The sequence below is a fragment of the Chanodichthys erythropterus genome, chromosome 10, assembly GCF_024489055.1.
Source record: "Chanodichthys erythropterus isolate Z2021 chromosome 10, ASM2448905v1, whole genome shotgun sequence".
Classification (NCBI taxonomy): Eukaryota; Metazoa; Chordata; class Actinopteri; order Cypriniformes; family Xenocyprididae; genus Chanodichthys; species Chanodichthys erythropterus.
Genome location: NC_090230.1, coordinates 24,657,046 through 24,777,500, shown reverse-complemented (window position 1 = coordinate 24,777,500; position 120,455 = coordinate 24,657,046). Strand labels below are relative to the sequence as shown.

The following is a 120,455-nucleotide window of genomic DNA, read 5'->3' as shown; positions in this document are numbered from 1 at the left end:
ATAGATAGATAAAAATTGACAGATAGAGCTGAACATTTGAGATAGATAGATAGATACATAGATAGATAGATAGATAGATAGAAAATTTTGACAGATTGATAGAGCTGAAAATTTGATAGATAGAAAAAAATTGACAGAATGATAGATAGATAGATAGATAGATAGATAGATAGATAGATAGATAGATAGATAGATAGATAGATAGATAGATAGATAGATAGATAGATAGATAGATAGAGCTGAAAAGTTGACAGACAGACAGAGGAGGTCAGGCACAGAGCCAGGTGAGGAGAACACACCTGGAAGTGTCTTCACACACTCACAGTCATGCTTCTGTCCACCTGTCTCTCCATATGGCTGATCAGTCAGGCCTGTCTGCAGTGTGACTCTGTGTGTGTTATTCATTCAACAGTGGTTGAGTGTGACAGTCTTGTGTTCACGCTCAGATTTACTGCAGTGGGCACAAATGAACTCATCTTCCATATGGAATCACTGAAACAGTTTACTAAACATTGAAAAAAATAAAGTTTATTTCAAGTTATTAAACAGATGTGGATGTCTTCTGATTGGTCCATTCAGTGCACCAATAGAGACCCACGCAAACCCATGCTCTGGTGTTGTGGCTGGTTCCAATAAAACACATGATTTGAGGAATCATTCATGTCAGTTTTGTACTAAAGTTTTAGGGGTTTGTTCAAATCACTAACCTTAATATGAGCAGCTATAACAGTTATGTCTCACTTAGCATACATGGAGAGTGTTCCAGCTGACTCGAGCTGATATCCACCAGAGAAAATCTAAATTTCACACTCCTCACGGCAGAAAATCTTTGGACAGCTTTGTCCTTCTCTCTGTCTTACACGCACACACCGGAAACAGGCCACTGCGGTTGAGGCACCGTTAGCGAGCTAGCAGGTGAACTAAAAATAAGATTATTTTTGGGCACATTAATTCCCAGGTGTCATGTAAAAAGTGGATACTCACTACTGCAAAACACGTCCATGACCGCAAGATCAACTGAAACATCAAGGGAATTGTTAAAGCTGACAAAGCTCTAATCAACAAAAATAAGGTAAACATCAGGAGGGATCGGTAGGTGCAGAGGAAATGACGCACGATAATTACTCCTAAAAGCTGTTATTCACACCACTTTACACTTCTAACTGCTGGTCTGACAATGAAGGAATTTTTGTGAATTGAATAACTGTCAAGAGGCTGAGTCATACCAAGAGACTGACCCAATATGAATCTGTCATCATATAAGGACAAAAATTCAGTGCCTTTGTCGCACCATTTACAGGAGCAATGTGTAATTTTTGCACCACTAGTGGCAGCAAATGGAAGTGCAAAACTAAAAAGTTTCAAACACTAGAAATACATTGTTCCACCCCAAACACAAGGTATTGTTTGGATCAATGTTAATTTAGTTACATCAAGCCACTCCAACAAAAAGACTGCAATTACATTTGGTGATGCTGGTACAGCAGAAATGACACACTATAGATCCTGACTTCATTTCTAATCCAAAATATAATTAGACCAATTTTTTTTCATTCGGAATTGAATCGAGCCAAATCATTGCCAGAGGAAATATTTAGACAAATGACACATACTTGACTCATTTTCAGTTGTAAAAATGCAACCAAGTTTCATTCATAACTGAATAAAGTCCAAACATTGTCATAGCGTATATTTACACCCCTAGTTGATAAATGACAGATTTTCGATGGCAATAATGTGACCAAATTTAATTTCAAGTCAAATCATTGTTGGAGAGTATATTTAGACCACCATTTGACATATGAGACTCATGACGTCAGATGGAAAAGGAAAGTCATATCTTTTGAGTCTTTGAAAATGTACAAAAAAAACTTGACTTAGTAACATGCATTTATGAATCGTGTTTGGAGTCATTGATTTTACTCACCATTCAGGGCACTTGGGTCAGCACCACTGTCTTTGTTATTGGCTTGAGCATTCTTGCCATCCTCGCTGTCTTCGCTGAAGAACCCAGAGCTCTCCTGAGAACTCTCCATGAATCCGGGTTTATGACCCCTTGAGACATCATGTTCCTCAAAGCCTATGGGAACATCCAGAACTGGCCCATGGGAGCGGAGAGGATTGGGGAGGAGCGATGGACCGGCACTCAGAACCTCGGCACACACCAGAACCAGCAATACTGAACCTGAATGAAAGAAAAACATTCAAATAGTTCACTTTATGGTTCTGGGCTGAGTGAATATTACACAAACAAACTATGTAACAATCGACTTCTCCACAAATTAATCTTTTTCTAAACAGTGACAGATTGTTTCAAGCATGTATAGATCCATCAAACACTGACTGGAGATATCTCGAGTCCTGGCCTCAATGGGCTTCAGCCACAGATGGCTCCGAATCATGGTGGCTTAGCATTGTCTCTCAAACCAGCCGGTCTTATCTTTCCTCGCCCTACCAGGTCACCACAGGATTAGTGTTGGTTTTAGCTCTGGACAGCCGATAAAGGCGACAACTGGGCTGAAATCTGCAACTACCCTTCGGTTGGAGCCAAGATGGAGTTTCAAAGCCAATTACACAGTTCTCTAAGTCTGACACGGCTTTAGTTTTTATTCATGGAGCTGTTTAATGAAATATATTCTCTAGCGAGGCTTGGTTTAATTAAGGAGACCAGCAGGCTGATGTTTCTGGTATTATATTTAGCAAGTGTGTGATTGTGCTGTAATTAACAGGGTGGGAAAAAATGGGCACTTCCTGCTCCAATTTATGAATCGATCGACTTTGCTTTCTGGAAACGTTCCAGTGGTTTTTAGAGACTCTGAAGACCCTGTGGACAGCCAGCGAACTTGAGCCATGTGTTGTTGCCGAAACTTCCAAACCGGAAGGCTGTTGGAGAGTATAATCCCAAATAACCAAATGACATTTACTGAGTAAATGTGTTGATTATAAGCCAAAGACATGCTTTAGACCACTTTGTCTAACCCTAAGTCCAAATAAGATTTCAGAGCTAAGATTATCAGTAAATAATGACTTAAATTGGTGTCTGATCTTAAAACAAAAGTATCAAATGACTTCTAAAGATTTGGAACATAATGCACAAGCCATAAGGACTACTTTCATTGTGCCTTTTTTGGAGCTTGACCATACTTACATGGTCACTAACAAAAAATCTCCTTTTGTGTTCCACATTGAAAAGAAAGCCATACTTCTGTAGAACAAAAAAAGGAATAAATATAGCTACGAGCAGCAATTATCAAGGTTCAAGCACTTTAAGGCCTTTGAGCAAATGCTTAACAAAGGTATTATGTTTTATTTAGCAAGCCTGTAACCACTTAGATCAAAGAGGGAAAGGACCATTTACAGCCAATACAGGCAATTTATCATAGGAAATACATGTTTTATAACAGTTATCATGGTCGAGCCAAAAACTTAGGACTAGTTAGCCAAAATAGGTTTTTGAAATAATCTCCAATATTTAACAAAACGATTCGATGGACAGCAGCAGTCCTAGAGGCAAAGTTGCTCAGAATGAGGAGTTCTACCATGTGGTACGAATATTGTGGGTGTGTGCAGAAAAAATTGTGTGATACACAATCCTTTACACACGTGTGTAAACGTGAAGGATCGGCCGACTGGCTTCCGTTAACCTTGTCTGATAGCTGCTCAAACTTCATCGGCCGGTGCCGGACACATTTTTAGAGATACACAAATGTCCTCAAAGGTAGTCTTGGCACCTTGGACAAAGACACCGCATGCCAATTTTCAAGTCAATCAGACTTAGGGTTGCATAGTTTTTCCATGTTATAGCACCACCAAGTGGCGTCTCCAAATCCTTTTCCATGCAACCATAGTATGAGCTCTTAAATAGCCTACTATGTGTGTGCCGAGTTTGGTTAAAATATTCCCAATTTGTCAGGCCTTAGAGACAATGAATCGATTATTTATTTATTTTGATGATTGAAAATCAGACTCCAGAGAATATTGCTGCACTGGTTTGGTTCCGATCAGGCCAAAAACCTATGACTAGTTTGAAAAGTAGGTTTTTCAAAAAATCCAAAATACCCGAAAATTTCGAAGACGATCAAATCCGAGCCAAGGATTCCAATGATATAAGACACTCGAGCCTACGCCTAACAGTTTAGGAGTTATGAGCCATTTCGTACTTTCCGCTGCTGTAGCGCCCCTGTCAGGTCAATCAGGGCGAGCCTTGGTGACGTTGTAGACGTGTACCAGCCCTCAATGTGTCAAGTCTCTATGACTTACGGTTTGGTGCGCCCAATCACTTTTAGGGGAGAATTCTGATCCTTGGAAATTTTAACAATTCAAATACAAAGAGCTTGAACCTCTAATTACATTTTGGGGGGAGAAACTAATGTCATTTCCTATTCTAGGAATACTGGACTATTCTACTAAACATCTTCCAATCATTAAAGCAGCCTGAAAGTGCAGTAGCATACACAGAGTCACCTTATCTCTGTGGTGTATGTCCTTAGAAAGCGTCAATGTCTCACCACAGTAGATCACATTAATTATGGTTGACGCAATCTGATTTTGCTTCAGTGGACTCCGGTTTCTGCAAGGCTACTTCTGACCTCGCTTGAACAGCAAATGAATAATGTGAATTTGCTGACGGCTAAACCCAAACACGTCTATCTCTGAGGAACGCTCCTTGGCCTTCTGCCCCAGAGATGCTCTCAAAGTTTGGGCACGCGTTAGATGGTACATTAATCATAAAATCTAATACCTCGTTTACAGAGGCTCTGCAGCAACAAACCCCGTCCGGGATATTTACACTTGGGAGAGAGTTGAAATGAAACTCAAGAAGATAAAACATTTGTGCATAATCTAGAAGAACTATCTTGCTAAAGATGTGAAATATGAATCAGACATGTTCTTGACATCTTTCACACTGTGGCTTCATATCATAGCAGTCGCAAACATGTCCAGCGCCCACCTGTTTCTGTCTGACTGAATTCAGATGTCTTAATATAGTGCACATTCATCCGTTCAGACCAAGACGCCACAATCCTTTGCCATCTGATACGAACACAGATCCGTCACATAGCAGCTATTGTTCTAAATATACGAGCAGTTCAGCCAGCGCCAGTATCAGACTCTGTGAAAGAGGCGAGGAACCTGAACACAGAATAAGATGATTCATTAATCCTCAAACCCACCAAAGCCTGGCACCATTTAAAGTGTGAGGCACCTAGACACACTGTGAATACATGCAGTTGTCAATTAATTCTCAGCCCCACATCTTTCTAAAACCTTCCTGTCCCTTTTCTTTTCTTCCCAGATATAAGTCCATGTCTCAAACGAGCAGCTCAAGTCAAGACGGGCTGCGCGGCGAGATAAATGCTGATGTCACCTGACCTGAATGGGTTTCTGGGCTGTGCCAGCTTACATTGCAGCAGTGCCTGTGGGTGTAGGTGGCATCGAGCATTAGGAGTCAGATTTATAGTCTACAGACTGGCAGCTGCAGGTCTGCAGTTGCTGTAACTGCTAAAGCGGGCATGAGTACTGAACCAAATTTGTATACCACGGTATTTAATTGCTCTCCAAATGGTATGTGTCAATTAAAGATGGTATATAGATGGTATAAACATGATACTGTACTTTGACTATGATTTCAAATGTTTACTTTATGGTACACCAAGGTACTTCAAAGAATACTATGGTATAAGTTCAAAAAGCATTGTATTACTATAGTAACACCATGACATCAAATGTCTACTATGACAAGGTACTTCAAAGACCATGATGTAAGGTAAAAATCATTCTCGCCATAGTAATACAACAAAAACAGGACAGTACTTTGAGATATATATATATATATATCGTGGATTGGGAGATTACTCTGGTTTTTACGCACGTCCTGATATTGCTGAGTTAGATGCGTTCCTGGGTCAACATATTTTGTTGATCCTGGAACAACATTCCAGTCTGAACTATTCCTACCCCTAAACCTAACCCTACCCATAAGTTATCCCAAAAATCAGAGGGAAATGGTAGATGAATGACACTGATGTAGAAGCACCAATTCATGATTTTAAGCCTAAACTTGACATAATCTGTAAACTTGTCCCTCAAATCTGATTGGTTGATTTGAATGTTGTTCCAGGATCAACAAAAATGTTGACCCAGAAACATGTTGAACTCAGCAAAATCAGGTTATGCGGTATTTATATGGTTCTCCAAGGAATTGAAAAAAACCACAATGGTATAAACATGATACCATGACTTTAACCTAAATTAAATGGCAATACAACATTTTGAAATATTCCATGACATGAATTGTTTACTATATATGCCAAGGTATTTCAAAGAATACCATGGTATACATTCAAAAGACACTGTATTACAATAGTAATACAACAAAAATCTGTAATGCTTTTATAAATACCATGGTATTTACATGATACTCCTAGGAAATGCTGCATGAAATGCATATACCATGATTTCTACATCACATACTGTAAAAAAAGAAAATGTTTTGTAAGAAAATACTATAGTATTTCAGTCTTTCTACTTAAAAGTTTCACATAGTTGCTTGCCATTTCTTTGAAATTATTTCCGAAATTTACCAGCAATTTTTGAGTAAAAACTGTTTTAAAGTAATCCTACGATTACTTTCCTATGATTACTTTCCTACGATTAATTATATGAAAGAATATCAATGTACATGTCCTCAAAACACAGTAATACCATGGTATTTACATGGTACTCCAATGCACTTCTCAGAATATTAAGATATTAACATTGTATGTTAAAAAAATACATGGTAATACCACAATAGCTTAGAAAAGACAGAGCAAAGACTCACAAATGCACATTAAATCTAGACACGAACAAATGGCAGTTGAGTTCGGTGTGAAATGTGTTGTTGAACAGGCACTTGGCTTAAGTCTGAATCTGTGCTGCTCATTAGACTAAACAATCGTGACCTGTCATTGTTGTGTCTGGTCATCGGTCTGTCTGGACGCAGCAGCACAGAGCGGCTTTTGACCAGCACAATCTGTCAGCCGTGGCCTCATGGGCATGACAAGCCATCACACACACAGCGTGCCAAAAACAATCAGTGTCCACAACAGCTGCAAAATGTTCTTTTCTCAGTTCCATGATGAATCATGCTGAAAATCCTGACTGGACCTGAATATATCAGCTCTGTCTCTAGATAGGGAGGAAAAAGGGGCGTGTGCCATAATCTGCACTATCAGATCAATAACGCAAATATTTGAATGATTTGAGTGACTGGACTATTCATATAAGATACTGGAGAGGATGACAAGCACATCACATCAACAAATCACAGATGATCATATGAGAAAACAACAATGCCTTTTTTCCTCCACTCATGGCGACAATGAAAAGTCTGAGTGATGATGCAAATTGGTCTCAGACACAATACTGAACAGCACATTAAATCAAACCTTGTGATGACTGTACCACATTATCAGACATTTGACATTTATCAATGATCATCAGTAGGTTGATTTTCAACTGAAATTAACATTATAAATATATCTAAAAACAAAAATAAACATTCATATATTTAAAACAGATGAACAATAATGATTATTTTAAATAATAAAACTAATATTTTATACTTTATAAAAACATAAAATTTACATTTTGTTATATATTACAAGCAAACATGCATTAATTCCACACACTATCCCAAAAAAAATAAATAAAATAAATTGAACTCACCAAACATCAGGCACTGGAAGGACACGACTGACATCTCTGCAGCTTTAAATGATCGCAGTAAAAAAAAAAATCGCGTCAGTATTACAGTTCGTTCATATGTTCATCATATGTGACTTACTGACCTCAATGTGCGCTACCGACACTGCGCGTGAAGAGACGCACTAACACAAATTAAGCATCGGAATTAAAAACAAAAGGTCAGTTGATAGTCTCGCGCTTCATCTGCCTGTCTAATATCTGGAAACGCGTGATATTCTGTGCAGAACAGCAGGCGTGAATGCGAAGGAAACTAGACGGCAGTTCTGTCTGCTGCTCTTCTTGCAGTCAATGAATTTGCAGGGATATAATGAGTATTTTGAAGGGTTTGATTCCTGGCGCAGTGGCTGCAGGCGACCCGCTGCAGCGACGCAAGGTCCTAAACACCGCCGAACTTATTTTAGCGACTGTACGAAACTAGAATTAAACGTCCAGCGATGGAATCCTGACGTCGACCAATCAGAACGCTCTAATTAAAATAATTCTACTTGTTTCAGTTTCACACAGTGCATATTCAGCATATGGAAAAAAAAAAATAAAAGGTAATGTATCTAACTTTTTCAGAATTGCACGATTTTAGCTTGCAATTCTGTTTTTATAATGTACAATTCTGCAAAATTCTGAGGAATTGCAACAAATCAAGTAAAAAATTGCAGGGTATAAACAAAGACTATAGAATAACACAAGACGTGTCACTCGTATTGTTTTGAATGGGAGAAAGTGTAACACGCAATATGGCGGAATAAGTCCCGCCTTTAAAGCCAAGAGCCAATCGCCGACTGGTAAAGTCATCGCGTCACTTCAGTGGCCGTTAGAAAAACCGGTTTCTATAGTCAGACGAAGAGACGCGCATTTAGGTCTGCGCATGCGCATTAGCTTGATCCAGCCTGAAAAAAATAGAGATTTTTGTCATGATTCGAGCGTTTAAAAACTAAATTTATGAGTCGGTTGTTGTTAGATTTCATTGGTGATTTCAAATATCAAATTTAATCGTAAGGTTGACAAACAGTTTTGGAGAATCTGATGTTTCCCCATTCAAAGAGATAGGAGCTGCATGATGCCCAGGATGCCCGAGAGGCGTTTCAAAGATGGCCGCCGAGTGAAATGACTTGTCTTAAAGGGACTTTGGTATAAACCATAGACTGTAAAAAAAGATGGACGTCGCGACGCCGCTTCCTTCCATTGTATTGAACTGAAGCCAAAACAGACGCTGAAGGGCGCTGACACGTTACGCAAAAACGTCAGTTTGGAACCTGGGCATGCGCAGAAGGAATCGTCAGTGGAGCCCAGAGGTGGAGTCGCGGTATCAAACTTCCGCCCAGACGGCTGCGTCATCATTGATGTATTTTAAATAGGCTATATAAATTATACGTAATTTAAAATTCTACCTATAAAATAATAGGCTATTCTGTTTCTAGAGCAATAATATTTTTGAAACAGCAAATTAGGTAGATAAACTCAATATAATATGCCACTAGAAACAACTCTAAAATGCCAGAAACGGTCCTGCCATTTTAAATAAAAGGTTTAAACTAACGTTACAGGAGATCGATTGCTGTAGACAGTGCTCTATAATTAATTAGTTTTATCCTGCTAATTATCATTTTATACCCATAAAAATAATTAGTAACTGCCAGATAACGATCACCTGCTTTTTTCCGTCATGGCTAACGTTAGCCGTGTTATCTTAATAACATTTATTAATTAGCTTATGAAGCCCACATTTTACGTTACAGAGAAAAGCTCAGATATCCGTCAGATCCTGTAGGTCAGTTAGTACAGTTTACTGCTGAACAGCTCATTTTGTCGGTGTGAAATAACACAGAAACTGAAAATAGTTATTTATTTATCTTCAATCTCCCCTCGAAGCTCCGACAGTCCTCAGACAAGCTGTCAATCAACTGTGAATCACGATTACACGCCCCATATATATAGCACCAAATTGCTAGCTAAAATCAAACTTATCACAAAAACGAACAATTGAATATAAATCAGCATAACAACTACCTTAAATTTTAAAAAGAAAATTTTATTTGAAGCATAATTTATTTTTATGTATTAACTTAAGTCTCATTCGTCTGCATTGAGTGGGCGGGGTTTATGATCTGTACTGCATCCAGCCTCCAGGGGGTGATCAAAGAGCCCACAACTTCACTTTTCAGGACGTACGAGGCAAACCCGGTATAAACTAGTAGTAGTGATCGACTGATATTGATTTTTTTTAGAACCGATACCGATAATTTGTGTTTATGTACCCGATAACCGATATGCAGAATTCTAAAATTTACATGAATTGCGAGAATAACCTCAGAATTGCAAGAAATTAAATCAAAATTTATAAACTTGCAACTGTGTATTTAGTTTCGCTCACAATTCTGACTCTCAGAATTGAGAGATAAAAACTTGCAATTGCGAGTCAGTCTGTATTGCAAGATATAAACTCACAATTGTGAAAAAAAGTCAGAAATGTGAGGTCACAATAACCTTTTTATTTCTTTCTTGGCAGAATTGTAGTTTAGTAAACTGTACTTCAGAAATGTATACTAGCGTGTTTTATTTGACTACATTTCCTGGCAGCAAACAGATTACACTAGAATAATTTATACAAACGGTGCATTACATACACAATTCAAGTTTATTATTCAAAACAAACAGTACAAAAGTTTTTTTTTTCTTCCATTTTTACAACATTCAAATAATTTGACAACAGGGAAAATTCAAGATGTCACATGCAGCCAATAAACCACATGAGCCAAGAAGATCATTACAACCGTAATGACTATGGTAACAAGTTCATGAATGGACTGTGTAACGGCTGGTCCAACAACCATGACATAATTATATACAAGTCCGGGAGATTCTACACAACTCCTTGTGACTAAATCCAGGAGGATTGCCTAGAACTGCTGAACGATGAGCTTTTTCTTGGCATCGTGGGAGAATTTGTTAGAGCGGAACAGGTCACTGTCGTAAAATGCAGACAGGCTGTGGATGTTAATCTGCCGGGCCTGAGGACAAAAAAAAAAAAAAAAGACTTACAACTAAAACTCACAAATGACTAATTCAGTGCTTAAGGGGACATTTTTATTCAAACGCATCTGTTAGTTACCTTGTCCACCAGGTCCTTCTCTGGAATCTCGATGTTGTCCTGTTGGGCTCCGTAACGATTGCGCTGATATGCCACTTGCTCAGAAATCAGCTGCTTCAAGATGAATAGCAACAGCTCGTTGTTGTCTCGCCTGAAGGCCAGATACCGTGCGAACGTCTGTGGAAATGTGATAAATGCAACTTCGGTTACCAATTTAAGGCCGAATCTTTGGAATCGCATGACTTGCAGATTCACTGCAAATGGAAATCTGGTCCCGGATCGGTACAATCAGCTCGCTCACCTTCCGCATGCTCCTCATCACGCTGAACTTCTGCGTGTCAATGAAGCTTTCCAGCATGACACGGATGGCCATGTTCACGTCGTCCTCCAGCACGTAGTCCCGCAGGTGCATGCGGGCGTGAGCCTCAGCCATGCGGATCATAGACTCTATGTGACGCACGGTGATCGGGATACTTCCCGTAGCCTGCAAAAAAACTAATTATTAAACTGAGAAGTACAAACTAGGGCTGGAACAATACATCGATTCTCGATTCAATGATTCTGGATCGATTCTGATATTTTCTCTCTCAAACCAATACTGAGCTTAGTATTAACACACTCGGCTAATTTTTAGTTTTCAAACTGCATACTCAAATGCTCATGAAGAAGAGTGCTGGAGAGCGTAAATATACTTGCACCTCTACTCAGAGTGCTTTTATGATTCAAGATTAATGTAAATAGCCCATGTAGCACCACCTGCTGTTAAAAAGATCACAATCGATTTGAGAGAGAATCGCGATATATCGGAAAATAACAGATTCGCTCCAGAATCTTTGTATCGAGAATAGACGCATTGTCCCAGCTGTAGCACAAACAGATGTGCGCAATTTTTTGCATTGAAGTGTGGATTTTGACAATGGAGGCATTTTAAAATGACAATTTTTCCTGATAAAAACAGTTGCCGGCGCCGCGTCCGCTTTTCCGGTCATGAGTATGAGGTAACACAGCTCTGTTTATCATATTAGATACATTTGAGAGTGTTGAAAATGATGTTATAACGTTACTCTGTGCGTTCGCTCGGCGGCTGCTGTGAGACACTGTTACACACTGCAGTAAGATAGATCAATTTTACAATATCATATTAAATGCTGGATGATTGTGTTGATAAATGGCATGCAATTCATTTTAAAATGTATTGTATGATGGAGAAAATGCTGTATTACTGTTACTAAAAATAAAGCTGCATCTGATTATGCTATGTTAGCTACTTGACAAAATAGTGTTTTTCTCTTGAGGCATGGTAAAGCATGGTACTCGCAAAAACAAAAGAGCAAAAAAAAATTAGATTTAAACAATAAGACTAAACACGTGTTGAGCTATATAACAATAATTAGTTTTCTGTCTATAAATATATCAAAACAGTTGTTCCCTTGTACATTAAAACATGTAAATATTAAAGCGTCTTTGGTGTTTCCATGGTTTCTACAAAAAATGAAACTGGAAACCGAGGGTAACGCGGATATGACACAATTGACAGGCGACTCCTCACATGTCCCGGAGACTTGGGTAAAATTGCAATTTTCTCACGATTTACAAATAGTTGGAAACATTTGGGATATTGTAAGTATTCAAGTGAACAAAATATATAACACTGGCCTAGTGGTTTTGGATATTTGGATATTTTACTGCAAAAATCTTACATATTGCACCTTTGCATTTTGTGATTATCAATATGCTATAAAATAATAATAATAATAAACAAAAAAAAAACAAACAAAAAAACTTCACTCTAAAATAAAATATATATATACTATTCACGTTTAAAAACAGTGCTGCGATTCAATCTTAAACATGGAGAGCATATATTTATATAACTATATCACACTATTGAAGCCATATTGAAATTTCATTTTGGTTTTATTTTGAATAATCGTGCAGCCCTAGTAAAACAACATCTTCAACCTCAAGAGCAACTCTCACCATAGACTCTTTTCGAAGGTCGCTGTAAATTCGGGCCACCTTGTCCTGGTCCATCTGATTGAGTTTCGGTCGCACTCGCTCTTTCGCGTACATTATGTACTTCCTGAGCAGCTCCTGAGGAATGGGCGGGGCATCGGAGGTGTTTGGCAGCAACACTTCCTCTAGACCAGCCACACCCCCTTCTTTGTTGCTTGGGTGATGTTTGATGTGGCTACCCACCACAAAGCGAGCCAGCATTTCATCCTACACACAAAGAGAATTATGGGTAATGCAATTGGCAAAGTTTGGGCGAGTGTTTGTCAGTGCTTTGGCGTCAACAAACTAACCTGCACAGGGTCGACGGTGTCTCTTACGACGCACAGAACGTCAAATCGAGAAATGATGGGCTCCGTCAGGTCCACGTTTTCTGAGAACGTGAGAGACGGGTCGTAGCGCCCACCTTTTAAAAGAAGGAAAGGTTTCATAAGAAAAATGAATGCTGCCAAAACACTGCTGCAGCGTTTATAGCCCAGCAGGAAGTCATTTAGAACCTGACTGCGCTATAGATTAACATACGACTCAAAGTGCCGATGGCCAAATTGAAGTTATGACCCTCATTTAGACTTTCATTAAACAGTTGCGTCATAAGTCCCAGAACGCACCGATAGGATTGGCGGCAGCGATGACAGTGCAGCGAGCCTGCAGCGATGTGACGATCCCAGCTTTAGAAATGGAGATGCTCTGCTGCTCCATGGCCTCATGGATGCTGGTCCGGTCCTGATCGTTCATCTAAAGAGCACACTCAAGTTCACTTGGGTATTCACCACAAAACATTGTTATTGGTGGAACAGTGCATCAAAAACCTCTTTAAACCTACAAACTTCGCAAAAATCGCACCTTATCAAACTCGTCAATGAGACAGACTCCTCGGTCCGCCAACACCAGAGCTCCCGCCTCTAGCGTCCACTCTCGACTCACGGGATGCCGTTGCACGTAAGCAGTCAGACCCACGGCGGATGCGCCCTGCCCTGTAGTGAAAACCGCCCGGCTCGCAACCTTTTCTACGTACTTTAGGAACTGGGACTTGGCTGTGCCTGGATCTCCACACAGGAGAACGTTAATATCGCCACGCACCTTGTGCTTCCCGCCTGTTGAGAGACAAATTAATTACTTGTTATTTTCATCTGCTAGAATATATATGTAAATGCAAGTTAACAGTTGTGAAAGGTGCATGAGATACCTGGATTCTTGGCTTCTCCACCAAACAGAGCAAGCGCCAGACCGCGTTTAATGTCCTCGTGCCCATAGATGGAAGGACCGATACTTGCGAAAATCTGTATGAGGAAAATTAAGCTTAGTCTGGAATAACTTTAAAAAATTAGAAATCTCAAACTGATGCGTGACCATCACGCACCCGTTCTCCGATGCGCTCGTCTTTGGACAGAGCCATGATGGCTTTGATGTCTTCATCGGTGAGTTCCGCCACGGCCACGCCCTCATCCTTACGGGCAATGTGATTGGCCAGGATTACGGTGGCGAAGACGGGGAAGCCGTTAGCCATGTTGAGAGAGCCGTCATAGTTGTTGTGGTAGATTCCTGTGAGCTCCTGCAAAAATAATGCATTTTGAAGGGTTTATTTTATTTAAATATATATTGATGTTTGTTTATTAAGTTTTTACACCATGTTAGCATCATGGCTATTTACATGGCAAAAAGAGTTCAGTATCATCCATAAAATTTACATTATATAAAACATTTCATTTAAATATATATTGAAGTATTATTTAGAATGTTAAAGTGAACGTTATAGTGAAATAAAATATGTAAATACACATTCAGAGACGTGTTTTACTCAATTATTACTATAGTGATATAAATAAAGTATAAAGCTAATTTAAATTCAAATCAGGTCCGAATTAAAATATTTGGGTGCATGTTTTATTTACATAGTCAATTGAATTTTGTTCAATATTGCGCAGTTTTAATATAATTTAGTGTTTTATTTATATTTTAAGACACAAATCAAGTCGTTAAATGTCTAAAAAGGTTAAATATAGTTCAATATTGTGCAGTTTTAATAAAAGTCCAAATTTAACAGCATCATGTTTCATTTTATGCCACAAATCTGTCTCTAGTGGCAGTGAAGAACTGTTGGAGTTCAGCTCTTTTATTAAAGAGGATTTGATAAATATTGCAGTCATCAGGGTCTGCTGACTCACAATCTCATCTCCAGGTTTGCAGGTGTCCACCAAGTCAGCCAGCAAGATGGCGTCTTTGGAGCGAGGCAGGCGGCCTGCCGCCACTTTCCCTGGACTCTCCTGAATGGTGATTCGCTGGTAGTTCTGATACACGGTCTGTTAAATGCAAGAACGTCAGTTAACATGAGAAGAAAAAATAAACAGCTGCTTCCTGCTGCTATGGCAACAACTGGCAAAATTGAGATTACTGCTGGTCTCATTGTCAACACACTTACAAAAAAAGAGGAGCATGAATCTTGGGCAAAGCATTTTATTTCATATATATATGTTTTAATATATTAGCTTATTATTGAATAACTATAAAAAAGTAAAACTATACTAAAAATAGTAAGTTTTTTTATTAACCAACCACTAAATTTGGACCAGGTGAAATAACTTAAATGTGGATGAACCTCATGAAAAAGGTTAAAAAAAAAACAAAACATGTTCTTGTGACACTAAATAACTAAAGAAACAAATGCTATGTCTAATTTTGTTAAATATGGCCTAGATAATTTTGTTTGATGACATCCACCCAATTACATCTCATCTTTATGGGAAATTTGGCACAGAATCCTCCTCCTTACACACCTGCTCCATGTTTATCTCGAAGGGACCGAGCGACTGACACTCCGGACAGGAGCCCGGCTTCACCTCCTGGTTCTGGGACTGGAAGAACGGACCCAAGATGAAGTTACACTTATTACAGTTGTATTTCACCATACCGAGCTGCGGCAGAACTCCAGTGCAGCTGGTCACGACCCCGCTGGTGCGGATCAACTGGTTCAGATGAAGCTGCCTGCAAAAAATACATATACATATTTATATAAGATATTTCTGAAAACAAGTGTACTACAACCTTAAATGAAGTGGAGTTAATCGTACCTGAGCGATCGAAGTTCTTCCACCAGTGGCAGGTTGCCGATACGGACGTGGATTTCATGTGCGATTCGGTCGTATTTGGGGTACATGGCCAGCACCACCTCTTTCGCAGCTTCGTCGAAGATCTTCAGCATCTCAGCGGGAGCCTCTGGCAAAAAATACGCCAGCACATGCTCCCTAGACGCCAACTCTTCGTAGTTCACCAGCAAACTCTCCTTATTTTCTGAAGAGATCGCAAAGTATCAAGTCAAACATCTGGATTACATAATAGGGTTTTTCCAGATGACCATCCACCACCCACCTTTGCACATGTCGCTGATGCGCTCTTTGAAGACGTTGTGTCCGTGCTCATCCACATGTGTGCGCAGGAAGTTCTTGAAGCGGTGGTAGATCTCAAGTCTCGGGGCGGCCATTGAGACCCACTCCCTGACCGTGTGGCCCTTCATATCCTCCAGGTTCTCAATGCTTTCGATCATCTCTTCATCCTCGCCCTCCATCGCCACGCCATCGGCTGCCCTTTCCGCAAGAGTCCGCTGCCTCTTGGTGGGCCGTTTGTCATCCTCGTCTTCACTGTCTGTACATCACAACAACATAAGCTGCAGTTAGACTATGGTTTAAGCACAATTTCAAATCGGACCGCTACGAGAAGCCGAAAACACCAGTGGATCATGAGCACTCACATGTAAATGAACACAGTGTCACGCTTCACTAATCATGAGAGAAATCACACTAAGCCATATCACGATTTTGGTTTTAGATCAATTAAAATGTGCAGCCCTACACAAACTTATCTTCAGTGGTTTGTGGCAAATTCAAGTTACTATTTTACAATGACTAAAACGCCCACCGTAGAGGAGTCCGCGTCCGATGCGGCCCAGACCAAGGTCCTGTTCTCGGTCCCGCCGTCTCATGGCCGCTTCTGCTTCCGCCCGAGCGCCGGGTGAAAGTTCACTGAGATCTTCATCCTCGTCCAGACCCTCCGCTTCATAACGGTCCAGTTCTGGGATGGCGCGGTAGTCTCTGTGAAAAAATTCAGCAAGTTAACCACGTCCCCATTCAAAGTGGCGAGTTTAACTTGTGTGGAAAATTGTAAATATATCTTTTAAAACATTTGTGAATCCATCCCATGTGATTGAGAGTACACAATTTTCGCTTCCGGGTTCATTTATGCAAAGTATCAATAATAAAAATGGAAGTTGCTGCAATCAGGGAAGCCACTGTAGCTTTTTTTTCCTAATTAATAAATGACTTGCGAAGGAATGCAAATGTGTGAGACGCTTCTGGGAGGGAAATAAACCAATTAATTCTGATGACACACCGGCATTTCAAATTGACTAAAATGGTGTGCGACAAGATTGGATAACCGAACTAACCAGTAACCAATTACAAAGTTACGCAAGTTTTTTGTTTGTGCCGTTTTCATCCAGCATTTTTTAGTGCAATATCCCAAAATTTGCATACAAATATTTATTTTTTTAATGCCATTTTAGCAGCAAGGCTAACTTCATGATTATTAACATTGCCTGTTAAATTAAAAACATGTGTAAATCTTGAATTACCTAAATGGTACCTAATAACAACTTAAAATGATTAAAAAACTTCTTTAACTAATTTTACTCTTATACTAGATTTACTACTATATTCACACATTCGGACATCCGTATTCAATAGTCTTGTGAATGTCCACTGAATGTCCAATGTAGTGTGATTAACAAGAAAATATGCCATTAAAACAATACTTGCCTATTTTGATCGACTGTGAAAAATGTTGTAAGTTGACAATCGTTGGTTGTCAATATCATGTCGCTGCTTAAAATTTGCTAACATTAATTTATTGCACATTTATTGGAAAGTCTGAATTCATCAGAAGTCCGAATGTGCGAATATAAAACCAACTTTACCCAAGTGATTTACTTCTATATAAAAATGTGTTAATGGAAGCATAGCTTTTGATAAAGTGGTCACTAAACATTTTACAATTTTATATATCGCTGCACCAGGATCACAATTTCTACTGATAGCCTATAAATTATATTTTATTATTATTTTGGGATGAAATGTTTCATGAGGTTCTTTCTATAAGAATCACCGTGTTTATCTGCAAATCATCAGAAGCACATTCTCTCACCTCTCCATCCCATCTCCGATCAGCTCCTCTCCATCTCCGTCCTCCTCATCAGGAATATTGTCTCCCAGAATCCCCTCGGACTCGTCCTCAAATGGAGGCAGGTCTCTGCCGGGGCTGGAGGTCAGGTCACCCCGCCGAGAGCCACGACTGGGGCTGGTGGCCATGTGAAATGACTCTGATGAATCCTGTTTGGAAGCAAAAAAAAAAAGTCAGTGTTATAAAACAAAAATCTTTCCACTAGTTTGATGTCAAAGGACAGACTGAAAGTGTACATGTGGAAAATGCGCATATGTGCAACTAGATCAGACTGCTGTAATGATACTGAATCTAACTCAAAGTCATTACTGCAGAAATAACAGACCTGTCAATCTGCCAACACATAAAAAAAACTGATGCTCTATCAAGAACAGTCACTCACTTGAAACCACAACTGTTAAACAAAGACACCAGTTTTACCCACGTGGGGCCTTTTTCAGACTGACTTAACTCTTAACAAGACAACAGGCTTAAAATATTCAATTAAATATATTTGACATATACAAATATAATTGACATGTCAATTCAGGAACTTTCCAGTTAAGTTAAAAACAAAAAAAAAGTGTTTTGGCTTTTTAATAAACTAAATGATTTGACAATTATGGTTATACACACAAAATTCGAATCAAAATCACTACTTTGTGTAAATGTAAATGCACATTTGTTATAGACTGCATATTAAATTTAGTTTATTGGAATATCTAATCATTAAATTGCATTATTGACATACTAAATCACATTGTGCCGTGCACGTTTTACACATAATCGTGAACACGCTTAAAAACGTCAAATACTTTAAGAACACATATGAACTATTTAAACTATATATTTACATATACATAGATTTTATACAGAAACACACTCACCGCCATCTTCTCACGTCTGTCTTCTTCAGCAGCTCGACTGTAGACTAGTTTTTCCCGGGAAGACTGAGTTTTCGCGCGAAACGGTCCACGTGACCACAAAGCGCGCGCGAAAGGCTATGAATATGAATTGAGAAAGCGAGTCAGAGCACTGTGATTGGTCCGGTGGCAACCGCGTCGCTCCAATCTGAACGGTCATTGGTTCGTTGCGTGAAAAGGGAAGGACATGTTAGGATTGTTGGGGGAAAAATAGACAAAGCATACTGACAGCGAACCTTGACATTTTGCATCAAAATAAGCATTTGGATCAACAGTGAAGGGACAGATAAGAGCCTCAGATGGAATTTAGTTCACAGTTTATAACTTTATAATAAAACTAACTAGATTTTTACATGTTCTAAAATGGTGTTTCTTTGTGGAAAGGCTTGTGATATTATATCATTTAAAATTAACACATTCTGAAGTATGAGGAAAGAATAAAAAGAACACAAAAAAATGTACACAAACCAATGATTCTTAGTATTGGCAATATTTAATCTTTCACAACCAACTGTACTCTTTAGTTACAATATTCACTAGTGTATTAATTGGCCCCTAAAGTGCACATTGTCTGCATACTTTTCAAGTACCTCTCAACATTATGTACAGAACTGGCACAGTCACAGCAAACGCAGCACATGTCAGGACTGTATTGTACAGACTTGTTTTGTTTATGTGCGCCTCCAGTCTTTTCTCTGTTTGACCAAGGCCTTGAACGACTACCTCTGTATCACAAACAAAGAGCTGAGTGTCTCGGGTTTGGATGACTGGCTTCTCCAAGGGACGAGACTGCAAGGTCGTTTTCACCGCATGTAGCTCCGTCCCGACCTTCCCCATATTCTCCTCCAGCTGCTCCAGCTGTGGTTTGAGGCTTTCAATGAGCCCTTGGGCTCTTTGGCTGTGTTGGAGAATCTCTCTAATCGCTTCTTCTGAGACATTAGATGCAGAAGTTGGGATGACGGCAGCCGCTGGTGGGACGAACACTGGTTTTACTGTTTTCACATCTTCTACGCCGCCTTTCACAGTAGCCCTGAGTGAGTTGATGAGGTTGCTGAGTTCGTCTTGTTGCGATTTGTGCATGCTGGCCTGGACCTTAATCGCTTCTTGAAGACTCACCGGTCCCTTCTGGGCCTCCAGCAACAAGTTCTTGAGTTCTTGCAAACGTACCCGGTTTATGTAAGTGGAGCCCATCACCCCAATGAGGGCGCCCAACACCGAACCAATGACGGACCAGTTTTTGGTACGTTCGGCCCTGGTCCTTTCTTTCTCGTGGCTTGCTCGCACTGCAGCCGAGAAGAGCGCAAACTTCTCTCGCTCGCCTTCTTCTGCATTCTCATAGGCCGTTCTGAAGCGTCGTTCTTCCTGTAAACAATAAAAATGTTAAAGAATTAGTCCACTTTTAAATGAACTTTTCCTGATAATTTACTCACCCCCATGTCATCCAAGATGTTCATGTCTTTCTTTCGTCAGTCGAAAAGAAATGAAGGTTTTTGATGAAAACATTCCAGGATTATTCTCCTTATAGTGGACTTCAATGGCCTCCAAACGGTTGAAGGTCAAAATTACAGTTTCAGTGCAGCTTCAAAGAGCTTTAAACGATACCAGACAAGGAATAAGGGTCAGAGCTAGCGAAACGATCTGTCATTTTCGAAAAAAATACAACTGTATATGCTTTATGAACACAAAATATCACCTTGAGCGTACTTCCGCTTTCCGTATTCTTCAAAACGCTTACGCTGCATGTTCTACACCTTTCCTATTGTACCTACAGAAACGAACACAGCGTCTGTTGCATTTTTTCTGTAAGTAGAATAGGGAAGGCGTAGGACATACAGCGTAAGCTTTTTGAAGAATACGGAAACAGGAAGTACGTTCAAGGCAATATTTTGTGTTTATAAAGCATATACAGTTGTATTTTTTTCGAAAATGACAGATGGTTTCTCTAGATAAGACCCTTATTCCTCGTCTGGTATTGTTTAAAGCTCTTTGAAGCTGCACTGAAACTTTTGACCTTCAACCGTGTGGAGGCCATTAAAGTCCACTATAAGGAGAAAAATCCTGGTATGTTTTCATCAAAAACCTTAAAAGAAAGACATGAACATCTTGGATTACATGGGGGTGAGTAAATTATCAGGAAAAGTTGATTTAAAAGTGGACTAATTCTTTAAAGGTAAGGTGCGATAATGCAATCTATCTATGTTCATTACCAGGTGTGCCTCACCTGCAGTAGCTTGTGTTCCAGTGTGGCTAACTCTAAATAATGTGCCTCTTCACGTGACACACGGTCCAAACGGTCCCTCACTTCCTTCAGCCGAACTTGTAGAGCCTCCAGGCTGGTGTGAGCTTCTCTGACGATTCCCCTGGCGATCATGAAGGCCTTTTCGGCCTAATAGCAATACATAATTCAGATTAAATTGACATATGAATGAATCCAAGAACGAATAGTGTGGGTCATTTGTCAAACGTTACCTCTGTGACATTGGACTGAGCATCTCGGACTTCATTAAGCCCGACAAACTCTTCATAGCGCTCCCACCAGTAGTTGACGGTCACTGTTGTGGTTTTCACCAAATTTCGGCCCCACTGTTTCCCCAGCTCTCCAGCAAATGTTAATGCAGATGCTGTGCGGTCTTTAACGGACATAATTTTATGCGGCTCCTCTTTTGGGCTTTGTTGCTGGGTGCAATAAGTTCTGTGGAGGTTCCACTGGACCGGGACAGACAGCTGGTGTCGGTAGAAACATGTGGAGACATAGCTGCTCGAAAATACAGTTTTCCCTCTAAACCTCATTGAAGAGCCTCATATGCGGAGCTGCCACACGTCAAATATATAACCTGCAAGCATAGTAACATAAATACATGGACTTCATGAGATAGTCCACAAGGTTGAATCAGTCTTCCTTTAAAATAATGATGTTTTCTAGCCTAAAAATGGAGTTTATTTGCATTTGCACAAAGCTACAAGTATGGATAAAACAAAAACACTGGAGCAAATACATAACAGACAGGCTAACAATGATAAAATATGAATGGTAGATTTGGCTTAGACTTTTTAAAAAGCTATTCTGAGGTCAGTAACAACAAATAGGCTAAAGTTTCTAGGTAGGTCATTCAAAAGTTCATTACACAACTAAAATATGTTCAGTGTGACTATGACGCTGTTATACACTGTTATTACATACATTGTATTTACTAACATTTAAACTGATTTTCGAGCTAATGAATGAATGAATAGGTAAATAATGTTTACAGATCTAACTGAATTCATTTCAGGATATGAACCAACAAACCGCAGCATACCAGCGATTCTCCGTTCAGTCACGTTTCTGCTTGGGTCAAAAATTTCTCATGTTTACAGACTGTATAGTACATAAAATATCTGTCTAATTTCCTGAAATGTCATCCTGCTGCATGAGCGAATTTCTTTCAGGCACTAGCTGGTGCTCTTTTGAACAGGTTAATTTGTTAATGATTCAGTTGAATCGATTCTCACCGTATTTGTAAGTCACTCGACTGCAATTTTGCATTTCATAAACAAACATGAGAATTTCGTTTTGAAACACAACTGTGAGGCTGGCATATTTGGATAATAAACAACACAACACTTAACACAATCTGAGAACACTACGAATCAAATGAGGTTTTGAACCAGTTCAGTTCAGTTACACGAACCGATTCGCCAAATTGAATCGGACTCTCCTCTCTCTCTCTCTCTCTCAGGCACACGAAGGGAGCACTACATCCGGGTAACTGCAGGGGTCCTGACAGCGCGGAAAAAAGCATTAGCTAAATAATCTGAGCAACATGTCTGGAAGAGAAGGTAAATTTAATTTAAATAAACACGTTAAACATGAGAGTTTGAGTGTGTAAAATGTCGTAGGTAATAAAATCTCCATTTTCCGATCTTTCCAGGTCTTCACAGATTATATACGTAGATTTTAAAATATTTTTTTACACACGAACGATACTATCTGCATTAGCTGTATTGAGACATTGCGTTTTAATGAATCGATATTAGGCCTTTTTTTATTGTAATCATACATTTTTTTTTAATCAATTTATATTTTTTATTAAAATGTATACATTTTTGTCCAAATTTGAGCTTATTTTTTTGTGTTATTATGGTATCAAATGTCTAAATTATCTATTCTTTATGCAGGAGGCAAAAAGAAACCCCTTAAGGCTCCCAAGAAGCAGTCAAAGGAGGTGGATGATGTAAGTTCAGTCATACAGTAAGGTTTCGGTTGATGTGTTAATACATAAACACTGAGATTATGGTGTGTGGACAGATAAGCTGGTTTTAGAGTAAAGTAATGACTACAGAACATTATCTACCAGTTCAATATTGAAAATTTAATAATAATGGTTTGTACATTTTCATGACCCGTTGAAGTGCACACACTCACTCCATGTTTTATTTACAAACTACAGGAGGACTTGGCTTTCAAACAGAAACAGAAAGAGGAGCAGAAAGCATTGGAACAATTGAAAGCCAAGGCTGCTGGGAAAGGACCTTTAAGTAAGAGACACATAAAGCCACTTGTCATTCTTATATGAATGCAATTTTGTATTAATCTAATGTAGAAAATCTTTCTATAAAGCTTTTGAGTTGTTCATTTAGTCAACAAATGTTTCTTCTTTGTTTAGCTGGAGGTGGAATCAAGAAGTCCGGGAAGAAATGAGCATGATTTAGTGTATATTTGCTTGCTGTTCAAACCACCAACTTATGATTTGGGTCCACAATGGCAATGTCAAATGATTTTTTTTAGTTACTTTATATTTCTCTTGTAAAGAAAAAGTTAAAGGAATAAAGTTTGTAATGACTGTAAATTTAAATTTCAGATTTTAATGTCTTTGATTGTGAAACATATTCATATGACATTCAAAGGACATGGCAGAACAATTGTACAATATCCAAACATTTCAAGTTATCTTCTCATGTAAACAACTCTTATCCATTTTTATATTCAGATGTCCAATCACACTTTTCGTCTCCAAATTTTCCATCTTCTTTGTTTAACCTAAACCAATATGTCTTGTTATTGTTTCTTTTCTTTTAGTTAATTTGCTGGTGTTCGTATATTATGTTTATGTTTAAGCTGCTTATGTTTATTCTTCAGTTCCACCTCTACTGTATAGTGATCACTCACGTTCAGTGTCTGTGAAGACATTAAATCTGTTTTAGTAACATACGAAACAGTCCTTAAAAAATAAAAAAACTTTATGCAAGTTAAATGCACAGTAATAACTCATGTCTTTATGATAAGTGTGATTAATGTAACAAGCCCAGTAATGAGTCCGGAATTACGTAATTATGAGCGTCCTTTAATATTTATATTTAATAGTCCTGATGAAACATTTACGGTCGTATCATTACAAAGCTTAGACTCTACTTTTCACAGAAAACCACTTTAAAATGCATTTTACATATAGTAGCAATTGAATGTTAACTGCAGCTAAAAAGTAGCTATGTATGACTGAATGAACATTGGCAAGCCATATATATTAAACAAAAGCTTTCATTCTCAAGATTATGCCAACGTAGTTTATTTTGTTGACAATACAACAGATCAAATGATTCTCAATCCAATTTGATACTTGGGTAAAGTTGGTTTTATATTCGCACATTCAGACATCCGTATTCAATAGTCTTGTTAATCACAATACATTGGACATTCAGTGGACATTCACAAGTAAATATGCCATTAAAACAATACTTGCCTATTTTGATCGACTGTGAAAAATGTTGTGAGTTGACAATCATTGGTTGTCAATATCATGTCGCTGCTTAAAATTTACAAACATTAATTTATTGCACATTTATTGGAAAGTCTGAATTTATCAGAAGTCCGAATGTGTGAATATAAAACCAACTTTACCCAAGTCAATTAGATTAGAAACATTGCATTTCAGCTTTGATTGCCCTATCTTTGAGCTAAAATTATCCAAAATGGTATACTTATATCTTAGGCTGCTATCTTTAAAAAAAGGAGTCCTTTCTGTTAGTTTCCCTGGGTAAATAATCCAAATTTGCCTCATGAATGATAGCGCGGTATGATCGGCAAAAATCGTAAAAACGTACTCGCGGATACCCGGGTGATGACGAAGCTCGAACCAATGGAAGCTGAGGATCTTACATACATGGTTGCCAGGTTTTCACAACAAAACCCGTACAATTGCTCCTCAAAACTACCCCTAAGGTATTTCAAGGGGTGTCCCACGGTAAAAAAATAATAATAATAATAATAAATAAAATCGCGTTCCGGGGGTAAAACCCCTGGTAAAGTTTGCATTCAATGGACTAAATATGTTATTTTGGGTCGATTCAACCCGCACGGACATGAAAAACAACCCGCGGCAACGGTGTAAATTCCGCGGACTTGGCAACATACATATACGTCGATCTTGCCTCTAGACGAATCAGAGAGAGTTCGCGCGCACAAACAAGGAGAGCGGAAGAAAATGGGGAAGAACGGTGATTTAAGTGACTTTGAACGTGGGATGGTTGTCGGTGCCAGAAGGGCTGGCCTGAGTGTTTCAGAAACTGCTGATCTACTGGGATTTTCACGCACAACCATCTCAAGGGTTTACAGAGAATGGTCCGAAAAAGAGAAAATCTCCAGTGAGCGGCAGTTCTGTGGGAGAAAATGCCTTGTTGATGCCAGAGGTCAGAGGAGAATGGCTAGACTGGTTCAATCTGACAGAAAAGCAACAGTGACTCAAATAACCACCCGTTACAACCAAGGTGTGCAGAAGAGCATCTCTGAACGCACAGCTCGACGAACCTTAAAGCAGATGGGTTACAGTAAACGGTTCGCACGGGCTCAACAAAATACAGTAAATGATGGGGAAAACCTTGCCTCGTCGGAGTCTCAGTTTCTGCAGCAACAGTCAGATGGTAGGGTCAGAATTTATCTGTTCTGCATTAAACATATTGTGGAGAGATAAGCTGCGTTTAGACTATTTTATATTCTAATTCTAATGTTTTTACATTTTAATGACTTGATGAATTGCACAGACCCATTCCTTGTTTTATTTAGAAACTACAGAAGAACATGGAGTTCAAACAGAAACAGAAAGAGGAGCAGAAAGCAATGGAGCAAGTGAAAGCCAAGGCTGCTCGGAAGGAACTTTAAGAGAGACATAAAACCACCTGTCATTCATTCTTATTTAACCTGTTAACTGTCACCCCCACTTTTTGTTTTAGACAAGAAAATGCACTATCCAAACTTAAATGGTTGTAATTCAAGAATTCTTTGGAGTATAGACATAAGGCTGGTCTTGTTTTAAAGATGAAATTTGGCAGATTATAGTAAATAACTTATGTAAGTGAAACAGAAAAAAAGTTATAGAAGTTTATGTTTATGAAAATATAAAATGTTAAAATATAATATTTTATATTTTATATAAAATATATATTTTACAAAACAAGTTTTACTCTAAATCTGCAAGGAAATCAAAGCCAAAATTCTGAACAAGTTGGGTTTCAAATTTCAGGTTAATATCTCAAAAAATGAGCTTTCAGTAAGATTTTGTTTGGGCGCAGTACCACATTTTTTCACTAGATGACAACCAAGCTCCATTACTGACCATATAAAGGCGCCTCCATTTCCATATATGGTTTGAGTGATCTGAACCATATATTTCCATTATTTTCATACAATTTATGAAGTATACATCCTATATAGAAGTAGTATGGGAAGTTTGGCAGAATTTGATATGAGTTTAGCCTCTAATAAACATAAAAATAACATGCATGTGGGTTATAGATCACCGCCACAATCATAAATGTATTTTTTTTTTCTATTAAAAACATTTTTAGACCTTTTTTTCTCAAAAAATTGAATGGATGTTATCTTTTGGCATGAAAACAAACATGTTTCAACCAATCTTTAATGATTTTTCATGTTCATCGCTATTTCAAAATAAAGGTCTGAACATGCCTTATGAGTATGAAAATATGCTTGTTGCAAATTGATAAATTACTGCTCCTCTGTAATTTATTTTGAAAATCAGTCTCCAAATATGTAAACTACAGATTCTAAGCTTTCAAATGATATATAGTTTGTCAAGATTAGTTTAGGTTTAGTATAGAATATTACTGTTTTAAATATGTAATGGCTGTGGGCCCACCGGTGGGCCCATGACAGTTAACAGGTTAAATGCTGTTTTTTCTATTCTTTTTTTGTCCTGAGGTTATTAATCCAATGTAAATCTTTCTATAAAGCTTTTGAGTTGCTCCTTTTGTCAACAAATGTTTCTCCTTTGTTTTCTTCCCCTAGCTTGAGGTGGAATCAAGAAGTCTGGGAAGAAATGAATGTGTATTGGTGCATATTGGCTTGCTGTTCAAACCAACAACTTTTAAAGTGTTTAGTTCACCCCAAAATGAAATTTATGTCATTAATTACTCACCCTCAAGTCGTTCCACACCAATAAGACTTTTGTTCATCTTCAGAACAAAAAAAGTAAGGTATTTTTGATGAAATCCGAGAGGTTTGTGACTCATCCGTTGACAGCAATCGCCACTTTCAAGGTTCGGAAAGGTACTAAAGACATTGTTAAATCAGTCTATGTGACTGCAGTAGTTTTAATTTTATGAAGCGACGAAAATACTTTCTCTTTGCAAAAACAAAACAAAAATAACTTTATTCAACAATATCTTCGCTTCCCTGTCATTTATCCTTACGCAGTTGCTGCAGTAAAGCACAGTGCAGCGCTTCCGTGTTTACGTATTGGCTAAAGCTGATCACATGATCACCGCAACACATATGTGTGATGCTGACGCAGGAGCCGGCCAATAATGAGTCGGCGTTCTGACGTAGAACCTGGAAGTGCTGGACGTAAACAATGTATGAGAATGACACAGAGAAGATATTGTTGAATAAAGTCATTATTTTTTGTGTACAAAAAGTATTCTCGTCGGTTCATAACATTAAGGTTGAACCACTGCAGTCATGTGACTGTTTTAATGATGTCTTTAGTACCCTTCAGGGCCCTCATTTATCAATGGCGCGTACGGACAGATTTGTGCGTAGTGAGTGCGTAAGAACAGTTTCACGCAAAGTGTGGGATTCACCAACTTGTACTTAAACGTAGAAATGTGTGTAAATATAAGCACACCTCTGAGCATGCTTACGCAGATAATCTAGTGGTAGAATAGTGACACTACACACAAAAATCATTTAAGAGTGTCACAGTATACATTAAGCAATCCACATGTCCTGTGTTTCCATTATTTATAAAACACTCAATTTATCAATTGTCTAGTTTTACACACAGTGCGTAATTGGTGTCACTGTAAAACAAAAAAACAAACAAAAAAATTATGGTTAAGTAAATAATACAGAAAAACAAAACAAAACAAATGCAAGTTATTTAGTAGTACTCAATTTAAGCTTGAAATTACAGTGTAAACATCAACATTATATAATTATTTCTGATACTGGTGTTCCCATCATGCACTGGGCCTTGAATAATTAATGAGGTCAATTTTTTGCTGTTTTCCAGCTGTTTTTACACTGTTTTATCATTGCTTTTGTGGTTAGGTTTAGTAACTTAACATTTTGTGACATTTGGAGCTCATTTTCTACTCAAAATGCCACAATCACACTCAAAAATGTTCCATCGAATGTTACCGTCATTGTGTACCAAGTATTGAGGTCTCTGTGTTCAACTGTAGCATTATTTTTAATGTGTAGATATGATGTTTATACAATATCTATTGCATTACCTGCTTAGATGTTTCTAAGTAAAAGTATCAACAGCATGGTTTCATTCAGTGTTATATTGTTTTGTGTAAAATGTATTGCAAGAGAGTTTTAAACTAAATAGAAATTACTTAACTTTTTACTAATAAAGTTAAAGTTACTTATAATTTTACTTATCTTAGCTAAGTAGAGTAACTTAAACCCATATTTGAAATTTACTTAAATAGTTTATGTGTGCAAAAACTTAAGTAAAAATTAAGTAAACTTTATCTTTATTTTATTTTATCTTGCATTATTGGAAGACTTTGCAAACAATGCGCTCCAGAAAGCACGTTTTCCAAGATCATGCTGATCTGCTTGGCAAGAGCTCTCTTTGCTATTATTGCGGTGATAAAAAAACACAATCACATGACTTTTAAAGGGAAGTTTTGTCACCATATATGGTTCATTGGAGGCGTTTCTGAATGCTAATGACCTTGAACGTGAACGAGCATGGCCCTTACGCACATGTGGGATTTATCAACAATGATTGCTTACTCATGTGCGTAAGAACTGCGTGCGCACGTTTGATAAATGCGGATTTTCTTGTACTTAGACACATTCTAAATTTCATTCGTTGGACAAAATATAGAACCTTTTCTACGCACTGTTGATAAATGAGGGCCCAGGACCTTGAAAGTGTTGATTATATTGCTGTCTATGGATGAGTCATACTATCAGATTTCATCAAAAATATCTTAATTTGTGTTCTGAAGATGAACGAAGGTCTTATGGGTGTAGAGCAACATGAGGGTGAGTAATTAATGACAGAATTTTCATTTTTGGGTGAACTAACCCTTTAAGGTCCACAATGGCAAAGTCAAATGATTTTTTTAGTCACTTTATATTTCTCTTGTAAATAAAACATTAAAGGAATAAAGTTTGTATCATTTTTTTAAGATGTTTAATGTATTTGATTATGAAACATATTCATATGACATTCAAAGCTCACGACAAAACAACTGTACAATATTCAAACATTTCAAGTTTAAATTCTCATGTAAACAGCTCAGTCTCTGTAGTGTTTGTTCAAGCTTATCCGTCTTTATATTCAGATCTCCAGTCACACTTTCATGTCCGCAAATGTTCCATCCTCTTTGTTTAACCTAAACAAAAAAATGTCTTGTGTTATTGTTTGTTTTATTCATGTAGTTTTGTTCATTTTTGCTACTGTTCATGTGTCTTATGTTTACGTTTAAGCTGCTTACGTTTACTCTTCAGTTCCACCTCTACTGGATAGTGGTCACTCACTTTCAGGGCCTGTGAAGACATTAAATCTGTTTTAGTAACATACTAAGCCAGTCCTCAAGAAGAAGAAGAAAAAAAAAAAAACACATTTTAATACAGTAATAACTCTTTTCTTTATACAGTAGTAAGTGTGATTAAATATGCTGTGGTGTAAGTTAAAATGAAAAATGATTCTTGTTTACATCCTTTACATCCAGGTCGTAGGCCTTCTGGAAGTTGAATGGATTTGCAGAATTTGGCAAAACAGCGTTCAGCATATCGTCTCCATATACCACAATCCTGTGCGTGAACATGTCCTATTAATGCCAATGATGTCATAGTTTGTATTTTATGTTTTTTTGTACAGTGTAATCATTTACCGGTCATAAGTGTTGTCGTTTTTTGTGCTGGCTGTGGTGTCCTTATCATCCGTGATCAGCCAATGGAAGTTTTTGTCACTGCGGATGCGGATTTTTTTCATGTTTTTATCAGACACATAACTACCATCTGCATTGAAGTCCCCCAAAATCATGACGTTCTGTATGGATAAGCACATGTTTGAAATATCTTTGTTATATAAACCACTTTTTATATATATTGCAAATTTTGTATTATGTTGTGTATCCATTTTATAAAAACAATAATGCACAGCTTCTAGTGTCTCATTGCTTAAAATATAGTATATTGAGTCTCTCAGCCAATGGTTGATTGTCATGTAAGTGTGCATTATGTTTTACATCAGTCTTCCATTTCTCCTTGACATCCTGAAACACGTCGTACAGTTCATCAAGTTCCTTCACTGAATCCTCAGGCTTTGTGTGGACGGGCATCAGCACCAAATCTTCCAATACTGCAAGGACACGAGCATAGTTAATATAATAATTTGTATCCATATGCACACCCTCTGTCAATGCCCATCCCAGAGATTAATGCAATTCAGCCAGTGACATTTCAGTTTCAGTTGTTTGGATTGTCAGCTACATAAATTGGGAATTAAGTGATTACACAAAACAAGGATTAGGATAAATGTGTTTCTTAGCCTAAATTTGTAGTCAGGGCTACTAAAAATGTATTGCATTCTGCACTATTGAGCCAATACTGAGATACTGAGATAATATTTTGTACTTTACCTGTTTTATGACATTTGAATCGCAGAACATAAGGTTCTCTGGCGAAAGCATCTTCATCTCCAGGCTGATCGTCTTTGTATTGGTAAGACCCAATCAAATCCACCAGGTCGTCCCTATTTAAATAGATAATGTAGTTCAGTGTGGTTATTAGTTTTTGTGTTAATAGTCATAAAATCTGTTTTCATTTTTTGTTTACCTTTTAATCAACCTTTGTTTGATCTTGAAATTTAAACAGCGTTTTTTGGGGGGTTGCTCTGTATTTAAGACAATGTAAATGCCGCCAAAGTCTCTGACCATATTTAATTTTTGACAGGGATGAAAATGAGGGATAGAAGTACAGTGTGTTCAATGGATTTTACCGTCCTTTAGGCTACCAATATGCCAATTGTTCATCTTACGCAAAAAAAAAACAAAAAACAAATTATATTCTGTTGATTCCAAATTACATGAAAATATTTGTAGTTAGTAACAATCTATTACAGTACACATTTTAGGTAATCTGACAATTTTTTGAATTACTTTTAGATTTGAACTAACTTGTTTATCACATTAAACCGAATAGGATAATCTTACCCCATGTTGATATAAAAATACACAAAGTAAGAAAAAATATTCCATTCTTTATCAACAACATGAAGTGCATTAAACATTACAGGGTTCATGATGGAACTGCAGGGAGTTTGTGCAGTTTAATGAAAATTAATTCATAAATATGTCAAATTAAAAATAAATAATTACATTTTTTTTTTTTCAAAAATGTGTTTGAAAGACAAAGACATAGCAATACATGGTTCAACGACTTACTGACCCAGATAGCAACACTGTGTCAGCCCAGATCCGGCCCACATCTGGCACATGCGGAATGATGATCTGGCCCACATGTGGCAGGAATGATGGCACTTGGGCGGACCGCTCCTGTTTGCCAGATCTGGACCACAAGCAGGCCACAAAAATGCCAAATGTCAGCCAAGAGCAAAGAACTGGACCTTATCTGATCCACAAAATCCTATGTATTATTTATAGAGTCATTTCAACATTAACAATCCTGTTATCAAGCAGAATCACTGAAGGAAAGAAGAAAAAAGAGATGAGCAGAAACACAAGAACTACAACTGACTTCAGTCACAGCCTTAGAGGAAATCAACTGAAGATAAAAGACATTAAATCACTGAAGATCTGATTAAACAACTCCACAAACAGCATTACCAGCTTCACTTATTACTAACCAGACTGACTTTATTTCTGTCACGTCTACAGAAGCTCTTATTGAGAATTAACAGAAGTTTAACTCTCATGTTTGTTTCATTTCAGGTTACCATGATGGTGATTGATGTTTCCATTAGTTGGCCTCTTAACTTTATACATATATAACCGTCTTCTCTGACTGCTGTGATGGTTTGTTTATCAAATACATTAGCAGCTTCAGAACTAGAAATGTGAATTAAATCAGGTGTTGGCTGTTAGCAGTTGATGATATTATTATGATAATTATGTTGATTAGATGAAAAAAACGGTTTTGCGCTATTAAGACACTAACATTACAAACACTGTTTCTGTGGCTTGAGCGGTATTGCAGAAATTTTTATTTTTATTATTATTTTAAAAAAGGCACTTTGAGATGATACACTAAGACATCATGAATCAGCACATGATTCTCAACTATGGTGACAATCAAAAGCATCGTGTAGCCGCAATGCATGCTGGGTACTATAGTATAAAACTCCCAGAATGCATCAGAGCATTATGCAGCTGATCTGATCTGAAATATTTTGTTTATTGTCACCATCGTTGAGACACATATGCTGATTACTGATATCTGTGTTTGTCAACATAGTTTTCCTTCTTGTGTTTCTATTTATTTTCATCTTCCAATTGATTTCTGCAATATATTTGAATATCTTTTTGCAGTAACATTTATATTCAGGCTTTATATAAGCAGGCTATTTCATGATGATTACAAAATCATCAAGATTTAATAATGATCACATGATCATACTTCAGTTTACGTTGCTACCACTAATGTGTATGACAGAAACACTACCACAACAGCCAGAGAAGACAAAAATATATGTTAAAAGTTAAGAGCCCAACTAATGGAAACATCAATCACCATCATGGTAACCTCAAATGTAACAAACATGAGAGTTAAACTTCTGTTAATTCTCAGTAAGAGCTTCTGTAGACGTGTGACAGAAATAAAGTCAGTCTGGTTAGTAATAAGTGAAGCTGGTAATGCTGTTTGTGGAGTTGTTTAATCAGATCTTCAGAGATTTAATGTCTTTTATCTTCAGTTGATTTCCTCTAAGGCTGTGACTGAAGTCAGTTGTAGTTCTTGTGTTTCTGCTCATCTCTTTTTTTCTGTTTCCCTCTTTCCTTCAGTGATTCTGCTTGATAACAGGATTGTTAATGCTGAGATGACTCTATAAATAATATATAAATATTTTGTGGATCAGATAAGGTCCAGTTCTTTGCTCTTGGCTGACATTTGGCATTTTTGTGGCCTGCTTGTGGTCCAGATCTGGCAAACAGGAGCGGTCCACCCAAGTGCCATCATTCCTGCCACATGTGGGCCAGATCATCATTCCGCATGTGCCAGATGTGGGCCGGATCTGGGCCGACACAGTGTTGCTATCTGGGGAGTGATCATTCAAATAATAATTAATGAATTTGTCAGGAAATGATTAGATATGCAATGTTGCAATGCAGACAAAACACTTCTTAAAAGTTTAATGATTTCTGTAAATCCAGTGATCAAATGCATTATGGCCTCTCAATTCTCCATCTAATTAGGTCTGGTCTGTGTGTGCAATTCCACAAACTAGAACACTTTCTGAGCATATAAGCGATAGGCTTGTTTAGAAAGCAAAATGTAAAAGACGATATAGAAGAATCAGGGAGAATCAATAAATTATGAATGATTTACTGCTATTGTGTGAACAATATAATCATGTAATCTAAAAAAGTAAGTGTAGTCTGATTATGAGTGTTTTAAAATGTAATATAATCTAATTACAAGCACTTTATTTTTGGAATCTGATTACGTAATCCAGATCACATGAAATCTGAAAACAACCTAACGAGAACCAGATGGAAGCATTGTTAGGGGAACGTTTGTGTTTTTTTAATGCAATTGCATTTTAATCCACATAAAAAATGAATAAGGCGTCCACCCTGACTAATGGTCTATTAATAATAATAATAATAATAATAATTGTGCCAGCAGCCATATCACCCTGTAGCCCAAGACTGGTTGCCCACTGAAGCTAAGCAGGGCTGAGCCTGGTTAGTACCTGGATGGGAGACCTCCTGGGAAAACTAGGTTGCTGCTGGAAGTGGTGTTAGTGAGGCCAGCAGGGGGTGCTCACCCTGTGGTCTGTGTGGGTCCTAACACCCCAGTATAGTGATGGGGACACTATACTGACAAAAAAGCACCGTCCTTCGGATGAGACGTTAAACCGAGGTCCTGACTCTCTGTGGTCATTAAAAATCCCAGGATGTCCTTCGAAAAGAGTAGGGGTGTAACCCCGACATCCTGGCCAAACTTGCCCATTGGCCTCTGTCCATCATGGCCTCCTAATCATCCCTATACACTGATTGGCTTCCTCACTCTGTCTCCTCTCTACCAATAAGCTGGTGTGTGGTGGGCGTAATGGCGCAATATGGCTGCCGTCGCATCATCCAGGTGGATGCTGCACATTGGTGGTGGTTGAGGAGATTCCCCCTTCAATATGTAAAGTGCTTTGAGTGCCCAGAAAAGCGCTATATAAATGTAAGGATTATTAATGGTCTATTACAACTTCAAAATGACGCCATTACCTGTAAAGGAACATGAACTGTTCTTTGTAATTTCTTCTTCCCAGGCGTGTGCTGATCTCCATGGTGTAATGATGTGTCTTGTTGAACCTGTTGAAGAGCGGCCAGTCATGGTTACTATGGTCATGTAATAATGTGTTTGTTTTTTTACATGAAAAATCACACCTGTTTGACTCACTTATTCAGCTCTTTGAGAAAATTATCCACTGCATCTCCGCTAGAGTCCACCACCTCTAGAATGACAATAATGTCATAGCGTGACACTATCTGGAGAAATACAAGCCATTATTATTTCACACATGCTGCTCCTTCCATGACGGATTATCAGACATTAACATAAATAACATGTTATATAGGCTCTCTCAAGAGGAAGTTGTCGAATGGGTTGTTTTGCATGTATTTTATGTGACTCTGGACTTTGTATAGGTGTGGACAGGCCTCACCATGATCAGGGTTATTATTGTTAACTAAAACCAAAACCGTCTGTCATTTAAACAAAATAAACATTCAAATGGTTTTAAATCAATAATACTCAAAAAAAAAATAATCACACTGCCTTGATCAGGGTTTTCAGCACGAACGCATCCGAGAGTTTTGATTTCCCAAATCTCTGGACATTGAAAGAAGCGACCTTCATGATGCCTGCAAGTAATGAAAGAAACCAAATTAGAGATTTGCAACATTAGTGGACAATCCATATATTCATAATGACATTTTCTTTAAAACCAATGCTCATTAATATAAATGTATGAAAAATCATGACTTTAGACTGTCTTTATCACGCAGTTGTCAACAAATGCTGTGAAAAATCCTGTTTGTTCTGTTCTTAGAAAGCTGTTGTGATTGCTTTACTCTTTTTAAATGAATGACAAGTGAAAGAACCTGTTTCAGGAGCCATTTACAAAGAGTTTGAGATCACCAGACAAGATAATGGGTCAATCAACAACTTAGAATGAGTTTAATGCTGTCTAAATAATTTTTAAAAAAAGGTCAGTTTGAGAAGAAAAAAGGAAAGGAAAAGAATGAATCACATTCACAAATGCAACTGGATGACTTCACCACAGTTTGCTGGACAAGAAAGAGCAGATCTGTGTGAAACTATTTCAGTGTTGGGGAGTTGGTGCATGGGGTCTTTTATGCCCTCAGGGGCTCTCTGAATGGGGCGCATTGCTGAGCAACACTTCAAAGAAGAAAAACCGCCTTTAAATTCAATCTGCACCCTTACAACCATCTGTCACAGACATTACACCACCCTAAACCAAATCTACGACAGTGGTGGCTTTATAGATTCCAGCCATAGATTTGAAAGAGAAGAAACATTTAAAGGAAGTGTTTTCACATTCTAACTTATTCAGCACTGTACAAGCTGAAACAAGTCTAGGGGCTTCATTATCATTGTGGGTCAAGAAATCAAGAAAAAAGCAAATATTTTTTAGAATATTTTAAATTTAAATGTCAAACATAAGTAGGAATATAAAAACAGTCATATTTTGAAACACAATAACTTTGCATGATTCTGAGATGCTGAGATTAGATTCCCCAGTTACTTTTTAAACAATTAAAACATTAAATAAGTTTAGGATTAAAGAGTCCAAGAACAAAACTTAACTTACCCAAGCTCTGGTCTGAAGATGCACTGAAGAAACTGACTGCAGTAATTCACAAAAACAGCAGCATTACTTATATAAGACACCTGTGACCTGATTGGCTAGATTCAGGAACCAGTAGAGTAATTTTGCCCTGCCCCAACCTGGACATCCCTCGACACAACAAAACAGTTCCTCCCCCTGGGCAAACACTCACTCGGAAGTAGAAAGCTAAAGAGTACAGGTGAGTTCAGACAATACATCCTCATTGCAGGCATAAAGGGTTTAAAATTCCACTTGAAGGTGGAGAAATAATTGACAGGTAGGTCAGAATGAGCGGTTTGACAGCAGAGTTAATCTACTAAGTAAGAAAATGTCAAACAGGATGCTTCAGTCAGTCAGGTGGATTAGGAAAGTTCCTAAAGGATCAAATGTGCTTGTTTTTGGAAATATACAGAAACTGTATTACAAATTCAGCAGTTGAAGGTCCATCGCTAAAAGGGGACATTGGTTAAAGTGGATGTTGGGTTAAATTATAATGTAAAGTTAATTATTTCTCTACAAGAGAAACTGAACAGGTTCTTTGTGTTCATAACTGTTGGGATGGATTTCATGCCCAGACAATCCAGGTGCCGTGTTGTTTTTTCCGCTTGAAATGCAGTCAGTGCCTACATACCGAAGTGAAATATGACTACAGTAAAGATCAGTGAGCCAAAAACAACATTTACGCTACAACAGACTTTCAAGATGATGTCTGTTTACTGTGAAAAAATGGGAAACGGCGGGAATTTTTTCTATTCAGGTTAGAAAGATGATAAAGATAGATAGAAAGATAGAAGGACAGACATAGATAGATAGATAGATAGATAGATAGATAGATAGATAGATAGATAGATAGATAGATAGATAGATTGATTGATATTGTAAATGTACTGCAAAATTCTCACATGAAACAATTTTATTTCTTAAAATAAAATAAAACAGCAGTTTGGCGCCAAAATGTTGCATTCTAGGAAATTGAGGTTAAATTCATCGTAAAGTGGGGAAATGTTATATGGGAAATCAAATGGTTCTGAGGACAAAGCTAGGGACATTTTACAACAAGTTTTAAAGATAAAATTCATCAAAGTGGTAGACCACAAACTTTAAGCAAGTGCTTCTGCTAGCTTGAGTTTGGACTGTACCATCTTGATGGATGGGGTTTCACAAAATGCAAATTCATGCAAAAAAACACTTGAATTGACTGTCAAAAACAAAAGGCTATGCGGTTACCTCTAGTCAAGCCTGCTATTAATGTTTATAGACAGGGATCTACCAAAGAAAAGTGCTGAAAATAGTCAGCAAGGCCTCTACAAAGTCTCCATTTTACGAGACATCTGTGCGACAGGAACCCTATCTGATTTAAAAGAGGAAGTGGGCATGGTCTGTTTTTAAATGAGCAGACATTCATTAATCACTAGCTGTCTAACGACGGAGACAGGACAACAAGACAAGACTTCATAGTAAACAAAGCAGTTTTGGTAAGAGCTGATTATCAGTTTGTTTATTTATATTAAAATAAAAGTATATATATATAAAACACTTTACTTGTATTTCATAGATATATCACAGATAAAAAAAAAAAAAAGTTGTGCTAGATCCTCGAATGTGTTAATACTGTGTTTTTAATTGTATACTGGTGCACTGGAGCTACTTTTAATTCTTAGATGAATTTATTCAATCAAAATGAAACCTTGTGTTGTTTGGAGTGCATTTTGTTTTCAAACTCTCAAAATGAAACTCACTGTGGTTTTCCTTTCTGTCTCTGTCGGATCTGCTATGGTCTAGCATAAACTGACATGTCAGCGCTTTATAAACTATAAGTCTTTCCTGTACGGACAATGTATCCTTGAATTGTCTTTTAAACTTCCTTTGACGATTTACGACAGGAAAACAGTATAGAAATGCCTCTGATTAGGAGTTTGCATGACAGACCAAACAGACCTGAAAACATGTAACCGGTTTCAAGAGTCTGTTGTCATGAAACTCATTCCACTTTAACACTTCCATGCATGAATTATGATAACCTCAGTCGGGAGTTTTTATTGAAACAAGCATGAAAAACAAGATTTGAAATGTAATTTTTTTCCACATATTTTTCAAAGAGATCTCCAGATGTTCACTTGAGTAGACAGCATGCGTTTATGGTTTAAACTGAAGAGATACTGCATTGAACATTATACAGTAATAATACAGCAAAAGTGTTTGTATTTAACAAACCAATCAATAAAATTATATGAAATCATGTAAAAACTATAAAATATATACAAAATATATAAATGCAAAATATTGCAATATAACTTCATATAATTTGAACTTTGTGTATCTTTGATGGAATCAAGTCCTCGGATCAATTTTTGATGTAAGGTAACAAGCATTATGTAATCAAATAACTTTTTTAAAGTGATGAGTAAAGTAACACATTACAAGTAACATGCATTACATAATCAGATTACTTTCTGATGTAACGAGTAAAGTAACGCATTACAACGTGCAGTACGTAATCAGATTACTTTTCTGATGTAACGAGTAAAGTAACGCATTACAAGTAACATGCATTACGTAATCAGATTACTTTTTAATTTAACAAGTAACGCATTACAAGTAACATGCATTACATAATCAGATTACTTTTCTGATGTAACGAGTAAAGTAACACATTACAAGTAACATGCATTACATAATCAGATTACTTTCTGATGTAACGAGTAAAGTAACGCATTACAACGTGCAGTACATAATCAGATTAATTTTCTTATGTAACGAGTAAAGTAACGCATTACGAGTAACATGCATTACGTAATCAGATTACTTTTTAATTTAACAAGTAACGCATTACAAGTAACATGCATTACGTAATCAGATTACTTTTTAATTTAAAAAGTAACACATTACAAGTAACATGCATTACGTAATCAGATTACTTTTCTGATGTAACGAGTAAAGTAGCGCATTACAAGTAATGTGCATTACGTAATCAGATTACTTTTTAATTTAACAAGTAACGCATTACAAGTAACATGCATTATGTAATCAGATTACATTTCGGATGTAACAAGTAAAGTAACGCATTTCAAGTAATGTGCATTACGTAATTAGATTACTTTTCGGATGTAACGAATAAAGTAACAGTTTACAAGTCACATACATTATGTAATCACATTACTTTTTTGATGTTTATGCCAATTACATTCTAATAACACAAATACATTTATTTACAGTAAAAAAATAACTGCAGATGAAGTATTTTCAAAAACAACAGTCACATTAATAGTATGAATTGTAGCTGAAATATAGCTATTGATGCATGATGTCCACTATAGTGGACAGATGATTATCAGAATTTTCTTCCAACCTAAAATCAATACTTGATTTTAAATGTAACCATAATATGATGCATTAGATATTGTTTGATGCTACAACATTTTTTTTTACCTGCAAGAGTCTCCTAGGATAGAAGGAATGGATGAATATTCCGGAGCAACATTGGCCATCATGGTTTGGAGGGGAAAAAAAACAACACTTGGTGGCAATGTATAGGATGATGCACTAGGATCCACTGTAGAGGTTGATGTGCAACTATGCCATCAAAACCCATGCATATGCAAGAAAATGCTTTTTGAATAGCTGTCCACTGTAGTAACTTCTATGCATGAAAGGGTTAAGTTTTTTTTCTGGTCTTCTGAAGGTCGACACCATGAAGATTGCATCTTTTAACATCAGACGCCTGGGTCCAAGCAAGCTGTCAGACAAAAACATTGTAAAATATCTCATTAAGGTAAGTTTATAGGTACTTTTCATGAAGATCACATAGTAAAAACTTTTTAGTAAAAGACTTTTCCTGTAGATCTTCTCTCGGTACAGTGTAATCATTATGCTGGAGGTGGTGGACAAATCGGGCAAAGCTATAGAAAAATTCCTGCAGGAGCTCAACAGCACTGGGTCTGTATGAACCTTCAGAGATTCGCTTTATCATCAGAATCTCAAAAGCCTGAATTCAGCCCACATTTAACTCACTGTTTCTCCCACAGCGCTAATAAGAAACGCCCCTTCACTATGGTGGGAAGCTCCAGGCTGGGACGGACGCTTTATAAGGAACAGTTTGTCTGTTTTTACAGGTATAGTGCTTGGTAAATTACTGCAAATTATGTTATCAGAATAAAAATTGTGGTGAAAAGCTGAATTGTAGCATTTGGTGTATCTCCCTTTTGAAATGAAATGTTTAATTATAAACAGTCATTCATATACCACTAAAAAAACATTTAATTCATATTTATTAGAGAAGATGAGGCTGAACTGGTCGACACGTACCAATATGAAGACAATCAAGAGGGCGACGAGGACGCTTTCTCTCGAGAGCCTTTCATTCTGCGCTTCAAGTGTAAACACACAGGTAATCAGCTTTGGTTAAAGGTGCCCTAGAATGCTTTTAAAAAAGATGTAATATAAGTATAAGGTGTCCCCTGAATGTGTCTGTGATTTTTCAGCTTAAAATACCCCATAGATTTTTTAAATTCATTTTAACTGCCTATTTTGGGCCATCATTAAATATGCGCCAATACTGTGCTTGTCCCCTTTAAATACTCGCGCTCCCCGCCCTCAAACTTGCAACTCTATAATAAATTGCATAAACAAAGTTCACACAGCTAATATAACCCTCATAAATGGATCTTTACAAAGTGTTTGTCATGCAGCATATCAGATCATGTAAGTATAGTATTTATTTGGATGTTTAAATTTTGATTCTGAATGAATTTGAGGCTGTGCTCCGTGGCTTAACACAAACATTAACATTACACACTGTTGGAGAGATTTATAAAGAATGAAGTTGTGTTTATGAATTATACAGACTGCAAGTGTTTAATAATGAAAATAGCGACGGCTCTTGTCTCCGTAAATACAGTAATAAACTATGGTAACTTTAACCACATTTAACAGTACATTAGCAACATGCTAACGAAACATTTAGAAAGACAGTTTACCAATATCACTAAAAATATCATGATATCATGGATCATGTCAGTTATTATCACTCCATCTGCCATTTTTCATTGTTGTTCTTGCTTGCTTACCTAGTCTGATGATTCAGCTGTGCACAGATCCAGACGTTAATACTGGCTTGTGTAATGCATTGAACATGAGCTGGCATATGCAAATATTGGGGCGTACATATTAATGATCCCGACTGTTACGTAACAGTTGGTGTTATGTTGAGATTTGCCTGTTCTTCTGAGGTCTTTTAAACAAATGAGATTTATATAAGAAGGAGGAAACAATGGAGTTTGAGACTCACTGTATGTCATTTCCATGAACAGAACTCTAATTATTTAAAAATCCCAAGGTAAATTCAATTTTCAATTCTAGGACACCTTTAAAGGGTTAGTTCACCCAAATAAGAAATTCCTGTTATCATTTACTCACCCTCATGTTCTTCCAAACCCATAAGACTTTTGTTCTTATTTGAAACATGAAGATATTTTAATGAAATCTGAGCCTGTGAGTCTCAATGATTTTACGACAAACAGTGCACATATCAGATATGGCAAACAGAAGCTCAAGCATTTTTGCTTGACGTGCGAGCGAGAACCTATGAGGTTCATTCTTGTGTTACACAGCATGTTTGAGCTTCTGCAAAAACCAATGAGGTTCATTTTCATGTTACGCAGCACATTTGAGCTTCTGCAAGATTCAATGAGGTTTGTTTTCATGCGTCAAGCAGGTTTGGTTGAGCTTCTTTTGATGTTTGCTGATCAATGTTTATATGTGAATAAAAGATTAAAACTGTTCATGTCTCTTTTGAAAATTTGGTCCAAACCATTTATTTTATGATCTCTTTATCAACATTTTGAAGCATTGAGGTGGTAGTTGTGTAGCTGTCAATGGAGAGACAGAAATTTCTTAGATTTAATTAAAAAATATATTCATTTTTGTTCCGAAGATGAACGAAAGTCTTAAGGGTTCGGAATGACATGACGAGGCGTAAATGAGGCTTTTCATTTTTTGAATCTTTGATACACTTTAATTTCTTGACCAACTAGTGCCTAGTTTAAAAAGTCTCCAGTGAGAGAAAGATTTAATCTAAGATTACATGCATTTTCACAGATAGTGAAATTTAAATTAATAATTCACCCAAGATAGAAATTCTGGCATAATTTATGTGGGAATGAATGGGAACTGCCGCTTTCAAACTTCAACAACAGATGTAAAACCACCATAAAAGTGGTACATACAACTCAATTGAGAACAGACCAAACTGAATTCATTATAATTGCATATTCCTACATGACTATAAATGTTTCAGGAATTGGATCTCCCATTGCTAATCAATTTTGTTTGCCTGTCTTTTCCAGAGCTGAAAGATCTGGTGCTGATTCCTGTTCACACAAAGCCAAAGGACTCACAGAAGGAACTGGATGAACTATATGATGTGTTCCTGCATGTCAAAGATAAATGGGAAACGGATGTGAGTTTAGCAATATGCAAACATAACAAATTCCAGAAAGAATGCATGTACTGATAAAATGTATAGTTGAATGTCCTGCAAGTTGTTTTTGGATCGTCTGCCAAATGCATTAATGTACATATTTCAAGGAAATGTATTGGATGTGGAGATAAAGCTATAAGCCTTATATAAATAAAAGACACAAGCAAACTCTAGTTTAACCAAACATTGTGTAACGCGGTGGTTACGGAGCAAACAGGGATAGCTCACTTTAATTTGGACAGACTTCACAGAGGTGCTTTATTCCCCACGGAACTTGTGTGACTGTCTGTCACAAATGTTGTACCGTCCACAGCATTACTTAAATAAATAAAATAACTTAAAAGCAGCATCAGAAAAAGACTGAAACTAACTCGCATACATGCAGTGCTCGGATCACACATCAACAGTTAAAGGGTTAGTTCACCAAAAAATGAAAATTCTGTCATTTATTACTCACCCTCATGCCGTTCCACACCCGTAAGACCTTCGTTAATCTTCGGAACACAAATTAAGATATTTTTGTTGAAATATGATGGCTCAGTGAGGCATGACACTTCCTCTCTCAAGATCCATAAAAAAAAAAAAACAAATCTAAATCAGTTCATGTGCGTACAGTGGCTCAATATTAATATTATAAAGTGACAAGAATATTTTTGGTGCGCCAAAAAACAAAACAAAATAACGACTTATTTAGTGGTGGCCGATTTCAAAACACTGCTTCAGGAAGCTTCGGAGCATAATGAATCAGCGTATCGAATCATGATTCAGATCGCCAAAACTGCTGAAATCAGGTGACTTTGGCGCTCCGAACAGCTGATTCAACACACTGATTCATTATGCTTCGAAGCTTCATGAAGCAGTGTTTTGAAATCAGCCATCACTAAATAAGTCGTTATTTTGATTTTTTGGCACACCAAAAATATTCTCGTCACTTTATAATCTTAATATTGAACCACTGTACTCACATTAACTGATTTAGATTTGTTTTTAGTACCTTTATGGATCTTGAGAGAGGAAATGTCATTGCTGGCTATGAATGCCTCACTGAGCCATCAGATTTCAACTTAAATATCTTAATTTGTGTTCCGAAGATTAACGAAGTGAGTATTAAATGACAGAATTTTCATTTTTGGGTGAACTAACCCTTTAAACGGGAGCGCGCAGTTCTTAAAGGGGCCACACTATATTTATACTCATTACAATTGATTAGAGTTTGAGAGAAAACTCACACAAACCATCCTACAGAACGTCATGATCCTTGGCGACTTCAATGCAGACGGCGCCTACGTCTCCAAGAAGAAGATGAAGGCCATCAGAATCCGCAGTGATCCTGATTTCCACTGGCTGATTGGGGATGATGTTGACACCACAGTCATACAGTCCAACGACCACACCTACGACAGGTTAGGCGGAGAAATATCAATAATTTAGTCACCTTTCATCTGTTATCATGTTTAAATTATTAAAAATAAAGAATTCATAACCTCCTTTCACCTTGTCTACACTAGTGGACGCTAGTGGAACAATGCAATGTGACAAATTTCTTATGTACCATTTCTAATGTACTCCACACACTTGCGCTACTTTCCACAAAAGTAAAACTCAACAATTAGAACTTGCACTTTGATGCAACTGTTGCAGCACGTCAACCGTCACTCCCAGTTTAGATATGGTGTTAAGGTGCGGTCACATTTGCATAATTTTAGTGAAAAGATCCGTTGTCTATCGTCAATAGTATAGAGATTATATAAAGCACAGCTCACACAGAAGTCGTTTTCAAACCAAGCAAGTTTCATGTGTATTTGCATGACAAACATGAACATGATCGAATTCTGTGTGGTGAAATCTATCGCCCTCACACCAAATTCCCAACGGTTTCCTATTGATACGGATTTCACCTGCAAAAACTCACTGAACAATGTGGCCGCACCTTTAGAGTAAAGTATCACTATTAATTAAAAGATGAGCAAATCATAGCTTAGATGTATCTAGAAGATTAAATGCATAAGGACAGGTCAATCTGCATGTCAAGCTTTGGAAAATATTGATGGCAAGTGTTTTTCTAGAATTGTGGTGTATAAAGACGACATGTTACAAGCTGTGGTACCAAAATCTGCCAAGCCTTTTAACTTCCAGGAAGCCTACAAACTTTCAGAGAAAATGGTAAGAATGAGGATATTCCTCACAATGCATTTCTAATTTTTTAATATACAGTACAGTCCAAAAGTTTGGAACCACTAAGATTTTTAATGTTTTTAAAAGAAGTTTCGTCTGCTCACCAAGGCTACATTTATTTAATTAAAAATACAGTAATATTGTGAAATATTATTACAATTTAAAATAACTGTTTTCTATTTGAATATATTTCACAAAGTAATTTATTCCTGTGATTAAAGCTGAATTTTCAGCATCGTTACTCCAGTCTTCAGTGTCACATGATCCTTCAGAAATCATTCTGATATGATGATCTGCTGCTCAAGAAACATTTAATGTGTACAACTGTACAAAATATTTGTGTACAATATTTTTTTTTCAGGATTATTTGATAAATAGAAAGTTCAAAAGAACAGTGTTTATCTGAAATCTAATCTTTTGTAACATTATAAATGTCTTTACTGCCACTTTTGATTGATTTAATGCATCCTTGCTGAATAAAAGTATTCATTTCTTTAATTTCTTTTCAAAAAAATTAAAATTAAAATTCTTACTGACCCCAAACTTTTGAATGGTAGTGTATAATGCTACAGAAGCTTTGTATTTCAGATAAATGCTGTTCTTTTGAACTTTCTATTCATCAAGGAATCCTGAAAAAAAAAGTACACAACTGTTTCCAACATTGAAAATAATCATAAATGTTTATTGAGCAGCAAATCATCATATTAGAATGATATCTGAAGGATCATGTGACACTGAAGACTGGAGTAATGCTGCTGAAAATTCAGCTTTGCATCACAGGAATAAATTACTTTGTCAAATATATTAAAATAGTACACAGTTATTTTAAATTGTAATAATATTTTACAATATTACTGTTTTTTACTGTATTTTAATTAAATAAATGTAGCCTTGGTGAGCAGACGAAACTTCTTTTAAAACATTAAAAATCTTAGTGGTTCCAAACTTTTGGACTGTACTGTAGGTATAAAGTAAGTAATATACTAATATGACTGATCTATGGCAGGCCCTGGAGATCAGTGATCATTATCCAGTGGAAGTGAGTCTGAAGAAGAAGTCGTCTGTGACAAAGACTAGCGGCAAAACCAAAAAAAAGAAATGAAAAGCATGATGGGATACCAGTGCACAGCATATGGGATCTGAAACCTCATTGTTCTGAAGGAGAAATGCTACCTCTTCATAATGAAAATCAGGGCTTACATTTTTTGCAGGATCATCTCAATTGCAACTCACACTTTTATAGTTTTAACCAATGCAGGTGCTCTTCTCCCTTTCTCTTCCTGGAATCTCCTCAGTACTCCCCAACATTTTCACCACAGTTACTTGATTAATTGGCTCTCTTGTTCTCTTTGTAAGGGTGGCCAAACAGTCTATATTTTTTACCTCATTATTTTTATCAAGAAAACATGTGCAACTCATTATCAGTGCAGATGCCAACTGCAAGCAACTTCAGTCAAAATCCCATTTTTCTCTCACAGTCATGTATGCCATGAGGCCTTCAAAACAGATCTGGCTTTTATAGTATGTTTTCTATTGGATAAATGAAATATTTCCTCAAGTTCTCTAGAATGAAATGCCAATAAGCTTGAAATGAACATGAAATCTCCAAATAAACTTTTCACTCTTTTTATTCAATGTCATTTTTTTTTTGCCGACAAAAGCATATAAGTTCATGCCTAAAGAGTAAATAAAAGTGTTAGTACATATGTGTGTATTAAAATGCTAGCATATGAAGGTCAACAAAATATTTTAACAAAGAGACAACTCTTGTTCAAGCAATGGGCAGGCAAACAAGCAATAGCAAATACCAGATAGTAATTATGCCTCCTGCAGCTCGAGCAAACTCTAATTGATTAATTGAAAACAATGAAATTTTACATATCTTTAGTCTTTAGCGAGGCTTGGGGCAACATTAGTTAGTAACATCAGCTTCAGCGTAATGTCTGCATTACCAAATTAAGATCAGTTGCTGCAGTCCACTTACCCTCACCAAGGAATCAAGCAAGCTTCCTGAGCAATCACAGATTAGATTAAATGTGCAAGAAATCTTAAAGAAGAACAATTTGGTAACAATGAATGTTTGTACCACCATTTACAGACCGTACTATAGGTGGTCAAAAAGTAGATGTGTGACATCCTCCAATTGTCCATCACCAGTGAGAGGAAAAGCTTCAAGTCTTTTATAAAACTGCCATGGCTTCTTCTTTCCATCCGGACATCCGGCCCCATATGCATGTCAACATGCTACAGTTGTATATATCGGACAGGAAACTGGAATTCAAAAAACTGCAGGGAACTGCATGACGCAGTGGAGGCCAGCCGCAGGCCAGGTGTTTGGACAGGTCTGAAGATCGGCTGAAGTGGTAGTATCAGGAAGATGCAAGGAGAAATGAAACATAAAAGAGAAAATGAACATTAATTTGGCATGCAAAAGCAGGGCCTCTCTTTGAATTAAAGGGATAGTTCACCCAAAAATGAAAATTACCCCATAATTTACTCACCCTCAAGCCATCCTAGGTGTATATGACTTTCTTCTTTCAGCCAAACACAATCAGAGTTATATTAAAAATATCCTGGCTCATCCAAGCTTTATAATGTGAGTGATTGGAGGATGAGTGCATCCAAAAATGTGCATCCATCTATGAAATCTATAAAAATATTAAGAATAATTATTAAAAATATTAAGTTTGTTGCCTTAAACTTTTAAGTTAACTTTTCTTTTTGGACGCGTCACACAGGAAGCTCATTATTTTACTTTATAATGTTTTAAATAAGGATATTTGTCTTACACAAATGCATCGATTTGCTTCAGAAGGCCTTTATTAACCTCCCGGAGCCATGTGGAGTACATTTATGATCGATGTATGCACTTTTTTTAAACTTCAAAAACTCAATTATTATGATTATTAATGGACTTTATAATGTCCAATCACTCCCATTTAAAAGCATTTACAGTCCATTTAATCTCCTGGACGAGCCAGGATATTTATTAATATATCTCAAATTGTGTTTGGCTGAAAGAAGAATGTCATTAGGATTGCTTGAGAGTGAGTAAATCATGGAATAATTTTCATTTTTGGGTGAACTATCCCTTTAATAAAGGTTAGTAAATATGTGTATAAACTCACCGATCTAGGAGGGGATCAAGTCCATCGATGAACATCTCTGTTTCTTCATCAATGCTGTTTACAAACTCTTCTGAATTGTCACTAACCTTCATTCCTTCTAAAAAACATATAGCCTATATTTCTAGTGTTTTAACGTAAGCATGTAAGCGCAAGTCAGCTCTATTTACAATAGCTAAGATTAATATAAAGAGAATTAAGTACAATTAGGACATTAAAGTGAAATAGTAGAGTGAAAAAGCTGTTACGAGAAATGGCATGATTTAAAAAAAAAGTGTTAAATGTTGCTTCCATTTCAAAACATTTCGAAAATTAGTATAGCAGTTTGTAAAGAATTTAATGATTCATTTATCAGTTAGAGATTTCATTACTGATTCTTATATTGCTTGAAAAATGATTTGACCTTAAATAACAAAAAGTAGTGTTATTTTTTGTTTAGTGCATTTTATAAAATATTTGCATGTTTTTAGCACAAAAAAAAGTTTTATGTTTAAAAAGTAACAGTTAGTCACTACACTGATTTAAGTCTCAGTACAGATAAATCTGTAACGTTTCCTAATTTGTTTGCTGCTGCGTGCAATGCAATAGAAAAATCAACTATGTATTATTCCTCTCATTTTTCTTTCTCTTCACACTTTTTTCACAGTATTATGCCACTTACATGCTGAACTTCAGAGTATTGTTTCTTCCTGTGTTTGATTTGGTACTCATCGATCAGTTTTAAAAAGTGAATTGACTTAATGTGGTGACCCTAGTCCACACTACACTCAAAATCCCAGAACTTTACTCTTCCTCACTCTCACTACAACTACTTTGTTCATGCCAGCTAGTGAAACAGTCGCGTTTGGGAACAAAGCACAAAGGCACATCACAAGTCGCACATTTGACTGGAGTTTTAAAGGTACACATTTTGCATTTTCGCCTTCCAATACTGCTGTCCCCTCTGATGTACTTGGGCAGGTGGGAGTCCGACGAAGGAATCGGGCGTATTTGTGCAGGAGCAGATGGAGGTCCTGTCCCTGCGAGCTCTGCAACAAGAGCCTCCCGGAAGGCCTTCTGGGTCAGAGGCTTCTGGTTCTTCATCTTGGCCATCTGCTGGTGCAAAATGAAGGCGTTTACTACAGCGATGTCCACAAAGTGGTAAAAAAAGGACCGATACCATCTTCTAGTTTTATGTAGAACTGTGTAAAATGAAATAAGTGCATCTGACAGATCCACTCCTCCCATGTGCCTGGAATGAAAAGAATAAGATTTGTCATTTAATAAAGGCACAAGCACAAATTTTACACCACTGTTTAAAGTTTACTAACTTGTTGTAGTCCAACACAGCAGCTGGAACCGGGAAATCCTGAATGGCCCAAACTCCATCGGCTCCTTTCACGTTCCTCTTTATGGTGTCACCATTAAAGGCTTTATGAAAGGTGGAGCACATCAGCACGTCCCTCTTGTCCTTCCACTCAACAAACAGCAGGTCATCTTCCCTAAACCAGCGAATATTGCCACGAGGAGCATGTTTCTTTGAGTGGCCGATGCGGTTTGCTCGAACAGTGCCACAAGCAAAGATCCTTTTAGCCAGCAAGTCTCTGAAAAGCTTGGGACTGGTGTAAAAGTTGTCAACAAACAGCTTGTAGCCAGTACCCAACAACCTTTCATCTGCCAGAATCATGACAGAATCATAGCTAATGCCTTTGCTCTCTTCTGAATTCACCTTTCCCTCATAAATGAAGAAGTCCCACGTGTATCCACAGAGGGAATCTGCCAGTACAAAGAGTTTGTACCCCCATTTTGTAGGTTTGTTTTTCATGTACTGTTTGAGTCCATGTCTAGCCTTTGATGCCACCATTCTTTCATCAATGGAGATGTTCTGAAAGGGATGGAAAGTGGCTCTGCAGGCATCCCTAATGTCCTGGTACAGCGGTTTGATCCTGCACAGGCGGTCATATTCAGGCGTTCCCTTCTTCTTGTCATTCTCTGCATCCACTTTGGGATCACTAAGATGGAGAGCTTTAGAGATGGTCATAAATTTTCTACTAGACATGATTTGAGCAGGATACGGCAGACTGTACATGTGAGACTTCCTCCAATAGTCAGTCAGTTTGAAGCATTTCAGCAAACCCATGTAAATCACCAGTGCCAGGAATGTCTTAAAATCTTTCACAGAAATGTCTTGCCATGGCTTCTTCATTCCTTCTTGGCGCATGGCCCCATATGCATTTGAGTTTGCTAGAATTGTCCGCATGACAGATTTAGAAAAGAACAACTCAAAATACTGTAGAGGACTGCATGATGCATTGGAGACCAACTGTGGACCGGGTGTTTGTCTAGGTCTGAAGAGTGGCTGAGTCGGCTCAGTATCGGGCTCATCTGCACTTTTCCACTTGTTTTCTGAGATGCTTAAGGAAAAAGGTAGAGATCGATTCACACCACTTCTTTTAACTTTCCCTTTACTACTTTGTACAGAAGCAGGTGAAGCAGATCTGCAAGACTTTGCTGGAGATGGTGAAACGGAAGACAGACCAGATTTCCTCTTCTTTCGTGGAGTGACCTCTGGATTCCAGTCATTATCAGAGGCATCATAATCTGAAAACCTTTTGAATGAGGCAAGAACAAAGAAAAAATTACAAACGCATCATTCATTATGCAAAAAGGAATGTGCACAATAAAAAAAGCCTCTTGCTGAAATAATCTTTTATTTTCTAAAACTTGAGTTACATTACATTTCTGAATGTATTTATTGTTCTACAATTTTTTATTATTTATACATTTCTATATTTATTTAACTTATAATGTGCCTTCACAGCTCGTGTCTCTTAAGATGAATTATTTCAAATATGTCAATACATTAAGAATCGCAAAGCTGTAATATATATATATTACAGCTTTGCGATATATATATATATATATATATATATATATATATAGTAGCCGAATGTAACTGTAGTATGTTTTTGTATGCATTACAGCTCACAGCACTGATAATCGACTTTGAAATTCAAATCACTTTATGGCCATATGTGCATTAAAAAGACCGCCTACCCTCCGCCCTTTAAAGCGATAGGGCGGGCACTGTATAAAATATACATAGTACATAGATAGTTTGGATTTTTTGACACACCCATTTCAGGTCTTGGAGTCTCTATTGATCATATGTGTATTGTTGAGGATCCTGCACCAGGGTTCAGAAGAACGCATTTCCAACAAGCGCGGTGTGTCTCGATCCACAAGAACGCGCTTTTGTTTGTTTTTATTGATTCCTTGATGCGGTAAAACCAACGCGTTTCACTACCGAACAAGAACATCCACGCAGCTTTAAACCTGTTTTTGCAAATCTAATTTAACTCTAACATGGTGACATTGATATCATTTCATAACAGGTCCGAAGGGCATATATAAAAACATAAAAAGACACCCAACGCGGAAATTATAAATAATTTCTGTTAATAAAGTCGCGGGTTTAACTGGATTGCAGTGCTGCTTGACAAAGAAAAAGGATAATAAACATAGCAACAACACGTTAATATTGCATAATACAATTTCAGTATTATATAAATATTATTATTATATCAATATTACTACCAATTAAACAAAAGTGGACAATGTTCTAAAACATGAGCTAAAGTGGCTTGAGACCTTGTCACAACTGAAGTGAACTGAAGAAAAAAAAAAAGCTTTCAAGAAGTCAAGCTAAGCCAATTTTATTTATTGCACTTCTAAAATTCATACGGTATAAATGCAAAGACAACTGTTAATATCTCAGTGCTCTATTAGTTCAATTGATAAGTAAATCTGTTTCCTTTGTTAGAGCGCAGGGGGAAATGTGTTGCACGCAAGACAAGGCGCAACATTAATATTTATTAATAGGCCTATATAGTTTAAAATAAATCAAATTAAAGGCTCAATTAACTTCTCATTCATTCATTAATACATTAGTGGTTTTGACCTGCAAAATAAGGGCTTATTTTTTGTAAAACATTAACGAGCTTGTGAAAATATGCATGAACTTACTCTTCCAGAACGGTTTCTAGAGAATCGAGGGACATATCCTCTACTGCAGAGTCCTCACATGAAGCGACGCTCTCTTTATCAGATGAAGAATCCCATTCCCCAGTCTCGTCATGTTCCTCCGAGCTGTCCATAACGCCATCAACCTTCTCTTTATCGCATGCATCCATCGCTAAATGCTGAGCTGAATACAGTCGCAGATTATGCAGCAGATCGCTCCAGCAAGTGCAGCAAAAACACCATGCGGAGATTTCTTGCAGAATGCAATTAACCCGTTAACCACCGAGATCGCTCTTCTATTCGCTATTGCTCTTGTCTGTCATTATTTTATTATGATGTCATTGGCCAGATACTTCCAGATAAAACAACAGGTATACCTTGCCTAAACGTCACTGATATTGATCGTCCTGATTGGATATTTTAAAATAAAGCGCTTGTTTTATATCCCGAAGGCATGTTTTTCCTTCATGAGAGGAATTTTTGAAATGAACACGTCTACAGAAGAATAGCAAAAACTGCCAATACCTAGTGAGGAAGTCTTCAATGTGAAAAAAACAAAAACAAAATAGTATTTAAAATAGATACGTTTGTTTGTACTTTGTATCTTATAATTGTGTGATTAAACATAACTTATTTGGGCAACAGCAATTACAAAACTTAAAACCAAGCTAATGCTGAAACACATTCACAAAGTCCAAAGATGTATGATCCCAGCAAATGTCTTAAGTAAACATTATATAAATATTAAAAATATTCTAAGTGCTGTCACAACTTTGAGCAATTCAGTCAAGAAAAAACATAATTTAAAAATTAAAGGCTTATTTTCATGACTGATAATTTCGGACTTACTCATTGTGTCGTATTATGCACAATATATAATGTAGGCTGAATGTCTTGAATGTTGTAATACTAATATTAAAGGGTTTGTTCACCCAAAAATGAAAATTATGTCATTAATTACTCACCCTCATGTTGTTCTAAACCCGTAAGACTTTCGTTCACCTTCATAATTTCTGTACCTCCATTGACAACTACCACTTTGATGCTTCTAAAAGTTCATGAAGAGATTGTAAAATTAAATCCATATGAATAGAATGGTTTAGTTCAAATTTCTCGGAACTTTTATGCACAAAAATTAATAAACACACACATCAGTTATGATAAACAGAAGCTCAAGCATGCTTGCTTGATGTGCAAGAACCAATGAGGATCATTCTTGTGTTACGCAGCACGTTTGAGCGTCTGCAAGAACCATTGAGGTTCATTCTTGTGTTACGCAGCATGTTTGAGCTTCCTCAAGAACCAATGAGGTTCATTCTCGTGTTACGCAGCACGTTTGAGCGTCCGCAAGAACCAATGAGGTTCATTCTCGTGTTACGCAGCATGTTTGAGCTTCCTCAAGAACCAATGAAGTTCATTCTCGTGTTACGCAGCACGTTTGAGCGTCCGCAAGAACCAATGAGGTTCATTCTCGTGTTACGCAGCACGTTTGAGCTTCTGTAAGAACCAATGAGGTTCATTCTCGTGTTACGCAGCATGTTTGAGCATCCGCAAGAACCAATGAGGTTCATTCTCGTGTTACGCAGCACATTTGAGCTTCTGCAAGAACCATTGAGGTTCATTCTTGTGTTACGCAGCACATTTGAGCGTCTGCAAGAACCAATGAGGTTCATTCTCGTGTTACGCAGCACGTTTGAGCGTCCGCAAGAACCAATGAGGTTCATTCTCGTGTTACGCAGCACATTTGAGCTTCTGCAAGAACAATGAGGTTCATTCTCGTGTTACGCAGCACATTTGAGCTTCTGCAAGAACCAATGAGGTTCATTCTCGTGTTACGCAACACATTTGAGCTTCTGCAAGAACCAATGAGGTTCATTCTTGTGTTACGCAGCACATTTGAGCGTCTGCAAGAACCAATGAGGTTCATTCTCGTGTTACGCAGCACATTTGAGCTTCTGCAAGAACAATGAGGTTCATTCTCGTGTTACGCAGCACGTTTGAGCTTCTGTAAGAACCAATGAGGTTCATTCTCGTGTTACGCAGCACATTTGAGCTTCCGCAAGAACCTATGAGGTTCATTCTCGTGTTATGCAGCACATTTGAGCTTCCGCAAGAACCAATGAGGTTCATTCTCGTGTTACGCAGCACGTTTGAGCTTCTGTAAGAACCAATGAGGTTCATTCTCGTGTTACGCAGCACATTTGAGCTTCCGCAAGAACCTATGAGGTTCATTCTCGTGTTATGCAGCACATTTGAGCTTCCGCAAGAACCAATGAGGTTCATTCTCGTGTTACGCAGCACATTTGAGCTTCTGCAAGAACCAATGAGGTTCATTCTCATGTTACGCAGCACGTTTGAGCTTCCGCAAGAACCAATGAGGTTCATTCTCATGTTACGCAGCACGTTTGAGCTTCCGCAAGAACCAATGAGGTTCATTCTCGTGTTATGCAGCACATTTGAGCTTCCGCAAGAACCAATGAGGTTAATTCTCGTGTTACGCAGCACATTTGAGCTTCTGCAAGAACCAATGAGGTTCATTCTCATGTTACGCAGCACGTTTGAGCTTCCGCAAGAACCAATGAGGTTCATTCTCATGTTACGCAGCACGTTTGAGCTTCCGCAAGAACCAATGAGGTTCATTCTCATGTTATGCAGCATGTTTGAGCTTCAGCAAGAATAAATGAGATTTGAGATTTAATCTGTTCATCAGATAAAACTATCATATCTTTTCAGAAAATTAGGACCACTCATTCATATGGATTAGTTTTATGAGCTCTTTAGGAACTTTTTGAAATGTCAAAGTGGTAGTTGTTCAACTAACCCTTTAAGGACTTTTTTCCCACCATCAGGTCAAATATCAAGTCTATGGTATGGCAGGTAATGGTAACAATGTCATTTCCATGAGAATGCTTTTGGTACAATTACAAACCGTTCCACACACTGATTTGTCAGCAAGGTGAGCTAATGGTCCTCAAGAAAGGAGAACCACAATGGTATGTTGGCTTTATTTACCCACAACTGGCCACATATGTTCTAATCCTGATTTTGCAGCACCACATTGAACAAATATACCATAACTGTGCTAATAAGCCTGGATTGGTATGAATGGCACAATTCTGCAGTGGTTAATCTTTGGACGGATGGTGCAAAAGCTCTAAAAATATAGTATCAGTGCAACAGAATAAAAGTGGGAAAAAAGAGACTTTTTTTTCTTACAATAATGTATATTCTTTTCTTGAATGCTATTTGTAAACTCATCTGAATTGTCCCTAACTGTCCCCTAAACTTGTAAAAACAGCTATTCCAGATCATTTTTCATGTTTTAATGATGTTTAATGTACTATAGAATAAACAGCACTGGATTGAGCTCTGTTGACAACAGACATTTAGTGCTATGTTAGCATAAATTAATGTAAGACAGAATAATTTTAAGATTAATGTTATGAGAATAAAGTTGAATAAATAGAATAAAGAGAAAAAAATTGAAGTTGTACAAAAAACTTTATTGATTCAAATAGAAAAACAGTCAATTTTTTCAGCACCTTTTTTTCCAGAACACAATATAGCTAAACACGTTAAAAGAAACACATTTGAATCCTGATTTCACAGTACGTCATGTTAAGAACCGTTACAGAACAGCAAAATACGTAAGACCTTTGTTCATCTTCAGAACACAAATTAAGATATATTTTTTTATTCCCCATAGACAGCAATTTAACCACCACTTTCAAGGTCCAGAAAGGTTCTGAAGACATTGTTAAAATAGTCCATGTGACTGCAGTGGTTCAACCTTAATTTTACAAAGCGTCGAGAATACTTTTGTGCGCAAAAACAAAGTAATTTATTCAAACAACTTTATTCAACAATATCTTCTCTTCTATGTCATTCTCCTACTCAGAGCTTTACTCTTCATCATTTTCGCTAGAGCTACCTGGGTCATGCCAAGTAATGAAACAGTTACGGTTCGAAACCAGGCACAAAGGCACATCACAAGTTACACAAACTAGTGGAGTTTTACGGTGACAAACTCTGCATCTCAGTCTTCCGATTGTGCTGTCTCCGCTGATGTACTTGGGCAGGTGGGGGTCTCTAGTTTTAACTCGTTTAGCTGTATTTTCAGGGCCTGTTCCTGCAAGCTCTCTAACAAGAGCCTCCCGGAAGGCCTTCTGCGTCAGAGGCTTCTGGTTCTTCATCTTGGCCATCTGCTGGTGCAAAATGAAGGCGTTTACTACAGCGATGTCCACAAAGTGGTAAAAAAAGGACCGATACCACTTTCTAGTTTTATGTAGAACTGTGTAATATCCAATAAGCGCATCAGACAGATCCACTCCTCCCATGTGCCTGGAATGAAAAGAAAAAGATTTGTCATTTATAAGGCACAAGCACAAGCTTTACACCACTGATTAAAGTTTACTAACTTGTTGTAGTCCAACACTGCAGCTGGAACCGGGAAATCCTGAAGGGCCCAAACTCCGTCGGCTCCTTTCACGTTCCTCTTTATGGTGTCACCATTAAAGGCTTTATGAAAGGTGGAGCACATCAGCACGTCCCTCTTGTCCTTCCACTCAACAAACAGCAGATCATCTTCCCTAAACCAGCGAATATTGCCACGAGGAGCATGTTTCTTTGAGTGGCCGATGCGGTTTGCCCGAACAGTGCCACAAGCAAAGATCCTTTTAGCCAGCAAGTCTCTGAAAAGTTTGGGACTGGTGTAAAAGTTGTCAACAAACAGCTTGTAGCCAGTACCCAACAACCTTTCATCTGCCAGAATCATGACAGAATCATAGCTAATGCCTTTGCTCACTTCTGAATTCACCTTTCCCTCATAAATGAAGAAGTCCCACGTGTATCCAGAGAGGGAATCTGCCAGTACAAAGAGTTTGTACCCCCATTTTGTAGGTTTGTTTTTCATGTACTGTTTGAGTCCATGTCTAGCCTTTGATGCCACCATTCTTTCATCAATGGAGATGTTCTGAAAGGGATGGAAAGTGGCTCTGCAGGCATCCCTAATGTCCTGGTACAGCGGTTTGATCCTGCACAGGCGGTCATATTCAGGCGTTCCCTTCTTCTTGTCATTCTCTGCATCCACTTTGGGATCACTAAGATGGAGAACTGAACACATGTGCAAAAATTTCTTACCAGTCATGATTTGTGCAGGAAATGGCAGGCTGTAGATATCTGACTTCCTCCAGTAGTCTGTCAGGCTGAAGCATTTCAGCAAACCCATGTAAATCACCAGTGCTATATATTTCTTTAAGTCTTTCACAGAAATGTCCTCGAATGGTTTATTCTTCCCTTCAGAACGCATGGCCCCATATGTGTTTGTATGTGATACAATTGTCTTTATCACTGATTTTGAAAAGAACAACTCAAAATACTGTAGAGCACTGCATGATGAATTGGAGACCAACTGTGGACCGGGCGTTTGTCTAGGTCTGAAGATTGGCTGAGCCGGCTCAATATCAGGCTCATCAATACTTTTCCACTTGTTTTCTAAGATGGAAAAAGGTAGGGATCTTCTCACACTGCTTTCCCCACCTTTCCCTTTACTACTTTGTGCAGAAGCAGGTGAAGCAGATCTGCAAGACTTTGCTGGAGATGGTGAAACAGAAGATAGATCAGATCTCTTCTTCTTTCGTGGAGTGACCTCTGGATACCAGTCATCATCAGAAACATCATTAGTGGGATCATAATCTGAAAACCTGTTGAATGAGGCAAGAAGAAAAGAAAAAAACATTACAACATCCCTTTAATGGATAAAACAACAAACTCTGTTTTATGACTGCTGTAAATTTGACCTGCCAAAAGATGACACTGTTTTGATACTTCGAGACAATCAGAAAAAAAGCTTCAAAGATTTAAAAAGAGGCTTTATTTCTCCATCCCTATCAATACGCTGAGGTCTTTTTGCAAATGTTTCAAACGTTTAGCTGTTTTAGAGTGTTTACTCATTTTGACTCTGGTTTTAAACATTAACTCTAATATCTTTTTGACTAGCCAATCAGATTGCGCTTCGCCCATCCCCCAACCATAAATACATCTGACCAACACACAAGCGCACACCTTTGTTTATCTTTCTTTTTCATTGTCTTAAGTGTACAAAACATAATCGGTTTAAAAATGACGTAATTTTAAAGAAGGCATGGCACCCTCTCATGGTACGGCACAGGGGAAATATGTTTCACGCAAGACAATACTTTAAAATAAATTAAACGATTTGATTTCAAACTCATTGTCTGATAAATTTATGGTGTTGACCTGCAAAAATAAGGTCATATTTTCATAAAACATTAACGATCTTGTGAAAATATGCATTAACTTACTCTTCCAGAACGGTTTCTAGAGAATCGAGGGACATATCCTCTACTGCAGAGTCCTCACATGAAGCGACGCTCTCTTTATCAGATGAAGAATCCCATTCCCCAGATTCGTCATGTTCCTCCGAGCTGTCCTTAACGCCATCAACCTTCTCTTTATCGCATGCATCCATCGCTAAATGCTGAGCTGAATACAGTCGCAGATTGTGCAGCAGATCGCTCCAGCAAACGGAGCAAAAAAAACATGCAGAGATTTCTTGCAGAATGCAATGAACCCGTTAACCACCGAGATCGCTCTTCTATTCGCTGAGGTATCCCGTACCTGGACGTCACTGGGATTGGTCGACCTGATTGGGTATTTTGAAAGAAGCGCTTATAATTTACATCCCGAAGGTTTTTTTTCCAATTCATATAGGCCCCATTTACACTGCCCGGTTCAAGTGACCCAATTCCGATTTTTCCTCCCATGTGGCACAGATCGGATATGAGTCACGACCAGGGCTGGACTGGGACAAAAAAATGGCCCTGGCATTTTTGCTCAGACCGGCCCACCACAATCGGTCGGACACCACCCACCAGAGTATTACAATTATTTGGTAGAGTTATTAAAAGTACACTTAGTAAGAGTAGGATTTCTAGATGGACAATGTGCTCCATGATATAAAAGCTAACCCTTAGAACGTGGATGTAGAATACTGATAATTCTATAAAGAATTTTTTTTATTTTTTTCAATGAAACAGACAGCAGAAAAACTATAATTTACAATTACAAATATACTTTGTTTTAAAGAGCACAAACCCCTGTTTAAGAATCAAACATTTACCTCTCATTGTTTAGATACTCCCCATTAAAAACAATGAAAAAGAAAACTATACTACCAAATTACTCACAAAAAACGTCCTAATAAAATGATAAGAATGCTATTCACTTGCCATAAACAACCAAGTGTTCACACCAGAGTAATAGGGTACAAGAGCTACAAAACATAACTTTTTATAGCCGAAAAGTGAGATCTAGTAGACCATCATCACGACTAACAGCTATAAATAGACACCTAATAGTCTCGTTGTGAAATAAACACATCATCAGTAATATTACATTATAATAATAACCTGAATTTTTATTTTATTTTTTTTGAAAAATCAAATTGCATCATTTCAGGTTTTTCTATGAGAAGGGCCGTTACTGCATAAGTGAACTCTGATAGCTACAAGGGCACTGCTAACTACAAAAAACAGTGCAAAACAACTTTTGCTGTGCTATTTGACTTTAGCTGACTGAGTGACCAGTGCAGTATAGGTGACAGTCTGATTTTATAATAACGACGACGATTATGTTGTCTTATAATATTCATTCAAGCATCATCGTCGTCGTCGTCGCATCATGAGTCCATCGCTGTTAATCATGTAACTACCCTGCTTACCGCTTCTATTATACTCTCCTGCTTACTCTGCCCCTCATTGGCTTCACTGCTCTTCTGCCTTACAGGTCTCCTCCATGTTCTTCTATGTTCACCTGTTTTTGCACGTCAGGTAGCCTACTGTAAGTTTGGAAACTGAAGCTATAGTAACCGCACTAAACATGCCTGTAATTTTTGCACGTTGAGGCATCAACCTCTACATTTTTTTTATTTTATTTTTTTGCCCGCAACCCCCTTGCACTTGCACTTTTGTTTCTCCATCCTCCTAATCCACGGATGTTCTGGCGAAACAGAGGGGACGGGGTGGAGTCTGTTAAGAGATGTGATTGGGCCAGCCCAGTGTCAGTATGGAAAATGAACCAATGGGCCGCTGTCCCTGCTTTATGGGCCGGTCGTTGGCCAATTTTTTGTTTATTAAAAAAAAATCATATCATATAGCGGCCCCGCCCTCAAGTGCGTCGGCCCACCGGGCATTTGCCCGGTATGCCAGATTACCAGTCCAGGCCTGTATCCCGTCCATCACTGGTTTGGAATAATAACCATAAATATAGTTGGCCACCAAAGAGTTAAATGTTCATAATCTGCCCTCAAGCCATTATTTAGCTCCAACCAAATTATTAGAATTTTGCCTAAAATGTGATACAGTATACATATTTAAAAATATGCACTTTCTGTATATAAAACACCATGTTAAAATGTGTGTAAACTTACTGGTCCAACACTTGATCCAGATCATCCAGGAACTCTTCTGAGGACTCCACGCTGGAATCATCACTCTCTTCAGATAATACTCCCAATTCAACAGTCTCGTCGTGTTTCTCTTTGATATCGGACGATTCCACTTTCACAACTGTATCGTCGTGTTCCTCCTTGACACCGTTTATACACTCGTCCTTAACGGTTACATCCATTTTCATTAACGTTAGCTCTCACAGCAAAACGCAATTCAGCAGCAGGCTGCAGAAAAATAAATCTCGTGCAGAAAAAGAAGGTTGCACTGACTGAGAGTTACCGCATTCTCACTGACTACTTTTCCTGTCTGTCTTAATATGCTGGTGTATCATTGGCCAAACGGCAGACAGCGGGAACGTAAAAAGAAAACCGTGTCCCTCCCCTAGATGCAACACAGGTTATTCTATAGTCATTATAATTAGCCAAATTTAATTTAAAAACAAGTCAGTGGGCAGTCCTCGCACTGCCGTCCAAAGAGATAGTGGCAGCTGGGAGCATCGATCTAATGGTATTAAGGTGGAATTCATTTAATTCTAAGCGGCAGGCGTAGTCATTTTGAAAAGATCGTGAGATGAACGCAACCACAAAGTACGATTGGGAAGCTCGGGATTTTTTTAAAAATACCTATGTTTACAAGTTTCGGGGTGTGTCAGTGAGAAACGTGGCTGAATACCACCATATATATTTGTACTTAGCAGTGATTTTGTCAGGCAGGCCTTTTTATTTATTTGTTATTTATTTAATTTATTATAATGGAATTGTATTAAAACAATGTATGCATGTAACGATAATGTTTGTGGCTTCATAAGTTAAAAACATTAAAAAGCAAAACACATCTGATGCACATTCTTTGTTCTTCATTTTCTGGAAGTCGAGTTTAAAACATTGCTGTATTTCGGTGTAGTTAACATTAAAATATGGTACACGAAAAAGTCTTACATGACACAATGTCAGTTATGCTTTCTTCCTAAATTGAATACAGCGGTCTGGCAGAAGCTAGATATTTTACTTTATAACTTTTTAACATGAATATTTTCATAAACAAAGCATCGCTTCGCTTTATTAGGGCTTTATAACTCCCTGGAGTCCTGTGGAGTACGTTTTGCTATGGATGATTGCACTTTCTTGAGCTTTGTTGGACCCGTTCACTACCATTATAAAGCTTGCGTCAGAATATTTATTAATATAACTCTGATCTGAAAGGAGAAAGTCATATACAATACACCTAGGATTGCTTGAGGGTGAGTAAATTTTAGAGTGAACTAATCCTTTAAATATCCATGCCAAAACAACGTGGAGAGCAAAACATCCATCAATACATTAAAATATGCCAAGCAAAAAAGCTTACCAGTACGACTTACCAGTAGGTGAAGTGCTCAACATGTCAAATATGACTGACGGATAGCAAGGTTTTGTTTGCAAAGAAAAACGTTGTTGTTTTACATAATATGATCAGTACAAAAAGGCAACAGTTATTAATTGCAGTATTACCAAATGTCTTTCTATAAAAATAAAATGTGTATTTTCGGTGGAAATTCTTAGCAAAATAAAACAAAATGCAATAGCATCTGATAACAGAAGCACATGTATGCAGCTAAACGTTATGACCATTTACAACATTTAAAGCTCTATATAACTACATTGTTTTTGACATTGAGATTTAAATATCTATGTGTCAAAACAATTATGAGAGCAAAACATCTATCGCAGTTTTTACAATTTACATGGACAACAAAGCAGGCAGCAAAAAAGTGTCTTACCAGTAGGTGGGGCTCTCAACATGTCTTAGTTTAACAAGACGACTGCTGTAGGGGCGAATAGCATAGTTTTACTTGCATAGACATACATTGCTTTTTCTATTTGAAATGCACAACAAAGGTTGATTTTACTTTGAGCTCTATCTTAACATGTTTAAGCAATGTTGTTTTCTTAATATTTGCCATCTTCCTGAAAGGAAGGAATGCACACAAGTTCATGATAACTGGATAATGAGACCCTAAAATATAAAATAATTTTAATAGAACGCATACATGCAATACATGATATTATGACTGCTTTTTTTGGAAAATGCGTTTACTGCAGGACATGCAGTTAGTTTGGGAAAGTTGTTGACATGGGCCACATTAAACATTTAGATGCTACATGAGCATGGTGAAACAGTAAGAAAGAGAGACTGAGAGAGCAGGCATGTTCACTGCTGATCCGGGAGCTCAGATAAAGCCAACAGTGTGTGCGTGTGTCCAATCTGAAACAGGTTTTCCCACAATAGGAACTCTCCACCCCATCCTGGTTGGACTTTAAAAGCCCAGCCTCTCCACAGAGAGACACCCGTTGCTCTCAGGTCTGCTCACCTGTTCTCATCTGAAACATCTGCTATTGCATTTCAGTTTCTCTCGTTACTATCCAACTATGAGTCTGAGAAACAAACGCATCAGTTCCAGCAGCTCCATGAGGAGCAGCGGGAAGATGGGAGGTTTTGGCTACAGCAGTCTCAGTGGGGTCTCCCTGGGCGCATCTGCTCCAAGCTTCAGCACCAGCTCGGCCTATTTGGGGCCTCCTATCACCAGCGTCTCCGTCAACAAGAGCCTGCTGGCACCCCTCAACCTGGAGATCGACCCCAACATCCAGATGGTGCGCACTAAGGAGAAAGAGCAGATCAAGTCGCTGAACAACCGCTTCGCCACCTTCATTGATAAGGTAATGTTCTTGTTCCAACAGAACGGTATAGTTTCAGTCAAAAGGTAGAGGTTAAAATGAGTGTTGATGGTGATAATATAGTCTTTATATGATAACCATCTCTTGCAGCATAAACCTCCAAGCGAAAGGTGATTTGGTAGACTCGCATGAAAATGATAGTTCTGTAGCGTGACCCATTTCTCTGAAGCCTGAAACCTGATAAAAAGCAGGTCATATTTGACCAAGCCACTGAAGACAGCACTATCCCAGAGAGTATGAAGGAAGCTTTTGTGTGCCGGAGGACAATGCAACCAAATCCCAGGAGCCTGCCGGACTGAAATCGACACTTCAATAGCACTGCAGTACAACCAAGTCACTGTTGTGGGTCGGGGCAGGGCTGGGTCCTCCAACACGGGTCCCAGGTCGGCTTTTAAAGTGCTCGAAATTAAGGATTTACGCAGAACCCATCTAGGTCAGCCACTACTCTCCGGAGTGTTACAGTTCAGCTAATGGGGAGTCATATTGCTCTGTTAATGAGTCCATCCTGGCAGGGTGGGCATCAGTTAAAGCTGACAAGCTTTCAGGATGTTCAGTGAACTGAAGAACTTTCAAAGAAGAGCTCTTAAAATGCTGAAATTCCACAGAAGTGGACCCTTTCTTCCCTGTTCTCGCAGAAACATGACAAGAAAAACTTGTAGGTAACACATTTCCAGTCCTACACTTTAATTGACCTACCTCATGTTCCTCAAGATTTACATTTAGGGTGAACCACATCTACATCAGCATCTCAATGTGTTGTATACAAATATATGGTCACATTTACTTCACAAGCACAGTGATATTATAAATGCCGGTACGTGCTGCATAATATTGCATAAGGTTACTTTGAATACTTTGAATACAGAGATTCCGCATCCATACTGGACCCAGTAATTCAACATCAAATGTAAATATTTTTTTAGACTTCAAGTTTTTATTGTACCTCTACAGGTGCGCTTCTTGGAGCAGCAGAACAAGATGCTGGAGACCAAGTGGGAGCTGCTGCATAACCAGACCCCAGGCCGGTCCAACGTCGAGCCCATGTTTGAGGCTTACATGGCCAACCTGCGCAGACAGATGGACGTGGTCAACAATGACAGAACCAAGCTAGACGGAGAGCTGAGGAACATGCAGGGTCTGGTGGAGGACTTCAAACACAAGTAAAGTGTTTAGATCTATGTTAACTGACCTTTGATGAGAGCTTCTCTTGAATTTCTTTGAGAAACTGAATATGGAGCCCAATCTGATCTGACACAGCTCATTATCCATCATCAAAAACAACACTGTATTTACAATAAACTTGCTGAAAATATCTTTAACACTTTCTTAAACTCAATCTTTGTCTTCACTCTTAGACATTAGAAACTTAAATATCGACTTTGCATTTTCTTTTGACTCAGATATGAAGATGAGATCAACAAAAGGAACAACCTGGAGAATGACTTTGTGATTCTGAAAAAGGTTTGTTTCCCATATAACTTTTGATGTCAGAAGTCAAAAATTTTTTTTTTTTTTTTGAAACACAAACCAAGAAGTATGACTTCATTGTGATGTAGGGTTAGGGCAGGTTACCAGGTAAAAAGCTGTACTTTTAGAACCAGGGAAAGTTAAACTTACACAACACGTTCAATAAAAGCAGCCCAGGAGAGGGAACAATGCGATGTTTGGGAGGGGTAAACAGCTCTCAGCTGCTAGAGTGAAGACTGGAGAGATCAAATCACCACTGACAAAAGCCTGGGTGGGGATGCGGCATTATTTATACACTAGAGGAGATCTGTTTTCACTGGCCTACAGAGAGTAGCAAGAAGTCAAAGTTGCATACTAAATATCTACAAGATGTAGCTCTATTGAATATCGATGTGAGCATTCAATGCCTAAGGAAGACATACAAAGTTATTCAAAGTTGCACCTGAGAAGACTGTACTGTGTCCCCCAGGATGTAGACTCTGCGTATCTGGTGAAAGCTGATTTGGAAGATAAAGTTGGAGCCCTGACTGATGAGATCAACTTCCTGAGGACCATCTATGATGAGGTGACACACACACACACATAAATATACATACCAAACTATTCGCACTTATACACAGAACACGTTTTTCCATTCCACTGTGCTACTTTTCCATTATTTTTCAATGTAACATGTGCTACGCAGATGGCTTTAATTCCAGGATTCCTGTTCTTTCCAATAACAAAGCACTTGAATGCGACGAGCTCATAATCACAACTTCAGAAGTGGGAAGTAGGAAATTTCCGATAGCTTGTGAAGGCAGCATTAGTTACATTTTATTATTGCGTTCAGACAAAATAAAACAAAATGTTTTCAAAGATTATAAACACTAATGAAGGAAAAATAGAAGTATAAAACAAACAAAAAAATTATAATGGCATTAATTATAAACAACATTTATTATAAAAACACCAAGCTAATTTGTGAAACAAGTGTGGGTAATGCGCTGTACAAATAACATCATTCAGTACTAATCCAAATGTGTGCGCCATGTTTACCATGCTTGACGTATATAAGTCTCTTTAGAATAGAAGTAGCAGCCTGTTTCAGATGATAAAAAACTTGATGGAAAATGCAATACATACTAAGCAAAATAAAAGTATTTTAATGTTTTATCTTTATATCTTCAACTACATATTGTGATATAAGGAAGTGCTGGTCAAAGCAAATTAAATACCTTGGCCAATTTGGCCTACAAGAAATATACAGTTTACATACACACCTTCCAAAGTAGTTTCCACAGAGCTAAAACTCCCTCAAACATACAAAAACTTGCCTTGTCTCTCTGGATCAGGAACTGCGTGAGCTGCAGGCCAGCATTAAAGACACGTCCGTCATCGTGCAGATGGACAACTCGCGAAACCTCAACATGGATCATATTGTGGCCGAAGTCAAGGCTCAATACGAGGAGATCGCAGCCAAGAGCCGTGAAGAGGCTGAATCCTGGTACAAATCCAAGGTAGACACAAAATGCCAATTTATTCCCTTGATAAATGCATTAGCCTCCAAGAGATTTGTCTCGTAAAGTCGACAAGAAGTATTTTCAACTTTTTTCGTTAAAAAAAAAGTAAACTCAATGACATAAAATGTAGAACGGGATTGGTTTTATACAGTACATTTGGAATGTACTGGTTTGGGAAAGTCATTTCAGAGGCAACTTAGTGATGAAGGATTTTTCAGAATTTCCTCCCATTGGAATGAGGAATTGTTCACAATGTGACCAGGAAGATGGATTAAGAAAGTAAACTTTTCATGTTGACCCTAGGTGTTTTCTTCATAGAGCTTCTTAAACGTCTAGGAGTAAAATTAGTTTAGATAAAACATCTTTCATTAGGGTACAGGACTACACTAATTTGTGTACTGATCCGTTTTTCCTTCTCATTCTGGTCAGTTTGATCAGATGTCCTCTCAGGCCAGTCAGTACAACGATGAACTGCGAAACACTAAAGGAGAGATTGCAGATATCAACCGCATGATCAGCCGTCTACAGAGCGAGATCGAGGTTATTAAATCACAGGTGGGAAATGTGCTACATTGACCTTTTCTTTAACCAAACCATATATTGGTTGTCATTAACTCGCGAGGCTACAATCATTTTAGCGTGCAAATCTGGAGAACCAGATAGCAGAGGCCGAGGATCGTGGCGAGATGACTGTGAAGGATGCCAAAGGTCGTATTAAGGACTTGGAGGAGGCGTTACAGAGAGCAAAGCAGGACATGGCCCGCCAGCTCCGCGAGTACCAGGAGCTCATGAATGTCAAGTTGGCGCTGGACATCGAGATTGCCACCTACAGGAAGCTTCTGGAAGGCGAGGAGGACAGGTAATGTGTAGAGTCCTATTGTAGCACACTGTATTCTACCTAAGAGGGGTGGAACTGAAATGTTTACATTAATAAATATTGACTATCTCATTTTTACCTCTCACAGAATTGGGCAGCAGCCCATTGTGAACATCCAGGCTGTTCCCAACTACAGTAAGTCTAAATGGACATGTGTGACATAATTCATTACAACAATGGCAATGGTAGACACACAAAACATTTGACTTCTACAAAAGTCCCCTCAATAGTGTTTGCCGACCCACTTCTGTATGAAACACCCAATTTATGGCATCCAATCAATTGTATAGGAAGAAAATCAAGCCTTTCTCAGATTTTGAAAGATGATATTCAACACCGTATTACAAAAGTAAAACAATCTGAAAGCTGAACAGTATTATTTTTGTTTCACAGGTTCCAAAGGGATGAATGGTGTTCAGCAGAACAGCTCTCCATCACCTAAAATCCTGATCAAGACTACTGAAACCAGAAACAGCACCAGATTTAGCACTCACTGAAGTGTTAACCATAATCAAAAATGCTATACTATACCTATGACAGTTAACCTTTAATATAGAAGTAGTTTTCTTTTGTCTTTCTGTGAATCAATGGGAGGCATCTGCAATGATTTATTCTGAAATAAAGATCTTGTGCCTGATTCAAATATAAACATATATTCAATATAAATACAAAAAAATTAAATGACTATATAATAAGAAATTCTGGAATTACTTAATAAAGTTTTATTATTCAGTGAGATAAAACCTGTAAATGTGGTCCATTTCTCTTGCACAAATAAATCATAATCATGTGCAGTGAGAACAAAGCCTTAAAAGACCTAAAATAAAAATCAACCAACAAACCATACAGAAGAATATACACTTACCTCCCTGAACAAGAAAGAAAGGAGAAGGTCTGAAAAATAACACCAAATATTCTCCACGGAGCAATATAAGTATTTCTTCCTGTAAAACCTGTTCAAATATAACAAATAATTTGTAATTTGGCTACAGGCAAATACACACAGGACAGGCAATGTGAACTCTGTGACTGTAAAACATGATATGAATCGTCTTTCACATACCCTGATCCCAATAAAGCTTGAGGCTTCAGAAAGAGACATATTTCCTAACAACATCCTTGGGAATAAGTTGTGTTTTGCGTAACATAACAGAAATTAAGCCAGCTCAGACTCTCAGTTCGTTATGTAATCCCAACGATGAGAGTAATTTTAGAGGACGAAAGGAGCTGTCTTCAGCACATTATGGTCAATGAGGGTTTAATATAATCTCCGATCAGACAAAATCAAAATTTTCTCAAAATTACATCCTGAAAAGCTTCTGGTGATGAAAAGCGTCAGGGTTGGAGACAGGCACAATGACCACTGAAGAGGAATGCCACTATGAAGGCCATACACCTGATCTTACCCAAATTGCTCCAAATTTTTGACATTTAAACAGTGGATTACCTCCACAGCTCTTACTAGCTGGCCTCCATTACACTATACTTCACTAAATTCTGTCAGCTGCATTATTTCTTACCGCGAAGATCCACAATTTTGCAGATTTATCTCTAGAGTTTCCTCTCCGTTAGTCGTCCAGAACTTCTCAGCCTACTTGTGTTACTTTCACTTGCTTTGTTAAGATTAAAGTGATCCATCTTAATAAAACTATATATAAGAAGAATGCGAACAGCCACTAGGCCGGTTCATCAGTTAGTTTTTGAATTCTGAGAGCGCGGGAAGACTTCTGTGGCGTGCAGGCTGGAAGCGCGCGACGATTTCTTATTTTTTGATTAATAATGTTCCCTGGATAACGTTATAATTCACTGATTCTTGAGATAAGGGATAAAACATATTTTAAATGTTAAAAAATAAAAACAAACACTACATTGTTAAAAGTCGATATTTTTGTAGTCAAGATCACGTGATAATGAACCATGTAAGGGACCAGGTTTTTATGATTTTTTTTTTTCTGTAAAAATTAATATTTATTCACTTCATAAACTTAATTTAATCCATCCAAAAACAGTGTTAAGTCTTCAGTTATGTTCAGTAAAGCAGCTAAATCATAAAATACATTGATTTGTTTTCTGTTTTCACAATATGAACAATCCAGTTCCTAAATTCCTTAATTCTCCTCCCTCCTTTTAATATTAAACATATTACTAATGTTCTTAGGTAAATTAAACATAATATCATGTACTTCCATTAATGTTTTAAACATTTTACACAATGAATTGAAAAAAAAAAAGAATGAACAAAAACCTTCACCTGACAGTGTTAAATACTGATGGAGTTGAAAAATACTGATGGCGTTGGCAAAGGTAAAGCTGAGGCCAAATATGTAAATAGAATTATGAAAAACAACAACAACAACAAAAAACATTAAATCACATTATATAGACTTTTTGAGAGCACTTGTCAACCATCAGACATAAAACCTGATGGAGTTGACGTCTGACGGTGTTGACAAAATTAAATTTTTTTCCACCTTAACCACGTGTTGAACAGTGGAGCAATTTCCCCCCCCTAGTTTAGTTGCCTTAATAAACATATCAAAATGACAAAGATTTATCCCACAACTTTTTACAGAAACTATTACACTGCGTTAAAGGAGTTGTTTGGCAGTTTTACATTGTGACCTCATGCTGAGGACAGGTTAAATTAATGTGTTTCCAAGTATACAGTGTGCTTTTACAATAATACTAAAATTATTTAAAAGTAAGCAACAAATGCCCAGAGTATACAAATTTCCTTTAGATGTAATTTTTTTTTTTTAAATAGGGATTTTGTGTTTAGGACATGATCTCGTCGTATGGTGACTTAATGTGGTTAAGCACATTTTTAACTTTATCCTGTAAAATTAGCAGTTAAAATATTGTAAATAAAAACGATGAAATACTATTTATGTAGCGAACTGAGAAAACAGTACATACACTAGACAAAAAATGTGGAGTATAGCTTTTATTAAATTAAAGTATTTATGCTATTTTTAATCTAACTTAATTATCCAAGTCTTAATTGCCACTGTACATCAGACATACAAAAAAAAAAAAAAACATTAAAAAACAAACTCATTGCAAAAGCAAAAATCACTAGTGCCCCCTTGTGTTCAGTAACTAGAATTACAAAGAATTGTAGTGACTCCGAGTACCGGACTAGGATTAGAGTCAGTCAGCATATACACATGACTGAAATATCTATCTGACTGTGTTGCTCTTTATTATCGTCTTCTGAAGAGCAGAAGACTTCTGTCCCATGTTGTATTACCGAAACTCTGCATCAGCTCCATGCTGCACTGCTTTTCCAAGTGCTCTCTAGCATGCGCAGCCATGTCCCCACGAATCTCAAGTGCCTTGAAGTGTTCAAAGTCGCTGCGGCCCAGTTTGCGTAAGCGGCGTGCAGCAGAGCGGTAACACTTCCACGGCTGCGCCTCCAGCAGCAGACACTCACAGAGAGACGCCAGTCTGGAGAGGAGAGACAGAAACGCAGCGTCTCCGTGATTCAGATGCACCCACATAGTCACCGCAAAACAGGTGCACAGATGGAAACGAGGGCAGCCAAACTTTCCCAAATATGACTCTAGCACTGTCCGGCTTTCTTGATCGTCTGTGATATCCAGGGGGATGAACTGGATATTCTGGGGAAAGGGGTTGGAGTTTTGTGCCCGAAGGATTAAATCTTGGTCCAGGTCAAATCCAAGCAGATACAGTTCTCTTTTAGGAGAGTCACTTCCAGAGGCCTCCTTGTGCAGTAAATGCTTGTACAGAGCAACGGACAAGTCCTGACAAACAGAGGGAATATAACAAAACACACATTGGTGATTAAAACGACACATTTTTATGAGCTGAATATGACAGATTCCGAACCAATCTGGTGATAATGTACTGCAACACAAATATCTATTACAAAATTATAAAATTATATAAGTCTCATAAAGAGCAATTTAGCAACTTATAGACAATAAAAAAAATATTTCACTGCTGAGCATAACTTTTAAAAGAAATAACCATGACATTTTTAAAGATATTAATGTCAATAACTTAATTTCCTTATAGTGGTTATACACTTAAGTCCCATTTAATACTTCAAATACATGCATGCAGATTGTTAGGATTCAATAATAACTGTCTAATAAGTTATTAATTTAGAAAATGTCAGAATCTGAAGAGTAAATATCATACTGAAAGTTAAAATTAAATTAAAATTCTGTGATTTATTACTCAGCCTCATGTCGTTCCACACACGCAAGACCTTCACTCATCTTCAGAACCCAAATTAAGATATTTTTGATGAAATCAGAGAGGTTTAAAAAAACAAAAACAAAAAACGCATGTGTTGAGTGAATGTACGTAGCCCTGGACATGAAATGCAGGGGGAAAAAATGAATCATGCGCACGATTTACTATTTTGTTCCCTCGATTTACTAAAATGTCCGCACGATTTACTATTTCATTCCCTCGATTTATAAATCATGCGCATGATTTAGTAAATTGAGGGAACAAAATAGTAAATCGTGTGCATGATTTAGCCTACTTTTTTCCCCTGCATGTCATGTCCAAGGCTCCTTATGAATGCATGTTAGAGATGAATATTTTGTAAATAAAGTGGTAAATTATGTTTTTTTTTTTTTTTTTTTTTTTTTTTTTTGTGCAAACAAAACCCTCACGTTGCTTCATAAAATAGAAGTTAAAACACAGGACTCACATGAGTTGACTTATTACCTTTCTGGGCCTTGGAAATGGTAGTTGCGTAACTGTCAATGGAGGGACAGAAAGCTCTCAGATTTCATTAAAAATATCTTAATTTGTGTTCCAAATAAGGACTAAAGTCTTACGGGTTAGTAACGACATGAGTGTGAGTAATTAATGACAGAATTTTAATTTTTGGGTGAACTAACCCTTTAATATTTAATCTTCATATTTATATTTATGTGGGGTTTTTTTACAAATAAGCACAAAATACAAGGATTATTCAAATGAATTTAACAAGTTTACATCTAATAAAAAAAAAAGTAGATAAATCCTTTGTACCCCTGAGTTGCATCCCACATCCAGCATTAAAACACGTTCAGAACCGAATCCGATGTTTTCAAGCAGCGCTTCTGGTATCAAACCTAAGCGATTCTCTGGTGGGTTGAAGCTGTAATAATTGATGAAGTTTCCATAAGGAGCGGCTCCTGGATCTTCATTTTCCTCTGAATCCACATGGGGAACGCAAGTCTCCATCTCTGTCCAACAACAAAATAATTCCTGAAGGCTCGAGCTGCCATAGAAACTAGTTCCTCATCCTGAATCAGTTGAATTCAGTGCACACATTTATAATGTTAGAAACAAGAATCAAGCGAATAGACACATATATTTGGTTCTGTGTTGTAAAATATTCAAATATGTTGTTTATAAGCCCAGACGAAAACTACAAAAGAAAAACGCCACATTCACCACATTTGGCCCTTCTGCTTTGCCATAGAGTTACGAAATGTAACTGCGCATGCGCACAAACCATTTTCCTCTGACATTGAGCACAGAACTGCATTTCCTCGTAGTTTAATTTGGGAATTAAACAGGTAAGACTACACATTTAGCAATTTTTGTGTAACCGCAATAACATTAAAGTAGCTACGACTTTAAACCAAGATATTTATGAAAAAGAAAATGATTTGCTGACATTTTTAGTTTAAAATCGAGTTGTAGTTTGGATATGAGGTGCTAAGAGAAATTAAATGCGTTATTCACTAACATTAACCATCGTTGTTGAACATTGCACATGGTATTACTATGTTTTGGCTATGTAACATGGTAACGTTACATATTCCGCAGAGGATCATTTAAATACAACGGTATGCAAAATAGTGATTATTAATTGCTGTAGCATCCAGTTTAACTTTATAGTAAGACCATAACACTGGTGAAACTATGAAATAATCCTCTTTACCATGGATAGATGAATGTAACTGTTAAATTTGTTAGGAAAAAAAGAGAAAAACATTTAGAAACTAAGCCTATTTTGAATCTACTGCCACAAATCTACACAATTCCAGTTACTTGATTTTCTATAGTAAAACAGTGGTGTATTTTAAGGAACATTTCACCAAAAATTTAAGTCTGTCATTATTAAAGGGTTAGTTCACCCAAAAATGAAAATAATGCTCACCCTCATGCCGTTCCACACTCGTAAGACCTTCGTTAATCTTTGGAACACAAATTAAGATATTTTTGATGAAATCCGATGGCTCAGTGAGGCCTGCATACGGAGCAATGACATTTCCTCTCTCAAGATCCATAAATGTACTAAAAACAAAATACCGACTTATAAAGTGATGGCTGATTTCAAAACAATGCTTCAGGAAGCATCGGAGCATAATGAATCAGCGTGTCGAATCAGCGGTTCGGAGCGCCAAAGTCACATGATTTCAGCAGTTTGGCGGTTTGACGCGCGATCCGAATCATGAATTGACAAAAAAGATTCATAACGCTTTGAAGCAGTGTTTTGAAATCAGCCATCACTAAATTAGTCATTATTTTGTTTTTTTTGGCGCACCAAAAATATTCTTGTCGCTTTATAATATTAATATTGAACCACTGTACTCGCATGAACTGATTTAAATATGTTTTTAGTACATTAATGGATCTTGAGAGAAGAAATTACATTGCTGGCTATGCAGGAACCATCGGATTTCATCAGAAATATCTTAATTTGTGTTCTGAAGATGAATGAAGATCTTACGGGTGTGGAACGACATGAGGATGAGTAATTAATTATATTCATTTTTGGGTGAACTAACCCTTTAACTCGCCCTCAAGTTGTTTAAACCTTAGTTTATTTTTTTTGTTGAAGACAAAAGATGATTTTTTTGAAGAATTTTGGTAACCAGTTTTTGGTCCCCATTGACTTCCATAGTATTTTTTTCATACTATGGAAGTCAATGGGGTCCATCAACTGTTTGGTTACCAACATTCTTTAAAATCTTTTTTTTTTGTATTCAACAGAAGAAAGAAATTCAAACAAGTTTAGAACAACTTGAGGGTGAGTAAATGATGACAGAATTAAAATTTTTTGGCGAACTATCCCTTTAAGTGCTGATATTATTAATGATATATCAGATGATCATCTTTGACATATTAAGGTGTGTCCCAGCTGACAATTTCTGGTTCCCAGAACATGCATTTTAATGTTTGTTTTTGGTTAACCAGTAAAGTTTTCTTAAGCAGAAATAGAATGTTCTTTTTAGCTTTGCAGAACATTCTCCTAATGTTCTCGGAACATTCTTTATTGGTTTCCAAAATAACCATATGGAAACATGAGGAAATTTCTGTGTTTGCTGGGATGCTGCCAATTCAACTCACCTGAGTCCGTTGCATGTTTTCCCAGATCCATCATGCTCAGTGGGAAGCGAATCGCAGACGTGGGCTACAAGATCTTCTCGGGCTCCATGATGCTGTTGACGGTGTACGGCGGATTCCTGTGCGTCATGCGGGCTCAACGCTACATGCAGAAAAGGAAACAGCTAGAGCTGGCGGCACAGAACGAGAGCACGGCTTCAGACGCAATTAAAGAATGAAGATGTGGGCTGTAAATAATCACTTCACCGGACACTGATCATGTCACACGGGTGGGATGCTGTGTGACCCAGCAGTGTGTGGAAGTGTGTCAACAGAAACCCACCTGCGTTCATGACCCTCAAAGGGTTTGTTTGTCTAGTTCAATGGCTCTAAATGAGGTCTCTACTATGGAAAGAGTGATTTATGTGTTGTAATATATTAAATATTCCTTGTAAAATCTACTATCATGAGTGTTTGTGCATGTCCTATGAATTTGCAGGATTCCCACACCTGTCGACAAATTATTTTACTATGTTTTTTTTTGTTCTGGACCACTAAAAATGATTTCAAAGATTGCACATGATATTTTTCGAGCTGAATCTAAATTGGAATGATTGTATTCCAGCGTTGTTTTGTTAAATAAGAGGGCGTTTAAAAACTGAAAACTTTATGCGCTTTGGCTGGCATTTTAGCGGCCTGAAAATGCAAACTTTTGAAGTTTTTGAAAATTATACAATCTCCAAGTAAACTACAAAAATGCAAATTTGTGAAAACGGTGACATCATGTGTATCTTTACAAAATGACATCGCCATCTACTGGCCTGGCAGCAGAATACAGTGTTTTTAGTCATTTTCACAGATCTGTGTTGTTTTATCAACATTGTCGTCTGTAAAAGAAAAACTTTTCTGTTTTCATGTAAAAGTACCCTAAAACTACAACTATTAAAAATATTTTTTTATAAAAGAACTATGAAAAAAAATTATAGTACACAACAAATTATTAAAACAAAGTAGAAATGGAAAATATAAATAAAAACCAATAAAAATCACTAAAGTACACAAGAAAATGAAAACTGAAAACATAAATACAAAAACAGTTATATTCACCATACCATATCGTTCTCAATTGAGTTTGCTTCAGAACATACAGTAGATATTATTTTGGACAACTTTGTGTGATGATAAACTCACTTCCCCTAGTTGAGAACTACTGTACTATATAAATGTAAAAATTAAATTCAAGCCTTGAAATCACACTTTTAGTTCTCTAACATTTCTAGGTCGACTGATAATTTTATATATTATATTTATTTCATTAAATCTACCCTAATCATCAATGGAAGGTGAAAAACTCACCTAATCGAAAAGCATCTCATTACAGGACAAAAGGCCCAGCTTTCATTTTAATAACCTCATTTGGTTTCCAAAAATAAAAAAGCCAAATGAAAAACAGCACAGGAAACAAATTACATCAGTAACCAAAACAAACAACGAAAAAAAGAAAAGCAACTATATGGAAACTCAAGTGCATCTGACCATTAAAATCTGAAGACAATGTTCTTCCCTGACTTCAGTAAAACGCGAAGCGCGGAGAAGAAACGTCTTCACAGCTCCCGAAACAAGGAAACGAGGGAATGCAGATATGACTAATTTAATCATTTTCTCTTTCACAAGCTTCTTATAGTGGCCATATTGTCATTACTGTCCCGTCATCACTGGAATAACATCCCAAACTCTGTCATCGAGTCTCAAGAAGTCCCACAACAGGATGGTTTTGTTGGTGTTTTTTTGTTTTTGGTGTTGGAGTGAGGTACAGGGATGAGAAATAGTCCCGTTGCGATATTTCTGGGACAGTTCTTTGTGCATAAGACCACATGGAGGGAGTGTCACCAGTCGCTGTGGTTCTGGCTCCAGGATTTGGAGCCAAAATGGCCGTTGGTGCCATTTTCTCCTCGCGGTGAAACCAAATGGCGGCGAGCAGCAGTTTTGAGTCGCTCTTTGGAGGTTGTTTCAGTTTCTTCCTCCGAGCTGCTCTCAATGTCGCTGCGGTCGTCTTTGGACACCTGGAATGAGATTTGGGTTATTAGCTGTGGCTCTTTTAAGCATTTGAATGTAGTGTGCACTTGTAAATATAATTTGATCATCTTGTACAGACCAATCAAATGGTGGGTTTTCAATTAAAGAACCTTTCTGGGCTCAATACAATGGACGGAAAATGTTGGCGATCGTCCTCAAGGGGGCGCTTGGGAGCTTTACAAATCCTCAAAATTTGTACTCAAATTTGAATGTTTTCTTACTGGACAAAGTAAGTCCAAAACATTCCTTTAACCACTTGATATTCTTCAGGTATTATAAAAGACTACTGTATTCTGGTTGGTTTGTAGATTGTGCGCCAAAAAATGGCTCTGAATTTGGTATTTTCCATTAATTTGGTGGTATTTTTTGACTGCGGAGGTCACATTTTGTTCAAAATCATTTAGCCTTTTCTAAAGACATCCATGATTAACTGCATTCATATAGCAAGTGCCATAAAAGTTTTGTACCATTCGGATAATGCCAAAACAATTTTTTGTCTAAAATGCACTCAAAAATATTTAGGCCTAAATTTTAAATGTTTTCGAATTGCATATAAAATCTACACACCTTTGGATTACATGATTTTAACATTAAACAAACTAATAAACATAATGTGACGCATATTTGTCAGACCTACATGAATGAAATGGGTATGATTTCTGTGGTTTAAAAAAATAAATAAATAAATAATGGCATAGTTTATTAATTATTTGCATTCATTTGATTTTACTTAAACATTCAACATGCTTAGAATCAGCATAAATCTGTGCAAAAACAGTTTTGGTTAAATGGCTGATTTAAAACAAGCAATATTCAATTAGTGAAAATGTATGAAAAATAAATGTATAAACCTGGTTATTGTGCATTTAAAACACATTTAGTGTATTAGTAGAACTATTACCTGCTTCATTTATGTGTAACTGACAAACATGCATCACATTAAGTTTATTAGATTACGCTAAACCTTCATAATCCAGAATGCACGAAAATTTTATGTGCAACTCAAATGCATAAATCTTATTTGAGTGTGACCGAAGGGTTAAAACACATAGTCTGGGATACTAAAACAAGTAAAGAAGCAAACTTACAGCTGAAGAAGATATAGAGAGCGAAAGACTCTAAAGAGAGTGAGTTTAGCGGAAAGAGAGAAAGGGTTCTATCAGGACAGAAGCAGAAAGACAGGAACAGCCTTCCAGCCAGTGAGAGAAGGAAAAGACAAACCAGTTCTGCAGGAGAGAAAGATAAAAAGGAGGAAACGCGTGTAACTACATGAAATCATCTGAACGAGTGGCTCAGAAGGAGCTAATAGGGACAGAGGGTTTTTCTGCGGACCTTTCCTCTCATGATGGCTTTGAAGGCGATGCGAGCGATGAGGTAGGACCAGATGATGTGCAGCACCTGCAGCACCAGCAGCAAGATGTTGAAGAGCCACCAGGACGGGTACGGCCCGATGATGTCCCAGCTCTCAAAGAGTGTCGTGTTCAGGATCCTGCAACATCAGAAACGCACAGAAAACATGCCAATAAGGGCATGACAGCAGAGCTGTTTACTCTCAGCTAACAAAAATGGGGGAAATTCTTTTGAACTCTCAACAACATAATCATTTTACCATTATTTGTAAATAAATTGAACAAAATATCCATAGTAAACTCTTACTATTTCGTAGAGCTGCAAGATTCTGGATAAATTGAGAATCATTTTTTTGTTTCAAATAGAGATCACGATTCTCCCACGATTCTGAACAGACAACTAAACAAAATAACATGCAATTTACTAGACGTTCTGACAAAATGTTAATTACTGCAGTCTATTTCAAATGTTTAATTAATTTCAATGAATTATTTTGGGGGAAAAAAAATCGGTTTGAATGAATGATTCAATGACTGGCTCGTAAATCCTTCACTTGTTTCATGACTGGATGAATCAGTGTTTCTGAATGAATCTTCTGAATGAATGATTCCATGACTCGCTCGTAAAACATTCACTTGTTTCATGACTGGATGAATCAGTGTTTCTGAATGAATCTTCTGAATGAATGATTCAATGACTCACTCGTGCATACTTCACTTGTTTCATGACAGGATGAATCAGCATGTTTGAACAAATCTCTTGAATGAATGATTCAATGACTCGCTCGTAAATCCTTCACTTGTTTCATTAATGGATGAATCAGTATTTCTGAATGAATCTTCTGAATGAATGATTCAATGACTCACTCGTGCATACTTCACTTGTTTCATGACAGGATGAATCAGCATGTTTGAACAAATCTCTTGAATGAATGATTCAATGACTCGCTCGTAAATCCTTCACTTGTTTCATTAATGGATGAATCAGTATTTCTGAATGAATCTTCTGAATGAATGATTCAATGACTCACTCGTGCATACTTCACTTGTTTCATGACAGGATGAATCAGCATGTTTGAACAAATCTCTTGAATGAATGATTCAATGACTCGCTCGTAAATCCTTCACTTGTTTCATTAAGGGATGAATCAGTATTTCTGAATGAATCTTCTGAATGAATGATTCAATGACTCACTTGTACCTACTTCACTTGTTTCATGACTGGATAATCAGCATGTTTGAACAAATCTTTTGAATGAATGATTCAATGACAAATACATTTTTAATAGTCACTTGTCGCCACCTACTGTTGTAACAATGTAATCGATACAATCATTATTTGAAGCACCAAGTTAGTTTCAAAAGATGATTTGCTCTATTTTGATCTCTACCATAGACATCAGTGTTTATATCTGAACTATAAACTTTTATCCTAGTACTTTGGTGTTAATATGAATATTTCTAACACAGTAATAACAATACTGTGATGTTGAAAAGATTGTTTGTGAAGCTGTTTCATACCTACACATGACAACGGCTCTCTCTGGCTCAGCGCCGACACAGATTTGACTGCTCTGGTGTGATTTTGTTTAATCATCACAGGCGAATCGTTGTCATTTAGGAATGAGATCGCGTAGGTGTTTGAATCGAGATCACAATCTTTTAATGATTAATCTTTTAAACTATTAAAATGAATATTTACTATACATCATGAAAAGAGTGTACTTAACATTGACAAGGTGTACTACAAACATCGGTCATTATATTTTTAGATTTTTATAAAATTAAATGTTTTAATCCCAGCTGCAAACTAATGCAATACCACAAAAACATTCTTGAATAAAGCGCCATTTCCATCCCATAAAATCATCGCTTCCTGGAAAACAAGCTCAAAGTATCAGTGGTAAAAACGGAAGTTGATGCTTGTTTTTTCCCCTAATAATGGACTTGCGTCTCAGAGCATGCAGAAGAAACAATAACAATCGCTGTCATGATCTCTTGCGTTCGGATCAATGTTTGGGAACACAATCGTGTTAAACAGCTGTTCGATGATATTATACATCAAATCAGTTTGATGACAGACTTTAGCTCTGGCGTCTCAGAATGAAGAAAACGAGGCTGTGAAGTGACTGGTTCGCTGGTTATTCCAGTTAACCAATCACATCCTCTGTTGAGGCAAAGTCATGTGAGGTTTTGTTGCGCATTGAGTGATTTATTCAGTAAATGTGTCGGATACAAAACAAAAGATCTTCTTCAATAGAGCACTTTTTTTTCATTTGATGCACATCTTGGTGTTTTCATCCGCTGTTTTTTATGCGATATCCCAAAATTTGTTTGTTAAGACTTACATTTTTAATAATTATTAATAATATGAATACCAAAATACTTAGTGTTAGTTCACCCAAAAATGAAATTTCTGACATTAATTACTTTGAATTGAACCGTTGTCATATGTAGTGAACTCAGTGCAGGCTTCCTTGTTTACATCCGAATGCAGGCTAATTATTGGCTGAAGCTGAACATGTGAGCAGCACGATGCATGCATGTGATTCTGACACAGGATCCAGCCAATAATGGGCCTGCATTCAGATGTAAACAAGGAAGCCTGCACTGAGTTCACTACGTATGACAACGGTTCAAACTGAATAAAGTCAATATTTTTGTTTTGTTTTTGCGCACAAAAAGTATTTTTGTCCCTTCATAAAATTAAGGTTGAACCACTGCGGTCACATGGACTATTTTAACAATGTCTTTAGTACTTTTCTGGACGTCAAAAGGTGCAATGACGTTGCTGCTTATGTGTGGATCAGATACCCTCGGATTTCATCAAAAATATCTTAATTTGTGTTCTGAAGATGAACGAAGGTCTTATGGCTGTGGAACGACATGAGAGTGAGTAATTAATGACAGAAATTTAATTTTTGGGTTAATTAACCCTTTAATATTATTAATTTTAATTACGTAGTAGTATGTAATAAATATTTAGTACCATACAAAGTAACTTATAACACTATAAAAAAATATATTTAAAACAACAACAGCATACAATAGTAATTTCTACACGTGATCTCAATCAGACAGCAGCTCGTCATGTCCGACTGATTCAGTGTCGTGTCTGCAGTGGAGGTCAGTCCATCTGGATCTGTCATCGTGACACCAGAACCCAGACACTGAATCCAGCCGCTTGGGTTTCAACTCTCTGCAGGAGACTATCAGCGGCGGCCTAACAAGCATTCGAGCTCAAAGCCAGTTAATTGGCTTATTAAATGAGCGTGTGCACAAACACACACACATATGCGTGCACTCACTCAACTCACTGACGTGCACACACTTACACACACACACGCTCGCTCGCACACAGACGATATGATACTGACCAGAAGGGGTAAATGATCAATCTTGTCCAGAAGAAGAGTATCCCGAACACCACAAACAAGAAGTCACATAAACGCTGGTATTTGGCGTAGTTTGCCAACTTTGCAGCCTACAAAGTGAAAAACAAAACACAAATATTCATAAAAAGGAAAAACAAAACAAAACATTGAGATAGAATTATGCATCAGTGCTCATTTAAATACAATTTAATGCAGATCTGAACAAAAAAATTATAATTATTAATAAATGTATTAATATTAATACATATTATAATATATAATAAAAAATCTTTTACATCCATGTTATTATAAGGAAGAGGATTACGGCTAAGCAATAATAAAAAAATAAAACCATCTCGAGATTAAAGTTGTTAAATTACGAGAAAAAAGTCGTTAAATTACGAGAATAAATTTGTTAATTTAATGACTTTATTCTCAACATTTTATCTCGACTTTTTTCTTGAAATGTAACGATTTTTTTTCTCGTAATTTAACAAGTTTATTCTCAACATTTTATCTCGACTTTTTTCTCGAAATGTAACGATTTTTTTTTCTCGTAATTTAACAAGTTTATTCTCAACATTTTATCTCGACTTTTTTTTCTCGAAATTTAATGAGTTTATTCTCGAGATGGTTTTATTTTTTTATTATTGCTTGGCCCTAATCCTCTTCCATATTATTAAGTAAACATTGTTAATTAAAATAAAAATATAAAAAAAAAATCTTGAAATTAAATAAAGTAACTAAAATAAAATTAAATATGAAAAACCTATTTTTTTTGGCAACATTTCTAATTTTAGTTTATTTTAAGTACTAAAACTACTAAAACAAAAAAAAATAAAAACTGTATAGACAAGAACTAATTTAAAAAAATACAACAAATGAAAATTGAACAATAAAATAAAAACTTTTTCAAGATATTAATAAATACTATATTAGTCATCAACTCTAATCAAAATGCTATTGCAATAATAATAATAATATAGTTGGTTATACACAAACACACAGATGTAAAATACATTATCCCCTAATATATAAATTTTATATTATATATATATATATATATATATATATATATATATATATATATATATATAGTGGGATAATGTATTTTATCCTGTATATAATTATACATTTTTTTTAAAAAGGCTACTCACACAGCATCACTGAATAAAAATAATAGACATTTTACATTAAGATGTAGTTAAAATAAATTATTTATGCTGCACTGGAACAAAGGTAATGCAAGTAATTCTGCACAAAATGACACATCATCCCTCAGTAACATGCTGGTTCATAAACATATAATAAAGAATAACTGTTGTTACGTTTAATCTCGTGGAGCAGAACTGCAGGTGTTCTTACCTCCAACAGGAAGTCAGAGGAGTCGTGAACACACATGACCAGACTTCCCACACGCAACATGTTATTTACATACGAGAAACTGATCAGGCTGATTGTAGCCAGATGATGAATGAACATAATGAGGAAATCCTGCAGATACACAAGAAATATGTTAAACGCAGTAATACTTACCTGGGCGTAATACGGAAATATTATGCAAATTAAATACTAAAGCACAAGAATGTTTTTAACAAAATTCTTCTTCTTCTTTCAGCCTGTCAGGTTCCCTGTGTAAACAGAAGCTGAATTCTCCAGATTTGTCAAATAAAGAGGAACAATATCTCTGTTATGATTGCTCTGTGACGACTCACTGTAACTATTACACAAATCTCTCACCACATCACAGATCGCGCCGCAGGCTTCATCTTAAACAAATGCATGAGCCACACCCTGAAGATGGTCACCAGAGTCAAACTCGCATTATTTGTCTTTACGAGTGACAATGGTGAGACTGACAGAACAACAACAGACGCGTGCATCCGACAGCTGTTGAGTTCACTCATTCTGACGAGTTTAGCACCCTTTACCTCTCTAATACACTGAACTTGTTCATATCTATGTCACAAGACAAAACTGCTGCCGCGAGACTGTTATGTTGAGTATGTAAAACAACAGTATGTGACCTTATCAAGTCAACATCACATTTGAAATGAGGTAGGAAATTGAGAAGGGAGAGAAGTAAATGAAATAATAGGATTAAAACACAATAGTTCGCTTTTCAGTCGCAAACACTGACCTTTCTTTTGATGTCTGTGAACTGTGAGAACATGAGTGACCAGTAGAAGGACAGTTCTGTTACATAATAATAATACAGGCCTGAGGTCAGCACCTATGGACACACACACACACACACACACACACACACACACACACACACACACACACACACACAGATTATAGAGCAGAAACTTCATACGAAGAAACTGTTAATTTTTTTTGCAGTGTAAAATTTATTTTATGCCTACCAAGCACATTTACTACTTAAATCCTCATTATAAATTAAAAATAAAGCAATAAAATAAAATGGCAATTTATATTATGACTTCCATACACATTTACTCCCTAAATCCTTATTATAAATAAAGTAAAATATAAAATAAAATAAAATAAAATAAAATAAAATAAAATAAAATAAAATAAAATAAAATAAAATAAAATAAAATAAAATAAAATAAAATAAAATAAAATGGAGTGAATATCTATTTAGGCTCTTTTTTTTTTTTTTTTTTTTGCAGAGTGAAATTTCTTTTATGACTTCAACGCACATTTACTCCTTAAATCCTCATTATAAATAAAGTAAAAAAAAAAATAAATAAAATAAAATAAAATAAAATAAAATGGAGTGAATATCTATTTAGGCCTTTTTTTTTTTTTTTGCAGTGTGAAATTTCTTTTATGACTTCCACGCACATTTACTCTTTAAATCCTCATTATAAATAAAGTAAAAAAATAAATAATAAAAAATAAATAAAATAAAATAAAATAAAGTGAATATCTATTTAGGCCTTTTTTTTTGCAGTGTGAAATTTCTTTTATGACTTCAACGCACATTTACTCCTTAAATCCTCATTATAAATAAAGTAAAAAAAAATAAATAATAATAATAAAATAAAATAAAATAAAATAAAATAAAATAAAATAAAATAAAATTAAAATAAAATAAAATAAAATAAAATGGAGTGAATATCTATTAAGGCCTTTTTTTTTTGCAGTGTGAAATTTCTTTTATGACTTCAACGCACATTTACTCCTTAAATCCTCATTATAAATAAAGTAAAATAATAATAATAATAATAATAATAAAATAAAATAAAATGGAGTGAATATCTATTTAGGCCTTTTTTTTTTTTGCAGTGTGAAATTTCTTTTATGACTTCCACGCACATTTACTCCTTAAGTCCTCATTATAAATAAAGTAAAAAAATAAAAATAAAATAAAATAAAATAAATATCTATTTAGGCTCTTTTTTTTCAGTGTGAAATTTCTTGTATGACTTCAACACACATTTACTCCTTAAATCCTCATTATAAATAAAGTAAAATATAAAATAAAAATCATTGTAGGATCTTTATTTTATTTTTTGCAATGTGAAATTTCTTTCATGACCACCATTTCCTCATTATTATATATATTATTTTGCATTCTTCATTGTGATTCTCATTAAATGATATGAAGGCATTTATGTAATAATTATTATACAGCAATGCAATCATTTATATTCTTAATTATAGATAATGAATAATGAAATAATTAATAATGAATTTATAATGAATTTAATTAAATCAAAATTTGCATGAAAAATACTGCCAATACTTTTAAATATATTAATATAATAAACAATTTAAATAATATATTATTACATTGGGGTCAACAATTATTTATGCAAAACAAAATAAAATGTATGTAAAACAATAAATTTGTTGCTTTTGTTGTTGAACAAGCACATTCTTCACAGGTTTCATGATATTTCTTTTATATACTCTTATATTGTTGATGGTTCACACAATTTAAACTGGCAAAAGATTCCAGAAAATGTCAATATTCACCGTCAAGATTCATTTGAACCCACATTAGAAATCTGACATCACTTTAAGCATTACCTGATAGGGGTAGTTGTACCAGCATTGTCTCGTATCCCACATCCAGGGAGACTATGACACACACACACACACACACACACACACACAGATAATTTAAAGAAAATTAATATAAATGGCCCAAAAATGTGATGTATGTATATAATTCTACACCTCTCAGTTAAATAACACAATACTAAAACACCCCATAAGCACTCACAGACCTGTAGAGCTGTAACTCACCTGCCACAGGAAATGGATCCCGTAAGTAAATATATACAGATAGAATGTAAACCTCCACCTGCAGAGAAATCAGAGCGGCAGTCAGATGAAGCAGGCGTGGAAAACAAATCACAGTTACTCAAACACACACACACACAGAAGGAAACAGTGCATTGCAATCAAAAAAGAAACATTAAAAGCATTTGTTTTTTAAAAAATCCAATCAATCTGATCAGGTGTGATAGAGAAACGTGGTGATTTGTGGGCGAGAATGTGGGCGGATCTTTTGTTTGCCAACAAATGCATTTGATATTGCTAAATCAGAAAATACAACATACGACCGTTTACAAAATATGCGCATACGGTGACAAACGTGTAAAAACCTCAACCTGTTCTTTTAACATAATTTCCACATGGCCAATCTAGAGCACTTCCACTTTGGTCTGGTGAAACTATGAGACTGAGTGTCCATTAGTTCACAACCAGCTCCAAGATGAATTTTTAGCTTGTGCATGGTATACTTGAAGCATGGTGTGGTGCAAATATTGCTGATGAATTCCTCATGTGAGCGTGTAAAATCTTCACAATGGAGGTTTTGAGTGGCTATGAGTTAATGTACAAGCATGCATGTGCGCTAGCAGAAAAGAAAACCTACATGCTCTCGCAAAACTTGGTTCTTGTGCTAGGTTTGTCCTGGTTCCGCCGGTGCCGGAACCATCGCTGGACCTTCCGCACATCCCAGTCCAGCTGTTTAGACAGACCTTCTAAATGTCGTGAGTCCGGGGACTGGAAGAAACAGAGAAAAAGAGTTAAAAGAGTGCAGAAGTGTCATTTCCATCATATCTCAGATTATTCTTCAGTCTTTTGTGGAAGTGATGCTGGCGGAAATTAGGTTTTAAGCATTTTTTTTCGAACAAAATGGCTGCTTTTGAATTGCTAAGTTTAATTTCATAGCTAGAGTTTTATTTATTTATCCCAAATACATGCAATTGAATAATATTCTTACACTTTTTGCACAAAATTACAACTTGACTGGAAATGACTTATGAGTAAAACTTTTGTTCTCAATTGATATTTACCTTAAACTAACTTTATTTTCTTTACACATTTCATGCATTATATCTCAAGACACTTTTATCTACTTGGTAAACATGCATACCAACCTTTAATAATACTTTATAAGGTAAAGACATTTTTTATGTAGAAAATACACAATTTATGTAAATATTTATGTAAATCAAACAATACATGTCTTTAATTTATTTTAGTTTTAAATTGAAATAAACAATATGTTTATTATAGTTTTTTACATATAGTCTGTGTCTGAGACAAAAGTCAATAAATTCATTATAATCAACTCCTGTAATCCGGAGACATCCACAGACCTCATCCATACTTGCGAGTTCAAGCATTTTCTAAAAGTTGCTCATCCGCACAGAAACGCCTGAAAACATTAAATCACCTTCCTGTGCATGCGTAAAACATACTAAAAGCTCACGAGATGATGCAGAAAGAGGAGATAGAGAGGAGCTATTCTTCTGGCACGATCATTTTATTAGTATAATATTAGTATAACATCAGGTTTAAAAAGCAAATGTCATCATATTTTGCCACACAGGACAGCAAATGTGAGTAAACTCAATGTCATCTTTGCAGGAATGTAATATGAGTATTCTACAAAGGAGCTTTTATCTTGAGCAACACTGTTAATGTAAATAGCAGGCACAACACTGCCAGTATAAACATGCGTCACAGTTTTCAAAAACCACCGCACTACATTATGAAAAAGGCGTTTTCAAATGTATCAATTTTGGAGAGAGTTTTCAAAAAGCTCCATTTCCTTGGCAAAAACGCTGTCTCAGAGTGGAGGGAAGGAAAAAGCGGAGTGAAAAAGATGCGTTTTCAATCGTGGACAAGGCCATGAATTGACAAAAAATTAAAATTATCCCATGATTTCCTCACTCTCAAGCCATCCTAGATGGCTACCTTCTTTCAGACGAATACAATTGGAGATATATTACAAATATTTTTGCTGGAGGAGTTGAAATTTTCATTCATTGCACTGTACCTGAAAAATACCTGAAACGCTTTTAAATAGTGATAAATAATACTCTTAGCAAGTAGTCGGAAGGCCATAACACGTAAATGGTTGCGGGTTGATCCTCCAACAAGAGATCAGTGGATGAAAACTGTAAACGAAATATATTGTATGGAGATACTTACATTTTCTGTTAGACTTAACTTGGAGAAATGTATTAAGTATTGGCATAAATGGATTGTGTACACAGACCATTGAGTATAGGTGAGATATTGCACGCCAAAGAGTGCATGGAAGTTGTATTGTCTTGACTTTGTAATGCCTATGATGACCCCTTGTTCTTTGTTTCCAATTAAAAAAAAAGTAAAAAAAATGCATTTATCCATCATAAATATAATCCATACAGCTCCAGGGGGTTAATAAAGGCCTTCTGAAGCAAAGTGATGTGTTTATGTTTCAAAAATATCCATATTTAAAACTTATAACAACTAGCTTTCTGCAGATGGCAGTATGCATCGATTTGCGGCAGAAGAGTAACCTCTGACCTGACGCATGACGCGATGAAGCGCAGAACACAACACTGGTCACAAATTAGAAGACTAAAACGATTATTTTTTTTTTGAAATAAGAAAAGAAAGCTTGAGTTTGGTCATCACATCATGGGTTACTCATTTGGCGCAAGTCGAATTACGCAGTATGCGTACAGTCATCCACCGGAAGTTAGTTATTTTAGTTTATAAAGTTTCAAATATGGATATTTTTCTTGCAAAATCCCATTGCTTCACTTCAGAAGGCCTTCATTAACCCACTGGAGCCATATGGATTATTTTTTATAATGGATAGATGCATTTATTTTGGGATTCAAAATACGCCCCCCATTCACAATCATTAAAAATCTTGGAAGAGCCAGGATATTTTTTTAATATAACTCTGATTGCGTTCATCTGAGAGAAGATAGTCTTATACATCTAGGATGGCTTGAGGGTGAGTAAATCATGGGATAATTTTTTGGTATTAAGTTCATAAGTACATGAAAATCCCTGAATTTGAAGACCTACAGAATAACCAGTAAAATGACAAATCCAGAACGAACCCACATATTGACAGCTTTTTTTACGCTGGCCAAATAAATGATCAGATAAGATCTACACCCATAACAAAACGCCTCAGCTCCACAGCTGATAAGCAAGATTTACAGCGGTCCAACAAAATGGGTCATTGAAGTCATTGGTTATTGTAAAGATAAATGTTACAACATTACACCCAATAGAGTCTGTAGTCTATTCATCTGTCTGGTAATGCTAAACCTGCTCGAGGTGTATCTATGCACGTTTTCTCGGCTAAAGTTGAAGCGCTGCGTGATGACATTGCTTTGATGGTCTCATAAAACACAGCAGAGGAGCAGCAGGTTCATAAGAGAGAAAAACCAGGAATTAGAGACTGGATAAATGTTTATGATTAAAACACATTTTATCATATTGCTATTGTCTTCTTTTATAAGTGTTAGGAGTTTGCTTCAGGTTGAACACATCTTTCAGCTTTGGTAAATCACTGTAATGCGAGTCTTATCACCTTATTTTCCATTACACAAAAGAATACCTTTGTGATAGATGTAAACACTTTCTCCAGGACGGCGTTGGGCTGAGCTCTCCGACTCAACTCCGTCTGGATCTGAAGGAAGGAGGCACATGGACCAGCGATAAACCTGCAGGAGGAGATAAACAGGTCCTATCTATCAGGACAGAACTCAAATGATTTACATTTCCTACTCATCTAGATTCAACTTATGTGAAGTGTTTCACATTAAACAGATTTTATTTTGATCTACTTTTCTTCTTGCCAAACCCACATTGACATTTAAAGCAAATGAACATAATTAAACAACATTTGACCACGTATTTTTCAGAAAACAGTTCTAATACACTCTTGTACAGGTTAATGTACATTACGAGGCAATTAGCAGTGCTATTGACATTTTTTATTGCTCATACTTAGTTTAGTGATGTGATAACCTTCTAACACTACAGTATTAATCTTCAGTGTGTTACTCATCCTTTACCGTTTGTATTACAAACATGAGTGATTCCTCATACCGTTGAGTAGATGTGCTAACAATGGATGTACAACTTTCACTAGTTTGAAAAACACACATCAAAATCATCCAAAAACTTAGAGTTAAAAGGGGACAGGATCCTCCTTGAATTCTCAGGTGAGATTTCTGACCTATAACTCAACATTTAGTAATTTAGCCAGTCGGCTCTGAAACACATTGTCTTCGTCAGCAGCATTTCTGAAGCAGCAGAACAAGACGTTCATTTGACTCATGCAAAACCCGGCTACATTCCTAAAACTCCAACAAATGCAAAGCAAATCATTCTGACTCACTGATTAATGAACGCCAGCAGCTGCTTACAAAACTTAAGGACGGGAACATCTATGACTGTGGCACTTCAGATTCGTTTAGATCTATAAACAAGTAACCCCGTGAAAACTGACAGTGGATAAAGGAAATTGATTTGCATTGGGTTTATCTCACACTATGACAAAATCAAGTAAGAATCGAATACATTCATGTCTGTTTAAAGCTGTAAAGAAATTAAGGTTTAAAGGCTTTTCATTAAAAAGCTCAGTCAAGTTTCTAAGAAACTTGGCTAAATAAAAAGATGTTTCATGTCTGTGGTGCAACTAAAATCATGTGTTTTAGCCATTTATAGTTTGATTTCTTTTAAAATGGTAAACACTTGTGTTTTCAAAACAGTGTGATATAACTACACTGATTCAACCAATGATGTGAGTTTTGAGTAGGAAGATTTGTTTGTCTGACCAATGGCAGACAGAGAAAGTATTCAGGGAAACCTGTTTGAAAACAAAAACGAAAACTTTTTTGCCAAAAATAGTGTTAAAAAAATAAAAATTACCAATAGAGCTTCTGCAGTTCAATTCTTTTAATCTGCTTTAAACTACATGAAAGATTTAATTAGCTGATTAATTAATTAATTAATTAGCTTCATATACTTTTAGACAAAAACGTTCACTTGCAAATATAAGCTTTAGTACCTTTTTTAAGTTTTAGCGAAAATGTATAGAGGCAAATATTGCCGTTTACTACTACTTATTTTTAATTTGGTGAAATTTCCAGTAGTAGGGCCCTATAATTAATAATTGCGGAATCCATTCATAAAAACGGAATTTACTATATAACGCGGAATGTCATGGAATTTATCAAATTTTTGATGAATTAATAAAAAGCAGGTCAGTACACTTAAATTAAATCGTGATTATAGACTAGTGTCTGTGAATATTAAACCGCAAAAAGAAAAATGAATCCTGCATGCCTGTGTGACTCTGAAATGAATGATGCGGAAGCGCAGTTTCATTTACTTCACACCACCTCACACACAATCGCGCAGGCGCACACACACTGAAGCACATGCGACGCTCGCGGTGTTTTCGTCCTCTGTCGCCACACTATATGAACGCACAAATTCATCTCCAGAGCTGCTCTGAAAGTGACTTCATCAGCATTTAAATGCTTCGTTTGAGAAAACTACCGTCATAAACACAGAGAAACTAAAGCTCTAGGCAAACCATCAAAATAAAAGTTCGATTTAACTTGACAGAAACATTAGGCCACTGTTGTACAGTAGAATTTAGATAAATTAATTTAACAATAAATTATTAAAATATATTTCTAAACAATAATCTCAATGTTTCTTCCATGTTTTAATTTTAACACTAAGCTCTGTTGTGCAGCACATTGTTTGACAAAAAAAGTTTAATTTCATGATTAAAAGATAAATTAAATGGCAAGCGTTCATTTGATTGCCAGGAAAATTTAAATACACAACAGAACTTCTGAAAAAAAAAAAAAATCATAAAAATATATTTTTTTAATAAATAAATATTGTTGTTTTTAAGAATTCAATTAATTAGACATGATTTTTGATTATTAAAATTGAATAAAACCATTAAAATGGAATCAATTTAATTTGGTAAAAATAAAATTTGAGGGGAAAGAATAAAACGTTTATCATATCATCATTTTTTTTTTTTTTGTTAAACTTATTAAATTGTTGGTAAATTGGACAAGATTCATTATTTCCATTAATTAGACATGCTTTTTGATTACTAAAATTTAATTTAACCATTAAAATGGAGTCAAAAAATAAATAAAACGGAAAAAACGGAATCTAGAAAAATTAAAACGGAATTTGGGAAAAATTCAACGGATTTCATAGGACCCTACAATAGGCTAAATTAAATTAAATGTAGTTTCACACTATTGTATATCGAAACTTGTTTCCACTACTAAATAACATAAAAAGGTAATTGCAAATTTTTATCTCACAATTCTGACTTTTCTTTGCGCAATTGCAAGTTATAGTCAGAATTGCGAGACATAAAGTAAGAATTGTATGATATATTTTTTTTTTGCAATTGCGAGTTTAACACAATTCTGACTTTTTTTTTTTATAATTGTGAGATATAAACTCTTAATTGCGAGTTACAAAGTCAGAATTGCATGATATAAACTTGCAATTGCGTCTTATTATGTCAGTCACTCAATTCCCTTTTTAATTTTTATTTCATGGTGGAAACAAGCTTCCAAATTGTAAATGTTAAAAACGTTGTAGTTCATTTAATAAAAAAAAAAAAAAGTGGAAAACATGAATTTTACTTTTTACATTTAACATTTTGAATCTACTTCGCAACAAAGGCTTGTACTAAAACATAAATACAGAAATATAGGCAAAAGACAAAATAAATAAATAATTCAAATGCACTGCTGAAAAACATTGTCTCTCATGCCAAATATTTAAACAAAACTGTTCATGATACCAAAAAACATCAGTTAATTGCGTTCAAAGTTCTTAATATAAAAACTCCTTCCACGTCTCTCAACCAATAAAATCAGAGCAATGAGCAGCTTAATAAACACACCGCTCCGTAATGAACCTATATACTCAATGGCCGTTGCAGCAATGTGTTGACAATGGTTGTTTTGAGCAGTTCATTAACCCAGAATTGGCACACGCCGGTGAACTACGTCTCCAGGCCTGTTAAACTGTGCCGGCAGCCCACAAACACTGCATACTAAACTGTGAAATCTGACACTCACCAAAAAAAGCAAACTTTACCAATATGTTTTAATTAAAACAAGGAGAAAAGACATTTTAAGCGTCTCATTGCAGAAGTGCACCAGAATTAGTATTGCTGGCTTGCACAAGTCTAAGATGCAAACCATGTTGTGTAAACAGTGACATTCCCTGTCTGACACATTCGCAATATTCCCTTTATGACGACAGGGTCAAAGTGACAGTTGGGTCCGAACTAAATATTAGCTTGCTGACAGGAGCTGTGCTTTGGACAATGCTGAAATCTCAGCTAGTTCAACCAGTCAAGCAACAATACAATCTCGGCAGACGTCGGCACTGCCAGCCTCAGCAAAAAATCTCATTCATTAAAAGCTAGTAGCCGGACTTGACCCGTCGTGTCACGTGTCCGTCTGTGTTGTGTTTCAGAGTGGGCTGCACTGGTGGGCCGTCTGAAGACACAAACGATCGGCTCCAAGAGAACAGAGGCATTTTCCTACTTTGAGACAATAGAAAGCCTTGTCACCGCACACACGTGATCTTTTGTTGGGTAAATAAAGCCGGATATTTGCACACAACTATCAGTTTAAACTGTAAAAAATTGTGTTTTTCCTCAGTATTTGTCCTGTTTACTACACACATTTACTTGAGATGGAGTTTACTGAGTACTTAAACTAAGAAAAAATCTCTCAGTATTACCTTTTAATGAAGTATATTTGAATTTTTACTTGTTTTTTTTAAAAAAAATTCTCACTTATTTTGCCTTTCAAGTAAATGCATCTTGATTTAAGAATGTTTTTGTGTACTGGAAAACAAGAACATCACTTTTTGAAGTGTATACTTCTTTCTATGGACTTTGAAAGGGAAGTGTAGTATTTCTATTCTGTTTGAATGAAAAGTTATCAGATAAGGTTTTGAAGACTTTCTGAAACAAACAACGAAGACCCAAAAATTGACCATTAACAAAGAACAGCATTAAAACTTGGGTTCAGTGTAAAGCAGAAGGAAGTGTGGCATCTGTAACAGCTTTCAGGGTCGTAAACTAAATGCTCGATTCCTGCAGGTTACATCACTGCCGTCACACACGTCATTTCTGGCACAGATTTTGCTGATGTTGTCATAGTAGGGATTCTGAACTGTTCAAGTTTTGGCTGTTGTGTTTCGGCACTGCATGCAACCTCGCCATGCCAGGATAGAGGGGCTAATGATGTGTGGCATTTTCTCACTAACTCGATTTGCGTCTCTGATAAGTGAAACTTGACCTGACTGTGTCCTGAGCGGAGCGGAGGCTTATTCGGTGTGCCAGGCTAACATGACACCAAAAAAGGGACTATGGATAACTAAATGGCCAATAAAACTCTTTCCGCAGGTGTCACAGACGAGGCTAAAGATAGTCCTAGACTAAAATGCATGTTTGAGCTGTTTTAACTGAAAGCAACTTGCAGTGACATATCTTAAAATACATCAGTGTCATTGTTTTGTCTCAAAGTCTTTTTTTCTTTTCCAAAGGCATGTTTATGAAAGCTACTTAAAGGAATAGTTCACACAAAAAGGATCTCATATTTACTCACCTTCAAGCCATCCTAGCCATCTTCTTTTCATATTTAAATATATCTTTGCTCTTCCAAGCTTGATAATGGGAGTGAATGGGAAAATTGCAAAAAAATTGCATCCATCCATCATAAAAGTAATCCAAACAGCTCCAGGGGGTTAATAAAGGCCTTCTGAAGTGAAGCGATGGGTTTGTGTAAGAAAAATATCCATATTTAAAACTTCATTAACTAAAAAAAAGCTGGGTTAAAAACAACCCAAGTTGGGTTGAAAAATGGACAAACCCAGCAATTGGGTTGTTTTGACCCTGCGGTTGGGTTAAATGTTTGCCCAACCTGCTGTGTAGTTTGATTTAACTCAGCTATTGTTTAAACATTACTGTATTGCTTGCTTAAAATGAACCAGAAATATTGTGGAAATTAACATTTATTAATATTTTTAATTAATTAACATTTATTAAAAAAAATAATAAATAATAATTAAACAACTAACATTTAATAAATTGCTTATTAAATAAATGTTCACCTTTTGATTATTATTGTTTCCTCTAGTAATATTGTGTCTGATTTTTGGGTTCATTTTAAGCCAGCCATATAGTAATTTTTAAACAATAGTTGGTTTAAAACAACCCAATCACTGGGTTTGTCCATTTTCAACTCAACTTGGGTTATTTTTAACCCAACATTTTTTAAAGTGTATATTAACTAGCTTAATAACTAGATATGCATCAATTTGAGTTGGAAGAGTGACCTCTGACCCAACACATGATGTAACGACGAACGCAGGAGTGCAGAGGACAGAGCAAAACAAAACACCGGTCACTAATCTGAAGTCTAAAACTTCATTTTTTTAAAAAAGAAATGTTGGAGGATTTTGATATAAGAAAAGAGGAGCTTAAGTTTGTTTCACAGCGCTATTTGTTTGAACCGTGAGAGGCGACTTAAGCTTACGATACTCCTACATCCTGCGTCTCTTGAGCCGCAAGTCGATTTGAGCAGTAGCTAGTTATTTGAATTTATAAGTTTTAAATATGGATATTTTTCTTACAAAAACCTATCACTTCACTTCAGAAGGCCTTTATTACCCCCCTGGAGCTGTATGGACTACTTTTATGATGGATGGATGCACTTTTTTTTGGCTTCAAAATTGATATTTTTTAAAAATATATCTCCGATATATTTATACACCTCTCCGAGTCATATACACCTAGGATGGCTTGAGGGTGAGTAAATCATGGGATCATTTTCATTTTTGGATGAACTATCCCTTTAAATGTCCTAATTGAACTAAGGACTAATCCTGGCTTAATCTAATCCCTGTCTGTGAAACCTTTGATAGCCCAACATTAACTTAAAGGTCCCGTTTTTCGTGTTTTTTTTTTAAGCTTTGATTGTGTTTATAGTGTGCAATATAACATGTGTTCATGTTTCGCGTGTAAAAAAACACAGTATTTTTCACATAATTTACTTATCTGTATACCGCTATTTCCACTGTCATAAAAACGGGCTGATGACTTCCTTGTTCTATGAAGTCCCTCCTTCAGAAATACGTAACGAGTTCTGATTGTGCCAGCGGTTCCTGTGTTGTGATTCGACAGCAGTTTAGCGCATCTTGCCCGGAAAGGTCACGCCTCTTACCATAACGTGGAGATGCACGCGCTCAGTGTTATTGTAAACATGTCTTTAGTTTTACCCTATCAATTTGAGCCGGAATCAGACCCAGTGATTGGACTGCGGGCTGAAAATAACAGCGTTTCAACGACAAACACACTCTACAAACGCAACTCTTGTGTATTCCTGTGGGCGGAGGTTAGTCAAAAAACTGTTTTAGTGACGTCATTAAAGAAGGAAGTAGAGGGATGTAGTCCAAACTGGCCGTTCGATGTAGGCGACTTCTGTTAAATAAAATATCTCGCTTGGCATTGAACTTTGAGCTTTAAAGTTTTACAGATTTTATTTATACTCTAACAACAACATTACACACTAACTAAAGTTTGAAACATGGGATCACGAAGAACGGGACCTTTAAATAAAACAATTAACAAAATCCTGATAATCACATTCACAAGCATTCACTGTTAAATTCTTAATAAGCTAAAGTTATGAATAATATTCACTGACAACGTTTAGATTTAATTAAAATTCTTTAATCTTTACTTAATATAATGCAGCAGAAAACAAAATTTGGGTACAAATACAATTTTGATTCTTTACAAAATGAGTGAATGCACTTTGGAATGATTCAGTTTATGAACAGTTTTTAAATAAATTATGTGATGCATTTTGGAAATCAGACATTTGATTGCTATTAAGTTCAAGAATCAAGAATTGTGAGGTATTTACATGCATCAACTTCAATTCATTTCTAAATTGCATCAGTAAAGTGCATCAGTAAATTAAAATTTGATCACAACTGGATTTTATTACAATTTACTAAATAGATTCCCAAAAGATGACACACTGACACAATATTTGACTCAGGAAAACCCACAGTTCCACAGTTGTCTGCAGGAGAACTAGCATTAACTATTCAGTGATAGACTGAACTCTAGAGGAGAGGATCCTGGAAACGGCTGATGACACATTTCCAGAACCTAAACCTCTTGAGCAACCGCCTCTGAATGCCAACGTCACTCCCGAGGAGTCATTATGATCTGATGTTATCGGCACGACAGTTGAACACATTCCTTTGAGAGAATGAGCCCAAACAAGAGTTGCGTGAATAAGACCTTGTGCAAGTGTGTGAGCGAGCGAGTGTGTGAGCGAGCGAGTGTGTGTGTGTGTGTGTGTGTGAGTGTGTGAGTGTGTGAGTAATCATTCTGGTGCGAATGAAGGTTGAGTGAATGTCCTCAGGGAATATAGAAACACAAAAAGCATTTGAAATTGAGCCAATAGCACACTTAACTTGAATGTTGAATTTTTTCTGAAAATCTGGGGCCAAGGACAGCTTTCTAAAATATAATATTTTGTATAAATAAGTAATAAAAAAGCACCACTGGGACATAAATACTCATAGCTGAAAATACAATCACACAGGTCTCAGGTTTAGATGGTAACATCAACACTATCTGTGGTCTGCAGTCACGGCTGATGAATAAATGAAGAGAGAGAGAGCGACTGCTGATGTCATCCTGACCGACTGCATGCGGACGTCCTGATGAAACAAGACCAACCCCCTCTAGACCAACTAGGCTAATTGGCCTCTTCAGGGGCTCGGTTGGACCCGAGACATGAGGACATAGTGAAACATGACAGGGGTGTGTGCCTGACAACGCTCAACAAAAGAGGTCCAATTCACCGAGAGCCAATGTAGTATGTTCATGCATGACACTGAAAGACTGCGGTCTGCTTCACAAACCATGAAGCGGCACATCAACTGATACTGATGTGCCGTGATGGACAGGAACATTCACAAACAATGTGAATGTTCCCTTCTGGATTCTCAAGAATTGCCAGTCCACAAAACTAAGCTTTAGGTTTCCCTGAAGGTAAGTATAACTACTGAACAATTGAGCCCCTAAAGGGACATGATGGTGGAAAAAATATGAGATAGGAGGAAAAACATTTGCGTTCCTCTGAGAATGTTTGCAAAACCTTTATGTTCCCCCGAGAAACTTTGCGTTCACTCACAAAACCTTTGCGCTCCCAAGAGAAACTTTGCGTTAAAGGGATAGTTCACCCATTCACTCACCCTTTGGTTGTTCCAAACCTGTATAAATTGCTTTGTTCTGTTGAACACAAAGGAAGATATTTTGAAGAATGTGGTAAACTGAAGAGTTTTGGGGCACCATTGACTTCCATAGTTTTTTTTTTCTCCTACTATGGAAGTCAGTGGTGCCTTAAAGTGGCCTGGTTACAAACCAAATCAAAATATCTTCCTTTGTGTTCAACAGAACAAATTTACACAGGTTTGGAACAACTTGAGGGTGAGTAAATGATGACAGAATTTAACTATCCCTTTAACTCACAAAATCTTTGCGTTCCCCCGAGAAACTTTGCGTTCCCCCGAGAAACTTTGCGTTCCCCCGAGAAACTTTGCGTTCCCCCGAGAAACTTTGCGTTCCCCCGAGAAACTTTGCGTTCCCCCGAGAAACTTTGCGTTCCCCCGAGAAACTTTGCGTTCCCTCGAGAAACTTCCCCCAAAAAAACATTTTGCGAACAAATGCAAAACATTTGCCAGAGAACATAGAGACATTGATATACAATTTTTCACCCCATCGCCTATTTTTTTTTTTTCAATCACCATATTGATATCTACAGAGCTCATATAGGGGCTCTGTAGATATCAATCCAAAAAAAATAAAAAATTCTGTTACTTATAAATGCTAAATATAATAACATAAAAACTATTTATTTAATCTAGATGCCAAAGCAACATTTCTCACTTTCATTTAGTTTAACTTGATGTTTTTAAATAACTAAATTAACTGATTAATTCATTCATTGAAATAAAATGATTAAAAACCATATTAAAAAAATAACAAAAACAGAATTAAACTTTAAAATTTCGAAACTAATTCAAAATAGTAATAAAATTTGCAGTAATAGCATCTCAATGATACTAAAAATCACATGGCTACATGGTAAACCTTATAACCTTAAAAGACAAAGACACCCAAACAGAGCAAAAGTGGACCCAAAGCAAATGTATCATGGAAATAAGTCACTTTATATACTTCAATCTTATTGTTAAAAACAATATTACAGAGATATTTCAAAGTATCACAGTTATAAGAAGAAACCAACCACACTTGGGCCGATGCCCTGCATCTGAGCTAGTTCTGAGGACTAGTTTCGCTTGCTATTTTTTGTAATTGCCACAAACCATGAGCGAAACTTGCCAAAAGTACATTTTAAACGGTTTGATCAGAACCGGTGTGACCGGCATTCAAAGCCACCAAATACTTCTACATCAACTGGATTGTTAAGAAAATAAACTCCTGAAGAAGTTTCTCCTAACAGGTTCCTCAAGATCTTCATACTTGTCATACTCCGCAACAAACCCTAAAAATCTGAGTTTCTTTTAGAAGTAATACCTTGTTGTTCCATTCAAATACCATGAAACATGAAAACAGAGTAATATCCTAAACAGTACCATCTAACGCCACAGTAAGCATATCAGACTCACTTTTTCTCATGCACATTGGGTTTTAGATGTCAAACGAGATCCCACCCACCGAACATTCAGCTCTGGAATGTTTCTGCAGTCTATTCTTAGTCCTAAATCTAAAATATTAGTTCAAGACGCTGAACGCGCTTCCTGCAAAAACCCAACAGCTGATAGAGCGATGGTGGATCTTACATAACAAAATCATGTTATGACACCTGGAGTTTGGTTTGACTTGTGGTGAAAATTAGAAGCATGTTTATTAAAGGAGTGGTTCACCCGAAAATTATGATTTTGTCATCTTTTACTCATACTCAAACTGATAAAGCAGTCCATATGAGTAGTGCACTCTTCTAGAAGCATTATGATAGAATAGTTTAATGAAAAAACAGAAATTTAAAGGATTAGTTCAGTTTTAAATAAACTTTTCCTGATAATTTACTCACCCCCAATGTCATCCAAGATGTCTTTCTTTCGTAAGTCGAAAAGAAATGAAGGTTTTTGATGAAAACATTCCAGGATTTTTCTCCATATAGTGGATTTCAATGGACTCCAGACAGTTGAAGGTCAAAGTTTCAGTGCAGCTTCAAAGAGCTTTAAACAATACCAGATGAGGAATAAGAGTCTTAACTAGTGAAACGATTGATTTTCAAAAAAAAAACCCCAAAAAAACAACTGTATATGCTTTATAAACACAAAATATCGCCTTGCACATGCTTCTGCTTTCCATATTCTTCAAAACGCTTACGCTGCATGTCCTACGCCTTCCCTATTCTACTTACGGAACAAACGCGGCGCCAGTTTTTTTTTTTCTGTAAGTAGAATAGGGAAGGCGTAGGACATACAGCATAAGCGTTTTGAAGAATACGGAAAGCGGAAGCATGTGCAAGGCGATATTTTGTGTTAATAAAGCATATACAGTTGTATTATTTTTTTTTTTTAATGAGCGATGGTTTCTACTTGGGTAAAGTTGGTTTTATATTCGCACATTCGGACTTCTGATAAATTCAGACTTTCCAATAAATGTGCAATAAATTAATGTTTGCGAATTTTAAGCAGCGACATGATATTGACAACCAACGATTGTCAACTTACAACATTTTTCACAGTCGATCAAAATAGGCAAGTATTGTTTTAATGGCATATTTACTTGTGAATGTCCACTGAATGTCCAATGTAGTGTGATTAACAAGCTATTGAATATGGATGTCCGAATGTGCGAATATAAAACCCACTTTACCCAAGTATGGTTTCTCTATATAAGACTCTTATTCCTCGTCTGGTATCGTTTGAAGCTGCACTGAAACTGTAATTTTGACCTTCAACCGTTTGGAGTCCATTGAAGTCCACTATATGGAGAATAATCCTGGAATGTTTTCATTTTTCACTTAGCAGTCACTTAACTTTTTTTCAGAGCTTGGCAAAGCGAGTCCCCATTCACTTTCATTGTATTGAAAAGAGTAGCACGAACTTTGTAACAAAGCTCTCCTGTCGTGTTCCACATATGAATGAACATCAGAAGGTTTGCAGGAAACATGGGTGAGTAAATGATGACATAAAAAGTAGTTGATTTTTGAGTGCACTATCCCTTTAAAACCAAGCTTTCCCACAGTGAGACGCACTCATATGTCACTAGTACCATTGAACTTCGCTAGAATTCAAATCATGCTTAAGACATGACACTTTACTGTTCATGGACCACATGCTAAATCAAAGGTGTTGTATTCATTTGATTTACCATTCATTTCTGTCAGATATTATAGACTCAAACACTCCAGCTCAACAAGGAAGCTCGTCTCACGAGTGGGCTTGTAAAAGTAGGGCTGAAATAAGACACATAAAAGACTTTGAAGCAATGAACAATACATGAAATCCTCTTTTCCCGAGTCTAGGCCTTAATCTGGTCAGCTGACAGATGCATCTGGCTAGGAGTTCATGACCAGGAGGCTTGAAATTTCTCTCATGTTCAACCAGCCTAAATGGACTTCCCAAAACAACTCATTTTAAAAGTTAAGACACGTGCATGCATAACCAAGCATGTGATGCGAGTTTAAAAGACTGAAATTGATATATCAGCTAAGTTTAAGCTATTTTCCTGATGATCAAATGAATGCCAAACACTCAAAAAGCCTTCCATCAGTCACAAATCATACCTCTCGAAAAGGATCCGTACTGCGAAGATCCCTAAGGCCAGCGGCAGCGCGGAGAACAAGTGGCCGGCTTTCGGGTACTCCACCCCGGGCGCGGGGTCGGCTAGATCCGCCCAAGTGACATTGTGCGGAAGCCAGAAGCGCTCGTTCCAGAACCAGGCTGAGAGCGCAGCCATGTTAGAGGAAAAACTAAAGATCCAGGGAGAGGAGAGGACGTATAGAAAGAAAGTATGCGGGTGAGAAACGATTCACCGCCCCCTTTCTCCCTCTCTCTCTCTTCCTCTAGTGTGTGTGGTTGAGTGTGGACGTGTTGAAGGTGTTTCCACTCCCGTGATGCGGCTGCACGAGGAAGTGTGCGAACAGATCTCGCGCGCGCGATGTGTACTACGTAGATCACAAACGGTATTACGAAACTAAATGCTCATTAATAATATATAATACATATATATAGTAAATATATTATTGTTCTAGCGTAGAGTTTTAAGAAATTGTCGTTTATGCATTTTGGCTGAAACTATAGTCAGCGATCCGAATCATATCTTTTGAACTGATTCTTTTTCATAATTTGGTCAAACTCATTCTGAGACAGTAAACTTTTAGATTTCACAGGTCATCAACGAGATATTTTGCTCGAAAGTGTAGTGATAAATAGCAGTAAGTTAAGAAATAATTCACACAAATAAATAAGTTCTTTGAAACGATTCTTTTGAACGAAGCGACTCGCTCAAACGAATCATACTTGTCAACGCGTCGTCATGACAACGTCAACCGCTTGTTATTTGGCGCCCCGATGTGGACAAAGCATAGGGACAAAGTGACAAACTACGAACAGTAAACGCATTCATTATTGACGCGCTTAAATGTATCGCCATTTATCACATGGAAATTATTAATTAAAAATAAAGATCCAGCACATATCATATAATTATAGTGTCTACAGTGGATTTTTATTGACAGTTCATGATATATAATTTTAATTGACTAAATTTAAGTTTAATATTAAAGATGACATAGGTTTAGAAAAAATACTAAAGATAAAAAACAACAAGAAGCTTAATAATAATAATAATAATAATAATAATGATGATAATTGCCCCTAATGGGACCTTTAATTTCTGACACCGACAGATGGCAATAAATATAACAAGCTAGTAATCTTTTTCTCTGGCTTTGTTGTACAAAGTGTTATTTCAGGGTTTGATATATTCTTATAATGGAGAAATCACTATAATGGCTATATTTAACACCTATAAATATTTATGTTTATTTAACATTACCCCTAAAATTTAACTTGGCTGAGCACATCTTTAATGTGTGATATTTAAAATTGGCATCTCAAACGAGTTCACCTCCTTCATCAAATCATGACATCAAATTCCCATTTCAATAAAGTCCAACACACACACACACACAAACACACACACACACACCAGCACCTAACTTATGCATCTGTTTAACTTATAACATGAAAGTAAGATTAATAATATAACTTAGATTACACATTTTTCAGTTTTACTCAAATTAGGCTGCAAAAATGAGTACACCCCACAACAAAAAGTACTACATCTAGTACTTTGTATGATTTTTAATGACAGCACCAAGTCTTCTAGGCATGGAATGAACAAGTTGGCAACATTTTGCAACATCTATCTTTTTCCATTCTTCAAAAATGAGCTCTTTTAGAGACTGGATGCTGGATGGAGAGTGATGCTCAACAGAATTCCCCATAGGTGTTCGATTGTGTTCAGATCAGGAGCCACTGAATCACTTCCACCCTGTTCTTCTTCAGAAATCCAACAGTGGCCTTAGATGTGTGTTTGGGATCATTGTCATGTTGGAAAAGTGCATGACGACCAAGGGCACAGAGTGATGGTAGCATCTTCTCTTCTCTACATTTGTAGTCTAAAATTTAGCTTTGCTCCAGAGACTTTCAGTGGGGTGTACTCATTTTTGCATCACCCTAATTTGAGTAAAACTGAAAATTTTGTTCTCTAAGTTATATTATTAATCTTACTTTTATGTTATAAGTTAAACAGATGTTATATAATACTTAGTCTTGTCAACATTTTGGAAATTGTTTTTGTGTTCATTGAGATATTGTTTAAAATGTTACTTTTCAAAGGGGTGTACTCATCTACGCTGAGCACTGTATGTCTACACAGAAGTAAGCCCTGATTCTGCCCTGGTACAGTTTGTGTCAAGCCATTATTTAGTCTGGTTGTTTGATGAGAAAGAGATGAAATGTAGTTGCAATAAACGCATTAAGAATCTGTACAACTGTAGCAGCAGATGACTATTATTCTGTTGAGCGGAAATGAGGATATTAACGCTTAGTATAGATTTAGAAAAAGTAGCTTTTTTTTTTTTTACTTAATTTGCTACGTGCACTTTACTGTAATAACATCACAGCAAACACAGCACTTGCACACTATGCACTCATGTTTTGTTTCAATTCTCATTTGTATATAACTTCGGAGAAAAGCTCTGCTAAATGAATAAATGTAAATGACGAACAACTGATGATGACACGGTTTGATGTCTGGTTGACCAATCAATCAGCGGAAAGGGGTGTTTTATCCCTGCCCACATGTAGAGATTGAATATTCAAGCTTGGAAAAATTAAAAACGAATATTCAATACAATATTAAATAATTCAATTCAATATTAAATAAAAAAAACAACTTATCGGATTTGGAAGATACCCTGATTAGACATGTTTACCAAGCAATGTTTTCACAGAAAATATAATTAAATAAATATCTATTATAACATTTAAAACAGTTTATTCAAATTCAGCACAGTTAAATTCATTCACATTTTTATCAAAACCCCCAAAATAATGAAAAACTATAAACTTTAAAATTAAACATTTTAAACATACAAATAGAGTGCAAAAGTCACAGCCATTTTTCAAAAACTACAAGAACAAAGTGCAATAAACTGTAAAACTATTGTGCTACAAACCAGTGTGTTTAAAATAATAGGAAATACAGGTTTGCAATATCAAGCAGCATAATGGACTGTTTTTGTACACTTACAAATAACTGGAAGGAATGAACTGGAAGCCTCACACATTCAAGTTAAATGGTACAAGTGCTACAAACCAGTGTGTTTAAAACCCACTTAATAAGGTGCATAAACTCTGGAAGTATTTGTGCTTTTGTTCTAAAGAAAAAAAATTGATTGGAAGTGTGGGGTGGGGGGGGTGTAAGACTATACAAAGGTATACATGTCTTCTATGAGGAAATAAAGCCTATTATGCATTGTGAGAAAAAACATCAATATAATATGGATAGTGTAGTAATTCACAGTACATTTTTGTATAGAAGCATTGACTAATAACCTGAGAGCTCATGGCTGGTGTGTCTTAATGGTTTATACGCTGGGTGTACAATGAGTGTTAAACAATAAGTTCAGCAAGAAGGCTGAATGCTACAAGTATATTATTTGTGACTTAAAGGGTTAGTTCACCCAAAAATGAAAATAATGTCATTAATTACTCACCCTCATGTCATTTCACACCCATAAGACCTTCATTCATCTTCGGAACACAAATTAAGATATTTTTGATGAAATCCGATGGCTCATTTTCAGATGCCCAGAAAGGTACTAAAGTCAAATTTATTTATTTATATAGCGCTTTTACAATTGGTAATTGTAACTAAAGGCATATTTAAAACAGGTCATGTGACTACAGTGGTTCAACCTTAGTGTTATGAAGTGACACTGCTTCTGAGCTTTACGAATCATTTGTTTCGAATTAGTGATTCAGATCTACTATCAAACGGCTAAACTGCTGAAATCACATGACCTTGGCGCTCTGAACCACTGATTCAATTCGTAAAGCTTCATGTAGCACTAGATATTGTTGAAAAGTCGTTATTTAGGGGGGTTTTTTGGCACACAAAAAGTATTCTTGTCGGTTTATAACATTAAGTCTGAGCCATCAGACTTTATCAAAAATATCAAACAAAGTTATGAACAAAGGTATTACGGGTGTAGAACGACATATTTCTATGTTTCACCTAGTGGTTACAACATGAGGCAAGATTCTTTGGGAAGTCTTTTTCCAAAAGCTTTACTCCAGAAAACCTGGAGTAAACCTCCACTACAAGCACTTAACTAACCCACAACCAGTAAAACAAAGGCACTTATAATAACTAGGGCGGCAACGATTAATCGTGATTAATCGTTTGCAAAATAAAAGTCTGTGTTTACGTAATATATATGTGTGTGTTCTGTGTATAATAATTATGTATATATAAATACACACATTCATGCATAAATTTAAGAAAAAGGTTATATTTATATATAAAATATTAATGTTTATATGTAATATAAAATATATATAAATATATATATTTATAATACATGCATATATTTCTAAACTTTATACCTGTATGTGTGTGTATTTATATATACAAAATTATTATACACAGAACACACACATATATTACGTAAACACAGACTTTTATTTTGCAAACGATTAATCGTGATTAATCGTTGCAGCCCTAATAATAACTATTATAAATTGCTTGTGATATTCCTTACTTGTCACTATGTTTAAAGGCATATGCTAAAAGAATAAAGCTGCAACTATCAAATCATTAAAACACATCATTTAAGACACATAGATGATCACATTACTAAGGCCCTGTTTATACCTGGTAATAAGATGCATTTTGGTTGATTGGATCACAAGTGGATGAAGCTAAATATAGGTGTAAATGGGGTCTAAAACATTTTGAACTTAAACCACTTCCAGAGGTAGTTGAAAACGCATTCGACCTGATTGCTTTCATAGTGTAGACGCTCATGTCAGATGGTTCGAACAGCCACAAAAGACCGTCTACTTTCTGCCTACTGACTTAATGCGTAACATTATGGGAAGCACGCTAGCCAGACGGGATCTAAACTGTCAGCTGAAGACCCAAGTTTGGTTTGAAGATGAAAAATGTACCCAGCACAATGTTCTCCCTCCATTCCTGATTTCTAACACACACTCACAGCGTTCGGCCAGTCTTTCGGCTGTCAGAGCAGAAACGAAAGCTGATGCTCTCTGTATGTTTTTCCATCATCTCTGCTCATGTTCATATGTAAATCATTGACCCACCCACAGACCCTTTCCTCAAAGAAATCAGGACAGACGTGCCTGAAAGTGGACAAAAGAGACGGATTAAAACACCAGGTGTAAAAGGAAATGCGTCTCCCTCATCTACTTGTGATCTAACGGACCAAAACACATCTTAATACCAGGTGGAAACAGGGCATAAAATTATCTATGCTTCCAATAATGGATGATTTAATAATTCTGTAACAAGAATCATAAATCAATGTGACTTGCAAAGGATTTCATCAAGTTGCAGCTCAAAAACACAAGCCATTAGGGACTTTTAGAGACTTGTAAGAGTAGAAAAATGTTTTGCCAATTCACTTCTTCACATTCTATTCTACATCTTCACTCTGATCCTTTAGGTCTTGGTATTCCTCCGTCTGTAAGAAATCAACAAATCACAGAAGGTAAAGAATGACAAATGAACAGCGTCATTTACAGTTACAGAAACTCAATAAATGAGCTTTTTTTCAGTACAGATGCAATAAAACAGACCTGAATGTGATGTAAAGTCAGAGACTTTTACAAACATACACTATAGTAGTGCAGTATCTTACCTTTTCCATGACTGTAAGCAGAATGTTTTTCTTGCTTTTCTTCATGTCTCCTTTGAAAAATAAATCACACACACAAATTAATATAAATGTTGCACATAAAAATATTTTCTCTCATTATAATATCTTTAGGAGATGCTTACCATTTCTAGATCTCGTGCAGCAATAGTAAGTCACACCAGCAGCTGCAGCTGCAGCTACAGACACCAGCACCAGAACACCACCAACAACTATTCCTGCTATAACACCTGGAGACAGATCTGAACCTGGTACAGATAAAGACAGACAGTCATTAGTGTGAGGGAATCTGACAGATTGATCTATATAAAACACTATGAAATACCAGAATCTGATTCAGTTTAAAGTAGATCACGGTTTCATACAGTGATCAGAAATACTGTTGCCTCAGTACCAAGTCATCAAAGTAATAAAATAAATAGATGTAACAATGCCATATTTCTTTATATTACACTGTAAGAGTGGCTTTCCTTCCAAATGATTAAATGATGCTCACCAGTGACAGTAACATTGAAACTCTTAATCCTTGTAATACTGAATCTGCTGCTGATGATCTTCAGTGTATATTCTCCAGAGTCTGTGGTTCTGGTGTTTGTGATGGTCAGAGATCCAAACGGATCCAGCTTCAGTCTGTCTCTGAATCTTTCATCACAATGAACATCTGTACAGATCTTACTCTGATCTCCACTCGCGATGAGAGTGTCATTAAAATACCACATCAACAAATTATTTGGGTTTTTTACTATAGGAGTCTGACAGATTCTCCCTCCTTCACTGACTTTCTCTTCACTTCTAGTTCAGCAGCAGGAACATCTGAAACACAAACCAACAACATGAGAAATTATTTTAGTCTGCCTAGTCTGTGAAACAATGTTTATCCACATTTACAAATGCAATTTATGTATTTATTTTACATCTAATTCTCTGCATTTTGGTACAAAAATGATGATGACATATTAGATTGATTTACTTATACATTAATGTTACATACATTAAATACATTAATGATGTGATTTAAACACATATATTCTGCTTTTGTACATTTATAAAGACTCACCGTGAACTGCAATATTGAAGATCTTTCCACTGCTGTTGAACTTAAGGTGATAAACTCCAGAGTCAGTTTTTCTGGTGTTTGTGATGGTGAGATCTCCTGTGTGACTGTCCACCTTCAGTCTGTCTCTGAATATCTCATAACACTGAACATCTGAACAGATATTAAACCGATCTCCATAAATGAAAGCAATGCGCATGTCATGGAAATACCATTTAATTCTGTCTTGTTGGTTTCTTGTAATATTAGTGTGTAGAGTGACTGAATCTCCCTCAATCACTGACACTTCATCTGTGCCATCAGACGCACCTGGAGAAGAAATTAACACTTAATTAAAAATCTCTTTTTAGATAAAAAAAAAAAACAACACTTTTTTTCTACATATCAATGATTCACAATTCAACACATGCAAAGAAACAGCAGAAATAAAACATTGATTTACACTTTCAATAAACAAACATGAGCAACATGAATGTCTTGTATAGCTTACATTTATTTATATTTACATTAATGCATTTGGCAGACGCTTTTATCCAAAGCGACTTACATTGCATTATACTATACATTTCTGTCTGAGTATGTGCAATCCCTGGGATCGAACCCATGACCTTGGCATTGCTAGTGCCACACTCTAATCACTGAACACTTGGGTAAAGTTGGTTTTATATTCGCACATTCGGACTTCTGATAAATTCAGACTTTCCAATAAATGTGCAATAAATTAATGTTTGCGAATTTTAAGCAGCGACATGATATTGACAACCAACGATTGTCAACTTACAACATTTTTCACAGTCGATCAAAATAGGCAAGTATTGTTTTAATGGCATATTTTCTTGTGAATGTCCACTGAATGTCCAATGTAGTGTGATTAACAAGACTATTGAATACGGATGTCTGAATGTGCGAATATAAAACCAACTTTACCCAAGTGTTAGTAAAGCTACTGTAGATATTCTAAATTATATTTTAAAGTTTAATGCCACTTTCGACTCGCTGACAGTTTTTTTTTGTTTGTTTTTTTTACGAGCACCGACATGACGTCATTTGTTGACGTCGGTACAGCCAATAAATTTAAGGTTCGTGTTGCCCTTTAATTTTAATTTAATTTTATTTAGTTATTGCATCCTTATGTGGATAAACATTATTTGTTAAATGTGTTGAGGATATATTTGTTTTGTATTTTTGATATTCAATTTAAATGTAAGTGGACCTCGTAGAACAAGCCTTACACGAATTTCACTCTGCAAGAAATAGTGAAAAGTAAAGTTTAACTAAAATGAGTACTCCACTATAGGGGTAACGTTTTGGTGTTAATAATTCGGCACAGCACAGGTTCACGGGCAGGTAAAGTAGTCTAAAACTATTTAACGTTGTTTTTTATCGTTGACAGGAAGATGCATTGTAACAAGTAAGTGTCTTACCGTGAACAAGGACTGAAAACACTACCAACACAGTAATGATAAACTTATTTTTCAGCATGTTTGTTACGATGAATGAAGTCGGCATGAAGTTTCACGTTTCCGGGGTTGTTCGTCTTCTGTTTTTAATGGCGGGTGGCACCAACGCAAAGGTGCATTATCGCCACCTACTGTATTGGAGTGTAGACCAGAGTTTACCCATTTCGTCAAGTACAAAATTAAATTCTTTTAATCAGCTCTGGCATCTTGACATAAAAAAATATATATATTTACAGATGGATTAGAGAGTTTATCTTTAATCTTTAGTTCATATACTCCCACCGAATTCATTCTTCATTGTTTCTCGTTCATTAGTATACTTTTGACGGATGCAAATAACATGTTCTACTGATTCCTCCATTCCACAGTACGCACAAAATCCTGTTGGATGTTTATTTATTCATTTTAAGGTTTGCTTCAGCATGGTATGTCCAACTCTTAATCTTGTTAGAATAGTTTCCTCTTTAGTATTTCTTCTTGTTTCCCTCACCCATCCTACTTCCTGCTGTATTTCATAAAGCTGATGTCCTGTATATCCTGTATCCATTTTTCTTGCCACTTCTTAGTGGTATATGCTTTTGCTTCATATTTACTAAGTGAGATATTCATGATGTCCTCAGTTTTCAAAGCTGATCCATGCTTTATCCCCCTATGAGCTGGTATCCACATAAATATAATCATGATGTTCATATTAAATACAGATTAAATACAGATTTTCATATATCTCATTTACTATATCCTGTGAGATGTAAAATATTTCAATGAGTTTAATACCAAGTCTTTTTGATGCAGTGTCTTCTATCCACTGTATAGTGCTGTTGCTATTGCCATCCTATACTGATAAATGATCTGATGTTCTCCTGTTAATAAAAATGTTTAAAGATGGACAACTAAAAGCAAAACCTGTTCTCCCTGTATTAGGATCTTTAGATCCATCAGTATACATGGACTAAATGCATGATAAACAGTTTGCAGTCTATCTTCAACAATAGCTGCAATGTTTACAGATTCTTTAAATACTTTAATTAATTCTAGCATGAATACTGCAGGAAATATCCATGGCGGAGTTATTGATAATGGTACACTGTAAAAAAAATCCCAGTAAAAATCCCAGTAAAAAAAACGGCAGCTGTGGTTGCCAGAACTTTACCGTAAAAGATACAGTAGCAACGTAAAAAAAAATCTGTTAAATTTACGGTAAAATAACGTATTTAATTAACTGATATAATGTTAATTTACCAACCTAATGAAATACTAATATCTGTTTTGTACCTTTATAATACACTGACAGTCACCAAACACAGTGGTGATAAGAGTCACATGATGAATCAAAGTTCATCACAAGCAGATTTTCCGCAAGCTGAGGAGGACAATACTAATATATAGAAGGTGCACAAAGTGTCATTCACACACACACTAAACACCATCAAGGTAACATGCATGAAATTGTAAAAATGCAATAAACATTAATTTAACAACATTAGATGTAACATAAAACCCTAATGTACATAACTGATTAGAAAAAAATTAGAAAAGCTAAGAAGAAACAGAGTTATTTCAACAAAAATATATCAAATGTGAAGTGTCACGCAGGGAATTGTGGGAATGTCAATTTACGTTTTTTCACTGTAAATTTTACAATGAATTGTTATTTTTCACTTTCAAAAACTGCGAATTTAACGGTATTTTACCGTAAAATTACATTAAATGTACCATTAGATCTATTACAGTTATTCACCGTACTGTATATTGTATGGAAACTTTCTGTAAACCAATTAACAGTTTTTCACCGCAGCATTTTTACAGTCTTTTACTGTTAAAAATTTAACGGTATTTTACCGTAAAATTACATTAAATGTACCATTAGATCTATTACAGTTATTCACCGTACTGTATATTGTATGGAAACTTTCTGTAAACCAATTAACAGTTTTTCACCGCAGCATTTTTACAGTCTTTTACTGTTAAAATCACGGTAATTTTTTACAGTCCACCTATATGTTAGTATTGTCCTTCTCAGTTTGTGGAAAATCTGCTTGTGATGAATTTTGATTCATCATGTGACTCTTATCACCACTGTGTTTGGTGACTGTCAGTGTATTATAAAGATACAAAACAGATATTAGTACTTCATTAGGTTGGTAAATTAACATTGTATCAGTTAATGAAATATGTTATTTTACAGATTTTTTTTTTACGTTGCTACTGTATTTTTTACGGTACAGTTCTGGCAACCATAGCTGCTGTTTTTTTATCATAAATTTTACTTGGATATTTTTTACAGCATGGGAAATGTTTAACAATGCCTTCATCACATAATTTTTTTCATTAAATTTCTTTTAAACACCCTTTTTAAATGTCATTTTATATATTTTATTACTATAAAATACATACCCATTTAAATATATATTTTGCGGAAATTATTTAATGTTTATGTTCAAGCACAAATCTTAGAAGTAAAAAGCGAAACGGAAAGAAAGAAAATGCCCTAGCAACACCAGAGCAGTGTATGCTTTGGCTCCTGCACAAAAATGTATTCCAGTACTCAAGCTGATGACTGTACAAACATATTCTGTTTTGTTTCATTGCAGGAGTCATTTCTGAAGCACAAATGGACAAGTTAGCGTCGACGGCACATAAAAACACATAAAAACAATCTAATGCCATCTTGTGGTCCTTCTGTATACTGCCTGATTGGAGAGTACATTATCAACACTGTGGTTAGTTCAACCAAAAATGAACATTCTGTCATCATTTGCTCACCCTCATGTCGTTCCAAACCCGTAAGACCTTCGTTTACCTTCAGAACACAAATTAAGATAGTTTCAATGAAATCTGAGAGATTTCTGTCCCTCCATTGATAGCCAACACAACTGAAAATGTGATGCTTCAAAAGTTCATAAAGAGATCGTAAAACTAATTCAAATGAATTGAGCGGTTTAGTCCGAATTTTCTGAAGAGACTTGATTGATTTATATGATGAACAGATTGAATGTAGGCTTTTATTTACATATAAACATTATATGTTGCCTATTATTTAAGAGACATGAGCTATAAAATGCTAAGTGTTAATACATTCTTTAACAAATGTATTTTTGTTAATATTACATAATACATTAAAGGTGCAATATGTAAGAATTTTGCAGTAAAATATAAAAAAAACACTAGGCTAGTGTTATATATTTAGTTCACTTGAATACTTACAATATTACGGAAGAGGATTAGGGCCAAGCAATAATAAAAAAATAAAACCATCTCGAGATTAAAGTTGTTAAATTTCGAGAAAAAAGTCTAAATAAAATGTTAATAAATTAATAAAATGAATAAACTTGTTAAATTAAAATATCCAAATATCATTAAATTATGAATATCATTAAATTCCGAATTTGTTCTCATAATTTAACGACTTTTTTCTTGTAATTTAATGACTTTATTCTCAACGTTTTATCTCAACTTTTTTTCTCGAAATTTAAGGACTTTTTTTCTCATAATTTAACGAATTTGTTCTCATAATCTAATGACTTTTTTCTCATAATTTAATGAGTTTATTCTCAACATTTTATCTCGACTTTTTTTCTCAAAATTTAACGACTTTTTTTCTCATAATTTAATGAATTTGTTCTTATAATCGAACAACTTTTTTCTCGTAATTTAATGACTATTCTCAACATTTTATCTCGACTTTTTTCTTGAAATTTAACTATTTTTTTCTCGTAATGAGTTTATTCTCAACATTTTATTTTTGACATTTTTCTCGAAATTTAACGAGTTTTTTTTTCGAAATTTAACTACTTTAAAGGAACACTCCACTTTTTTTGAAAATAGGCTCATTTTCCAACTCCCCTAGAGTTAAACAGTTGAGTTTGACCGTTTTCGAATCCATTCAGCCGATCTCCGGTTCTGGCGGTACCACTTTTAGCATAGCTTAGCATAGTTCATTGAATCTGATTAGACTGTTAGCATCGCGCTTAAAAATGACCAAAGATTTTCGATATTTTTCCTATTTAAAACTTGACTCTTCTGTAGTTAAATCGTGTACTAAGACCGACAGAAAATGAAAAGTTGCGATTTTCTAGGCTGATATGGCTAGGAACTATACTCTCATTCAGGCGTAATAATCAAGGAACTTTGCTGCCGTTCCATGGCTGCAGCAGTGCAATGATATTACGCAGCGCCTGTGAGCCCCTGCTTGCACAGGGAATGTACCTTGCAACCATGGAGACGTTTGTGAGAGAAGCTGTGTAATATCATTGCACTGCTGCAGCCATGATACGGCAGCAAAGTTCCTTGATTATTACGCTGGAATGAGAGTATAGTTCCTAGCTATATCAGCCTAGAAAATCACAACTTTTTATTTTCCGTCGGTCTTAGTACACGATTTAACTACAGAAGAGTCAAGTTTTAAATAGGAAAAATATCGAAAATCTTTGGGGATTTTTAAGCGCGATGCTAACGGTCTAATCAGATTCAATGAACTATGCTAAGCTATGCTAAAAGTGGTACCGCCAGAACCGGAGATCGGCTGAATGGATTCGAAAGCGGTAAAACTCAACTGTTTAACTCTATGGGAGTTGGAAAATGAGCCTATTTTCCAAAAAAGTGGAGTGTTCCTTTAATCTCGAGATGGTTTTATTTTTTTATTATTGCTTGGCCCTAATCGTCTTCCGTACAATATTCCAAATGTTTACAACTATTTGTAAATCGTGAGAAAATTGCAATTTTAACCAAGGCTCCAGGACATGTGAGTAGTTGCCTGTCATTTGCATCATACCCACGTTACCCTCGATTTATTTTGTAGAAACCATGGAAACACCGAAGACGCTTTAATATATTACATGTTTTAATAGACAAGGGAACAACTGTTTTGATATATTTATAGACAGAAAACTAAATATTGTTATATAGCTCAACATGTTTAGTCTTATTGTTTAAGTGTAATTTTCTTGATTTTTAGAGAGTACCATGCTTTACCATGCCTCAGAGAAAAAAACTATTTTGTGAAGTAGCTAACAGCATAATGCAGCTTTATTTTTAGTAACAGTAATACAGCATTTTCTCCATCATACAATACATTTTAAAATTAATTGCATGCCATTATCAACACAAGCTATCCAGCATTTATTAATATGATATTCTTAAAATCGATCTAGCTTACTGCAGTGTGCAACAGTGCAGCCGCCGAACTAACGCGCACAGTAACGTTATAAAATCATTTTCAACACTCTCAAATGTATCTAATATGATAAACAGAGCTGCGTTACCTCATACTCATGACCGGAAAAGTGGAAGCGGCGCCGGTGACTGTGTCATAATAAAAGTTCTGCTGCTTGTAAGGCGTGTGATGCGCAATTGCTCCAGCGGCCTCTTTCAGCTCCCACAACACTCGCTCCTGCTCTGCTTCATACTACAGTAACGTTAATAATCGCATCCATGAACATGATTTGTTCCCGAGTTCTATCCCAATTCTTTTTCACCGGCTGTTGAGGTGAAGACCACATGTCCCAAGATTCCGCGCTTAAACTTGGCGTCATCAAGCTACGCCTTTGTTTTAAATAGGCCTGTAGCGACCTCTAGCGGACAGAAATCTTACATACTGCACCTTTAACTATGGAACCTTGTTGAAAAGTGTTACCATATTGTTATTTTTTTAATTTTGTGTAAACTATTAGTTGCATAAATAAATAATATAAATATATTTTATGTTAAATAACATTTATATAATAATTATGTTTTATTCAAATTTGTTAAATATTTGATTGTGTATCATCAGACCCACCTATCAAGCATATATTGTAATAATTTAAGACTTATTTTTGAAAGTTACTAAAGATATTATGAAGTGTAACCAGCAATACCCCAAAACATCAGTTAATCTCGAGATGGTTTTATTTTTTTATTATTGCTTGGCCCTAATCGTCTGTGAGGATTTCCAGTCAGGATTTAGACCATACCATAGTACTGAGACTGCTCTCGTTAGAGTTACAAATGATCTACTCTTATCATCCGATCGTGGCTGTATTTCTCTATTAGTGTTATTAGATCTCAGTGCTGCTTTTGACACTATCGATCATAACATTCTTTTAAAAAGACTTGAAAACTATATTGGCATTAGTGGAATTGCTTTGGCATGGTTCAAATCATACTTATCTGACCGTTATCAGTCTGTAGTAGTTAATGAAGAGATGTCGTATCGATCACAGGTTAAATATGGGGTACCACAAGGCTCAGTATTAGGACCGTTGCTTTTCACTCTGTACATGCTGCCCTTAGGAGAGATAATTAGGAAGCATGGTGTTAGTTTTCACTGCTACGCTGACGATACTCAGCTCTATATTTCCTCGCGCCCTGACGAAACCTACAAATTCACAAAACTAACAGAAGGCATAGCTGACATTAAAAACTGGATGACAAGAAATTTCTTATTATTAAATTCAGAAAAAACTGATTTCCTAATCTTTGGACCAAAAACTTCCTCACGAAAAAACCTTGAATACTCTCTAACACTTGACGGGTGCTCCATTAAATATTCGTCCTCAGTTAGGAACCTGGGTGTGCTCTTTGATACCAATCTTTCATTTGAAAGTCATGTTTCTAGTATCTGTAAAACCGCCTTCTTCCATCTAAAAAATATATCTAAATTACGACATATGCTCTCAATGACAAATGCGGAACAGTTGGTTCATGCATTCATGACCTCAAGACTAGATTATTGTAACGCTCTACTGGGTGGTTGTTCTGCTCGGCTTTTAAACAAACTACAGTTGGTCCAAAATGCGGCAGCTAGAGTTCTTACTAGAACCAGAAAGTATGACCATATTAGCCCAGTTCTGTCAACATTACATTGGCTGCCTATTAAACATTGTATAGATTTTAAAATCTTGCTACTTACTTATAAAGCTCTAAATGGTTTAGCTCCCCAGTACCTAAGTGAGCTCTTGGTGCATTATAGTCCTTCACGTCTATTGCGATCTCAGAATTCAGGCCAGTTGATAATACCCAGAATATCAAAATCAACTGAAGGCGGCAGATCCTTTTCCTATTTAGCACCTAAACTCTGGAACAATCTTCCTAGCATTGTTCGGGAAGCAGACACACTCTGTCAGTTTAAATCTAGACTAAAAACACATCTCTTTGCTCTTGCATACACATAACACATTATCAATACATTAACATTTTTCAAATCCGTTAAAGGATTGTTACGCTGCAATAATTAGGTCGGCCGGAACCGAGAACATTTCCTATAACACTAGATATACCTGTACATCAGAACAAGAATGGCATCTACGCTAATATCTGTCTCTCTGCTTATCCTGAGGTTTGCCGGGTGCTGGATCCAGGCCGTATCCAGATCAGATGGAGAACCTGCGTCTGGACCTGACTACAACATAGCCCAGGAGACAATGGGCCTAAAGATCCAATTCTGGCTGCATCTATAATTCAGATTTTTAATCCCCGTATCCGCTTACATATATTTATATATAATCGATTTTTAATCTCTATAATAAAAATGTACAATTCAGATTTTGATCTCCATATACATTTACATATATATATCTTCCAAGGGGTTTTTTCCCTCCTAGGACTTTTTTCCCAGTGCTAGCACGCTGGGTTTTTCTCCTAGGGGTTTTTTTCCACCCCTGGAAGTCAGCCGACATTGGCTTAATGTAGCACCATCTTGTATATGTTACATATTACCACGCTTGTTTGTACAGTTTTAACCACTTCCCTTTTTTTCTGTGCTTCTAATATGTAAAGCTGCTTTGAAACAATTACCAATTGTAAAAGCGCTATATAAATAAATTTGACTTGACTTGAATTTGAAGTTCATGTCACAACTCCCAGCATGTGCCCTACACTGTAAAAAAAGTCAGTAAAATATACAGCAAAACACCGTCAAATTCCAACGGTAATGGAGCGTAAAACCAAAAACTTCCTTTTACTGTATTAAATAGATTGAATAACTGTTAATTGTGAGACTGGATAAAACTTTGTTTTTTACTGTAATAAAATGTTGAAATTATAAATATTTTCTGTGAAAACAAATAAATATGCATACATTTTACAATTAAATATTGTAATGTTGAAAATGTCTAAAAACCTTAGATTTTATGGTATTATTTGAGTAAAACTACATCTTTTGGGGTTGTGCACATTGGAATTCACAGTATAAATCTGTAGATTTTTAAGCAAACAAAAACATTCATTTTTACAGAAGCAAGATGTTAAAAAATCCCACTAAACACTGGACGTCGGATAGACGTGCAGATCATGTCTATATTAGGTCCGTCGGTCCATGACCATTTCTGAACATCTATTCGACGTCCAAACTACACAGTAAAAAAAACCTGTCAAATTTACGGTAAAATACCGGCAGCTGTGGTTGCCAGGAATATACCGTGAAAAAAATGTGGAATCTGTAAAAGACAATACGGTATACTGGTTTTGTAACCCTAAATTTTACAGTAGACAACGTATTTTTTTTTACCAAAATCATGGTAGAAAAAAACAAATATATTTGTCAATTATACAGGTCCACTATTTGGACGTCCAACCATGACCCAACTTGGACGTCTTCTTGACGTTCAACATTTGACCTTTGAACAGGGTAATTTTTTTGGACGCCTCTAAGTGCCATCTGAAATTTTCTTCTAGAATTATCATTTTTATCAAGCTTGTATATTTAAGTTCAATAATTTCACTTAAATGGCAATGCAAATTACCTATTAATTGTCATTTAAGTGAAAGTACTTAACTATACACACAACAAAATCCCCAGTGTTAAATTAACACCCAAAGTGAACATATGAGTCAATTTTACCAGGTGTTAAAAAGTAACACTGAAGCAGTGTTAAAGTTAATGAGATAATTGATTGATGATTGAGTGATGATTGACAATTAGTGGAGACACCTGATGATAATAAGCAGAATCACTGAAGAAACAACAAGAGAAAAAGAGAGAGACACAACAACTACAACTGACTTCCAGCCATTAAACATTATTAAATATACAAGCTTGATAAAAATGATAATTCTAGAAGAAAATTTCAGATGGCACTTAGAGGCTTTTGCATCTGAGCTCTTCATGTATTAATCATGTTGATAGGCCCTATAAAACAAATATTAAATATTAATCATGTCAATTTCCTGCATCTGTTATTGACGTCCAAATGACGTCCAAAAAAATTACCCCGTTCAAAGGTCAAATGTTGAACGTCAAGATGACGTCCAAGTTGAGTCATGGTTGGACGTCCAAATAGTGGACCTGTATAATTGACAAATATATTTGTTTTTTCTACCATGATTTTGGTAAAAAAAATACGTTGTCTACTGTAAAATTTAGGGTTACAAAACCAGTATACCGTATTGTCTTTTACAGATTCCACATTTTTTTCACGGTATATTCCTGGCAACCACAGCTGCCGGTATTTTACCGTAAATTTGACAGTTTTTTTTAACACAACCCCAAGAGATGTAGTTTTACTCAAATAATACCATAAAATCTAAGGTTTTTAGACATTTTCAACATTACAATATTTAATTGTAAAATGTATGCATATTTATTTGTTTTCACAGAAAATATTTATAATTTCAACATTTTATTACAGTAAAAAACAATGTTTTATCCAGTCTCACAATTAACGGTTATTCAATCTATTTAATACAGTAAAAGGAAGTTTTTGGTTTTACGCTCCATTACCGTTGGAATTTTACGGTGTTTTGCTGTATATTTTACTGACTTTTTTTACAGTGCAGGAATTTACCATAAAATGTATCTGGTCAAAATAAAATGCTGTAATTTGCTATACAATTTCACTGTGTTTTTTACTGTCAAAGGTTTTAATAAGGTTTAACATATTTCTGTTATTTTTACAGTTATTTACCATAATAGGATCTATTAAAAAATGACCGTGATTTTAACAGTAAAAGACTGTAAAAATGCTGCGGTGAAAAACTATTAATTGGTTTACAGAAAGTTTCCGTACTATATACGGTGAATAACTGTAATAGATCTAATGGTACATTTAATATAATTTTATGGTAAAATACCATTAAATTCACAGTTTTTGGAAGTGAAAAATAACAATTCATTGTAGATATTACAGTGAAAAACCATAAATTAACATTCACACAATTCCCTGCGTGACACTTCACATTTGATATATTTTCGTTGAAATAACTGTTTCTTCTTAGTTTTTCTCATTTTTTTCTAATCAGTTATGTACATTAGGGTTTTATGTTACATCTAATGTTGTTAAATTAGTGTTTATTGCATTTTTAAAATTTCATGCATGTTACCATGATGGTGTTTAGTGTGTGTGTGAATGACACTGTGTGCACCTTCTATATGTTAGTGTTGTCCTTCTCAGCTTGTGATGAACTTTGATTCATCATGTGACTCTCATCACCACTGTGTTTGGTGACTGTCAGTGTATTATAAAGGTACAAAACAGATATTAGTATTTCATTAGGTTAGTAAATTAACATTATATCAGTTAATGAAATACCTTATTTTACCATAAATTTAACTGTTTTTTTTTTATGTTGCTACTGTATTTTTTTACGGTAAAGTTCTGGCAACCACAGCTGCCATTTTTTTACCGTAAATTTTACTGGGATTTTTTTTACAGTGTATTACTGTTAAATTAACAACAAATTACTGTATATATTATTATATTATA

At 36.3% G+C, this 120,455-nt stretch overlaps 12 protein-coding genes and 1 pseudogene across 14 annotated transcripts in view; 5 read left to right on the top strand and 8 right to left on the bottom strand.

The window, feature by feature from the left end:
- podxl2 (podocalyxin-like 2) overlaps positions 1 to 7,809 on the bottom strand; it is a 20,069-nt gene extending 12,260 nt beyond the window's left edge. Inside the window, exons 1-2 of the mRNA XM_067398850.1 lie at positions 7,711 to 7,809; positions 1,928 to 2,185 (exon numbers count right to left, since the gene is read on the bottom strand). Coding sequence (XP_067254951.1) covers positions 1,928 to 2,185; positions 7,711 to 7,744 — 292 coding nt within the window. The 5' untranslated portion in view covers positions 7,745 to 7,809. The remainder of the gene's footprint in view (positions 1 to 1,927; positions 2,186 to 7,710) is intronic.
- A 2,557-nt stretch (positions 7,810 to 10,366) lies between these two features.
- Positions 10,367 to 18,984, bottom strand: mcm2 (minichromosome maintenance complex component 2). Its single transcript, XM_067398849.1, has 16 exons — positions 18,943 to 18,984; positions 18,041 to 18,225; positions 16,760 to 16,932; positions 16,214 to 16,486; positions 15,916 to 16,135; positions 15,622 to 15,829; positions 15,013 to 15,147; positions 14,208 to 14,399; positions 14,034 to 14,127; positions 13,691 to 13,941; positions 13,456 to 13,582; positions 13,141 to 13,253; positions 12,815 to 13,057; positions 11,136 to 11,318; positions 10,856 to 11,011; positions 10,367 to 10,754 (listed from the first exon to the last, which is right to left on the bottom strand). Exons 1-16 carry the CDS (start codon positions 18,946 to 18,948, stop codon positions 10,644 to 10,646), a joined length of 2,670 nt encoding a protein of 889 aa, XP_067254950.1. The 5' UTR covers positions 18,949 to 18,984; the 3' UTR covers positions 10,367 to 10,643.
- A 481-nt stretch (positions 18,985 to 19,465) lies between these two features.
- On the bottom strand, positions 19,466 to 22,413 carry ccdc51 (coiled-coil domain containing 51). Its single transcript, XM_067398847.1, has 4 exons — positions 22,278 to 22,413; positions 21,448 to 21,812; positions 21,200 to 21,364; positions 19,466 to 20,340 (listed from the first exon to the last, which is right to left on the bottom strand). The coding sequence occupies exons 2-4, from the start codon at positions 21,766 to 21,768 to the stop codon at positions 19,561 to 19,563; spliced, it is 1,266 nt and encodes a 421-aa protein (XP_067254948.1). The 5' UTR covers positions 21,769 to 21,812; positions 22,278 to 22,413; the 3' UTR covers positions 19,466 to 19,560.
- Positions 22,414 to 22,697: 284 nt separating this feature from the next.
- On the top strand, positions 22,698 to 24,206 carry tma7 (translation machinery associated 7 homolog). Its single transcript, XM_067398848.1, has 4 exons — positions 22,698 to 22,797; positions 23,137 to 23,192; positions 23,409 to 23,496; positions 23,625 to 24,206. The coding sequence occupies exons 1-4, from the start codon at positions 22,782 to 22,784 to the stop codon at positions 23,657 to 23,659; spliced, it is 195 nt and encodes a 64-aa protein (XP_067254949.1). The 5' UTR covers positions 22,698 to 22,781; the 3' UTR covers positions 23,660 to 24,206.
- Positions 24,207 to 29,573: 5,367 nt separating this feature from the next.
- dnase1l4.1 (deoxyribonuclease 1 like 4, tandem duplicate 1) lies at positions 29,574 to 36,573 on the bottom strand. Its single transcript, XM_067396677.1, has 10 exons — positions 36,507 to 36,573; positions 35,450 to 35,535; positions 35,072 to 35,160; positions 34,897 to 34,983; positions 31,081 to 31,193; positions 30,688 to 30,800; positions 30,331 to 30,488; positions 30,154 to 30,250; positions 29,932 to 29,983; positions 29,574 to 29,829 (listed from the first exon to the last, which is right to left on the bottom strand). Exons 2-10 carry the CDS (start codon positions 35,528 to 35,530, stop codon positions 29,825 to 29,827), a joined length of 795 nt encoding a protein of 264 aa, XP_067252778.1. The 5' UTR covers positions 35,531 to 35,535; positions 36,507 to 36,573; the 3' UTR covers positions 29,574 to 29,824.
- On the top strand, positions 34,296 to 34,412 carry LOC137029776 (5S ribosomal RNA; annotated as a pseudogene).
- A 130-nt stretch (positions 36,574 to 36,703) lies between the features above and the next one.
- dnase1l4.2 (deoxyribonuclease 1 like 4, tandem duplicate 2) lies at positions 36,704 to 46,819 on the top strand. 2 transcript variants are annotated; one of them, XM_067396676.1, is made up of 9 exons: positions 36,704 to 36,723; positions 40,207 to 40,296; positions 40,366 to 40,460; positions 40,550 to 40,636; positions 40,799 to 40,911; positions 42,869 to 42,981; positions 44,248 to 44,405; positions 45,069 to 45,165; positions 46,184 to 46,819. In XM_067396676.1, the coding sequence occupies exons 2-9, from the start codon at positions 40,216 to 40,218 to the stop codon at positions 46,277 to 46,279; spliced, it is 840 nt and encodes a 279-aa protein (XP_067252777.1). In that variant the 5' UTR covers positions 36,704 to 36,723; positions 40,207 to 40,215; the 3' UTR covers positions 46,280 to 46,819. The 2 variants fall into 2 exon arrangements, with proteins under 2 accessions (XP_067252777.1, XP_067252776.1); XM_067396675.1 differs by lacking the exon at positions 36,704 to 36,723 and adding an exon at positions 37,339 to 37,999.
- A 2,036-nt stretch (positions 46,820 to 48,855) lies between these two features.
- Positions 48,856 to 50,813, bottom strand: LOC137029273 (piggyBac transposable element-derived protein 4-like). Its single transcript, XM_067398846.1, has 2 exons — positions 49,613 to 50,813; positions 48,856 to 49,533 (listed from the first exon to the last, which is right to left on the bottom strand). Exons 1-2 carry the CDS (start codon positions 50,539 to 50,541, stop codon positions 49,086 to 49,088), a joined length of 1,377 nt encoding a protein of 458 aa, XP_067254947.1. The 5' UTR covers positions 50,542 to 50,813; the 3' UTR covers positions 48,856 to 49,085.
- Positions 50,814 to 55,926: 5,113 nt separating this feature from the next.
- Positions 55,927 to 59,014, bottom strand: wu:fc11c11. The gene is made up of 3 exons (XM_067398845.1): positions 58,628 to 59,014; positions 56,723 to 58,006; positions 55,927 to 56,645 (listed from the first exon to the last, which is right to left on the bottom strand). Exons 1-3 carry the CDS (start codon positions 58,792 to 58,794, stop codon positions 56,207 to 56,209), a joined length of 1,890 nt encoding a protein of 629 aa, XP_067254946.1. The 5' UTR covers positions 58,795 to 59,014; the 3' UTR covers positions 55,927 to 56,206.
- Positions 59,015 to 63,183: 4,169 nt separating this feature from the next.
- Positions 63,184 to 67,832, top strand: si:dkey-222f2.1 (keratin, type II cytoskeletal 8). Its single transcript, XM_067398844.1, has 9 exons — positions 63,184 to 63,471; positions 64,441 to 64,649; positions 64,890 to 64,950; positions 65,426 to 65,521; positions 66,291 to 66,455; positions 66,888 to 67,013; positions 67,097 to 67,317; positions 67,424 to 67,470; positions 67,729 to 67,832. Exons 1-9 carry the CDS (start codon positions 63,184 to 63,186, stop codon positions 67,830 to 67,832), a joined length of 1,317 nt encoding a protein of 438 aa, XP_067254945.1.
- Positions 67,833 to 69,334: 1,502 nt separating this feature from the next.
- bcdin3d (BCDIN3 domain containing) lies at positions 69,335 to 74,732 on the bottom strand. Its single transcript, XM_067396673.1, has 3 exons — positions 74,662 to 74,732; positions 72,349 to 72,545; positions 69,335 to 71,099 (listed from the first exon to the last, which is right to left on the bottom strand). Exons 1-3 carry the CDS (start codon positions 74,693 to 74,695, stop codon positions 70,539 to 70,541), a joined length of 792 nt encoding a protein of 263 aa, XP_067252774.1. The 5' UTR covers positions 74,696 to 74,732; the 3' UTR covers positions 69,335 to 70,538.
- On the top strand, positions 74,694 to 75,079 carry cox14 (cytochrome c oxidase assembly factor COX14). The gene has a single exon (XM_067396674.1). It carries the CDS (start codon positions 74,694 to 74,696, stop codon positions 74,874 to 74,876), a length of 183 nt encoding a protein of 60 aa, XP_067252775.1. The 3' UTR covers positions 74,877 to 75,079.
- A 588-nt stretch (positions 75,080 to 75,667) lies between these two features.
- cers5 (ceramide synthase 5) lies at positions 75,668 to 101,882 on the bottom strand. Of its 2 annotated transcripts, XM_067396671.1 has the most exons (11): positions 101,581 to 101,882; positions 89,277 to 89,382; positions 86,295 to 86,425; positions 85,661 to 85,718; positions 85,442 to 85,492; positions 83,577 to 83,669; positions 82,802 to 82,930; positions 81,440 to 81,546; positions 78,046 to 78,202; positions 77,802 to 77,939; positions 76,561 to 76,700 (listed from the first exon to the last, which is right to left on the bottom strand). In XM_067396671.1, the coding sequence occupies exons 1-10, from the start codon at positions 101,751 to 101,753 to the stop codon at positions 77,847 to 77,849; spliced, it is 1,098 nt and encodes a 365-aa protein (XP_067252772.1). In that variant the 5' UTR covers positions 101,754 to 101,882; the 3' UTR covers positions 76,561 to 76,700; positions 77,802 to 77,846. The 2 variants fall into 2 exon arrangements, with proteins under 2 accessions (XP_067252771.1, XP_067252772.1); XM_067396670.1 differs by lacking the exon at positions 77,802 to 77,939 and having other exon boundaries at positions 75,668 to 76,700; positions 101,581 to 101,880.
- Positions 101,883 to 120,455: the final 18,573 nt, after the last annotated feature.

Coding starts and splice junctions, on each gene's coding strand:
- mcm2 (XM_067398849.1), bottom strand. Junction 15,830..15,915: donor GAAGAACTTCGATCGCTCAG/GTACGATTAACT, acceptor TATTTTTTGCAG/GCAGCTTCATCTGAACCAGT. Junction 14,128..14,207: donor ACGAGCGCATCGGAGAACGG/GTGCGTGATGGT, acceptor TTCCTCATACAG/ATTTTCGCAAGTATCGGTCC.
- ccdc51 (XM_067398847.1), bottom strand. CDS start 21,768: ATGAGGTTTAGAGGGAAAACTGTATTTTCGAGCAGCTATGTCTCCACA. Junction 21,365..21,447: donor CTCAGTCCAATGTCACAGAG/GTAACGTTTGAC, acceptor TATTGCTATTAG/GCCGAAAAGGCCTTCATGAT. Junction 20,341..21,199: donor TGGAACACAAGCTACTGCAG/GTGAGGCACACC, acceptor TATTGTTTACAG/GAAGAACGACGCTTCAGAAC.
- tma7 (XM_067398848.1), top strand. Junction 23,193..23,408: donor AGTCAAAGGAGGTGGATGAT/GTAAGTTCAGTC, acceptor TACAAACTACAG/GAGGACTTGGCTTTCAAACA. Junction 23,497..23,624: donor TGCTGGGAAAGGACCTTTAA/GTAAGAGACACA, acceptor TTCTTTGTTTAG/CTGGAGGTGGAATCAAGAAG.
- dnase1l4.1 (XM_067396677.1), bottom strand. CDS start 35,530: ATGAAGGTCGCTTCTTTCAATGTCCAGAGATTTGGGAAATCAAAACTC. Junction 30,801..31,080: donor ATTCAAATGTCATAAAACAG/GTAAAGTACAAA, acceptor GTGTCCTTGCAG/TATTGGAAGATTTGGTGCTG. Junction 30,489..30,687: donor AGGAGAAATGGAAGACTGAT/GTAAAACATAAT, acceptor TTATCCATACAG/AACGTCATGATTTTGGGGGA.
- dnase1l4.2 (XM_067396676.1), top strand. CDS start 40,216: ATGAAGATTGCATCTTTTAACATCAGACGCCTGGGTCCAAGCAAGCTG. Junction 40,461..40,549: donor CAGGAGCTCAACAGCACTGG/GTCTGTATGAAC, acceptor TTTCTCCCACAG/CGCTAATAAGAAACGCCCCT. Junction 44,406..45,068: donor AACGACCACACCTACGACAG/GTTAGGCGGAGA, acceptor GTGTTTTTCTAG/AATTGTGGTGTATAAAGACG.
- LOC137029273 (XM_067398846.1), bottom strand. CDS start 50,541: ATGCGGACAATTCTAGCAAACTCAAATGCATATGGGGCCATGCGCCAA. Junction 49,534..49,612: donor GCTGTGTTGGACTACAACAA/GTTAGTAAACTT, acceptor TTTTCATTCCAG/GCACATGGGAGGAGTGGATC.
- wu:fc11c11 (XM_067398845.1), bottom strand. CDS start 58,794: ATGGATGCATGCGATAAAGAGAAGGTTGATGGCGTTAAGGACAGCTCG. Junction 58,007..58,627: donor CTAGAAACCGTTCTGGAAGA/GTAAGTTAATGC, acceptor CTCATTCAACAG/GTTTTCAGATTATGATCCCA. Junction 56,646..56,722: donor GCAGTGTTGGACTACAACAA/GTTAGTAAACTT, acceptor TTTTCATTCCAG/GCACATGGGAGGAGTGGATC.
- si:dkey-222f2.1 (XM_067398844.1), top strand. CDS start 63,184: ATGAGTCTGAGAAACAAACGCATCAGTTCCAGCAGCTCCATGAGGAGC. Junction 63,472..64,440: donor TCGCCACCTTCATTGATAAG/GTAATGTTCTTG, acceptor GTACCTCTACAG/GTGCGCTTCTTGGAGCAGCA. Junction 67,014..67,096: donor TCGAGGTTATTAAATCACAG/GTGGGAAATGTG, acceptor CAATCATTTTAG/CGTGCAAATCTGGAGAACCA.
- cox14 (XM_067396674.1), top strand. CDS start 74,694: ATGCTCAGTGGGAAGCGAATCGCAGACGTGGGCTACAAGATCTTCTCG.
- bcdin3d (XM_067396673.1), bottom strand. CDS start 74,695: ATGATGGATCTGGGAAAACATGCAACGGACTCAG. Junction 72,546..74,661: donor AAAACATGCAACGGACTCAG/GTGAGTTGAATT, acceptor GTTGTTGGACAG/AGATGGAGACTTGCGTTCCC. Junction 71,100..72,348: donor ATGTGGGATGCAACTCAGGG/GTACAAAGGATT, acceptor TCTGTTTGTCAG/GACTTGTCCGTTGCTCTGTA.
- cers5 (XM_067396670.1), bottom strand. CDS start 101,753: ATGGCTGCGCTCTCAGCCTGGTTCTGGAACGAGCGCTTCTGGCTTCCG. Junction 83,670..85,441: donor GGTACAACTACCCCTATCAG/GTAATGCTTAAA, acceptor GTGTGTCCATAG/GTGCTGACCTCAGGCCTGTA. Junction 78,203..81,439: donor TTGATCATTTACCCCTTCTG/GTCAGTATCATA, acceptor CTGATGTTGCAG/GATCCTGAACACGACACTCT.